At 28.2% G+C, this 144,179-nt stretch overlaps 4 protein-coding genes across 5 annotated transcripts; 3 read left to right on the top strand and 1 right to left on the bottom strand.

The window, feature by feature from the left end:
- Nucleotides 1–47,635: 47,635 nt before the first annotated feature.
- On the top strand, nt 47,636–78,550 carry LOC129961836 (gamma-interferon-inducible lysosomal thiol reductase-like). The gene is made up of 7 exons (XM_056075417.1): nt 47,636–47,932; nt 61,812–61,955; nt 63,806–63,880; nt 64,308–64,403; nt 67,212–67,355; nt 72,762–72,830; nt 78,060–78,550. Exons 1-7 carry the CDS (start codon nt 47,873–47,875, stop codon nt 78,129–78,131), a joined length of 660 nt encoding a protein of 219 aa, XP_055931392.1. The 5' UTR covers nt 47,636–47,872; the 3' UTR covers nt 78,132–78,550.
- Nucleotides 78,551–83,803: 5,253 nt separating this feature from the next.
- Nucleotides 83,804–119,819, top strand: LOC129962042 (uncharacterized). Its single transcript, XM_056075730.1, has 12 exons — nt 83,804–84,219; nt 89,579–89,655; nt 91,448–91,769; nt 94,134–94,334; nt 95,580–95,735; nt 95,990–96,099; nt 99,331–99,428; nt 101,494–101,674; nt 102,502–102,629; nt 108,962–109,161; nt 113,789–113,954; nt 118,709–119,819. Exons 1-12 carry the CDS (start codon nt 84,126–84,128, stop codon nt 118,794–118,796), a joined length of 1,821 nt encoding a protein of 606 aa, XP_055931705.1. The 5' UTR covers nt 83,804–84,125; the 3' UTR covers nt 118,797–119,819.
- Nucleotides 119,820–120,428: 609 nt separating this feature from the next.
- Nucleotides 120,429–131,759, bottom strand: LOC129960152 (ribitol-5-phosphate transferase FKTN-like). Of its 2 annotated transcripts, none has more exons than XM_056073350.1 (9): nt 131,544–131,759; nt 130,358–130,553; nt 129,326–129,358; nt 128,923–129,111; nt 127,197–127,480; nt 126,104–126,366; nt 123,778–123,911; nt 123,362–123,486; nt 120,429–121,406 (listed from the first exon to the last, which is right to left on the bottom strand). In XM_056073350.1, the coding sequence occupies exons 2-9, from the start codon at nt 130,448–130,450 to the stop codon at nt 121,175–121,177; spliced, it is 1,353 nt and encodes a 450-aa protein (XP_055929325.1). In that variant the 5' UTR covers nt 130,451–130,553; nt 131,544–131,759; the 3' UTR covers nt 120,429–121,174. The 2 variants fall into 2 exon arrangements, with proteins under 2 accessions (XP_055929325.1, XP_055929317.1); XM_056073342.1 differs by having other exon boundaries at nt 131,583–131,759.
- Nucleotides 131,760–132,056: 297 nt separating this feature from the next.
- Nucleotides 132,057–143,316, top strand: LOC129961799 (solute carrier family 35 member E1 homolog). Its single transcript, XM_056075367.1, has 6 exons — nt 132,057–132,572; nt 134,735–134,805; nt 136,131–136,268; nt 137,120–137,245; nt 139,313–139,558; nt 140,692–143,316. Exons 1-6 carry the CDS (start codon nt 132,248–132,250, stop codon nt 140,902–140,904), a joined length of 1,119 nt encoding a protein of 372 aa, XP_055931342.1. The 5' UTR covers nt 132,057–132,247; the 3' UTR covers nt 140,905–143,316.
- The last annotated feature ends 863 nt before the right edge of the window (nt 143,317–144,179 follow it).

Genomic DNA, 144,179 nt, shown 5'->3' with positions numbered 1-144,179 from the left:
CTCCCTAGATCGTGTGATTTAACAACATCAGATTTCTTTTTATGATGTTATTTAAAGCCAAATGTCTATGCCAACAAGCCCTGGACATGCGAGCATTGAAAGAGGAAATTCAACTCTGCATCAACGAAATGCAACCACATGTATGCAAAATGGTCATGGAAAATTTGACAAAAGAGTGCGTGTGTGCCAATAAAGCCATGGAGATCATTTTCCTTATATGTTATTCCATACATGCCTTTATCCTGTGTAATTTATGATTCAATAAAAAATATAGCAATTTTTTAAAAAATGTGTTTTTTTATTTAATTTAAATTTTCCGTTAACGCATTGTTCTATCATGTAATGCCCCATTTTAACTAACCCTAAACTATCAACTGTCAAATGGGATTTTTATAGGGTTTCCAACACTTTACTGAACGAATGGTGGTAAATTTAAGTCTTGTGTTAATTTTGGAACACCCTTTAGAAACCCAATATCAATTTAGAGAACAAAAATATCGTTGTTATTAACCCAAATGGTTGGCTCTGTCCTAACATTATAAGATCAAACAAGAATGTCGAATGTCGGTAATTTGAAAGCTCAATCTGGCGACAGCTTTCTACAATTGGAATTCGTTCTAAATTTTTCTTTAAGTTCATGAAACTTTCTCAATCAAAATATATTTTGTACATGCATTTAAAATGTTCATAAGATGCTACCAATCATAAATAAAAAAATTGATTCGTAATTCTTTTATTTTTCAAGATTGCATCGATCTTAAAGGTTACTTTTTTTCTCGCTATATCCAAACTGTCTTTGAAATTATTTGAAGTAACAGCCAAGCTGGAGCACTTTGTTAAATTTCCTTTACCATTTTATGACCAGTAATGTTGCGGTTCAGCGCAACCGCTAGACGAAAAAGAGATAGAGAGAAATACGATCTGTTTTACGCCGTTGAGGGTAACTAACCATTTATAACCTTCTTTTCAAAAAAAGAGAGGATCGAATTCAGCAAGAAAAGGGTTCGATAGCTGTTTCCAATTTAATTTTATCTTCTTTTAACGGATAATAAAAGTTTTTAACTTCCTTCCCTTCTTTCTTTAGGAAGTTTTATTTATTTATTTGTCTTTTCTTGAAGGTCCTTAAAGTCAATCGGTAATTAATAAATTTCCTGTCTTAAAGTCAGTTTAGTTTGATGTTGGAATTTTAATCATTATTTTCAGTTTCATTTTTTATATGATGTTTCGATCACTTTCTTCGATTATAAAAACAGATGAATGATCCAATTGAAGAAAATCATTGTTTATTATAAAAATAATTTATAAGTATCTTATATTTTTATATCCATTTTATCTCTTGAACTATTCAGATTGCTATATATATATTAAATTTTAATAATAAAAGATGGAAACTATCTGTATATTTATTGTTCATTTCAACCAATTATGCTAATAAAAAATTTAAAAAGTAAGTTCAGAAGAAATTCAATAACTTCAAAAGAAAAGACATAACAAACCCATAACATTACTCAACTTATAAAATACCAATAAACAAAAATATTGTGTTCTGCAAATATAAATGGGAAAGAAAGAAATAAAGGGAAACTAACCGTTTGTTTCTTTATTTAATAAAACGTGATATATTATTCGTGAAATAGAATATTAATTTTTCTTGTAAAAACGATCTTAAGCATTTGTTACAAGTATAAAATATAAAAATGTGCATTTTGAATCAAGTTCCTTTAAACACTGTTTAGTGAATAGTGTCGCAAAACGATCTGCACACACTCAGTGTGGCTCAAAGGTAAAGTACACGCTTGCAGAGTACAAGGTCGGGGTTTCGAGTCCTAGCCAAGTCGCGTTCATCTAACGGCTGAATTTTAATTTTAATTTCTTATTATTTATTTTCTAGTGTTTTAGAACTCTCTATAACCTTCTTTATAATTCTAGATTATTCTGTAAAGATATAAATTTTGAATTCCATAAGCAGTGCAAACAATTCTTCGCCTGCATGTTACGAGTTTCTTGCATCTTCGTGACAATAGTTAAAAGCTGCGTTCAATAAATTCCACATTATTAGATATATATTAGCGATAATTCCGATATATAATTATTATAAATATTCGAATAAATCTCACTTTAAATGATATCGAGGTTAATGGACATTTGTTCTCCATCTCCGTATGCTGTAATATTCACTTCCAGTTTGCTTCCTTGCAAATTATGTAAAACAAACTTTCTTTTCTAAAAAAATAAATAAAAATCAGTTTGTCGGAAAATAGCGTTGTGGGGCTCCTAAAAAACAAATATAACAAATGTCGATAAAGTTATTTAATCATATTTCCGTTTATTGTATCTTTACTAAAGTATCAGGTTCTTTTATTTCGCAAAAAGAAATTAATAGGGAACTTTAAAAAAGATCGTTCACACTAAAACTAATTATTTTATTTAAATACTCTTATTCTAAACTAAATATTTGATAGAAAAAAACAAATGGCATTTTAGTACTAACTCCTTCTTGAAATCAGAAATAAGAATAATTTATACAATTTTAATATTATTGCATTCCTGCAATATTCAAAAAAAATTCGAATAATTCTTGTGAAAACTGACAGTGTTTCTCTGTGATCACTAAACTGCATTAGCTTTATATTCTCTTAAAATTGTGCGATGGGTGCTGAATCGATTTGAAATATCTCCATTTCTATGAGGAGACTTACTTCCAACTGGGGGAGTATAAAGTAGTAGATAACCGTCATTAGAACTCAACCTTACTTCCCATCTCCATGCTCTTGCGACGACGGTCATTGGATTCAAAACTAGATACTCGACAGAACGAATATTCATCCTATAACCGATTCATCTCTCCAGGAGTATGTTAGTGAACATATTTTTTCCTTTTCAGGAGGCTACAGTAATAATAGTAAGATTTTGTTGGCCACACATATCGAAGAACGCAATATTCCTTCGATATGAAGAGTAGACACTTTGCCTCATGGTAGACATTTGCAACTCACGTCAGATGGTCAAGGAAGAATCGAAAGCTTAGCTTAAAGAGCATGAAGCATTGAACTCCATATTCGGGTGTAGATGAAAAATTCTTCTGTTTCTATAAAAAAATTCCTACAAGCAATATATTATTTTATAATAAATAATGTGCAATGCAATTTTTTTCTATTCATTACTTCAAAAAAACAAAGTAGATACATTATAAGAGGGTGTCTGAATTTTTTTTATATTATTATTATTATATATCATAATAAATTTACTTTTAAAAAACAATGGGTTTTTACTTAAAATTTATTAATTAAAATTTTATAAAGTATATATTTTTTTAATATTTTAGTTCAATGCCTCCTAACGTGAAGACGATAAAATGAAAAATATTGAGAATTCTATAAAAAAGAAATTGGCTTGATGTTAGAGTGCTGTATAAAATAAAACACAGTTAAATTTTCAATAGCGTGAAACTTAAATGTGTTCGATGATTGTGGTATCAAATTGATAGTTTACTCCATTTTGTTTATTATAGAAAGCTTTTTGGATTTTTAACATATAAAAATATTTATTTATTGCTATGTCTAAATTCATTCTCCATTAATACATGTTTAAAAATTCCACAGCCTTTCACATGTAATGTTTTGAATTTTACTGTTTGTTCAAATTTTTTCAACTATAGCAAACTATATAAAAGTTTGGCCCATACAGATAAAAACAAATAAAATATATTTCAGTAAAATGTTTTACTCAGCATTACTTCAGAAAAGCAAAAATAAAAGTTGCAAATTGATTAAGATAGTTATCAGGTAAGAAAATATTCATACAACAGTTAATCCTTTTCTTATTTACTTTCAAATACATTTATATACTTAATCAAATTTCTCTTAATTATTGGTTGCCCTATGATCATAAAAAGTACTCTGAATTAGGCATAGTAAAGATAAAATGCAAGAAAATTATTTTAAATAGTTATATAAAAGATGTTTATTATACTAGAAGTTCTTTAAGAGACATTAAACTTTAGAACAGAAATAATTGCATAAATAGCATTGGAGAAATTACATTTCCCAATTCAATTCGTTTCTTATCATTTTTACACTTGATATACGTTTTAAAATTCATAACAATTATTTCTTTGGTAAACAACGTACGTTTTTAATGAAACCATTTTCTGAGGTTAAGTTATGATAGTTCATAACACTACAAACATTCTTAAGAAGCTTTAATTTTCAAAAAATAGATTATCTTGCTGTTTATATTCTGTGTCATTTACTTGAATCATATCATCATTTTATGACTTCAATAAAATGGTTCCGCATTTTCAAGTCTCACGAGCTCTTTATTGCTCTCGTTTAATATCTAATTTATAGCTCTTTCTCGAGATATTACATTCGCTGTTAAAGTACTGGTGTGAGAAGTTTATATGCTAGACAACAACTACTAATATTAAATTTTCGGTGATTCGTATCTCGTGCAAATCGAATTTGCAAGCTCAGTTAATTACATCTCAGCATATATTAAATTTTACTGTCCAAATATCTGTTATCTCATTCCATTTCTGTTTCATGGCATCATCTTTATAATGTACGAGTTCCTGAATATTGTAAGGATGCATGGTTCTTTGTTTGTAAAATTCATTATTATTTCTGGTAATGATGATAGGTTTAGTAGTTACTTTCAAAAAACAAAATGGAAAAATAATTAACGGAAATAACCTTGAAAAATGAAAATAATTCCCTTATTTTTCTAAATCTTTTTAAAGGAAAAAAATGGAAAAATATTTTTTCTTCATAATTACTTGTTTTGTTATTATCAGCTTTGGAATTTCAATTATTTTGTTACAAAAAATATCCAAAAGCCATTTATGGGCTGTATGATGAAAAGACAAACAGACTCAATAACAAATAACGAAGCTTTATTCTACAAGAATACACATTAGTGAAACAAATCCAAAACATGTTTAACAATAGTATCCGAAATAAATTGAAGTGTACAAGAAACAGAACGAAGTTAAACAATTATAAGGCATGAGGCTCTCAGAGGAAATTCAATTTTACTCTCTCGACTCGATTCAACTACTGACTACTCCTTACTAGCTGCCTTCAGTTCTGTCTCACATTTTTTTTATAATTCATGTGACAGGACAATGAGTATATGAGAAGAATATTGTATCTTTGCTCCTAATCAAAATATCGCCAAAATTATTGAATATTCTAAATGCTGCATTTGCACGGCCAAGGCCGAGGGTTATTAACGAGGCGTTCATCAGCATTCATTAGAGCTACCTATTACCATGAATGTAACTGTGCAGGAAAGCACTATTACAATTTCGTAACAATATTGTATTGATACACTTAAAAAGAAAAAGGAAGTATTTCTTGCCAACCAATTCCAAAAGATCTGTAATCAACATCTTCATTCAATTAATGAAACAAACCACTTCCATTTCAGCCATTCCCCCGAAGTGTTGTTCTGAATGGTTCAATAGAATTTTATATTCCCTTCTTAATATCTATTCCTGGAATTCTTCTAGCCATCCCAGTACACAAAAAGAGTAAATGAAACGAACATTCAATCTTTCTTGTTCTTTTATTCGTTTATTTCTTCTTATATTTCGTAAACTATCGTATTGAAAGAGTTAGAATAAACGTTTCCGGCTAATACAAATGGCTGATAAAAATAAAACAAGTTTAAAAAAATTACATTGTATTATCTTTATTCCTAGGCATTTCTTTTTCCTTTCTGCCTCCTTCGATGTATTCAAGTTTAGCAGATCCATCTAGTAAATTAAATGGTGTTAGCTTATATTTTCCAGAAAAAGTCTGCTTCTTTTCGAAATGGAAAACTAACAAAAGTTTTATAATTTGTTCATTACTAAAGAAAACAAATATTTCTGCATAATGGCCGATTGTAGCCACCAGGCAATTTATTAATGGCATTTCGAATTAATTTCATAATCTCTCAACCAAGAAGCACTCAAAAATAATGCACCAGAAGGTGCTAACTTAATTAAAAATTACATCTCAGTCTTTTTACTCTACAATAAACAGAATTAAAGGAAATTTCAGCAGAAGAAGAAATGAAGTAGTTTTAAACAAATGCTCCTCGATTAAATGCAAACGTTTTTATAAATAATATTCCATTAAAAATAAATATAAAATATATAGCCCCAAGTCATACCCTCATCTGTAAAATGATGCTTTATGTTCTAAATGCTTGCGTGACACCATTTTTTTTTCTCAGTGCGGTCGATTTAGCTCTGCAGTTAGAGCGGTTCGGTCTCGAAAATTCTGACTGCCGTGGGTGCGAGGAAGTAGACGATCTACTTCATTTTGCCACTAGTTGCCCGCTCACCATGTTTTTTCATCTTTGCAAAATTATCCATGCCTTTTAAGCAACGAGTGGAAGTAGGCGATCTACTTCATTTTGCCAGTAGTTGCCTGTTCACCATGTTTTTTCATCTTTGTAAAATTATCCATGCCTTTGAAGCAGCGAGTGGAAGTAGGCGATCTACTTCATTTTGCCACTAGTTGCCTATTCACCATGTTTTTTCATCTTTGTAAAATTATCCATGCTTTTTAAGCAACGAGTGGAAGTAGGCGATCTACATTTTACCACTAGTTGCCCGTTCTCCGCGTGTTTTCACCTTTGCAAAATTTCAAATCCATGCCCTTGAAGCAACGGATAGAAAGCATGATGAAAAATAAAATGTCTACGTTCAAAACAAGAAATTTTATACAGTTTCTCCAGGATAATGAATTTTTTCTTTTCTCAGATCCAAGCCCAGAATAATTTGTTCATCCATATTCCTAAGTAAACCCCGGCTTCCAATCAAATGAAACTTTACATTAAATTTCATGAAATAATTCTTCACATCAAACACACTCTTTTCTTATATATATCTGCACTATGCATTTTATGGGTGTTGTAATAATATTTTATACATCAAATGTAATCTTTAATAATTTTTTTTCAATATATCTTTTCTTGTATACCTCTTCAGCTGACAAAGAATGCTAGAGTTCGTGATATCCTGTGGTGCAAAAAATATCATTTATAACTAAATTATGCAACTTTGATAAACGTCAAACGCTGCATTCCAATTACTTTTGAAATACCTTGCACACTCAGAAGCGAAGAAAGAACGACCACATTCCGCAGCGATAAATTAAATGAAAATATGTAGTTATGCTTATCACGTCACTGCAAACATATGAATTCATTCCATGGATTTTTTTTTAACATTTTTAGCGGTAAACTAATTTATCAATAACAGATAATTGTTTCAAATAGTTTCTTTTGTAACAAATATATCGTACATAAATTTAACTCATTTTAAACGGCTCTTATCATGAAGTATTTTTATCATAATAGTTATATCTTAAACGTTTTATATCTAATTGTTAAATATATTATATCTAAGGCGTATATCCTTGATTTATATAAATATACGATTCAATTAAATTTTAGTTGAAAATCCTTCTTGGATACATGCGTAAGAAATCTTCCAGCATCAAAAAGAGGATCAATGAAAATAATTATGAAATGGTGGCAGTTTTTCTGATTTTTTCCCGCTTTTAAAAAGCAGGTTTAAATTTTTTTACATTTTTTTTCCAGTTGCATAATATAAATAAAAAAATTATTAATCTTAAATAATTGAACAGCATTAAGTTATTAATAATAAGAATATTTATTCCAAATCTAATAAGGAATTTGCTAAATGTGCATCGATAGAAATAATTATTAAATGGCATTGACTTTTTTCGAGTCATTTCCATTTATCTCGCCTCTAGCAAATATTTTTTTGTAAAGTAATTCCAAAGGATGTTTCATTACTTTTTCTCAAGACAATTAAAAAAATTGTTGGGAAGTTAAAAACATAATTCTAAGGTACACAATTCAAAATTTGCAATTCAAATTAAGTAATAATCCTGTAAAATCTTAGCATTTTTTAAGAGTCATGTTTACTCTTAAACAATTCTAACTAAATGACATGTAAAAAAAATATTTCTCTAGCTCAAATCGCTTGTTGAATTAATTTTTTTGAAAATGATTTTTTTTTTCATAAAAAAAACATGTTTCGAGCTTGAACTTTTTATGGTATGATTTTAATTCAACGTAAAAACAAAGAAGTTTTTTCTCCATATGTATGTTATTAGACATTAAGGCTAATGAATCTTGTTTTTATTAATCAAAAAATGTAATGCAACAAATTTCATCAAATGGAAAAAAAGTGGCAGCTTAAAAATCTCATCACTTTTTATTTCTTCAATAAAATGTTTTTTTTAAAGTTATAGTTTTTTTTCTCAAGATGCTCCACAATATAACAGTTATATTTACACGAAATTGGGTAGTATTCAGAATATCGAGAACATCATCGTAAAATATTTAAGCTAATAGTGTATAAGATGATTTAATCCTAGTAATCAAAAATATTTTTTTGCGATGAAAGATATTTAAATGAATTTTGTTAGATTTAATTTATTTCATTTCTTTTTAATGGTTTTGAAATTAAACCATTCAGCTTTTTTCCCATGAAAAAATTATTTTTTAATTTTTTTTTAAATTAATATTTATTGAAAATTCTGTAGTTTATCTGAAAATATTTATCCAATGAAACTCATTAATTTATTTACATTTGATATCAAACTCTTAATCTTATATTTTTTCATTTAATTTATTTTCAAATAAAACGTGTGCATGCATTTCAGTTGCTTAAAGTTCACATAAATACATCTTGCGAAGCGAAATTAAATTATTATGAAGCGTTAATATTATTTTTTTATTTAATGTGAAAATCTAGTATGATTCTGTGTCCGTAATTAATCCTTATATTTATCTGTATATTTTTGTTGTTATATTGTATTTCCCAAATTTTAAAACCTGAATCTTACAACTTTAATCAAATAATTCTTGTATATATATAAATTTATTTCGTGTATCTCGGGAAAGGGCTCTAACGATTTGAATCAAATTTTATATTTAGATAAGATTTTACTTTTTAAGTTTATCTATATAAACGTCTTTCCTGAAAAAAAAATGCAATCTTACAATTTAAAAAAAACACCTTATAACTAAATATTGATATGCGGCTACACATATCAATTGATATGTGGCTACACATGACATGTTTAAGCGTATTACAGATAGAGTAGTGGTTAGGGCGTCGGGCTGACAAGCATTCTTTCTCATGTTCGATCTCATGTTTGTAATTCAGTTAGACTTCTCTTTCAACTTTAACATACGAGTTCATTCGTAATATTCTCAAGTTCTTTTCAGTATCATCAATATTTAGGGAAATATTGTTAATACAGAAGAATACAAAATATCATATCAACAATATTGTATAGTAAGTAATAATACTTAAGACATTGACAATTTTAAAAGCATTGAATATTTTCCCATTACTTCTGTGCTTAGTAATTCTTCACCTTACTTTTTCTATTCACTCTTGAGCAATGAAAAAAAAGTGATAACTTACGCTTCCCCGTCATGGACATACTGACATTGTTTAAATCAAGAGTCATTGTGATCTCAAGTTGTCGACAAGAACTAAAACGACGTGTGCTGAATTCTTTTCTAACTTTTGATAGAAATAAAAAAAAGGAAAAAATTGCTTTTTTGAGTATTCTTCTGGAAATGTATCGAGTGTCCTTTTTCAACACCGAATGAAATACAAAAATTATTCTTCTAAGAATTTCATATGTTTTATCGTTGGAATATCGTTTTTTAAAAGCACCAAAAAGTTAAAACTGATCAAATAATACTGATTTCAGTATATTTTGTTTGATAATATTCTGAAATATATTAATATTTTTTTGTTTGTTATGTTCGATAACATTGCCATCTTGTTTTACTGCAAAACATACTGAGTAGTAGGAAATAACGATAATCTACTTCTATTTTCTGACAAATGAACAAAGAAATCTATTACATGAACATTTAAAACAAAACTGTTGTAATTAAAATAAACAAGCTTCATTAGTGTAAGTAGATTTTTGCGATAAAATATTTTTAAATAAGTCGTATCACTGACTCTCCGACCCGCCCGAAGGCACAAGGATAAATTATACTGAATGACGGACCGCCGCAACAGCAGCACTGAGTGTGAACTGTGGTTGAGTCCTAAGAGCCATCACCGGCCAAGGTACAACCCTTCCCTAAGGAAGTACGTCCCGTCATCGATGGGAGGAGCCAGACCCTCACCTTTTCGTGTACCCTTCAGGGTGTGAGATTCCACCACCATACCGGAAGCATCTCATCCTCATCGCGAGGTGCCCTCGGGGGGGGGGGAGAAGTAAGAATAAAGGCCACTCACTTTATTGTGATATTAATCAGCAAAAATTATAATTACAGTGTCAGTTTAAACATAATAAAGCAAAATAGCATATCTCAACTAGAAATTTTCAACTGAATACCTTTCGTTGAGTATTAATAAAAATATTATAAGGAAATGAATGAAAGTATTAAAAACACATATAAAAGGAAATAACAGGATTTGAGAGGATCAAAAAGCTATAAATTTTCTTTCTGAAAGTCTAATTAATTCTAAGTACGAAAATTAGAAATATTTATAAATTACACCTTATTTACTTCTTGCAAAAAAGTCTTTTCAAAATTCTTGAAAATATCTCTTGAGTATTTCAATATTCATATTAAAACATCAAAAATTATTTTCACCGCTCACTTTTTTTTAATTTAATGTTATGGAAAGAGGAAATATTTGGCTATATTTTTAGGGAAAAGATTAAACTAATAACTTGTAGCATTGAAGCGATGTAAATAGAAAAACATTAGATTCGCCACGATTCTTATGCCACAAAAAATGCTTATAGTTTTTGAAAATGATCTCATGCAGTCAAAAGGATCCCCTCCCCGCCAAAAAAAAATGTCATTCAAGTCTACAATTCTAATATAAGGGCTGAAGCCAAAGATATTCGAATACAAGAGAATTCATTAAAATCTCGAAATAAAATTTTTTATCATTATTTTTATTTTGTTCTATCATTTCTATAAGTATATTTTACATATAAAAAAATAAAAACTCGGGCATCATTAGGGGAAATATTATGTTTAGCTCTTTATTAGAGAGAAATCTGGTCTGTTTTCTCCATTTGTCCATATTTCTAAAATTAATGAATCTTGAATGAATGAAATATTATTCCGAAGAATTCTTCCTACTTAATTAGTTTCCCTGCCTCCCAAAGTTAGATATTAAATTACACGCGGCTTGACTTGTGTAATCCATTTTATGCCATGCTTGTAACAACAATTCTAGAAATTAATGAAGTGAATAGGGCAGCATTCTTCAATATTTAATTAGACGTAATTTCACATGAAACATTTATATTTAAGATGCTTCTCGTAAAAGGCGAAAAGTTTTATAGTTCAATACAGGCTAATGAAAATTTCAGCTTCTCTGGTATAGCCTTTTGAAGCCTTCACTTGTTTAGTCTAAAATATATTATTATCAGAATATGTCAGTCAGGTTAATTTAAATATTTCAGCACTTAATTATACAATGCAACATTATTACGAATAAAGAGTAACTTATTATTTATTTAGAGTAAACTTATAAAGATTTTAATTTATCTTTATGCAGCGAAATTTAAACATTTTTTTTTAATCTGTTTAACTATCACAATTTCTTTCAAAATAAATTTAAATGAGATTTGAATTTTTTGTGTGAAACATTGTAGCACTGTAATGTTTTAGACTTGGTTCAACAATCCTTAATTTATTTTTTAAATTTACTCTAAATTATTTAGCATTAATAATTCTGTCCATAATAATGTTTTTAAAAAAAATTATGAAACTCGCATGAATATAAATCAATTAACTGAAATAAAAGTATTCTATAATGTATTTAAAAAATATTTATTAAAATTAGAGAAAAATACTGTAAGGAAATAAAATTTAAATCCTTGATTTTTCATTTTTAAGAATTTTTAAATAACAGTTATGGAGTAATGTTTTCCGAAGTTACAGAGAACAAGTTTTAAACTTGTTAGCAACTTTTTAAATAAATATCAGATAAAATGTCTGAAAACTCTTTTATCGGCTAGTTTGTCGGGGGGTATTAATTAAATTTTAAGTAAAACTTTTAGAAATAATTTCAGCCGGCGCCCTGGTATGGGGGTAGTGCGTCTTCCCCGTGATCTGGGCGTCCAGAGTTCGAGTCCCAATTTGGGCATGGTTGTTCTTCCGTTGTTCTATGCCTGAATATGCCCTCCTGTAAAAAGGGGTTGTGCAAGCGAATGAGTGATGCGTGAGTAGCAAAGTCGTAATCTTGGCCGTAGTTGGCGCTACTAAAAAAACAAGAGACACTCCCCCACCGGCTTAAATCGCCGTCTTCCTAACAGCGGGCTTGTCCATGGCAAATGCCATAAGAAAAACAACAACAGATATAATTTCACATCCGTGATTTCATAAGATTGTCAGACATTAAAGCCGTGTTATTTAATTGTCTTAAATACGCTCTGTCCAATGCGTATAAGAACCTTTTTAATGGAGATCAGTCCAATGACATTATTGCGCTATTAAAAAAGCAGCGTCTGGTTAATCTATCTTCCAAAATTCCAGGCAACTTAATTTTTTTGTTCTTCTTGTAAACAACATAGATATTAAACAGAATCCTTCTTCTTTAGAAGCAATAAGTTTAATGGGAAGCAAATCAAGCAATTATACAGGGTGTTTATAAAGTCCCGGACCCATTTTGATGTTTAATAACTCGTAAAATAATAAAGATATAAACAAACTTATGCCATTTATTGATGGAATAACTCATATATTTTCCTTTTCAGGTTTGAATATTTTTACTTTTGTAAATATCGTCTGCACGTGTGGTTATTTTCAGATAATTTCATTTTCCAGTCTAAATATCTGTACTTTTCTAAATATTGTCTGCTTATTAATTGCATTTTTCTCTCTTTTGATTTTGGCAACTATTGCAATGTTATGTTTACTTTTGATGTGTTTGTTCTATGTAGTACTTTTGTATGTGATGTTTTATTCGAGTGGATATTAAGGAGAATGCGTACACCACAAGAGAAAGCACAGATTTTATGGTGGTTCATAGAAATGAAATCGATAGTGCAAGCACAGAGAAATTTCAGAAGAATTTACCAAAAAGATCCTCCATCCAAAAACAGCATCTTGCGGTGGAAAAAGAATTTTCTAGAAATTGGAAGTATCGAAGATAAGAAACGTTCCAGACGTCCTTGCACAAGTGATTTTGATGTTGAGCGTGTCAGAGAGACATTTTTACACAATCCTAGGATATCTGTGAGATCAGCGGCAACAGAATTGGATATGCCAATTTCGACGGTGTACAAGGTTATTAAGAAAAAATTAAGACTGCATGCATACAAAGTTCAAATTGTTCAAGTTTTGGAACCGAACGATAGGCCTAGGAGGATGGCCTTTGCAACAGATATGCTAAGGAGGATAGAAGATGCTGCTGATTTTCTGAAGAGCATAAAGTTCTCCGATGAAGCATCCTTTCATGTTTCTGGCATTGTTAATCGCCATAATGTGCGCAAATGGCTCTGTGGATGCCGACATGCTTGTCGCTACCTGGCGTGAAATTGACTATCGACTTGATATTCTCCGTGCGACGAAGGGGGCACACGTGGAAGTTCATTGACAAGGGTCATGAAACTTTTTGAGTCTATTTAACCATTTATGTTATTAATTTAATCTATCTTTATTATTTTATGAGTTATTAAACATCAAAATGGGTCCGGGACTTTATAAACACCCTGTATATTTAATGAAATAATAATAAAGTAGGTTTTATTTTCAAAACAATGTTATCTATTGTTGGAAGCTGAGCAAAAATATTGATAAAAAATAGCTAAAATTCAGGAATCATTTTCACATCTATTGGTTGGTATTATTAAAAAGGATTTTTTTTTTTAAATTTTGGAACGATATAAAATTTATTTTTTGTGTAGTAATATTTTCGGAATTATCGCAAAAAATACCAAAATTCAGTTTAATTTTGAATTAATTAAAATTGTAATTAAAATGTCAAACAAATATCGCTCCACGGAACACATTTCCACTCTCCGAGGTTATATATATATACCAAATTTGGTAGCTGTAGAACAAACAGTCTAGCATGTTGAATGCCAACATAGTTGTGTACACATTCACCTATATTATTACATTTATTATTCTATATTATTACTATTATTATTACTTATTATTATTTCTTTTTCTATTGTTAATTTTATTACCAATAAAATAATTCATTTCAATCTAAAAGTTGAAGTATTATTTGCTTTTACAACACAGAATGTAATAACAATCCAAAACATTACATTGAAAGAAAGATTACTGATCAAGTCAAATGGATTGATTTTTATTTGATGGTTTAAATCTATTATTGAGAGAAGTTATGTTAAACTTCCGCAACAGACATCTGACATAAAGTCCTAACTTCAGTCTCAAATTCCTACTAAGTATCATGACGGGGATTCCAAAGTCTCAACGGATTTGATGTGGTCTATGTTGTATTTGCAATGTTTGGAGTATTTAATCCATTCATGTGACAATAGTCGGGGCGAGTATGATAGATTGGCTTAGCATACATTATCTAGCAAGGAACACTTGAGAAATTGAGCCCTGCCAGTTGAACACGGATAGTTAGACAAGTTTGCGGCAGCAGTGGAATGCTGCATCGCTTAAGAACACATCTTTATTCCTTAATTGATAAGTGATTTATCCATTGGTATAAGGGAAACAGAAGTTATTGGACAGTGATGCGTATGGTACATCTTAGCAGAGACTGCGAATGCGAGAGGAAGTCAAGTTCGTTTTTGCTCTTCGAACTATTATTAAATCATTCTTTTCGCGGATTTTCAGAGAGTGTCGAATTTCGTGTACTAATAATATAAAATGAAATCAGATAAGCTTTGAACTATCTGTTTGATAATTAAGAGTAGTCAAAGTCAAGATTCGTATTACAGACAGGTTAGTTATTTCAGTATTTCTAGAGATTAAATAATGTTTGAAAAGCTAAAAAGTAATATTTGCTTTCACTTTTAATCATCATTATGCAAGGGAATAAATCGGCAATACAATATAAGGCACATGTGGAAATGAAAAGGAAAAACAAGACTGAAGTAGAATATACTGTGATAAACCATCATCTCTTAGTCAAATTACATTTCTATGAAAGAAATTGTCTTTTATGAATTTCCTAACCACAAACCAAAAACTGGCTACTCCAACTCGTAGGAAGGGACACGGAAAAATCTGAATAACCGGACAGCCACTACAGCATCACTGGCGGAAGCTATAGCTGAGTCCTAAGGGTCATCACCGGCCACAGTACAACCCTTCTCTAAGAAAGTACGTCCCATCATCCATGAGAGGAGCCAGAGTGAATCATGGAAACGGTATTTTTCTTTCTCTTCCACAAAGACTTAAAACAAATGAAAATCTTTCCTCTTTAAGAGAATTCTTTTTGAGACTGCAAGAAAAAGAAATCACCTATTCCATAGACGAAAAGATAAAATAATATGTGAGTTATTACTAACCATAAAGGTAATTCATATAAAATTATAAGGTAAATAATGGCATGAATAATTTTCTGTTATTTTTGAAGAATATATTTCACGGCTATTCAAAAATATATTGCACAGCTAGAAGGCAATTCAAGTTCAACTGAGCGGGTATTTAAAGGATTGCATTTTAAGGTTGAAAGGTTTCGAAGAAACTTTGTAATAAAACGGCATTTTTTTACAAAAGGGAAGAAATATATTCACAAGCGCAAATATTTAGGATGAAATCCAATTCCATTTTACAGTTTTAAAAAAAGAGACTGTACCAAATATTCCTCAAAATTTAAAAAGTTAAAGCAATCTTTTTACGACATGTATATAATAAAATTTCCTCCTTTTACAAGGACATAAAGAAAATTAGTGCGTAAAAAAACACTGTCGTTATGGTTAACCTTTACTAACAGCGGCCAAGATATTTAAAAAATTAAATTTATAAAAGAAAAATCTGCTGTCGCCAATTTCAAGTTATCATGTGAAAACATTATTATTTTTTAACTCATTGTTTGTCTTAATTTAATTTAAGTCATTAACCATTTTGAACCGGTTTGAAACAATCATGTGACTATCATATCTATCATATCATATCATATATATATATATATATATATATATATATATATAGTAATAAAAACCAAGTTAATAGGAAAGAAAGTATCAAAATTAAACCAAATAAAATAAGAATCCGGCTTGAAGATTTTCTCAAGAGTCACCCTCTGGCAGGGATTCAAAAAAAAAAGAGATTTTTTCTGCGAAGGAATACAGACTAAAAAGTCCAACTATTGATTCCACCTGAGAGTGACCCTTGAGAAAGTCTTCAGGTCGGATTCTTATTTTATTTGGCTTAATTTTGTTAATTTTTTTCTTATTCACTTGGTTTTTATTACTATTGTCTTGATTCATCTGTGTTTTAGTAGTAGCTGCATTTGCGCTCTCTAAATACAATGGTGCTTTATTCTGTTCTTTTTTTAGCTTTAGTTTGAATCAGAAATAATTTTTAGTTGCGATTTCGAAATAATTCAGTTTCGTTTCCATTTTTTAGAATGTTTCAATTATAGGTTTTAATTACCTAATACTAATATTTTTGATTACTTTGGCCCGATAAGAGAACAAGGTGCATAGCGGACATTCGCGCCAAGTTGTAACTTTTTTTTCGCGTTCAGTCGCCAAATGTGACAACTTCTTTATCTTTTGTAATAACTCTGAAAGCGAAAAAGGCTTTTATCGCTTTTGAGGTCTCAAAAGCGATAAATCGGTAATTTTTTGCCTGTGCATTTTGTGACTTTATAAAATCCTCAAACCGAAACAATATCATGTTCTCACATGATAAATACTGTATTTGCATCTATAAGAGCTTTGTATGAAATCTGCTTCATTTTCTCGTACATCAACAGATTTATTATAATTTGAGCGTAGACGTAGGGAAAGGATTGAAAATGAGCTTTTAATGCCATCTATTGGACTCCTTGTTCAGCCTTATAAATTCTTATTGAGATAAAAATAAATCATTTTAAACATAGACATTCATGGGCATATCATCTGACATTGAGGCAACAGAGGCAATTCGGTTTGTATATTGTTAGTGGGAACTCTCACTCTGAACGTGCATCATTTTATATAAAACGTATTATTTAGAACGTATATTTTTATTTTTATTTTCTTTATTTATATGAATTTATTCTTGAATTCTTACTCTTTTTTTTTTGTCCAATAAATATTTTTTTTAATATCCCAACTCTTTCACATTATCTGATTTCATGTACGAATCTACAAAAAAATAGAGTTTTGTCAATAAAATATTATTTATATTCTGGAAATTAAAATAATGCATTTCATATAAATTGAAATAATTTCAAATTCAAAATTTTAAGTTATTAAACAGAATTTTTTTTCTCAAGCGTGCTAAATTTAAATGTTAGGAGCATAGAAAATATGGAATTTCCAAAAAGAAAGTAAAAAGTTCAAAAGGCTGTCTGAATTGTAAAAAAATTATCAATATATCAAATTATCAAGTGCTAAATTTAAATGTTAGGAGCATAGAAAATATGGAATTTCCAAAAAGAAAGTAAAAAGTTCAAAAGGCTGTCTGAATTGTAAAAAAATTATCAAGAAAATAAAGACGATAACTTTCAAAAGATACGGATCGTATCTCTTTAGATTACTATCTCTAGAGCATAAATCTTCCGGGAATTGAAACTGCTTTCTTAAGCGAAGAAAAATTCACTTTTCGGACCTTTCTCTCGAATTTCCTTTTCCTCACGGATATTTCTTTTCTAGAAGATAAACAAAATGCAAATCGCGACGATTCTTCTTTCAGATGCGTTTTATTCTGCCTTTCTGCACTTTCCCCTTTATTTTGCATAAATATTCTACCTGGGCCTTTCTTTTAAAGCCTATTTAACATTCGTTTAATCCAGTGGAAGTGGATAAAGTAATTTCATTAAAATAAATAAGAAGTCTTGAAAAGTGCTTAAACTGTTGACATAACTTTGTTTCATATAGTTATAAGGGTTGCTCAGGTGAAAAGTGGGGAAGTTGAATGAAAAAATATATTTATTGTAAATTTATTATTTTATTTATAAATTTATTATTTTATTTATAAATTTATTATTTTATTTATAAATTTATTATTTATTTAGTTAAAAATGTATTTATTGTAAACGTATTTATTGTAAATTTATTTATTGTAAATTTATTATTTAAAATATTTGTTTATTATAAATTAACTTTACAATTATTTGAAACAGTACATACCTTTTTTTTGGATGCTCGTTTGAAATCTACTTTTCATGTAGAAATAATGATGGTGATTCTTTTATTTCCGATTAATAATGCTGCTTATTTTGCATTTAAAAATTTTAATACCATTCTGGATTATAAAATACGAATAATTATCTTCGGAAAGCTCAAAGGCATATCCTTCAATCCATAGTTCATTTAAATGCAAACTTTCCAAAAAAAAAAAGATTCAAAATAGCAAACGATATTTTCTCATTTGAAACAATATGCTGTTGCCAGAAATTTTTATTCCAAAATATATACTTTTTTTTATCGAAACAGTTCTAAAAATATTTGAATACCCTCCGCATTTCGCAAATTTTAATTTCTTTTGAAAGCGCATGACTCCTAGATACAACATTCTTGGTACTCTGTCTTACAACGCCCTATAATTTCTAAAAATACTGAAAAATAAAACCTTGATAAAGGTTAATAAATCTAACGATTTTATTAACTTTATCGCCTATTAATATCTTTGTGTTTCAAACATAACTAACCAATCAAAATGTTGTTTTTTATTGTATAATTTAAAAATTTCTTTAATTTGTTTTTCGATAAAATGTTCATCAAAGTTGGCTGTCGCGACTAAATTAGTGTCTTTAATATGGTAGGCGAGCTGTCAGTAGTATCAATACAGTCACTGAAAATCAGCCAATAAAATTTACAATAGTATTTTTGGTATAGTAAAATTTATATATTTTTCATCGATTCTACAAGTATTTAGGCGTGCATTTTTTCTTTTTTTGTTACAAACTAATTTATTTATTGTATATTTTTTACATGCTAAAAACGCTTCATTCTAAAACAAGTTTTTATTGAATTTTTAAAGTTCTTTTATAATTTTGAAGTAATTATAAAACCTTCAAAAACAAGAACCAATTAAAAAATTGTTGTAATATCTATTTTTAATCAATAGACTTCTTTCAAATTATGGAATTTGAAGAAAATCATGTAATAACGTTAGCTTGAAATTTTACTTTCTAATTGTAATCTTTTTTTAATCACAAGTTGAAGTTCGAATAAAATAGCAAGTAAATTATGAAAAAAAGGCAACAATAAGCACAAAATTAAAATGTTGAACTATTCTGTATTGTATCTTGTATTCTTCTCTTTTTTAACAATTGATAAAACAAATTTTAATATTAACTGAATTTCAATCGCATATTCGTCATTAGAAAAATTCTTAGGGAAAACAGTTTCCTAAATATACATTAAATGCTTAGCTAAATTTGAAATTTATAAAAAATCTTTTCTAGAGAAAATATTAATATCAAATTCTATATAATGTATTTAATTTAGATATAATCAATTATAACGCCGAGTAACCCGGTAGCCAAAGCTGTTTATTGGGGAGTTAAAAATATATTCGTATGTTCTTTTTAGTTATATTAACGTCCTGTTTTAAGGCAATCCTAGGACTATTTTGGTACAGACCAAGTAATTTTGAACGACGGTTGGATGACGAGGACGCTATCTGACCCGACACCCACTCTCCAAACTTCCACACCACACCAGTGGGTGGACTTTTAGACCCGACAGATTTAACATGCACCAGACCAGCTTACACAACAGTTTTCAGTGTAAGCGGGTCTCGAACCTGAAACCTGCTGGTTTCGCAATCGAAACCTTACCACCAGGCCACCGCGGCCAAGATGTGTTTGTAATATTTCGTGGATGAAGTAGTAATGCTAAGAATATGCAGAAAAATGGATTGATTCTTTATCTAACTCGTTTCCGATTCGTCTGTATATCTGAATTTAAATGGCACTCGGCATTAAACAAGTCCACCTCCAAAATTCCTGAAGAACTTTGCTTCGAACCAATAAATATAAAAACTCTTTTACTGCTCACAACAACTGCAGTTCTCTTTCTTTTCCAAAACTATGTATATTTCCACTTCCAAGCCCGAAATCCTTATTTTTTTTATAGATGTCATAAAAATAACTCCTAAATATAAAGATGTAAGCCTTCCAATGCCAGACGAGAATCATAACAGCCCTTTTGAATTTAGTAGGGCATGGAACGCATCAGAAATATAAATTCCTCGTCAAAAATAGAAGACCCCAGTCAAAATATCCTGTTTACTCATATTATAAAAAATATTCGTCGTAGTAATAAAAGAAGGGGAAGAATAAACCGCTTCCGAATTTTCTGTGTCATAAAAATCTTTGTTTATCTCTGAGGAACTTAAAACTATTTCTAGGAAATAGACTTTCTTAATATTACATACTCTTTACTATTGCTTTTAAAAGATATATGATTCTGCGATTTTCAAGGCGTTAAAAACCAACGGTTGGAATATTTATTGTTTCCTTTGCAGATAAGTTTCAATTAAAAGCATAGAATTGCGATTATATAAAGCGTGTTTGATCTTGAAAATGACCCAATTAGAAAGCTTTGACTCTCTTTTTTTTTCTGCTTTCTAACAATGCAATTCTTTTTATTTCATTTGAAAATATCGCCGTCTAGACGGACTGTTTGTTATCTTGTTAACAATATCTTAGATTTGATTATCACAGAGAGGGGCGTAAGTGGTGTAACCAGAATGGGGCAGGCAGAGGAATTGTCCTCGACTGAATTGCCAGAGAGCGCAAAACTAAGGAATTATTTCGTTATATTTAAAAGAAAAGTAGGCTTCTAATAAGTTTTCTCAGAAGATTTTAAAAATTAAGAAGATTTCAGCTAAAGATTTTCAAAGACAGGGGTTGCGGGTTGCAGGGTCATAGGGTTGCCTTGTTGGTATTTTATGTGTTAAACAACATTAATTATAACAAAGCTCGAATTATATTTTTTTTAATTGCATGAAAGGCAAGGAATAAAGATGTTAAATATTTTAAAACGAAATAGCTTTGTTTTTTGAATCTCGCGAAGGCAACAAACTTTTGACATTAGCATAGTAGGAGATTGTATAAATTTCAAACTCTTTCAATAAGAGTATTATTCGTATTTCGGTTGTGCTTTTTTTTTCTCCCCAATATCTGGGCAGTAAAACAAAAATCAAGAACTACATTTCTGAAAATTGGATTATGAATATTAAAAAGTATAACTTTGATTGATAAAGCTGATTTTTATTATTATTTCACAATAAAATAATAAAAAAATAATAAAACTACCTCTTGTTTGGAGCGTAGGTATGAGACGAGGAAGATATGATGGGGGTTGAAATTGTAATCAGAACTGCAAGATCAAATTTATTTTCATACATTGGAACTTCGGTTAGTCAGCAACAAAAGCCCAATATTGTTCCGAACGACAAATCTTTTGGAATTTTGATTTATGCTTTTGACAGAAAATAATTTTCATTAAATATAAAAAGAGCTATCTTTGAAAATTTAAACAAAAAAATCTATATCAAGATTTTAGAGGGTATCTAATCTGTCTAAGATAACCAAGCATCAACTCAATATTTTTACGATACACACATTCATAAATTTATTTCTTTATTTTATGACAGTTATAGATTTGATAATGAGTAACGTGAGGGATTTTTCAAGACATGGCATCTGCGGGGCATTCCCTTGTCTCGTCTGTTTACTGCAGATTTATAATATATCTCTTGTATAACTCTTTAAAGATTTTTTTTTTCGAATCATTTACTCGTTCATCTCAGATTTTCGAATCATATTTGAATGGCAATATTTAAATCATTTGAAATGCATTTCAGTGTGAAATTGTAATTTATTTTCGCTAACATTTGTATCATTCATTCCATTTTCTTCTCTGTGCTCCTTCAGGAGATAACTTTCCTTCATAACTTCCCATTGGGTACAAAGCAAACATTCTCGCCAAGTTGTAACTTTTTGTTGGCGATAAGTCGCCAAATGAGATATTCTTTTTCATCTACTAATAGCCCTAAAAGCGAAAAATTGATGCCTCGAAAGTATAAATCGATAATTTTCCACCCGTACATTTTGAGGCTTCAGAAATCCCAAACGAAAACAACATCATGTTCTCACATGATACTAAGATCATAAATAATACATTAATTATTCCATTTATCTTCTTAACTCTATTTTCTTATGACAATTTTATTTATATTCATAAAATATTCAAAAAGGAAGAAATGGAAACTGAAAAGCTCAATAGCGAAAAATAAGGGCGAAAAATTTTGAAAAATCCAGAAAATACAGGATAAAAAATCTTAGTAAAACAAGAAATTGTGGTTCCCTGATTTTATAAAATTTTCGAATGCTAAAATTTTGAGTGAGTCTAAGAATGAAACACAAAATAAGGCAAGAAATCACATTTGAGACTCAAAAGCAGTATTATGATGATGATAATCTAAAAAAATGCAGACTTCTTTACAGAGGAGGAAAATACCTAGAAATATAACATTTATTGATAGATGAGGAGAAGAATTTTTACAAAACTGAAAGAGTTCATTGCAGCAGCGTTTCTCATCCTTTCAGTATTCGTGACCCAGTTTTCAATCATAATTTTCATCTCGCCCCCCCCCCAGCGCTTACAATAAAAAGTGTACAACAATTATGTATATTGAGTATTTTGTATTCTGTTTTTTAATTAATTTTTACTAACTGCCTATAAAAGTGTAAAAGCGAGCCAAAATTAGCGATAAACCACATCTGACTTTTCTCAAATCGGACATTGAATACATGAAGCGAATGAAAGCGGGGGAAATTTAAATATTATATTTGAAATGAAAGCCAAATAAGGAGATAACGTTAAAAGAATATGAAAGTAGAAAATTCTTTAATGAAAGTTAACCTAGATGGGGTGAGCTAAATTTAGAAACTGGGAATACATTTTTTTGAATAATAAAATAAATAAAACAGAAGCATGACTAAACCAAAGAGAAAAAAATAAGTAATGTTTGTGGAAGAGAATCCACACGACCGATGACGCTTTGTGCATGCACAGATGCTTTCTCATAGGAAGAAGGGAAATGTTTGATAACGCAAGTTTCAATTCCAGCCAGTCTCATGCGAGCCGATCGTTCTATCGCTATCGAATATATCGCGAATGTGTATGTTATATATGCTTCCGTGTTAATTGCATTATTAAATATTCACGGCTGTAGATTTAGGCAGACTCGTGGATAAATTTTTAAGCCGAAGTAAGCGAGAATTAGACGATTGTCAAGCACTAACAAATACACAGACGAGCGTGGTTCCGAAAATAAAACCAAGAAAATATTCTCAAGAATACTTAAATTTTGGGTTTACCAGTAGTGAAGTAAATGAAGAAGAAAGGCCCCTGTGTATCATTTGCTCAAAAATGTTGGCCGTAGGCAGCATCAAATCTAATTAACGACATTTGGAAACGCATCATGTGAGTACGTCAATAAACCCAGAGAATTCTTCGAATTAAAATTAAAATCATATAAAAAGCAAAAATCATTTTTTAAAGAAATTTTGTCTGTGAATAAAAAAGTTTTAATTGAATCTTACAAAGTTTCATATAAAATAGCCAGATGTAAAAAACCTCACACGATTGGTGAAGAACTTAATTTGCCAGCAGCAATTGAGATTGTAGAAACTATGTTTGGAGATAATTTTTCAAAACAATTGCAGCCCGCACCTGTTTCAAATAATACTGTTGCTCATCGAATTGGTGATATAGCTGAAGATGTACAGTGTCAGCTTTTTTCGAAGTTGTGTGACAAATTGTTTTCAATACAGCTTAATGAAGCAACAGATAGTAATAAAGAGGCTCATTTAATTCCCTATGTTCGAATTTGTGATAATATGTCAGTAGTAGAAGAACTACTTTTCTGCAAACCAATAGAACTCAAAACAATGGCCCTCGCATTATTTGCTATTTTAAATGATTTTATGAACTAGGCAAACATAGAATGGAAAAATTGCGCCGGAATATGCACCGATGGTGCTCGTTCAATGTCCGGAAGATTCCAAGGTATACAAGCACTTGTAAAACAAAAATCGCCTCACTGCGTCTGGACACATTGCATGATCCACAGAGAAGCTTTGGCTTCGAAAGAAATGAATCCTGGTCTGAATATTGTGTTAACTACGGTTGTAACCTTAGTAAAGTATATAAAAATGAGACCCCCTGAAATCGAGAATCTTTTCCGCACTTTGTAAAGACATGGGTTCAGTACATTAAACTTTACTATTTTATTGGGAGGCAAGATGGTTATCACATGGTAAATTTTCGCAACGTGCTTATGAATTAAGAGAAGAAATCGTCATTATCCTAGAAGAGGAAGAAAACATACCGGAGGCCGAAAATTTTCGCGATGGTTTATTTGTGATGAAATTGAGCTACTTGGTCAACATATTCGAGAAATTAAATAACTTGAATCTTCAACTCCGAGGAGAAAATACACATATGTTGGATACGAGTGATAAAGTTAATGCTTTTTGTGGAAAATTGGAATTGTGGAGCAGAAATTTAAAGCAAAGAAATCTAACAATGTTTGCAAATGTGGATGATTGTACTAAAATTTACAAGGATGAAGAATAATATGTAAAAGCTGTTTTTGTAACCACTGAAAATCATTTAGCCATTCTGGCAAAGAATTTTAAAATGTATTTTCTTGCTGACGACAAACTGATACCAAGTTACGAGTGAGTCAGGGATCCATTTCATAAGACTCCTGAAGGGCTCTCAATTGATGAGGAAGAAAAATTCATAGACTTCACGACAAGTGGCGAAACTAGCAAACAATTTAGTAATAAATCACTATTTGAATTTTGGGCAGGAGTAGAGGATTATTTTAATTGTACTAAAAACAAGGGTATTTCGCAATCTATTACCATTTTCACCATCCTACCTTTGAGATATTGGATTTTCTGCTGTGGCTACTTCGAAGACAAAATATAGATCTCGGCAGAACTGAGAGTGGCTATTTCTAATATTAAGCCTTCCTTCGAAAAACTTTGCTCTGCAAGACAGGCCCCAGGAAGTCACTAATAATTATTAAATTTGTTTTAATTTAGTATGTTTTGATTAAGTAAGTTTTGATTTAGTAAGTTGTTTTATTTTAATAAGTTATTAAATATGTCGAAATGTATTTTGTTTTCTATGTGTATGTGTGCTTTCCTTTCAGTCAGTTAATCAATTTTTTTAAATAATATTTTCTCTTGGATATTCTCGCCCCCCCCCATCCAGTGTGCTCGCGCTCCCCTACGGGGGCGCGCCCCACAGGTTGAGAATCGCTGCATTGCAGTATTACCAATTTCTATTAAAGAGTGTAATATTAGACTTTTGAAATTTGACGCAGACTCCATAAAGCCAATAATTTTTACCTCATTAGTACTTAAAATTTTAAAAACAGTAAAGACCCTTTTTTGCCTGATAATAATAATGTTTTTCTAATAAACAAGAGTTGCTTTTAAAAGAATATTAAGAAATGGCAGTGATGAAGAAGTTGTTTGTTCTTGGCTAATATGTTCCCCTCATAAAAATTCTGCATTTTGGTTCCATTGGTTTTTTTTTTCTTTCTAAAACAGACAGTAAATGAAAATTGGAACAACAAAGTGACTTTAGCCACTGTAAGACTCCCGAAAGAATTTCTTTCAGTGGGTCCCCTCACATATTAGTTTAAATGGTAATGAGATAGCGGATAACTTAGCTAAGACTGTCTCAGCTGGCATATTTCATGGTGATGCAACACTAACTTATTCTGAAATCTCCTCTATCAAAAAGATGGAGTCGAGTGCACTTTGGAGATTCCCACCTGCTCACCCTTGGAACTTTGGTAAGAGTCCCCGTTGGTGTCACCGTCTGAATATCTCTAGAAAACATAAAACGGCTCTCTCTCGTTTTTTGAATGGACACACCAAATCTCTCACCTTCCAACACGGACGGAGGAATCTTTACTGAATGTCCTTGGTGCAAGACAGATCAAGCCTCCCCCAATCATATTCTTAAATATTTAAATTTTACGATTTTTGAGATTTTAAGAGATTCGCTATTGTTTTTAGAGATTTTAGAGATCTTTGGTTTCACGTAGGTGATAAAGCACAGCTATACCATCTGGGATCAGAAACAACAACAACAACGAATTTCTCTCTATGAAATTCAAAATAAATTCCTTGATGATTAAAAATTATGAATAAGGATTTCAACCAATGGAAATAAATCAAAATAAGGTGGAAGAGTAATTAATGCTGAGCTATAACATCAAATTGAAAGAAAATGCAAAAAAGTGGCACATCTTACTGACTCCTTGCTGAATTTCATTTCTATTATTTCTACCGATTCTTATACTTCACTGCATTAAATATTTTCCATGAAAAATTTAGCTTTCAGAGGACCTAGAGAGTCACTTTAATTGGACAATGATGCTAATGAAGGAAATTCTTCAACATTAAAATTCTATCAATTTTTTAAACTCTATCGTAAAGGAACGTCTACCCAATGTGTAGAATCATCTGAAATATACATTCTATCTCTCTAAGAGTGTTGAATGTTATGAAAGTGGATATTCCTACTGATTTCAATACTTCAATAAGTACTTTTTATCCAAAATTCAGCTTTTAGAGGACATAGAATCACTTCAGTTGGGCAGTGAAGCTGGGCAGTTTTTTAGTAAGGAAACTCTATTACATCTATCCAATGTTTAGAATCATCCGGAATACATAATACTATCTCTCACCAGAGGGCAGAATGTTATGAATGTGAATATTTCTATTGATTCCAATATTTCTCTGTATTAAGTATCCTTTACTCAAAAATTTGCTTTTAGAGGACATAGAATAGTTTCAGTTGGGCAATGAAGGGAATTTTTCAACAATAAAACTCTACCGATTTTTGACCCTATCGTAAAGGAACACCTATCTAACCAGTTCTCTGGCTGTGGCACATTAGTATTTATCTCCAAGAGTGTAGAATATTATGAATGTGAATATCTTTACTGATTCTAATACTTCTATGTGTTAAGTATTTTCTACTCAAAACTTTGCTTTTAGAGGACATAGAGAATCACTCCAATTGGGCAATAAAGCTAATAAAGGGAATTTTTTAACAATAACTTCCAACGATTTTTCCATCGCTAACAATAAATTCCATCGATAAATGAACCCTTGTTCAATGTATAAAATAAGCATCTCATCCCTATATAAGAGTATAGAATGTGTTTAGCAAATTAACGGCTTTAGTTCTACTCAATATTTTATTGAAAAGTGTCACCAATTTCATCGTGTTGGTAAGAATTTGAAGAAAAAATAGTACTCGTTTGTGAAATTTTCTTAAGATTCATTCAAAGTAGCATAAAAGAAGCGACAAGTTTACTAGAATCTATTTTAAACCAATTAAGAAACGATGTAATGGACTTAAAACACTGGGGCTCACAATATTATGTTTATGTCTGGTAATTTTTAATTAATTTCATTGTGATAATTTATCTTTTGTTCAATCATTACAATGTCAATGTTCAATATGCCCTCAAAAAAGATCTAATAATGGTCATATTTTTAGTATCACGTAGCATTTCTATGTATTTTTCTCTCGCTCCATTTCTTTATGGGAGAAATTTGTTAGCGCTGAACCTACTTGTCTTAAATCAGAGAATGAAATGAGATGGAGTTCCAGAGCAGAAACACTGAAGGCAATACACAAATATTTAGATAAAGTTTTAGTTTCTGAATAATAAAATGCAAGATGCAGACAAAATTCCTGAATGCATTTGAACTAACTAAGGAACTAGATCGGATGCAAAGAGCTTATGAAAGGTTGTAAGATATCATTTTTCAAAACTTTTTGAGGATTTGAGTGCAACAAATCTCTCGCACCAGAGCTCAGAAACGATTCAGAGACTCTACATTGAGTTTTTAAATTGTATCAGGATTTAAAAAAGCAAGAAGATTATTTTAATCATGATGGAGAGTGCAGAGAAATTCCCAGTTAGAACAAAATAAAAGAAAAAAATGATAGGCAAAAGCTTACAAAATGTAGGATTATCTTCAAAAAAAATGGAAAAGATTATGAAAAGTATCTTCGATTCAGCTGGAGATTAATGAAAAAAAAATTTTCTGCTGATTGAAACGGATGGAAAATTTGGATTCCTTTTGAATTTGGGGAAATTATGTCATGGACCCAGTCGCAATATGCTACAAGAAAAACTTAAAAAGTTGGATGATTTTTACAATCGCGAATTTAATAGTCTAGAATTTCATGACGATATTTTTGATTGCAAAATATCGTTATCAAGTCTGATGCCAGAAAAATTAAAAGTCTTTAATAACCTCTCAACCCATTGTGAACTATGCAGATGAAAATGCATTTCTGAATCTTTGAATATCTCAGCAGATAATTTTCACATTAGCAACACCAGTTGCAAGTTGTGAAAGATCTTTTAACTGTCTAAAGTCTATATTATCCTATCAGAGCTTCAAACGGACAAAAAAAACTCTGTGATTTATATATTTTGAGTATAAACTGACTTTAATGAAATTATAAATACTTTTGTGTTGATAAAAACGAGAAAAGTGCATTTACAACTATTAGGAAATCTAAAGCTCTCAAAACTTTTTGGGTGCAATGTTTCTCTGTATAATAATATAAATAATGTTGATTCTTTAATTCATATCCTTGAGTTTTTGTCTAATTCCATACCTTTTTATTTCATGGCATACATTTTAATTTTGATGCAAAGAGCTATGTTTGTTATTAAACGTCATTCATTGTAAATTTTTATAGATAAATTTAATGATATGCTTGAAAAAATTTTGCATATTATTATAGATATTAAAGTTGTGGCATATCATAAACATTATCCCAAGACTTTTGAATAATATTATTGTTTAACAAAGGATTTATTTCAATATCCGATGATTTTACACAATACCTAAATCCAAAAGAATAATATGTTTATATAAAACCTGTTCGCTAATATGTTCTTTTTTCGATGGTTTAAGAGATTTGTACACATTTTATACTTTTTTCAAGTATGGTATAAATTTACATTTTGATTTTCATTTCTCTAATGCATCAAAAATTCCACATTGACATTCGATTTTTTTTTATTGGAATATTATTTAACTTATTAAAGTTAGAATGGATAAAATTGTCTGCGCAAGTTTAACAAAAAAACTTTCGAACTGATTTTATAAAATTTGTTATTTAGGCATTATTAGAAATATTTCTATGATTCATTTTATAATTAAAGTTTATCCATATATAACGATCACTGTGAAGTTATTTGTAATGTTTAAATCATATAAATTAAAAAAGGATTTTTTATAATAATATTTAAGTTTAATTGCACTTTCAATCTTTGTTTCCTTGGTATAAAGGATAAAACAAATGAGAATTATATTTCAAAGGAAAGAGGAAGGACTCAATTCTGGTATTTACCCTGGAGTCTATTTCATTTTATTAGTTGATCACATATCAACTAATGAAAGCTGTAGTAAAAAGTCTTATTCACATTGGTTGAACTCTTATAAAACAAAACAAAAAATATCACTTTTAGCTCACATTAGATGTAAATAAAGTAGCCTTAAAGGTAAAAAATAAAATCCCGGAATTTTACAAACAATCAAATCAGAAATAATCATTAAAACCGATTCACAACAAATCGTAATCATCTAAAAGAAAAAAAAAACGCTTAGCAAAATACAAAATTTAAAAATATTGCCTGAAGAAAACAATAGAAATAAATCAAGCTGTCCTTTAATGGAAAAGTGTAATGAAGCAGCGTAGTAAAAATTGTAAACCTCAGCTCATCTTTCTTTACTATAATCAATCAGAAAAAATTGTAAAAAAACCATGATCCCATATCAGATTTCTATTCGTGTTTACCGTTATTCGAAAGTTCAATAAACAGACCTGACTGTTACAGCCAAAACAGAAGTTGGAGATATTTTTAAATCATCTCATCGTTACAGAAGGATATAACTAATGTAAGGGGTATGTATAACTAAACATTCCATGAATTTTAGGAATGTTTAGTTGTACATTGCAATTAATAAGCTTGTCTCATTTATGTATTTACTTATAGTTTAAAAGACACTTCCATTTTTATTAAGTATTTGAATTGTAATGCGATTTTCCCCAACAATATCAATATGTGGAAGTAAAAAACCACGAAGTTCAGGCACTCCGTGAACTCTACCGCATACCGTATTCTTTTCATAAGATTATGAACGAATAGATATTCCAAAATTGTTTTAAATTCAAAGTGCTTTATATGATTAATATTAAAAGTATTTTTTAATGTAAATATATGAAGAAAAAAAAAGAATATTTGAAGAAACTTTTTTTTTAAAAGAAAATACCACAATATTTTTTTTTTAAATTTATATGCTTATTTTTCAAGAAGCAATACATACAGAACAAGATATTACTTAGAAATTTCTTAAATTCCTACTTAAATCATTGCGTTATAAATTAATTTTCTTTTGCTACTACCTTTTGTGTTCTAGTAAACCATATACTTAACATCGCTCGAGATTAAGTCCTTTTACGTATAGTATTTTTAACAAAAAAAAAGATAATTTTCAATAAAATATTATGATATACAAAATCCTTTTTTCGTCTGAAATCTTTATCGCCTGCTTTTTATTAAAATTAGAGAATGAATTGAATCAGATGATTTTTAAAATCCATAGCTAAATAGATTGTTAATAATATTGTATAATAATATTGTAATTAATATTTGTTATATAAAAATTGAAAATTTTGTTTACAAATGCTGATGTATAAGAAAGATTGACTTCGATTGAGCGATTGACAAACTTAGCTTTAAGCATGGTTTAATCACTACATTAAAATCGATTTTAAAAACATTATCAAAAGCGAAATAAGATGAAAGTGAAATTCTGAAAATAGTAACAGGGAGTTCAAAAAGTACAAAAGCGTTTTTGTTCGTTTTTAAATTATTTAATTAATTTTTGAACTCTTCAAAACATTTTTTCTCGTATTAACAGTGCAAAATTTGATGAAATCAATGCAGTTGTTCAACTACAATGATTTTTATTTATTTTGGAAATTCTTACTTCGCTCCTTAATATGAAACATATAACGAAAAGAAAACTAATGTGAAACGATCTCAATCAACAGACATCGTATAACTGTCGGTTCGGGAAAAAGCATTATCAAAATCCCAATGGAAATAGAATGAGAGAACTTTCCTTTAATGTTTCCTACCCCCCCTTAGATATAAAAGAAAGTAAAATATCGAAAATTTCAAATATTGCTCATTCTTAAAAAATAATAATAATAAAAATAAAGCACACTAAAAACACTGTTTAAAAAATTTTATGAGGAAAGAAAATTGTCAAAATTAATCTGGAATTTATAATAATAATAATAATAATGTAATCTGGAATTTTAACAATCTACAGTATTAATATTCCAATCTTTCTCTTTCCATTCTACTTTTATTCAATAGATGGCAGCACGAAACATGCATTAAATCATACGAATAACTTTTATTCGCTTTATACTGTTCGCACTACTGTTATTTAATCATTATCATCAATAAGACCCAAAAAAATTTGCGTTAAAGGAATATCTGTTCAAACAGTCAAATATATTCGTTCATGAACATAGTTTTCCATATAAACTCTGTGCTTATCATAATAAGTAATATATATATATATATATATATTTTGTATTAAACAACAAAACAGAGATTTTATTTTTATAGAAAATTATTGCATTCAGTTAGTAAATGAATTATCAATCGCTGTAACTATAATTAAATGTAATCAAATAAGTTAATTTCTTTCAAATAAACAATTGTTATTGTTTTATATTTTACTTTTTTTTTAGAAATAAATCTTAATTTCACTTGACAATTAGAAAATGGTAGGGAATATTTTTATAACTTGGTCCAAATGTTATGATGCTAAAATTCTTAGAGCATCCAGTCTTTATTTTTATTGTATTATTATTTATAAAATTAATAGCAAAAACTTATCCATGAAGTAGGTAAGCATAATTTTCTTAGAAATAAGAAAATATTTGAACTATCACTTTATATTCTGTGAGCTCAATACCATAGTCGGTAGAAAGTTATAATATAAAAATCATAAATGCTGTCTTTAAATTTATAATGTTCTTGACAAGTTCTATAATGATAAATCTAAAGTGTTTCCCAAAATAATCTTTTGAGAATAAAAAAATTTTAACATGTTCCAAAAATTCTATTTTTATAGAAAAGTATTAATGTTTTTGTTTGTTTTTTTTAATACGAAAACAATTTTTATTGTTTGCTTACAGCAAATTATTTCATTTTCATGCTATTTGCTCAAAATGTCCCCAATATTGTTAGAAAATCTTCACTATATACTGTACAGCATTCAAAATGCCAACCAATATCATAGAGGTATCGTAAAATATACTGTGTTAATAAGGAAAAATTTGATTTTTCAAATGAATTTTCAATCTTTTCACAATTATAGCAAAAATCTTTTATATAACCCATAAAAGGAAATTACATGGAGCTATTTCAAGACTTCTAGTCCTAGATGATCAATGCCAGATATCAGAGATTCTTAAAGACGTCAGAGATTTAAAAAAGTGGGAATCTTCTTGGAGAAAATGGGAAAGCTTCATTTTATTGAAAGATGTTGTCTTTCAACAAAAAGAACTAAAGAACGAATTCTTGAATTTATGATGCTAAAATGCTATAATAAATCATTTTTATTTAGATGTGATTTTTTTTATTTATAAAATTTATTGATTCCTCACTTACTTAATTTATTTTTCTAACTACATGTAAATTTATATGAAGAAATTCTCAGGGTAGAAATGGTCCTGAAGGAATTTTTCGGTTGAGAAGCTGTCACAGATACAGTAGAGAGTTGGAAACAAATGCATCACTAGTGGTTTCGCTCCTTCCCCGTTCTTAATATAAGTGGCAAACTGATTACAATAATGTTTTGCCCTATATCGGCTTATAAGACTAGCAGGCTGCAAACCTTCACCGTCTAGCTCTTCGTCCGCTTCTCCATTGCAGAGAGAGGGAAGAAATATTTTTATAAACCATTCATTTAAATTGATTTTTACATTCCTCTATATGAATATACAAAAAGTATATATTGTAATAATCATAAGATTCGAACTCGAGATTTTGACGAATCACCACGTTTTACATTTCCCTCAGTTCTAAAAACACATTTTTGGCATTAAGATTGTCCGTGAACACAATAATACAAAAATGCTCCGAAGTAGACGAATGAAGTTTGGTAAATTGGTTTTGCAATACATCTGTAAATTCCTACCATATCTTGGAAAAGGTTCAGAAAGGATCTCTCTGTTCGACCTTCTGAATACAATAGAACATGATAAGTACAAAACAGAAAGAGCTAGATTGATAAAATTTGTACACAGTTTACAATCGAAAACATGGATTCTCTGTGAATTTTGAATTGAATCTATCAAAGTGTTGAAAGTCTATCGGCCATGTAAGAGCAACAGTTTAAACAAATAAATGAAATTTGATTTGTAATTTCGTGAAAATTGTAAATCTATGTCAAATTTTTATTTCAATCAGTCGAGAAAAAAAGGTCATGACATTCAAAATATAAATTGGATTTTCACGTACGTGTATATTAACCGCAAACCAAAATCAACAAAAAATTGTCAAAGATTACAAGATAAATTTAATAAAAATTTTAGTTCACACCAAATAACAATATTTCATAGCAATTGCTCGTCAATGCCATTGCAAGGGTTACACAAGGTACCTAAGGTACACAATTTTATGAGGAAGGAAGGGGATCACATTTTTAATTAGAGAATATGAAGGAAAATTTTGGGGTAGCCATTCTTGATGTTTTAGATAAAAGACATTTATAAATCACAAAGAACACACTAATAAAAAAAATGAAATCTACTATCGCAGAGTCCTTATGTGAGAATACTTTAGCTTGCAGTATAAATTTCGATTGCTTAGAATTGGATTTTTAATTCATAGTTTAGTTTAATTACATTAACGTCCCGTTTTAAAGCAACATTAGGGCTATTTTGTAACGGATCTCATAATTTTGAACCGCGGTCAGATGACAAGGATGACACCTGAGCTGCCTCCCCTCTCCAAGCTTCCACACCACAATAGAGAGAAAACGTTTGGCCCTGACGATTTAACATGTACCAGACCCGCTTACACGACGGTTCTTTGATGAAATCGGATCCCAAACCTGAAACCCTTTGGTTCCGAAGTCGATACCTTACAACCAGCTCACCATGGCCCTTTAATCCATATTTAGTTACACAAAATGCATTCATCAGAAGGAATACTTCGAAATATTTTGAAAAAAGTCGGTTGATCTTCATACAATAATCTTTCCGAACAGGAATTTTCAATAATGTGATTGGAGATAAAAAAAGATGGTTGCAATTCAGAATCCAAATTCAAACGTTTCAAATAATGTAATGTATTAATGTTCTTACATGAGAATAAAAATAACCAATATCAATAACGAGATAACGAAGAACATGAATTTCATTAAAATATAAATCTCTTTTCATTAATAATTTTTTTCAGTTAAATACTTTCAGTAATAAGTTGGTACATTAGTGTAAACCTCAAATACATTAGTGTAAACTTCAACAATATGTAAGGTAAAACAACCCTCATCAGCTACTTTCCAACTTATTTATACAATCAACGAATTTCCGGTGATAAGAAAGTTCATGTATCGATTATCAAAATCATCAGCTTAAATACGACATTTTGAAGTATCTTAATCTTTGATACATGACACAGATTACATGCTTCTTTTTTTAAAGGAAGTTAATTATCCTTTTCATATTTAATCAGATGAAACGTCTTTGAGAGCTTCCTAGAATTATGAGACTGATAAATACTTCCCAGCTTTAATTCTGCATTAGCTTGATAAAAAAGCCGTTAGAATCCTTGAAGATATTGACAGAAGAGATTGAACAGACAGACAAACAAGTATTGATATTTTCATCCGATAACATTCGATTAAACAAAATATTTGGTGATATGCAAAATCTGCTTTAAACAGAATCATCAATTTCAAAAATATTTAAAACATGGAATTGAACTCCAAATACAAAAAAGTGAAGATCGCAAAACTGTTGACAGCAACACTCTAACAATCAAAAAAGAAAAAATTATTTAAAAATAAAAATTAAGTAAAATAAAACTTATTTAAAAGTCATGTTAATTGAAGCGTTTCATAAAATTTAGCATATTTAATAAAATTTTGTTTAGATAGTTAATTGAATAATTTTTCGTATTCTGTTTTCCTGTCTTTTAGAATCCCTAGAATAGTGAAGCTCTTGGATAATTTTTTAATCTCGTAATTTTGAAGTGATTGAAATTTTTTTTTAGATGCATCTGTGTACATGTTATTCATACAAGTTCCAACGACAGCTTATAAAATTTCTTTTTCAAGAAGTGAGATGTTTTTTTTTTTTTTCCCTTAACTTTAATATTACAGCATCGATATCATTATATTTTAATGAGAAAAAAATACCAAACAAATGTATTGCATATTTCTGCTAATAATATATTTTATAAAGAGTTCTGTAAAAATATATTTATTTTGTTTGCATTTCAGTGAACTTTTATAAATCCTTTTCCTATGGCGCGAACAATACTTTACATATTATATTAGCTACATTTGGTGATCAGCTGTAGCTGAGATCTATAGTTAATAAAATGTTCGATTAAATATTTTTTTAGCTTGTTCTTAATAACTTCATAAGTAAAGTAATTTTAAATTTCAGCCCCTGATAGATCCGTAATATGTACTATTTTAGGAGCTTTACACACTTCTGTTCATTGTGTTATTTATCTCTTCAATTTTCTGTAATTTCGCCAAATTTTGAAAAGTAATTAGAATTTAAAGTGGCTAAATCAACTAATACAAAATATTTCTTGTCAGAAATAAATACGTTTACTAAAAATATAACAATAAATACATGAAAATTGAATCGCTCAGCATTAAAGTTTTATATGTATTACTGAATATTTTTCAAAAATTATGTAATATCTCAGACGATTATTCAATAAAAATTTAGCTGATAGAATAAAAAAAGAACTATAATATATTTTTATACACCTAATTATATCACAAATAATAGCAACAATGTTTAAAAAAGAACGCATATTAAGATATTTTCATCGTTGCTTACCTGTGAAATCAAGCATTAATTATCAGAAAATTTGAAGAAATGTATTCAAGTATCATTAATCTGAACCATACTCACCAAGGGAAAATAAGCCGTATCTATATGTTTATCTATATCTATATCAGCAATGGAAGAACTATAGAGGGTGAAATATACTTCTAGCAACAATAAAAACGATTTAAATTTCTTTAAAAGCAGTGAATTATCCGTTATTGAATAAAGTTCAATAATGGATTCCTCATTATTATTGAATGAAACTTCTGGTAGAGTGGTGGCCTAGACGTAGTGAAACTTAGACTGAAAATGTGATTTTCCATTAATCCATCTTAAAAAATCACTAACAAAGTATCTATATTTATTCAAATATGTAGTTTTTATACATTTTACCTGCCGGCGTCCTTGCATAGAGGTAGCGCATCTTCCCCGTGAGCTGGGCTTTCCGGGTTCGAATCCCGGTTCGGACAGGGTTATTCCTCATATGTGAGGTGTACGAATGTGCCCCCCTGTAAAAAGGGGTTGTGCAAGTGAATGTGTAAGTTTCATCTTCATATGAGCTAGAAGTCAGACTTCTGCCCTCGGGTGCTCAGGGGTCTTTACACTTTGAAGCTTTTGCACCCCCTTTCCGTGGTAACGCTGACACGGCATCATCATACATTTTAAGTAATTTGTCTTTTTCCATGTCAGGAAAGATTGAATTTTTTAACCGATTTTTTTCATTCATTTCTCGATGCGCTTGAGTTTTGAAATTTTGTATATTCGTTCATTCTTGATGACAATTCACTATTTTAATATTTCCCAAATTTAATTGTTAATTAACCAATTAATTTAATTATATTTTTATTCCATATTAGCAACGTCATCGGCGAATGAATTTCAAAAAAAAATTTATTAGCCCTTTGACCTTTTTAATTTACTTAACTTTCTTCTTAAATGGCACATTCTGTTTGGAACATTTATTTTATTTTAATTCTTATATTAATATAATGGGCACTTAGATATTTAACCGTTTACAAGTAATTTTTGCATTTTAAATTGCGTAATACTTTCACTTAAGTGATTATTTAAAAAGAAAAATTCACTAATTAGATGCGCATGTATGCAAAGAGGTTAAAGATTGCATAATATTTTTAATAACGAATTACAAAATAAAGCTAAAAAATAATTAAAAGAAAAGATTCAATTTCTAGAACACAAAAATGTTTTTTAGAAATATTTTTACTAACTTTTTTTCTTATCTAAAAAAAACTATATTTGATCATAAGTAAAGATAGCAAATTTATTAAAAGCCAACTTTTAACCAGTTAACTACGATTATTTTTTTTCTAAATCCCTTAAGTCTCCCTTTTTAAGGTCGGGCGATTACTTATTAGGTGCTTGCCTGTATTTTAATCCTTTTTTTCATTTTAAAAAGGCATTTATTGGGAAAAATTAGTATAATATGTATCAATCAAAATATTTTCCCGTTTTCGTCCAATAAGTCTTCAAATTGATTGTCTTTGATTTTGTTTTCGTCCCCCAGGTCCTTCTTTGTCATTGACATCGAAATCACCACTCTTAAATCGTTGAAACTAAAACCGACAATTTGTATATATGGCGCAGCATCACCATAAGTTTCTAAAAGTGTCGGATGAGCTTCGTCTGCTAATTTCTTCAAATCAAACCAAAAACAAGCATTGAATGTCGAAAATGCCATTTGGAGCGTTCAATGATTGGGGTCCTTATACACTGAATAATTAATTAATACTAAATGAAAAACTTTCACAATAATAACAATTAAGTAATAGTAAATTGGTAAAAACCAAACCTATATATACTTTAATAAATATAAATATAATTTATATAAATACTTTGCATGTTTACCAATAGATGTCGCTGATTAAAACACATGCAAACACCTAATATATACACGTCGAACGCAATACAAATGGTTGCATGATAAATTTTGGCAAAAGTATAAAGGGAATATGATTTCATTTTTTTAGATAAAAAAATAACTTATTAACGGCGCCAAAATGAAGATTTTAATTGACGAACATACCCGAAAGCACTTAATTGATTAAAACCAAAAAACATTTAGCTTTTATACATTTTAATCTCTTTATAATAAAGCAACAAACACTTATATGATTCAATTAATAAACGATAGGTGAAATTACTTATCAAAATCGAATGGTTACATACATTACAATAAATTAGAATGAATCGAATGATACATTACAATGAATTGAATGATAACAAAAACATGTCTTTCTACAGAATTCCTCGAAAAATCTTTTTTCCAAATCCTACTTAAATTAAAACAATAAAGTGATTACTCAAAGCATGGAGTGCTTATGAGCTTTCCAGCATACATTTTACTCTTGTTGTTAATGTAAATTTAAATTGTGCACGAAATAGGATACAAATAAAAGTTGTAAAAAATATTGCGAATATTAATATCATTCAGTCATGATGATATCGATTGATAACGTTGAATCGATGTTGATAACGTCGTTATCGATGATAACGATGAATATTTTGTCCGAAACATCCATGAGGTATCCATTTGCATCATAACAATGCAAAAATTTGAATGAAGATTAAATTTTCTTGTAGATATTTCCATTAATGGCTTTAAGCATGCACGAATCAAATGAAGCCTTAACAATAAAACTATAACTTTTATTGTCATTTCAACATACAACTGCTTTGTCAACACTTAAGTCCTTCATCTTCCCTAATAAATTTCAAGTTTCAACACCTACAATTTATTCTCTGGAAAAGTGTTTAAATTTTTATTTCCAACTTTAAACTGCTACCTCAAGGTACATCAAACAATAGTGCCATGAATGCGAAGCGTCTCAATTCAAAACTTGTAAACACTGAATATGTGACTTACTGTAATCGTCAGTAAAACCAATGGAAGTGTGTGTTCCCTAAAACTCTCTCACATACTTTCTAATAAATGTACTTGTGTATTGTTAACTACATGCCATTAGTGGACAATAGTTACGAAAAAGTCTATAATGCGTGATCGTTGGCACTTGTTCTCGCGATTAGTCTATAATGCGGCTAATATGCAAATGCCAGAAAACTGAATGTGTATTTTGGACACATTTTTTCGACTGATTGAAACTGAAATTTGATTTGAATATATAGTTGTAGTCACAAATTGATGCTCCAAATTTCATATTTGTAAAATCATCTCGTTTATGAATTATCACGTTTACATGCTGTGAAAGCACAGAAGGACAGACAATCAACCCTATTTCAAAATTTGTCATGGAGTTATATTTTAAATGCTAGAATTGTGAACCAATGTATATTTATTCAAGCTATTATACTTCATAATGATCTTGTTTTTAAGCATTCAAAACTGAAGACAGATGGTCAAATCCATAAAGGATTTGGCGCCAAATTTGGCATACATTTAATATATGTTATATATATGTATAATTTAGCATTAGTAATTAGGCATATGTATTAAATATATATCCCAAATTTTATGTACCCAGTTCACTTCATTTTGTAGTTATCATGGTAATATATATTCAGAAAATTGTAAAGTAGGACTTCCTCTGCATAAATTCCATTCAAAATTTGATGAATAACTAGAAATTTGATTTAAAGTTCATACAAAAATTACATCCTTAGATCTCAAAGCGTTTTTGAATTATAATGTTCACAGGTAGGCTAATACAATTCCAATAATGTATTTTTCAGATTCAAAGAGGCTTGAAATGTCGAGACTCATCAAATCATGAAATCGAATTTTTTCAAGAATACTTTACTCTCTCTTTACATACTTCGTAAAGTATAAAAATAGCAAAATTTTATTTATTAATTGTGTAAAAAAGTACTGAAATTCAGAGAAAAAAAAAAGCAGTGAACGGAGAAAAAAAGTAGTGAAATTCAGAGGAAAAAAAAGTAGTGAAATCAGAGGGGGAAAAAGTAGTGAATTATCGGAGCAAAATTGATGTTTTCTTTTGATTGAAAAAAATACTCGTTACTACAATTAAAAAAAAAAAATCTTTATTCATACTTTTATTTGCTTATTTTTTCCTATATAAATGGATTAGAGGACAGAAGTGTTTTTCCTCTTAAAAATTCTTGCTGAAAATTGTGAAAAAAGAACACTATTAATTTAATATTCTTAATTAATTTAATATTCTTAACTTTCTTCAGTGATGATTCGCAATTTAATTCCACTTAGCATTGCGAAAACTCGATTCAACATTCTGAGAGCTTATATAATTAAGAATATCAGTTAAATTTTGTTTTATTTAGCCTTAAATAATTTTTTTTTTAATTTTCTGATTCTCTTAGATCTTAAAAACTTTCTATCTGAAAAGATGGAGAGAAAAAAAAATGCCCAAGTATTTTAATACAAAAGATACAGCTAAAAATTTAAAAGGAATTACAAATAAATTAGTCAGTCTACAAATATAACAAATTACAATACAGGATAATAAATACGGGGGGGGGGGGGAATGAGAGGTTGAGTTTGCATTAGGAACAATGAAATTTAATGTAGATAATGATAGAATGAAGTTTTAAAGAATTTTTACTTTCTCATATGCGAATCATAGAAAGAGAAACGATTGAAGTCATTGAAAAATTCGAGCTCAAAATTTTGTCGAATCACCTTCTTCAAAACCGCGAAACAGAAACATTTTGTACAGATCTTGTCTGATAAGTTGTATGTTACTGAAACCTCTATTGCTTACATGACTCTACCTAAGGTAAGGTATTTATTTGTACAGAAGCATACCTAAGTTAATAATAATTCAAAATGCATAAACTTGCGTAATAGACGACGGCGCTATTCAAAGTAGGTATTTACGATTCCGAGATGAAGGTTCCAGACATAGCCACCGGCTATCTCGTGACATTCCGAAGTATCATGAGACATAGTTATATTTTTTTTACAATTAATCGAAGAAAATCACATGGGTTTTGTGTGAAAAAAAACGGCAAAATAACTCCGTGGAGTTTTAGTTATTGTTATTCTTTTTAGTTGATTCCATTAGAAGCTGGGAGATATTTTGAAGATATTCAAACTGTATAGACCTAGCGATAATGAAGTAAATATAAATTAATATGAACAAAAATGAAAAATATACCTTCGTAAGTTTTTTACTAAATGAAAAATTAATACGAATAACAATGAAAAATATACCTTCATTATTATTTTTTTTTTACCAAATGAATTATATTGAAAAGTCATTATAATAAATATGGACTTTTTATCCCACAGAATGATTCGAACCAAAAAATGTCTTATTTTGAAGAGTTCTTAGAATCCTGCATTATTCTTAGCTTCGTTTTAGCAGTAAGAAATATTTAGTAATTAATCTCAAAAATTAAAAGCCTGATGTGTGTATTTTATCTAAAGCTTTGGCAATAGAGGTTAAGGGACAGAATTAAGAAATTATTAGACTGTTATAAGGTGCAGACATTGATGCATATTCGTCTATTATCATCTATTTAAACTCATTTATTCTGAAAATGTTAGAATTTTCATCCCAAGTAAAGATAGTGATTTAATGCTATTATAAGTATTGTGTCTTGACTCATATTAGACTTTATTTTGTATCTTGGTCCATACTTAATATCATGAATTCATGTGGGCAAGTTTAATATTTAGTTTTGCAGCATACAGTCATATCGAAAATTAGGATAAACATTTCAACTTAATATTTATTGCATTTTTATTAACCACTTGCAGCTGTAAGAAATTCACAGATTCTCGTGCCCAAACAGTCTATAACTCACAACAAGGCCACTCGAAGTATCCGATACCGTAGAAAAATGGGAAAAAGATTTATAATTTCTAAATGAATTAATTTTCGACCTAAGACTGTGCTCCCGCAAATTGTGTTCCGGTAAACGTTTTTTCTTCTGTGACAATTGCTTGCTAACGTGTGTAGCACGTCGTTGACGATTCTGTGATAAAAGCATCTAAACATACCTGGCACGCCTTTCCACCCCAAGTGGTTAAAAGTTTTAAGAAATTTTCTCTGGTAAAATCGAAGTTAAAAGAGGGCATAATATAATTTGCTCCTTTTCTAGTTGGTTTCAGTGGTTCTATAAGCGACTAATATTCATAATGAATTAACCCAGGACATCAATACCCCTCTCCCCCGTTTCTACGCCCCTGCATATATATGATTTCAAAAATATATCTAGAATCAGAATATAGAATTTCAATTTCATATATTAGTGGTTTTCTTTTCAGAAATCAATCCAATCGAATTCTTTTCTAATTTAGTATATCAGTTAACCATATGCACTGAAGATCACATGAAGTGTGTGTGTGTGTGTGTAACTTTTTAAATAATAGTTTTTTTAGCTTTAAACACGGTCTTGATGTGTGCAAATTTAAACTGCTGCAGCACCTCTTTTTCCCCTTGTGCAGAGAGCGCCCCTTGTGGCGTTTTACAGAAGACAGCAGTTGGGTGGCAGACCTGCATCCTGAGGTCGACTTTTTCCCTATGCGCAACCCTTGCGTTAACGCCGAATGCTTTCGGCTGAAAACGGTGGAATCCCTACACTATACTGTTTTCTTTAACCTAATTGTCTATGTGTGTTTGTAAATTATGTAGTGTAGCTATGTTTGTGGAAATTAAAACTAGTGTATTTAAAACCGGGCACTTCATTAGAAAATCACAACACACGCACTATACTGCTAGTTTAAATTAGCACACATCAAGACCTTAAGGAAATGGACAATCACCAACATACAAAAATTTATTTTCATACTCTAAATGCACGGTATCAAATAGACACTGATTGCTATTTGAAACCGATCATGTGATGGTGTACCTGGAAATATTTGTCAGTTTGAAACGGGAGTAATTCCAAGTTTCGGTTCCTTCAAATGAATGCAATGATTGTTCACCCTCATAGCTATAATTGGAGTATCCAAAAGGTATTTTTTCATCTACTATTCTGTTTGTTGTTCATAACCTCTTTTTTTTTTTTTTTTTTTTTTTTTTTTGCAGTTTATCACACTTTTATTTTATATTTAAACTATGAATTTATAAACATTTTCAATTGTTTTGTTAACCTCCTAGAAACGAGTTCATATGGTTTTTCTAATATGATGTCTTGCTTTTTGTAGCATTTTGTTTTTCAAGGCATTTTAATTTTTAAAAGAAATTGCTCAATAAGTGCCAAATAAATAAATGCCAAAAATTATATTAATTATTTCTATCACCACATTTCCATTGTCATTATGTTCCAGTATAAAGCCACTAAACGAATTAAAAGACGGAAAAGGGGGAATATATATATATATATATATATATATATATTGAAGTATTATAACTCCTTTGTTTCATGAAATTGTGTCAAGAGCTTGTTATCAGACTTTTTGTATAGCCAGCTGTTTTTTTTTTTTTTTTTTTTTTTTAAATCTTTAAGCACCTCTTGAATTTCAGCTGAATCAGTAAATTTTATAATCTCATCAATCAACGTTTGAAGGTAGAAGCTTTAATTACTTTAATAAAAAACTCTTTTATTGAAAATTAGAAGGGTGATAGTTTTGCTTGTTTCTTGAAGGCGCACTTTAAAATAGTTATTGTACTCCTTATAAACATATTTTCATTGAAATAATTTAATATCCTTATTTTAGAAATGTATAAAATAGTTTTTATCGCTATTTTTTTTTAGTGTAACTGCCTTTGCCCATCGAATATGCCTAAACCTATGGAACCAGAACAGTATAATGCCAAGTAATTCAAAATCTTCTTGCTAAAAGTTGCCAAAGGGGCAAATTTCAGTTTCTTTAAGTTAATGCCTATTTCAATTAAACAATAAAACACAAAAATAACTTTTGTGTGTCTGTGTGTGTGTGTGTGTGTTTTTAAGCAAGATTTATTTTTAACTAGCCGCCTTTGGCGACCAGCCGGTTCACCAGTATTATCGCTCGCTATAATTTTCAATTAAATATTTTAAGTAACTGATCTCTTAATAGATTCTCAAACAAAATATTTTTAATCTTCAAATTTTGATAGTCATACCAAACTTATACTGTTTTTTAGATCGTTTCGTTCAATTTGCTATATATTTTTTGCTAATTTGTTGTCATTTCCGGTAAAACTTCAACTTTAATTTAAAGTGGAAATGATGAAATTGCAATTAATATAAAGATATTTTTTAATAAAACCAAGCGTTTTATTTTATTTATCATCTTTATTGCTATTTATTTATTATTATTATTATTATTATTATTATTGAATATGAGTATTGCAAACAGAATCGCTCGGTATTTAAGTCTTATTTGAACTACAAAATATTTTTCATAATTTATGTAATATCTCAAAGAATAATTCAACAAAAATTTCTCAGATTCAGCATAAAATTCAATTTTTAGTTTTGCTTTCAAAAGGATTGAAATGAAATCAATAATAATATTTTGTTCCAGCCTATAAATATATTTCAAAAATTATGAAGTCTAAATTTAATGCAGTAAGGTATCATATTCTCAGAAATATTCTGGACACACTAAATTTTAAATGAATGAATGTTTCTATTTTCCACGATCAACTAAGACTTATTTATGAAGTTTGAATGTTAAAAATTTAGAAAAACTCAAGATTTTCATAATCTTAGGCCAATTAATCTTGAGAAACCTGCGCGCTGATTGGCGTATTTTCTTTGAAACGATCGATTGAAAATCTAAAATTATCCTTTTTTCATTGAATAGTGATGTTCAAATTTTCATAAATCAGTCAGTTTAAGTGATTGATTTAGTTGATTGGAAATTAACTCTTTTTATTTAAAATATTAGTGTTTCAAGAACATTTTGTTAATCGTGATTTCCACAGCAGAAGCTTTATGTAAAATCAAAAAATTCGTTATTTATTAGAGCATTTATTGAATCAAGTTACATAAAATATAATCATTTTCCATTTAGACCATTTTAGCAGATCTTTTTCTTACTGAAGGTTTACAAATTAGCTGTGTGGCCCTGATTTGAATGTATATCCTGTTCATATTAAACAAAACTTGCCTTAAAATAAAACTGATTTATTGGATTAATAATAAAAAGAGTGTAAAAGATCATAAAATAATTTTTCTTGAATTTATTTTTTAGAAAAAATATTTCATATTTGTTTTATTTCCTACAGACACGTGCCGAAAATTATATTTTTGCAGATTTCATTTCCAAAAAGATTTAATTTATTTTTAATTGGAGCTTTAATCAATGTGATGGCAACACTTTGAAAAAAGCTAATTTTTTTCCCATGAATGCGAAAAGTGCTCGTGCAGCTTAAATTTTATTTTTATTTTGTACGAAAAAAATTGTTGAAAAATATAGTTAAAATATTTATATAAAAATTCATTAAAAATATAAATTTAGTTTTAAGGTTAAAACATTGGTATCGTTTAAAAGATAAATTTTTGATCTTTAACTTCATGTAAAAATCTTTTTTGTGCGATAATATTTTCGAAAGTTATAGCAGAAACACGCCAAAATTTCGCTTAATTTTTAAATAAATAAAATTCTAATTAAAAATTCGAAAAAATAACCCCCAGGTGCACATTTTCGGCCTCCAAGGTAAACACGTGCCAAATTTGGTAGCTGTAGGTTGAATGGTCTGGCCTGTAGAGCGCCAACACACACACACACACATTGAACTTTATTATAAGTATAGATAATAATTCAAAAGTTATCAGTGCGTTTTAATAAAGTTCATTCAATACTATAAGAATAATTTAAGATTTTTTTAAAATCAATTTCTTATGAATAACTAAAAACAGCATAACTAAACTTTATCAGTTTCCTCTTGTCCTTCTGATTAACGATAAGCTCAGTGAAGGGAAAATTGAGCATATTTTGCATATTTTGAATTTGTAAAATCAGTTTGTAAAGCACTTTTATACTTGGTATTTTTCACTCTAAAAAAGTAACCACTCTTACTAAAGGGAAACAGTGAATTCCGGTTTCATCTTTCTCCTCAGATTTCGACCGGAAGAGAAAATTGCATTGTCTTTTTTACCATTGTTTAGTTCTACGAACTGATTTAGAAAAAAAAAAAAAGATGTATAGTGTAAGATTTTTGTTGAAAAGAAAAAAATACAATTCTATAGAGGAAGAAAAGAATACTTTCCACAAGCTACCAAATCATTGAACTGTTGAAAAACATTTAGGTAAAAAGATTTCAACATTTTTATTGAGGTGAAAAATTAATATTCAGAATGCTAAATTTGAGGAAAGGCAAGATAAGCGTTTATTTTACTTTTTAAAGCAAAATGTGATGAAAGAAATACAAAAGATAATACAATTCGCATGAAAATTAATTCTTAATACCATGCTGTTTTTAAATTTAATCATAAAAAAATCGTGACTGTTAATTAGGTTGTTATCCCAGTATTGGTAGTGAAAAAAGTGTTCTCATATCCATGTGATAGGTGTTAATTCTCTTCAGAAAAGAAAGGAAAATAGATAATACATGAATATGTTTATGTATCATCTGTTATGTCTTTGTATTATTTATAAACACGAATATGCATTATGTATACAAACGTATATGTATTATATATTCATAAGCATGTTTATTGTGTTTATGTATTATATATACATACTCATATGTGTTATTTTATGTATGTATTATGTATACATACTCATATGTGTTATTTTATGTATGTATTATGTATACATACTCATATGTATTATGTTTGTGCATCATATATACATACGCATGTGTATTATGTATACATACGCATATGTATTGTGTTTACGTTTACACACTCATATGTATTATGCATGTGTATATGTATGTATTGTATTTATGATTATTTATTGTTTCTAAAATTGTATTTGAAAAACAATAATAATTTATAAAAAAATACATGGATTTTCCGTTAAGTTTGATGAGAAAATGTTGGTAATTTTTGTATCATTCACTTCTCATGGTCACCCCCTCACTAGAGAGTTCCCCACCCACCCCGCACCTGGACAGACAAATCAATGCCGATTAACGAAAAGAAGAAAAAAATACTACTGCTAGACTGACAATACATTTTCAACGATCAAAACCCGAAACAGACAATGAAAACCATTTTTTACCTTACCCCAACTTACTATATACAATTAACTGCGGCGCATGCCATTCTATATCGATCTTAATACCTCTAGAAAAGCAAGAAAGGGCCTCTGTCTCCCCTCCCCCCACTCACTGATGCGTCGAACCGCACGCAATCGGATGCTATTGTGTGTGACCCAAACAGCTGAGGAGAAAATTCAACCCCCTCTTGCTGCAAGCCATTCATAAGACTCGGGCCGTAACCACGTGGATGCTGCCTTTCGACACTAGTTCTAAAGGTCGAGGATTTGGAATCAGAAAGGAAGTGTGCGATTAAAACGATGACGGAGATAAAGGGAATCCTGTTTTAACTTAGTTGTATTGGATTCTATCGCTGTGCCGTTTGCTCTCTTTACTGTTGGATCCGTTGCTGCTCACAAGCGCCACCGCTTCTGCTTAAGAAAATCAATACGATTCGCCGATCTAGTCCGGTCCAACATGGGTTGTTTGTTTTGGGTGGTGGGGCTCTTAGGCTTAATTTTTGCTGAAACGATTCAGGTAAGTTTGATTTTATGGAAGTTATAAGTATTTAAGGTTATGTGAAATCAAGTTAATGATAGTTTTTATTTTTAAATTTGGTGTTACGCAACGATATTGATATAGTATATTTCGTTAATAGAATTTTTAAAAATAAAGAGAAATAAAAATTAAGATTTTTGTCTCAAATGACAAAGATTGGAAAGATCACAAAATTTAATGACATTACTAAACACCTTGATGTAAATCGATATTTTTGTGCATATTATTTGCAAAACTTTTGTACATTCTTTAGTACTATTGTACAGAATTAGATTCATATATATTTTAGTTGCCTTATATCTGTAGAAACTTGATATTCAAATGTGTCAATTATACTGTGTATTTTTTAATTAGTTGAAATTTAGTATATTACCAGCAAAAAAACACAACCTACCATTGTTTTTTAAGTATAGAGTATAATGAAAAACAAGAATTACCTAGATCAGTTTCTAAAAAAATAGCATGTTCATTTCAAGAAATCCATGTAACGCGGAAGATCAAAATTTCATTTAATTATACTGAAACGTTTTTTGCTTTTATTTTGTTCCCCACAAAAAAAAGTTACTTTTAAAAATAAATACTTCCGGTTCCTCTAATTAATCGAAGATGAGAGCTAGACAGAGAGTTCTTTGTTTTTAACTTTCTTTAGAAATAAAATGTTGTCGCAGTTCTAAAAATCTGTCCTTTTAAAATAAACGATTAAAAAAACAAAAGATTCGTATCTCTAATCTGATGAAAACAAGTTGTTTTTACCTCATTTCATTTTTGTTTTATTTTTGAAATTCAAGCTTAATTATTTTGTAGTAATATGTGCACACAAAAAACTGTATTTAATTTAACCATAACGCACTGAATCTAATGAATACAATAATTAAAACATGAAAAATATTTTTGTAAAATATACTTAATTTTTTCCGAATATTAAAGAAGTTTTATCACTGAAAAATTAATTTTTAAAATTTTAAAAGGGTGTAAAAATATTTTTTTTCTGATGTAATAAACATTGAAACTATTGGGAAATTGTAAAATATTATTTTTGAATTAAAAATCTAATTGTTTAATTGTCTAGTTGTTTAAATTAAAAATCTAATCTATTCTTATATAATTACCACTTATTACCCAAGAAATAACCACAGTCTAAATCTAGTACCTGAAGGCTCAACGGTCTGCTTCGCAGAGCATTTTAAATGAGTTTTGCATCATTCGTTTTGCACTTCGTAGATAATCGGCCAGACTATAAACAATATCGTTAAAAAGGAAACGAAACGGAATTATCCATAGGATGTGCATTTTTGCAAATGCATTTACCTCGCCTCTGAACAAATCTCGATGATTTGAAATTTATGCAGAATTTCTTATAAACCAGTACATTTCTAGGGAATTCTAAAATTTCATGATTAGGAAAATAAATTTCAAATTAATATGAAATTTTAGATCGTGCTATTTTTTATGCAATCAAACTCGTGATATATATTTTGCGCATTATTTACAATAATTATGATTGCACATTCCAGTTTTTATATTCGAAGTTTTATTAACCCATTTGAAACTGAAAATTGCTTTAACAAATACAAATTCGACGTGATAAGTTTGATTTACGGCAAATGTTTATATGTTTGAAATTCAAAAATTTAAACAGAGTTTAAGAAAATATCAAAGATTTCTTACATATTCAGCATCTATTGAATTATATAATAAGGAAAATGACTTTTTTTTTAATTTACAGATAATAATAATATATATATATATATATATATATATATATATATTTTACATTTTATTTGATTTTTATTTCCAATCAAAATCCAGAAATAAAAACTAAATACCCTTTAGTTTTGTTGAAAATATTCAACCGGAATCCTGCGCATAAAAAAAAAAAAAAATCTATTATTAAAACCTCATTTCCTTGATAATTGAGTGAGCGCCAGTGTTGCGAAGATCATATCAATGCGCTATGTATAGTTAAAGATTAAATATCCTCAAGGTTGCAATCTTAGAAAAATCTTTTCAGAAAAGAACCATAACGCTGTGAATGCATTGGCTCTAATGTGATTTCCATTTGAAGGTGTAACACTAATCTAACCTATTCATTAACACAAATTTAATTCAAATTTTTTATGGAAACGTTTACGAAACATGCATAACAATGTTTAATATATATTTTACAATAAGCAATAACTATGATGCATTTATATTCTTATAATCGGCACTAAAAAAAAAAAATTTCAGTTAATTTTGAAAATAATTTTTTTAAAAATCTCCGTAACATTAAAGTCTTCTTAATTTAAGAAATTTCATATTTTTAAATTTTATTTTATTGTAAGATAATAATTTTCTTAATATTTTATTATTTCAAAATTGGGTTTCATACATTTATTTCATTAATAAGGATATTTATGTTTTGTTTGATTTTAACCAATTTATATTTCTAACAAACTAAGGTGATATTTTCATATTAGCTGGTTTTACATCTTTCAGTTTAACTTTCTTTGATCTAAAATATTTATTTCGGAATTTAAAATATTAATCGTTTGCAGTCGGATGGTGACTCGCTCTCATCATTTTGCCTTTTTATTTATTTATTTAATTTTGGTTGTTAAAAATACCTGCAGAATAGTAAGAAGTAGCAAATTAATTAAACGGATGAATTCAATTATAAATATTTATTTTTCGGAGCAATAAACAAGTCTTTGTATTAGATGAATAATTATGTATCGAATTAGATTTCAGAGTGGAAAGGGTTAATATTACATTCGAAATATTTAGATGTAATTTTGATTGGAAATAAAATGTAATTGTTGTTGTTTTATCGTTGTTCAAAATCTATTCAAGTATTCGAATTTAACGAAAGGACTTTGCTTTTTTGTAGAATTCAATGGAAATTGTTACTCTTACAATTAATATTTGTAGATAAGTTTCGAGATTTAGATTTTTTTAAATAGTCAAAAAAATTCAATGATAATCGACAGAAATCAAATTCAGATTCTGTTAAAGATATAATCATCGGAAATCAAAAAAATTATCAAATGTCTTAGTTTTACAAAATGTTTTAGTATTTTAACGTAAATAAATTTTTAATATATCAAACTATCGTCATATAAAAACATTTAAAGTTTATGTTCTTCATCGGGTCTAAACATCTCTACAAAATATATTATTTACGATAATAAAAAATACAACACTAATGTTGGCGATAGTTTAAAATTGAACTTAAAACAAATAAGCCTGTATTTATTCCGATATCTGAACATTTACTGGAAACTTAAGTATAGATTCCGTTCTTTAATATTCAGAAGTGACCAATATTAAAATATTATGAAACTTTTTAAGAATTCAAATGCTTGATGTTTTCTTTGAGACTGGCTTCAACATTTATATCTATAACAATTCTGCTAAAAAAAAATGTAACGTTTTGTATTCTCTGGTTCGAAAAAAAAAAAAAATGTCCCGAATTTATGTGACAGTTAATTTCAGTTTTGAATAAAATGGGATTAAATGATCTTTTAACCGTCTTTTCCAAATTTTCCGTTTTAACCTTTATCAAACTATTTATATTTTTAAAAAAAAATCTTACAAATTAGTTTTATAAAAAAAAAATTATTAAAAAATCTTTTACAATCGCACTTTTTGGTGGTGGGGGGGGGGGGGTCAGGGGACAACCATTCTGTTCAGTTTGATTCCTTCCATCCATTCCTCTTAGTTTAGAGCATATAAAACTAACGGGGCTGAACTTTAAAATAATCTCTTCACTTTAGTTCAACTCGAGATTGTGCGTTCAAAATTTGAACGTAGCAAAAATGATGTAGATAAGTGCAAGTTTAACTACCCATCAAGCTCAATCAATAATTTAAATTATTTATTATTCGGTGCTTAATTTTGAGAACATAGAATCCGGCTACAACCTTTTTTATAAATGAGGCGGGGAAAAGATCATTGTTTCTAAAATAATTTCAAAATATATCTAAATATATCTACCTAATGTATTCATAGTGCCAGGAAGTTTTCCTAATAGAATTTTGGATCAAAATTTAAATTAGGCTGCAAGTTACAGATTAAAAACCAATCTTTTAATTCGATTGCGCCATTTGTTGCAGAATGTTTAGTAGTTAAGTTTTAATATGTAAAAGATATCCTAAAATCAAATCAAATGAGTGTAACCTGCAAATAAAATAAATAAATCTAATTTAAAATAGTGGAAAAAATCCATTTTAAATCTCATTCAACTATACTTTTAATTAATATACCAATTATTAGTTTAAACATCGTGATCATATTTCATATTCGCATCGAATTATCATTTTTTTAATTTATAGATTAAAATTGTCATTCGAAAAATATAATTCGATATGAAGTTGTGGGAAATAAATGAACATCTCAAGTTCAAAACAAGACATTCCCACAATAGGTATCATGTCATTAATTAATTGCTTTTTAAAAACGTAAAAAACACATTATTTGAAAAATTTTAAATATGTATAAGTAAATAATTTTACCTAGTAATTGTAGTGTAATATAAAAAAGTATCCTTCAAGGATATTAATAAAATGCAATCTTTATAAAAACTCTCCCTTCCCCCCCCCCCAAATTGTCATAATAGTATGTGACTATTTGGGGGAGGGGTGTTTTTTTTAATGAATTTCAGGATGAATTTTTTTTAAAAACGTTCGAAACTAGAAATATTTTTTTAATATTTGAATATAAAACATTGAAAAAACATCTCTGAAACTGAAATATACCATTTAAATGTCAAATGTCTTTCAAAAATTGGGGAAAAAACGAGCTGTTTATTGGTGCAAAAGTGCTATAAAGCAAAAATCTTCTCGTTTAGAGATTTATCAAATAATTTACTTAAAATATTACGGATAACTTAAATGTATTATCTAGTTCCTGAACAAAAAAATAAGCTGTATTTCTATCCATTCTTTAAATATTGGGATTCGACTGATAAATAACATGAAATTTTCAATTTTTTTCAAATTGCGAAGCACTAAAACATCTATAAGATATTTCTTGGTAAATAGATCACTTATTTTCTAGTTTAGGAACTGCTGAACATATTAAAAAAATTATTATTTAAAAAAATGGCCGATTTTTATCCTTATAGGCATAGTTAGAATATAAAAATGGTAAATAGCGTGCCAACACGATTAATAAAAATTCAGTTTTTCCCAGTTTGAGTACTTGAAACTAGCGCCAGTGTTCTTCCTTGATGTTCGAGAATATTTACATAATAGGGCGGGAAAAATTGTAAGCTTTTTAAGGCTTGGCTACTGCATAGGGAAAAATTTTAAGTTTTTTAATAGTATTCCTTCATTTAGCGTGTTTTGCCAGCAACTCTCCATAAATTTACAATTTTGCTCTAAAGACCACATACCAAATTCAATTCTTCTTACTTCTTCTCTTACTAAGTTATCATATTCTCTTGCTCACGAATATACAAAAAGACAGAAAAGAACGCCTTTCCTAGCCCTGTAACGGTGACCATTTCGAACCAGTTCTTAATTCTATCCAGAAATGGCCATGTTGGCGGATTTGATATACGTTAAATCTGTCACAGCCAAATGTCTTTCCGTTGGTGTGGGTTAGTAGTTTCAAGAGAAGGCTGTCGGATTAGTTTTTATCCTCGTCATCTGAACACAGTTCGAAATCTTGAGGTCTGTTTCAAAATAACCCTATATTACTTCAAAACAGTACATGAATCTAATTAAACTTAACTGAAGTGTGACTATTCTGGTCATTAAAATGTCTTAAGGCATAAGATAGGAATTTTTTGTAAATAAAAGCAATTTTATCGATTTGCTGGACATAATTTACTCTGACAGGCAGAAAGAAATAATTAAACATCAGCGATTTTTAAATTATAATGATGGTAAAGATGTACATATTTTCTTTTCCACCAGATATTTTTGCTTTATAATATAATGTTCAATTCAAAATTTGTGACCCATCTGCAAATTTAGTGATAGAACGATGTGCCAGATTCTGTTCATCTAGGTCTTTTTTTTTTTTTTTTTTTTTTTTTTTTTTTTTTTCCGAGTTGTCTTTTTCGCATGCTCTGCAGAAATTGCAAAATTTATTTTTTTTAGGACTAAAAAAAAAAGAAAAGAATTTTAAAAGTCGAAGATACATCAAAATCTCGGGATCGGGTTTTTTTTTTTTTTTTTTTTTTTTTTGTTGTTGTTGTTAACAAAACTTTGCCCTCTGTATGCTTCTTATACGAGAAAATAAGAAATATGCAGGTTAAGTTAAATGTTGCGCTGATTATAAAAATTTATTGCGGAAAAACTATTATATGTAGATGTATTTCTCTAGGTAAACAGGAAATGTCTTAGTTTGTTAATTTTGTAATAAGATCAGCTAATTAAATTTCAATATAAACTGTCTTTAAATCTAAAAAATATAAAGGTTATTATTCTAGTTTTCACTATAAGTTGTCCAAGATTTATTATGTAACTGTAGACACAGAATCTATTTTCCAAGTCTCAATAATCGGTTATCACATGCATAGTAAACATCTATGTGCGAGCGTTTAAACACCTCGTGAGCATAAATGCCTGATACCATCAACTCCATATCGTTAAGAATTGCTATTCCATGCGCTATTACATGTATGAATTTGCTGCGCTACTTTTTCAATGATTAAACAAAGACTTTGAGAACAGGAATATGAAATATTACTATCATATGATAATTTTTAAGTGATAAATTTTGTATTACTATCTTTATCGGTAATTTCATAATGACATTTTGAATCAAAGCAAAATTTCGTATTCTTCCTTTGAATAATATACTATTTTTAACATATGCATTTAACTTTTTTGAGAACAGGAATATGAAATATTACTATCTTATGATAATTTTTAAGTGATAAATTTTGTATTACTATCTTTATCGGTAATTTCATAATATTTTGAATCAAAGCAAAATTTCGTATTCTTCCTTTGTATAATATACTATTTTTAACATATGTATTTAACTTTTTTTACATGTATGATTTGGCTGCGCTACTTTTTCAGTGATTAAACTAAATATTTAAAAGAACAAGACTATGAAATGACGAAAAAAAAAAATTACTGCTTTCTTTAACAGTTATTTCATAACATTTTGAATCAGGGTAAAACTTTGTACTCCTCCTTTGCATAATATGCTATTTTTAGCATACGTATGTATTTATTTATTTTTGCATGTATGAATGACTAGACAATGACTGACAATGACTAAACAAAACCATTAAAAGAACAAGACTATGAAATGACAAAATTTTTGTATTGCTATCTTTAATAGTAATTGCAGTAATACAGCAATTATTATAATACAGTTACAATAATTTTGTATTACTGATAGTAATACAAAAAAATTTGTATTACTATCAGTAACGGTTATTTCATAATAACGTTTTGAATCAGGGTATAACTTCGTACTCCTCCTTTGTATAATATGCTATTTTTAACATATGTATTTCATTTTTCTGGTATGAATTAGTTGGGATACTTTTTCAATGATTAAACAAAATCGTAAAAAGAACGAGATTATGAAACAGCAAAAAATTTGCATTACTATCAGTAACGGTTATTTCATAACGTTTTGAATCAGAGTATAACTTCGTACTCCTCCTTTGAACAATATGCTATTTTTAACATATGTATTTAATTTTTTTTCTCCTTTAAGAAAAATTAAAATTTATCGAAGGCCTCTGCTTATTCTCGAGTTTCTAAGCTACGCCATTAATTCTTTTCTGTCGAAAGCTTTCTCAGATGCATTAATATATGGCGGGTGTCGGCTTTCCACGTGACAGCAGACCTCGTTATTCATTGACCCAACTAAGAATGTTCTGAGCATTGAGCCTTACCTTGAATTCATACCGGTTTCTTGTCAAAAACACGGAATGTTTTTTACGTGTGTGATTTCGTCATTCATTGTTTTTACCTTTTATTTTCACACTCAAAGAAAAAAAATCAAGTTTTTATAGTCCGTTGAAAGTGGGAAAACAAAAGAATCCCCATAATGGAGGGAAAGTTGTTTTTATCACGCTTTATGAATAACTGCTCACTCATTTTTTTTTTGTCGTCCTTTTATTTTACATTAAATTCCTCGATTACAGTCCTTATTTTGTATATTTCGTATTCGAGTAAGAAGTATTTATTAGATCAATAAACAATGAAATTATATTGCTTTGTGGCAATAACTGATATATTAAAAATTAACGAAAAAAGAACCGAAATGAACAAAATTGGTTAATTTATATTTAATATTTAATTAAATTTTTAACCAATTTTCTTTATAAAAACTGTACAATGATTTTTTTTTAATTTTTGGGTTAATACAAAAGTAGTCTTTATAAAATTGATTAATAAGTCGAATAGTGAATCAAAACAAAACGGCTGAAAAAAAAAGTCTTCAAAATTTCATTTTTTTTTCAGCGGTTATATGTATACTCAAATTTTTTTTCTCACATTTTTAAAACTTTAATTGGATTTTTTTGTCTTTTCTTTTCTTTATATTCTAAATAAAATCTTCCAAGATTATCATCTTTTGTTATTATTTAATATCCCAATATCGTGATTCGAATGTTTTTATCTCAGGATATTTTATACCATAATCATGTTTGAAACCTTGTTCTTTTATACTCACTGCATATTGTCAGATATCTTGAGTAAAGCTGCAGGTCGCCTTCGTATTTTACCTTCCAAATCAATAACATTATATAATGTTCTAAAATTAAATGTGTCACTTATTTATCCAGTTCGCTTAAAAAGAAGAAGAAAAAATGGACCTCTCATTGTACCTGGAGAAGTTTCAGATTTTTAATTCTATGTCCTGCTTTAAAGATATGTTCCAGATTTGTATTAAATATTTACAGCTGAGATTAAAATTTTAATAGTTTTAACCATATTTTAAATAGGAATTAATAAATAATTATTTTTAAAAAGATAGTCTTTATTGTTTAGCAAAAATCGCTACAAAAAGTATGCATTCTTTAGTTTCCTAATTCGAATAATAAAATTGCAGAGAGAATGAAATCAATTCTTACTCGCATGATCCTGATTAAATATGCCCAGACAATTTTCATTTTGAATTTCATTGCGCATTTTTCAGGAGGAAAATTGGATGAGGTGGATTACACGGTGATTGCCAAAGTGCAGTTGGTTAATAAGTTAATGTCCATTAATTAAGCCTTAATTAATGGGCATATTACTGTATTTAGAATTCCGCTAATTTTATTTTATATTTCATTGATATTTTTTGCTCTAATAACTAAATAGTCAATAACTCAATTTATTTAAAAGATTATTTCTCTGCATAATTCTTTATCCCGACTAAAATACTTAAATAATCTTTTCTTCGGATGAATCAGTTTGACTGCTATTTGTGTATTTTCATCTCTTTGTTTGATCAACCACCTGGAACTGTGAGAAAGTTAGTAGCCTTAATTAATGAGCATATTACTTTTCTTTAACTTCTTGTTCATTCAATTGTAAGAAAGGGGAGTGGCATAAAAGTAAGCACGGAATTAACCCAAAATCTTGAAAACTCCTTAAAATCAAACATAATGATTGAAAATCTCTGTTGATTTTATGAAAGAAATAATTTTAGGTACTTATATTTGAGAAATAATTTTGTATCTCTTATTAGGTAAATTACTATAGAAATACTACCTATTGCAATAGTTCTTATGACAAGACTTCAGGAAAATTTCTTCAGTTCTTCACCGATCATGGTCACTAGAACCTAAAACCACCCTTCATTCAAAAGTTTATATATAATATGGACATCTATCTCAAAGGGGGTGGAAATGGTGGGAGGTGAAATTTTCACTTCTCTATAATTTTCTTACTATTGAAGACAGAAGAATAAATCCAATTAGCTAAATTAGCGTCTCGTTAAGACGAACAACTTTTGTATTTGAAATTTTTCGGTAGCAGCAATATTGAAGAAGTTAAGGGTTGAAAAGTGATTTTCAAGCCCTAATTTTGACTGTTTCTAACATTCAACAATTTATGTTGCTAGGTAGCAGCTTAGATGTAAAGGAATCTATCCTTGCCTTCCAGCTTGCTGAGAGGAATTTTTTTTATTAGCTGTGCGAGTTTAAAGATTTTATTAATTTCAATTCTTTTTTCCTGAATTTTTCTTCATTAGAAAAAAAAAATAGTACTAGATTGAGCTCACAGTAATTAAAAAAATGCATAATGTTTACATCCAATTTAAAAATTTCTGTTACTGGTCCAATGTATATGCCATAATATGTAAAGATGCAATCCTTATTACATATTATTTTGCTATTTAAAGACATTCATTTACCACCATTAAACTATCTTTTATTTAATATATCAATTTTTGTTTATTTTAAAGCAACATTCTACGCAACGAGGGAACTAAAATTCGAACAAAAAAACTTTCAAGGTTTCCATTGAATACTGCATCTCTTTAACATTCTGAATATTTTCACATTTAGAAGAATACATTTTGATAGTTGCTATATTTCAGTTGATAACTGCAAACGATTTTTAAAAAACAAAGCAAGTGATGATATTTAATAAATTCCCAGGGTAATCTGTTCCTCTCACGATAAGGGTGATAAGTTCTTTTATTATTTTTCTGGAAATGCTGATAAAAGTTTTCCGACTTTCACCTATGAGAATACAAAATTCATTTTGAAACGTCAACTAATACTCTATTTAATAAATTTTGAAAGTACTCTAGTCGCACATCAAACAGCGGCTAAAGATAGAAAATTTATCTATAAATTCGGTCACCGATTATTTTATAAAATATTCAAATAAAACAAATATGATGGTAAATTTCAGGGAATTTTTTTACGTCAAGATTATAAAATAATTCGCAATAAGGCATTTTATTGAATTCTTGAATTAATGATATATGAAAATAAACTGTATTCTGAACATTAATAATATTTTAAAAATTCAGTAAAATAATAAAAAAATATATAAATATTAATATATGTATAATTTTGCATAATGAAAGCGATTAAAAAATATGCAGTTAAATATGAGAGTTAAATGTCAATATGTTTTTAAAAATTAGCAAATAAGAAGGGTAGTTCCCAAATTGTAATCTAATTTTTGTACAATATAAGCGTGCCACAGAAAAAGATATTTCATATTTGTTGGTTTAACTAAAAAAACTAACCCGACTTCCGCAAACAGCTAGTTTGGAGAATATCAATTTCGTTTAGTTTTAATTTAATCCGTTAGCATATCTCGATGCTCTTGTATTCCTCAACAAAATGTTTTGAAGCAACAAACCGGAATAGACATAAAACCCGTGTTATTTTTAATAGCCTTAGAAGCATAACAACGCGATATAGAACTTCACTTTCTTCTTGCTCATATAAACTGCATAGATAATGAAATCCTTTTTTTTTTTTTTTTAAGCTGACTTTCAACAATGGAAGAAAATCACTTGATTTAATATTTCATGAAAAAATGAAAACGATATTTGAATTTCATTGCAAAATTAAAATCTTTCTTTAAAAAATACGGAAAAATACATTTGTTTATTTTTAACCCTTTGTACTCGGATGATGCTTCTCACTCACCATTCAAGACGGTGCATCATTTTGATGTTTCATTTATTTATTTTTCAATTGTGATTGTTAAAAACGCCTACAGAATGGTAAAAAAGATGTAGATTAATTTTTCAAAGAAATTCAACTTAAAACAATTATATATATTTATTTTTTGGAACAATAAACAAGCATTTATTAGGTGAATAATTATGCATCGGATTACCTTTCCGATTTAAAAAGGTTAATTATAAAAACTTAGGAAATAGTGAGACATCATTTTTTCCTCTTAAATCGATTATTCGAACTAAGTATATAATTAAGTATATGATGAGAATCATAAGAAACAGCTTGCATTCCGAGTTACTTCTAAAAGTTGAGACTCGATAACCCAAGATATAATTATCGCAAATATATTCTTATCTTTTGTTATTTCATGTAAACGACGTTATGGTGACTTTGTAATAGAGGCTGGGCTTCAGAACTGAAAGATTGCGGGTTCGATACTCGATTCCTCGTAAAATTCATCGTAGAAGTAGCATATCTGCACTTATGCTAAACAAAAAGGAATCTACTTCCGTCTTCACTCTTGCTGACTGGGATTTTCTAAGAGTTTTGAAAGTGATTTTCCAAAGGAAAATTATTCAAATCATTATAAAAAGAGAAAAAGTTCTTAATGGAAATTTTAATCAATAAAATGCAGACATTTACAGTACTGAAAAGATGAAAATTAAAATCAACATTTGTCGTTTGAAAGCTGGTCTCACTCGAAAACAATAACCTTTTATCTATACTTATAATAAAGCTCAATGTGTGTGTGTGTGTGTGTGTGTGTGTGTGTGTGTGTGTGTGTGTGTGTGTGTGTGTTGGCGCTCTCCAGGCCAGGTCATTTGACATACAGCTATCAAATTTGGTACATGTATACCTTAGAGGTCGGGAATGTGCACCTGGGGTCCCTTTTTTTGAAATTTTAATTAGAATTTTAATTATTAATTAAAAACTAACTTTCCCGCCAAAAAATCTTCCATTTTCCCCACCGCCAACTTCAATTTTTTTTTCTCCCAACAGAAATGAGGCTAGGGTTAACATTTTTCGGCAGATTATTTCAAACGATTCTGTTTATTTTCTTAATGTTTTATGCATTTAAAATTAAACATTGTTAATTAATCCATGTTTCAGATTCATTCTGAAGTACTTTTGAATTAAAATAACACAGAATAAAGGAAATTAAAAATGTATAATCTGCATAGCGTTGCCCCAACTGGCGTAGAAAAATTCACGCATTTGCGTTACCGGAGCTAGCGAAGAAAATTCACGCATGCGCATTCTGATTGTTGCCATGACAACCGTTATCAACGGTTGATTTAAATTATTTTTAGGTTAGTTGCATGCTTTTGTAAGTAAATTGTATTTATGTTAGTTATATATTTTTTGTATATGCTTATAGTTTTAAGTACATCGTTTTTAAAGTAGTTTTTTAAACCTGTTTTCGACCGATTATTTTAAACGATTCATTTTATTTTTTAAAGTTTGATGCATTTAAAATTAAACATTGTTAATGAATCGATCTGTTCATGATGAATCTGAGAAAATTTTGTTGACAAATTCTTGAGATATTACATAACTTAAGAAAGATATTCTTTAGTGCCCATAAAGTTTAAACGCTCAGTGACTCTATTATCAGTAATCATATTATTAAAAAAAATGCTTTGTTTCAGTAAAAAATATTATATTAATTGCAGTTTAGTCATTTCCATTATAATTTTAAGCATAAATTCTACCGGAACTAACAGAAAATGAGAGAGATACATATTATGTTATGGCTGAAGGATTTTATATTATTATGAGTGAATTACATGACTATCAAAATTCGAAGCTTTAAAATATTTGATGAAGAAGCTATTAAAGTAGGAATTACATAAAATATTTAATTATTAAAATTTTAACGGGCATTAAGATTGGCGAACCGGCTGGTCGCCAAAGGCGGCTAGTCTGTAATAAAATAAAAAATAAAGTTCTCAATTTTTATAGCATCTTTACAAGCATATATTCTCAAAATAGACCTTATTTAATAGGCTAATTAACGCTTAAGCCATCCAGAAATAATTTCAGAGTGCCATGAAAAACAAATAATTATTCTTAAACATGAATTTCGAGTTCATTAAAAAATATATTCCTCCTTAAAAAAGGCTTGCTTACTTATAAAGGCTTGCATAATATTGCCTGTTTATTTCAGGCTATTTCTGAGCTAATATTAATTTTACATATTATAATAACAAAATAAATGTCATACCCTTAAGTATGGAAATTTATTTTAAAACTCTAATCTTTCAGGCTGAGGAACAAGTACAATTAAGCGTCTACTATGAAGCCTTGTGTCCAGACAGCAATGACTTTTTCCACCTGCATCTGGCTCCCACATACGAAAAACTGTCATCTTACCTCAGCATAGACCTGATACCATATGGAAATGCTTATGCAAGTATCAAATCAATAATAATATATTACTTATGTTACGACTGTAATCACATTTTAGGTAGATAATTGCTAAGTCGAGAATTAGCAATTTCTTAAATATTGATTTTTTCTAAAACCATATTAGAATTGACGAAAATCTTTATTTCCCATCAAAAGGCTGTATTTGGAGACAATATTGTTCACCAAAATGATTGATTTTTTTAGGACTTTAAAAAAAATGCATTCCATAATAATAAATTTCACTTGTTATTATATAAGACTGAAAAACATGAATGTGACTGAATCATTCTGCTACAAATGATTGCGCGGTCTAATTAAAAAGTGTGTCGTATACTATGAAATAAAAGCGGTAATAAAAATCCTATTTTAGAGTTAATATCGAAGGAAGGCCTTTTTTTTTTTTTTTTTCTTCTTATCATGTGAGAATTGATGTTGTTTTGGTTACGGGGTTTTGAATCTTGAAATCGCGTAGGCAATGAATAAAGCATAAATGGCAATTTTCATCATCATGTTTTATTCGCATATATATATATATTTTTTTACCTGCTTTTACCAGTATTGCCTTATTATTGCGTATGCTTCTTTGAAAGCAGATGCGTTTTTAAAAAGTTGTAGAACTATGACATCATAGCTGTTATTTCATCTCAAAATCGGTCGAGCTCCAAACTTTGTTTGCCAGCCAGAAAAATTAAAAATGGAAGTTTAAAAAAAATATAATATATATATATATATAGAGAGAGAGAGAGACCGATAGAGAAGTCGCGTGATTGTTTCAAACCGGTTTAAACTGGTTAATGACTTAAATTAATTAAGATAAATAATGACTTAAAAATAATAATGTTCTCACATAATAACTTGAAATTTTTATCCTCATAATTTTTGCAAAAGCACTCGATTAAATGTTTTGATATATGAATTTGAATTTCAATCGTAACATTATTACGAATTGTGTATTAAATTTAATTTTAAAAATTACCAGAAATAAAGATAATAATTGTACAGAAATGAAATTTATTTCATTAAACATATCTTTCTTTTGAGATTTTAAAAAGTGATTTTTGCTTTGCCTTAAATAATAATTCAGGAAAATGTATTCCATAAACTAATTTTAGTGATTACCCATCGAGCAACGATTAAGTTTATTTTCGATCCCGATTAAATACTGCGTTTGAAACCTATTTTTAACGTCTTTCTTAATTTTCTTCTTTTCAACTAAATGGGAGTTTCGAAATCATGGCGTGGATTTCTTCTACCTTTTCTCTTAATACGTATTTTGAAGTTTTATTAATTAGCTAAGCGAAAAGTGAATTAAATCCAACATAAAAATATTTAATGAAGTAGTCGAAAACGTTCGTATGACGATTTCTTTAAATTTTACTGTTGCCATTCGATGATAAATAATAAGAAAAATTCCTATGCTGCGTACGAATATATATATATATATATATATATATATATATATATATATATTCTTACGCAACATAGAAATTTTTCTTATTATATATAGTTTGTAAAAAGAGAGGTCCTTATGAACGATTTGCTTTAGAAATATTTAAAAGAATCAAATGACGAATAATCGTGTATATTATATGTCAGAATAAAAGAAAAACAACGTTAGAAATTTGCCACGAGATTTTTATAATTAATACCATATTTGATATTTGTTCTTAGATTGTTGACTTCAATGCAGTCTGCTTTTTTTTTATTATTATTATTACATTGCGTGACCTCTAAAATTTTTGCTTGCATATCTTTCTAATCCCTTTATTTTTATGCGCTAGTATGTGATATTTTTATGTACTTGTGTTATATAAGGGCAAAATTTTATAAGAAGTATTTTTAATTTTTAGTACAGAGGCCAACATGATAATTATTCTTTCAACTGTCAACATGGACCTGAAGAATGCTACGGAAACATGGTTCAGGTGAGCATTATTTAACTAGTTTTAATTTTTAATAAGAATATTTGCTAAAGAATAATAAATTTGTTTGCTTGAACTTATATTTATCTTATAGGTCAGAGTTCTCGAACTTTTTAAAATTTGTACTATATAAATAAGAATTTAAAAAAATATGTACCATTACAATTTTACATTTATGTTGTTATATGATAATAAGAATATATAATAATAATTACACATGCATGTACCATCATTGTTATTAAAAATAGCGTCTCTTTAATAGTATTTTATAATCAAAGAATAAATCAATTTAAATGTATATTAATAAATTATTTTCAAATAAAATTCTGCATTGTAATAAAATATAAAAATATTAGAAATTATAATAAAAAGTTATTGATTCAAAAAATATGGGATAATATATCGAACAATGATTCCTTCTTTTTTACAGACATGTTATATTGAACTGGTGAACAACACTGAAAGTCAAATCAAGTTTGTAAACTGTGCTTTCGATGTTCGTTATCAGAGGAAAGTAATGGAAAGGGTAAGTTAGTTTGAAATTTTGAAAATGAAAATATTTTTCGAGTTTTTAAAAACTCGAAATAAAACAAGATGCATATCAATGAAAAATTATCTGCTATACCGGAGGATGGGAATCAAAGAATTCTTATTCAGAAAACTACAAAAGGAAAAATCTAGTGTAAAATAGAAATGTCAAATCTCGATTACTGCATTAGAAAACCTGGCGAAAGGAGCGTCGCAAACAATTCAAATAATACTATCTACCTCAAACATTCATTTCAAAAATGAATGGATCAGGAATGGATGAATGGATCAGGAATATAGAAAAGGAACTCAAATTTAAGTTAACATAATTTAATCATAATCACAGATTTAAAATTGCATTTTGATTTAGGAGTGGAATAGATAACAAATGTTGAGAGCTCATCCAAATATCACTTTAATGAGTGCGTATAAGGGTATTAGTGTTAAGGTAAAAAGACAATTTTCATCCTAATTATTATTATTTTTTTTAATTTCTTTGTTTTGTGTCTATCGGTATCCTATGTTTCAAAATATACACCACCGAGAAATGGCCACTAGATTTATTTTCTCCCTCTCTTTTGTACTATATATACTTCAATGAAATGAATCTAAGAAAGAAAATTTTTCACTTATGAATTACCTAAAGTTAGACATCTGAGACATTAAATAATTAAAATAAAAAATTATTAAATTTCTTTCATGCAATTAATTCGGATATTGCTAGAAATCCATTATGGTGACGCTTCTAGTCTACTACTGTTCGTTTCATTATCCTGAGATAACTTTTCCACGATTCTATCTCACTAAAGGGTGAGACGCGGAAGGATGTGTGCATTTCCGGAATTTACTTTATTGTTAAACGTGAACATCTCCTCCTTTCATCTTTCCTCTCACCCCTATTTTGTCGAATTAAACCCATCCCAACGCATGCGCAATAGCACGGATGGTCTTAGAATCCACTGACAAACAATATAAAAGTGTTATAAAAGATTTATATTACTGTTATTGTAGGAACTTTCTCAAGAAAACAATTTCTTTTCAAAAATTAATATTTGAAGAATTGTATGAAAATAAGTTTGCTTTATCTCACAAAAAAAATGTTCATCACCTTGGAAACATTTAAATTTAATCAGATATTGTTTGGCTCTGAGGACAAATGTGATAAAGCAAAGCATGATGTCAAACGAATCTATTTTGATAAGCTAGGAGACAGGTGTGAATCAAAATTTGCTAAGTCACGTTCAATAACTCCAATTTCGCTGACATCTCTCTGCCAGAGTAAATTTGTCCTTATGAGAAAGAAATAGAGAGGGGAAATGCTGGAGTTCAACACAGTGACTTTTATTTCATTCCTGTTATTACTTTCGAGACATTCACTGTTTTACACTTTTCTTCTTTCTGTTAGCAACTGAGGGCGAAAGAGAACTATGAATCGATTTATTTTTCAGCATCATTTGGTTACAAAAAAAATTATGAAAAATAAAACGGAATCGAATATAATATTATTAGGTTATACCTCTTTTTCTTTAATTATTAGAAATAGAATATTATTAAATAATAATTTTTGTACACATTAATAACTTAGTATAAATAGATTTATTAATAAAATTTATCGTCTTACCGATTAAAATAATTCAAATATCTGTTCAAGAAAGCCATCGTTAAATTACATCTTACAAAATACAGTTTATTGAAATAAAACATTGCTAACATCAAAATTTACATTAAAAAATAATTTCATGTTCATTCATTTAACTCTAATTTTTATTCAAATCAACCGAGTTTAAATGTTTGATATTTTGTTCATATTTATAAAAAAAAAACAAATGAAATTGCCCATATTTTCTTGTTTTCCCCTTGGTGTTTCTGAATTTGTTTTTCTTTGTTTAATTAGCGTATAATGAGCATTCAAAATAATTTGCACGTGTTCGTTAATACTGTCGATCTAAAATTATCAGTTCTTTTTTTACTGACACATGACAATACAAAAGTTGATCTTGTTTATATAAAGGATGGATGATATGTACAAAAGCCTCTTGGTTAACAAAAGAAAACTTGTAATATCTCCGCATAAACGATTAGAAGAAACTGGAAAACAAAATTTATTTAAAATTCATTTATTTGCATTTCAATTAATTTTGATTATATATAAAAACATACAATGAAATCTTTTTCTGGTTCCTTTCAAAATTAAGTTTTTCCTTATGCATGTTTAACAAATGCATTTTCAATTCATTTTAATTACCTTTCTAATCCACAATAATAATAAAAAAAATCTTTAAGAAATAACAGCAATGTTTTTGTTTTCCCTGCGGAAAATAAGTTGGCGATAAATACGATGGACTTAGAATCCAATATAATTAGGAAAATTTACTTTTCTGTTGACATTTAGGCATAAACTAATAGATGTGTGATGGTAACATCATAAGCCAGATAACAACTTCCGGACAGGAGTGTACACTTTTGTCTAGTGGCTATGTCACTCGGCTATGAACCCTAACGTTGCGAGTTCGAACCTCAAACATGCACAGATGCATACTTTCGAGACACTCGATAAACTCGAAGATTTTGATTGTTACTCTTTTACCAATTTTGAAAAATAGTCATAAAGACTATTTTTCCAAATTATCTGTCCTATTAATAATAAATAATATTATTATTATTATTATATTATTGTGAATTTTATAACCAAATTGCATATGCGTCTTCATTTATGGTTACTCACTTTTAGTTGGTATTTCTTAAAACCAGTTTCAATTTCACTAACACTACTTTATCTTAAATATTTGGGGCTTTATATTTTTAGTGTATTGAGGATCTTGACCTACGTCGCCAAGTCAAAAAATGCGTTACCAGTCCCATGGGAATGAATCTGGAATACCAAATGGCAAAGAAAACCGATGCACTCAATCCACCACACACTTTCATTCCTTGGATTACAGTTAGTGGAGTAAGTAATAATTATTTTAATATTATAAATTACGGATTTAATTTTTTTAAACAGTCAATGGATACTTTCTAGAAAAATAATGACGATTTTTATATCAATTTATATAAGCACACTTTTATTTTTTAAATCTATAACCAAGTATCTTTTTTATTATTATTTACATGATTTTTTTATTCTATGTTATGAAATGCATGATTTTTTTTTAAAATATTTTCAAATGCAAGTTCTTTTATGCACATCATCTACCTGATATTTTTCTTTACTTATTAATATTGTTTCGCACAGATCATAACCAGTTAACTGTTTTTGACGAATGTATTCGTCATGGAGTAAATACAGCATTTTGCATTATGACGAGTTTATTCGTCAGGAGTCATAAGTAGAAGTTTGAATTACATTTTATTAAAAAGTCAAACATATTCGTAAATTTCAAGATGTTTAAATTATTTTGAGGTTGTAGCGGTTTGTTGCGAGCGAGGATAGAACCTGGGTCCTTGTGGTTCGCAGCCGAGTAACATGACCACAATACAAAAGCAATTGCTCGTGTATCATAGCTGTTAACTGGCTTATTAGCTTTCACTACAAGGTCAAGTCGAAATCAAAGGAACAAATAAGTTATTAATAATTATTATTAAAAAACTCATTGTTTTTCTTAAATCGCTAAATTTTTGCGACAGTATCGTCATCGCTAAGTTTTTGCGACAGAATTTCGAATTTTCCGAAGAAGTTAACTGGTTAAGAATTGAATATAGTCTCTTTTTGCTTATTCTAGCTTACAACCAGATTCATTGGCGAAGTATCAAAAAGTCTTAAAAATTATTCTTAATAACTTTTAAATAAAGAATCTGTGGGTTATACTGACAGTGCTGTTAATAGAGCCACTGAATAGATTCTGTATTAATATAAGCTTTTACTAAAACATGTCGTTTGATTCTTAAGAATAGATAAGAAATAGATACAGCTGCATGACAGCTGAATTAGTCTATTAGTCTTTTCTGTGAATGAGAAAATTTTCTCCTGCTTTGTATGGCTATTCTATGGGTAGAAAAAAGATCTCGAAAGCTTATTCTTTTTATTATTTTGTAATTGAATTGAATAAATGTAGTTTACTATTGAAACTAATAGGATTTAAATACTCTATAATAATGAATTTTGATCACAAAACTGTGTTGCTCTTCCATAAATTGCTAGAGATTATTTAGAGACAGCTGTAAGGAAATAAGTGGCTATAGTATTTGCATGTCGTTTTTTTTAAAAAATGCAAGAGCTTTTTATTTGAATTCTTTGTCTGTCCTATTTCATTAAGCCTTGATGAGATGACTTCAAACTTTTTACCCGTTTGAATTTTTGACAGAATTCTGGAAAGTTTCTAAATTTTGAAGGGGTGAAGGAATATTTTTATTTGTATTCGAAGATATCATAAAAAAATTAATATTCTTTGTTAAAAAATGAAGTATGTTAATTAATTTATTTATTTTCCTTTTTATAGTTTAAGTAAAATAAAGCTTAGAAGAAATCGAAATCTTGAGAAAAATAGAAAAGAAGAATCTTTAAAAAAAAAATAGAAGAACGGCCATGTTACCTTTCAAAGAAGTTGTTCCACGAAATTTTAAATTTAAAAGTGAAAAATCAAAATAAATAGCAAAAAGATTTTTTAAAGTTTGAATAGAACAGATAATAATATGTTTAACGTCTTTCCAGCATTATCACATCATCACAATTTTAGTTTGAAATAAAAATTACCATACTATCCTCTTATAATTTTCTTTTTTCAATTTCAATTCTAATGTTTTAAATTTCTATTCTAATTTCCGAAACATTATTTCGAATTTGATTTCTAATATTCGAAAAATTATTTTGCCTTTTGGGATCAAAAACATGTTTTTCTTTAATTTAATACATCAAAAGATACAAATCAAGAGGCTAAATAATCATGTTTTATAATAATTGTTTTATGAAAGTGTATAATTAAAATTTATTTTGTCTAACGAGATGATAAAATATCTCCAATTTAATATAATAAAAGAAAAAAAAACGGTAGATAAAACATCTGTTGCAACCAGATATCGAAATGACGTCAAAAGTAGAACCACTCAGCGCAGGCAGGCATGACACGAAACGACGACTTTTATCGGCAGGTGTTTCGCTATCAGATGTGAACAGGGAGGGGGGGAAGACTATAAAAATGCCGATATAGGTATCTCATAAGAGTGAAAACTATATATATAGATATAAATAGCTACTTTTCCAACAGATAGCATTATAATGCAAGTAAAGAAAGGACTTTCAAACAGAGTAAAACCAGAAATTGCTTTTAGCGAAATTCAACCTCTTATTTATCTGCAGTTTCAGTTATTAATAGATAAACCAGTAACTGAAAATTTTTCTGCCGATTAAAAGCTTAAATTCCTGACGATAGTTTAATTCTGTCATATGGAATATATATATGTGCGTGGAAAAGGTAATGAAATTTGCAAAGAATTGTTACTTCCTTGCGTACTTCAAGGAGTCACTTATCTATTTGATCAAAATTTAAATTTAAAGAAAATTTATTTACCTAATTTTTTTATCAAATTGTATAAAAAATGCATTTTCTTATTATATTATTTACTTTAATCAAATAACGTAATTTGTAGGGGGAGGGGGGAGAGAGAACATTCTTTTATTTGAAAGAAATAATGTAAAGAGACGGAAAAATGTTGGCAAAATTTTTATTTATCCAAAAAAATTAATTATATATACTCTATTTCTTCATCCTTCGGTAAGTAAGCAATTTTAAATGCATTAATTGCTATTTTTTTGCACGAATGAATGAATGGTTCTGCATGAATATATGAGTGAAGTCAAAAAAGTTGGAGGTTTCTATTTTCTTTTATTTATTATGTATTCAATTTTCCTCAGTATAATTTTTATTTCTTTCTATTTTTAACTCAAAATTACAAAAGAAATATTTTAAAAAATGTTAAATCCATGTCAAAAATATAATATGATGTTCTGAAAAAAAAAAAAATAAAGAATAATGCAAACTGTTGCCAACTGAATAAAGACAAATAAAATAATATGGAATTGGAAAATCGTTATTTAATCATATGAGTATCTCACATTGGCATTTGATTATTTGAATTCTTTTTGTTAGTCTCTTGAACATAATAATGTTTATGAATATAGGTTTGAAATTGAAATCATTCTATAATGCGCATCCACTGAATTCATCTTCACATTTCTGTCCACCATTAAGTTTCTATTTTCGTAATTTATATGCTTAAAAAATGCTAAATTCTTTGCCTACAGGATATGTTAGTTTTTTTTTTTTAATTCATTTAATACAAGATATAAAATAAATTCCATAAAATGAAATCAATGTAATGAATTACAATATTCAGTCTCTCATTTTACATGAATATAGAATTTGCATTTCTGAAATTTAATTGATCATAAATATCCGTTCTAAACTATTGTCAAAGCTATCATATTATTCAGCTAATGTTTATATGTCAGTAAATTGCGTCATGCATGATTAAAAATGGTGCAGAAACACCATATGATAGAGCTACATAATTTGAAACGTAGTTATTTCTTGGGTAATAGATGTTCATTAAGATTTTTTTTTCAAAATTTTGATTAGATATTAAATTAAAAATTAGATAAATTTTAAGATCTTTCCATCAATAACTTTAGAGCATTTTATTAAACAGATATTATTTTTACACCAAATTAGTTCACCTGCATTTGTACATATGCTCGTTTTGCTGATGTTAAATACATGTTTAGTGTGCACATTATTGCTGCTATAGAATTAAAAGTAAATTTAAAAACTAAATAAAGACAGATGAATTAAGGCATATATCATAGCAAGATTGAGCCATAAAGTCCTATCGCGCTATGATGTTTCGGTCTAGAAATTCTAATCTAATTTTTTCATATTAAGACAAAAATAATATATCACTCTCTGCGAAGATATTTCATTCAAATAACATATGGACAGAAATTGCATATTCAGTTAAAAAAAATAGTGGGAAAAACTGTTGTTTTCATCACAGGAAACAAAAACATCACTTTATCACGTAATAACATCTGCTCCTGCATTACTGGAATCCATTTTTGAGACTGTTTCCGCTCATTCAGTAAACCACTTATTTTCTGCTGAGTCAAAGTAGGAAATGAAGAAACCTTGTGCATGCAGACTTATTTCCTCCTAATCAACAAAAAAAAAAAAATCTTTTAAAAAAATGCCACATATCCATTTTGGATCGATAATTATACAACGCAACAACACTCTCTCGTGGTTAAAATGTTTTAAGCAATCCATAATTTTTCTACTTTAGTACTTAGAAATTTATGAATGGTATTTTTATGATTATCCAAGAAATGTGTTTAATATTTATTAAAATTGGTTGATTTACAGGACCAGTTTTAAAGGAAATTATTTCAAATATAAATATATTTACAAATCTACATTTGATATAAATAAGTTAAAACAGACTAAAAATGACATTTTTCTTTCAGTTGAAAAATGGTGCAATTTTTCATTCAATTGCAGTTATTTAATTGAAGCTTAATATTGTTTTTTTTTTAATCTGAAAACTACAAAATTCGCTTGATTTGCTTTGACATAATTACCTTTTTAATGTTGTAACTTTTTATTTGCGATAAATGACCTTATTGTTCATAATGAGCCCTTCCTTTTTATTCTTTTTTCATTTTTCTAATTTTAGTAATTTTCATATATTTTTCTTATAATTTAGTAATAAGAAAGATTAATTATTACGATTACTAATTTTAGCATTTTTCATTAATTTTCGTAATTATTTCTGTCACAGCTATTTATAGCATAGAAAACTTATTCCATGTTTAAAATCATATGAATCCTACCCATTTTGATATGGATGTATTTGGATTTTATTAAAAAAGAAATATATATATATCTATATAGTTTTGCCTTAAATAATGTCACTGTAGCGAGCATTAAAAAATTAATTTTCTCCTTGAATGAATGAAAAGTATTTTTCTAATAAAAACTTCGTATTTTTTATAATTATTTTAGTTTTTATAATTTATAAACTTATATTTTTGAAAAAAAAAAGAATTAATTTTTGTCCAATTTTGAAATTTATTATATTTTAGTAAAAACAAACAAAACAAAACAGATAATTGTGTTTTAAATTTGTTGTGTGTTTTGCGTAAAATTGTTTCGTATGTATAATAAATCCAGTTAATGACTACTTTCATGATTATGATTAAATTTTATATTAACTTGTTATCATATTCATTCTCTTATTTATAAAAATATCTAATTATAAAAAAACTCCTTATACATGAAAATTTTCAATCAGTAGTTTCGTCAGTAGTAATGCTTTCATAATTTATGCAAATATGTATTTTTAAACGTGTTCTTTCTTCTTGCAGAAAGGAAGTAATGAAATCAACAACAGGGCAACTGAAAACTTGATGTCAGTCGTTTGTGATGAACTCAACGTAAGTATTTTTACAAAAATTGATGTTTAGCACAAGCATACAAATGTTCATTTTATTTCAAAGTATGAAAGCAAATTTAAATTTATATCTCTAAATATTCCAATGTTTTAACTTCCATCGTATTCAAGAAAAATGAATGGGACATTTTATTTCAGATAGCTTTCATTTTATATAAAAATTAAAATCTGATTATTTAGTCATAAATTCATTTTGTCATAAATTCGTTCATCGAAGCTCAGTTTCGTATAGCTTAGAATATCAGATAATGAATGACGTTTAAACTCTCCAAAAAAGCAGAAAAAGATAGTTGGATAGGCTCCAATATTAATATAATCCATTCATTGGAAAATAGGAATTCAATAGCAATAGTAATGCAGACGAATTATAAATGCTTGTGTTATAGCAACACAAATACAAATAATTTTCTAATAAATATCCTAATATTTATTTAATTAATGCAGATAAACCGAAATAAGAGTCGCTTCGTAGCCAAAAACATGTCATAATTACGAATCGGGATAGCTTAAAAACTGATGCTGTTTATAGGTTAGCATTCTATTCGTAAATTGCGATATGAATAATGGAAAAAAATGTTCAAAATACTAAAGGGCAAACCATTAAATTCAAAGTTACCAAATGTTGGCATACTATTTATAAACTGCTACATGAATGATCAGAAAATCGTTCAAGATAGTGTAAATGACAAACCACTGAATCTAAAATTATCAAATGTTTGGCATACTATTCATAAATTGCGACATGAATGATGAAAAAAAAATTTCAAATTACTATAAAGGGCAAACCATTGAATCTAAAGTTTCCAAAAGCTGGCATGCTACTCATAAACTGCGACATGAAAGTCGAGAAAATCGTTCAAGATAGTGTAAATGGCAAACTATTGAATCTAAAGTTACCAAATGTTGGCCTACTATTTATAAAATGAGACATGAATGACGAAAAAAAAAATGTTCAAAATACTGTAAAGAGTAAGCCATTGAACTAAAGCTACCAAATTCGCTACTTAATTACTTCCCGAGTAGTAGGTGCTCACTAAAACAAGATTTTAATCATAAATGAATCAAAGTTTTAAAGTTTTCTTCTTTATGAATTTGTATCTTATTATGGCACAAAAGCCATTTTTTACATCATTTTAAAATATAAGCGCTTCTGTGTTACAAATTTTATTTCTGTACAACTTTTTAAATTTATTAAAATTAGGAAAAAATATATTTTTTTAATTTTTAATGGTATTCTTCGTTGTTTTGCTTTCTTGGTTTATACTTGTTTCCGTTGCGACGATATTAAATATTCTAGAAGATGTAACCATCTTGACCAACTGTTATTATTTATCTTAACAGTATGTCAGATCTCATTGTCACATAATAACTGACTAAAATGATGATAGAAAATCTCATGCACATTGGAACAATGCTTAAGAAATTTTTAAAAAATTATTTGTTGTGTATTTTAAATGTAAATATAGAGTAGAAATAAAAATGTTGTTCCTTTACGATGAAATCTCTTCTATTCATACTGTCCACGCAGACTCAAACCATAACTAATCGATTAAAAACTAATAGTTTCCTGAAAAAAATGCAATGCAATTACAAAATATTACCTAGGTAATAAACTTATTACCAATCATCCAATTCTATATAACTCTTTTGGATATCTCACTCAAATTAATTATGTATATCCAAATTTTGACGTTTTTTAAATTAGCTTCATTCGATCAACAACTATCATTACTCTCCATACCCCATTTTATAGGTATTTTTAATATGTATAACTTTTTAACGTAAAATTTTACTCTAAGATTAAAAGCTTTTTTCATAAATGAGGAAAACCAGTGTTAAAATTTCCAATCACATGCTTCAACACTTATCTAATAACATTTCTTGGTATAAGCTTAAATAGCCAGTTTTGGATAAACAACTCAACAATTTTTACCAATAATATCGCCATTATGCATATTTTTTAGTGAAAAAAATAACTGAATAACTGAAAAATACTGAGCTAATTCATCACTAGTTTATTTTTCTACTTATTCCTCAGAGAAGTGTAGCAATACTTTCATTTCAACCGTTTTGTTTTTTAATAATATCGTTTGGTTTCAATAAAGATGTTTCATTTGTAGCTTCATGATGATATACTTCAAAGGAATTATTTTTAATGAATGCAGGCTTTTATGTAAGAAGCCTCAACCCAAACAATAACAACGAAATAATACCCATCTAAATTGCTTTAAATTTTTATTTACAATGGAAATTCCATAATTAAAGCTTCAGTAATAAGCTGCCAATGGAAAAAGTCAATTTAAATTGCTAATGTATAAACAAAATTATTTTTTAGCGCGGGAATAAAATTACACCAGATATTAGAGGGGAGAATAATCCTGAATTTTCATATGAAGTGTGATTGATCGAGAATTCGAAATTCTGCCAGGCCGCAGTAGCCTGGTGGTAAAGTCTCGGCCTCAGAGGCGAAGGGTTCCAGATTCGTGTCCATACACCACCAAAGAACCGTTGTATAAGCGTATCTGGTGCTCGTTTAAATCCGTCGGGGCCGAGTATCTTCTCGCTGATGTGGCGTGGAAATTTGGAGAAATGAGTGTCAGTTCAAATGTCGTCCGCATCATCTGACCGTGGTTCAAAATTACGAGATCGTCTCAAAATAGTCCTAGTGTTGCTTTAAACCGGACATTAATGTAACTAAACTAAACTAAGCTTCTAACCCATGCCCGAAATACAAAGCTTAGGATATTTTAAAAATTCTATTTGTGATTTATTCTTTCCCTTGACAGAAATAATTTAATTTCTCATTTTTGCTCTATTCGATATTCAGAACTATATTTATTTTCGTTTATATATAAAATTCCATCTAAATACATTCCTTTTTCCCCTGTGCAATAATTTGTAACCTGCTTCATTGTTGGAACAGTGGCGGTTTGTATTCGTAACATTTTTCTTAATAATTTTCTACGCCTCAAAACTATTAATTTTAGCTCTTTCAACTATAACAGTCTTGAAAAGTGCAGATGCATCAGTTGTTCGCCACTGAGTTTATAGGTTATATTCCATATATGATTTATGTTGAAATGTGTTTCAATGATTTATAATATATAGAATAGCTTGAATAAACGTTTCATCTGAAAACTTGAAATAATTCCTTGCCCAACCATTATGGGATAGTATCGAGTGTTTCAAATTTCCTTCTGTATATTTTTAAATATTATCCATGATTAAAATTTATTATGGGATATTATTAACCATTACCCAACCATTATGGGATAGTATCGAGTGTTTCAAATTTCCTTCTGTATATTTTTAAATATTATCCATGATTAAAATTTATTATGGGATATTATTAACCATTACCCAACCATTATGGGATAGTATCGAGTGTTTCAAATTTCCTTCTGTATATTTTTAAATACTATCCATGATTAAAATTTATTGCATCAATTATATCCTCCGTTCTGTGCTTACACAGCTCTGAAACCTCATACCATGATCAGAAATGCTCACTAAACATGAGCATGGCGAAGTTAAAAAAATTTTGAAAGGAAAATTGAAATTCAAAAGAAACTGATAATTTTGTTGAAGACCCAAAAGTATTAATTAAAAGTATAAAAGTAATATTTGTCTCCGATAACAGCTTAATTTTCTAACTAATCATTGCTATTTAAACAATGAAAAAGTGCTATTTTTAAAGAAAGTAATGTATTTGCTATTGAAACTATTCTGAAATCGAGAATACGAGAAATCGAAGTTATAGAAATGGAAATCTAAAAGATTGTAATTAAAGAGGGAAAAACTAAACTCAGTGGCACGACAGACCATGTGGGCCAAGGCCTTAAGTGCCCATATCTGCTTTCTTGACCGAGAACCTTGGGGTGCAAGGCATATGTCCCGATTAGGTCATCAGCCTAACGCGGACCCCCCAGTGTTTAGTTCCCAAGCATGCTTGGTCCTCAGTTTGTCGACCTTTCCCAGTCCGAGGATTGAACCTCGGACCTGTGCGTTGGAAGCGCAAAGCGCTACCACTAATTTATTATATAAACTACCACTAACTCATTACATATATGTAGTTTGTAATGATAATAATCGTGATTTCGTCTAGGATAGCAGTAAATGATATTATAAATCGCTTACGATAAATTTTATTTTATTTAAGCTACCATTTATAAAACATTATTTACAAATTATGATGAGGTAAATTTTAAAAAAGGATTTTTGGTTATGATTAAGTTTATTCCTACACTATCATAGTACCCAGACTTTTGTTCATCGCTCCAGTACAATGCAACGCACCTGTGTAGACAACCGAATGTTTATTGCATTTAAATTTCACAATCAATCAACGCTCTTAGACACATGCAATCAAACAAGATGCACACTGTCTAATGATGGCTGATTCATGTTGCTATTTATCTTTAGGAAAATTCACTATCTATGCAGATCAGATATTGAAATTTACAGGCCTAGTTCCAATGACAGTACACTCTTGAGTATCCGGCCTAATGTGACGGAAGAGTAGGTAATAAAAAACCGGATAGGTCGGAGCTCTATAAATTTATTTCCTTGCCCATCAGTACCATTTTATTTTTATACCAAAATATGCTGTTAAAATATGTATTTTCTCGCTTCTTATTGAGTACTAAGCCCTTTTATCTCAAACCAAGTAGAATGTGAATGTGGCCCGGTGAATCATAGAAGCAGTTGCTAGTTTTTACTATTATGCCAGAGTCTAGTCGCTCTATAGCGCATAATTTCTCCTCCATAGTCATTACAACTATTTTTTCGTTTATCATCCATTTTGAAATCTTTACGTGGTTTATTAAAAAAACAATAAGTATACCCCAAGAACAATTTACGAATAATATACGTATTGTGCAGTTGTAATCAGGAACAGCAGTAACAATTGAGGTCTATTACATACTGACGAAACAATGAACAACGAGCAGAACACTGCTCTTTTCCTGTCACAGCTTGTATTTTGCACACGACACGTCGGAGGATTGTATCAGATGTCTGCGTCTAGTGCTTTGGCAATGTTGCCAATGCAACGCCTTGTCTTCCTTATTCAATTATGATAAAAGAAAGTTAGGCCGGATAATCGTGAATCGAATACTCGGGAGTGCATTTTATGTATTATAAATTGGCTGTATAGATATTTTCCTTCTCAAAATAAATTTACGTGCTAATATTAAATCTGTCTTTTTTTCAGGAGCCAAAGCCAGAAGCTTGCAGGAGAAACAAATGGAACATCTGGAAAACTTTCAGGAGCAACTACTTATAATGAATGAATAACATTTAAGTTCGGTTTTGACGCGCGTTATCTGATAAAGTGATTTTTTTATGTAATTATACTTAGTGTAAATGATAAAAAGCTGATTTAATACTACGCACAGTTTCTACTATTTTTAATGACATAGAATTCTTTGATATTTAATTGATTAATAAATCAATTTAATAACTGCAATAGATAAAAAATGCTCATTTTATGTTTTTCTGTTTCTTATAATTTGTAACCTTGTTCTGTTTTAAACAAGTGCAAGGTAGACTGCTATAGATTGTTAATTTCTTAAGAAATTCATTGGAATATTTAACTTATTTCAAATAATACACGATTTGTTAATACTTGAATTTTTAATAATTGTTTTGTTTCTCTTACCTTCACTATTTTTCATTTGTTAAATAAATGTTTGTTTGAAAGTTCTTAATGTGTAGTTATTGATAAACTCCATTCATTTATCATAGAAGAAAGTACAGAATCGTCGTAAAATCTACTTGATTAGAAAAGAACCGTTGAATGTAATGTTTCAAAATGTTTAATGCGGAATATTCGTGTCCTTACATATTTTTAGGCAATATTTTGAAACTCGTGCAGATATGGCGATTTTACATTCGATTGCTATCAAAAATGGCGTCAAAGAAAGGAGAAATATCCCAAGTGTTCTTCAGTTGCATGAATTCAAATTGGCCGTTATGTTCGATATCAAATTATGGGATCGCACAAAGTGTTTTCAACGCCAGTTGAAGATATTGATACCCTGAAAGTTAAGTACACAGATGCTGTGTCTTGTGTAAAAGCTGAAATATTGGACACTACAAGGCGAGGATTGGAATGCCACTTTAACTTCCTTCGAGCTACCATTGGAGCTTACATTGAAATTTATTTAAGTAAATGATTTTATTTCAAAACTTTATAAGCGTCTTTACAATATATTGAAAGTGACATTCGCGAAGATCTACTTTGTAACCACCCTGTATTCTTGTTATGCCTTATAAATGATTATTTAGGAGACAAATGGAACATTAGCCTCATTGACATATCTAAATGTGGATTTTCTAAATTTATACTTGTAAAATTAAAATATAAAAGCTATTATGAGTCATTTTTTTTTCAATTTTATACAAAAGAATAGTAAGAATAACGGCGTTGGAATACATCACCGATGACAATTGTTGAATGAAATTTCAAACCTATTTACCGCAATTTTTCTCAAATGATTAATGTTTCTCATCTATTTTGAATAATTAATAAAACCATGGCTACCTTTTCGGAAATGATACTAAAATTGCAGCTCCCGTGCGTTATTACTTCACAAATCTTATGCGCAAAATCAGATGTACGAATCAGATTGTCAGTCAGATGTATGATTTAAAAAAAAATTGAAAAATTCAATATCTTTTTAATTCGATATTTTTGGGAACATGAAAAATTATCCATTGGTCTTATATTGCATGTGTTTATAAAAGTTAACATGTTAGTAAAACGTTGTAGTTAGACCTCAAGTTACAAAATATTCCAGAAAAGAATTGGTAGTTTGTTTCAAAACTACTTTTTGCAATATTTTATGAACTGTTGTGATTATTTCTATCAATATTGGTGTTCTAGTTTTTCTGGAATTTCAGTGTATAAACGAATCATGCCAGTAATATTTAATAAAAAAAAGATTAATGTGAATTCGAAGTTAAGATCATCCGAGATTATTTATATTATTTCCATTCATAGAAAACTTCTATCCATTAAAGAAATAAATGACGCTTGTTTCTTTATGCTTTGAAATAGATAGTTTAGAATTGCTAAAAACGAAACTGAATTAGAATAACAAAATAAATTTCATTAATAATAAAGTAAAAAAAAATGGAAAACTCAACTCCATACACTATCAGAACATATTAAACCCCCTGTGTTCAAATCTAAATTACTATCTTTTTATCCATAATTCGGTTAACTAGTAGATAAAGATAAAAAAAATGCAGCCGTACATGAAAATTCACTGATAATATTTTAAAAAGAAATAAAATAAGAATTTGCTGTTCTTCGCTGGTAATCCTATCGCTCTTACTGTATCAAACAAAGAATTCTGAATTTTTAATAAGTGCATTATCCAATCGCACAAGTAGTATGGGACAAAGTCTACAAAAGGCATATTTATAATGGGCCAAAATTCTGATCTGCACAAGGCATACTTATCATGGAATTTAGATAGTAAAATATTGTTAAAAAAATAAGAGTTGTCAAACTGAACATTTGAAACAAAAAAATATGCAAAATAATTCTGTAAATTCTATAAAAGTGTGAACAGCCATGTATTTATTTTTGACTACTCGTCTCAAGCGACTAACTGGTTCTGATATTGATCATATTTGATTTATAGCTAATTAGGTACAATTTCATGTCCATAATTCGGCCTAATTATCAGGCATTAAAGCCATCTTAATTCTCTTACTTAAGTTCGATGTATTGTGTGCATGAACCTTTCTGATGGAGACCAAATTCAGACATTATATCGCTATTAAAAACGTAAATGCCCGGTTCATTTATCAACTAATTTTTCGCAGTATTACAGATTCACTTTTTGTTTTGTTTTGTCTCATGAACTACAGAGATATCAAACAGAATCCTTCTTCTAGAGTTTTCAATAAGGGATAAAAATCAGACGATTAAATATTTGATTTAACAATTGAGACGATTTAATTTAATGGGAACTATGTAATATGCTGTTGGAAACTAAGAAAAAAAAATTACTACCAAAATTTAAGAAAAATTCGCATGACTATTAAATTACTAACATTAAAAAACAATTTTTCACATTTTGAAATGATGTAAAAATCGTATTTTGTATAATATTTTCGGACGTTATCGCGGGGAAACGCCAAAATTTAGTTCAATTTCAAAAATAATTATTCAAAATTACCTCTCCGAGATGCATATTCCCACCCTCCAAAGTATATATGTGCTAATTTGGTAGCCTGTAAATGTGTCTAGAAAGCAAACACACACATGCACATGTATCTTTATTAGTAGTAAAGTGTAGATTTAATGAACACCCATATTGATTGTTATTATTTATGCAACAGTCTGTGTTTCTATTTGTAATGAACTAGATAGCTCAGAAGCAAAACAAAAAGCTAGACAAATGAAATTTAACAAAATGAACTATTCCGAATCTTGAACTAAATTGTTGAATGGTTAATAACCTGTCTATATGTGAGAATGTAATGATTCAAAAATATAAATGTTGAGACATCGAAACTAGATATGTATTATTTACCACAAATTTGTAAATCTGGATAAAATTGTGGGAAAAAATACATCAATTTAAATATTGTCTTCTCTATTTTTTTACGAGAAAACCTAGATTATTCCATCCAACAAAACTTCGCAATTATGCAAAGTTAATAGTATTGAATTATTATACTTGGTGTTCATAAAAATAATTTATCATGTAATAGATTAATCATTATTAATACCGTGAAGTAGTATTATCATTAGCAACATTACGGAAAACAAAACTATTTTGGAAAAAAAAATTAAATATATAAAGGAATGGAATCTTCTCTTATCGTTTATGAAATGTTAGTCAGTTAAACAATGTTAATTTTGTAGTGTAAAACATACTAAAGACATTTATTTGATATAAATGCCATTATATTCTGTTGAAAAAAACATTCCAACAGACCAATCAGCGAATGGACTTTCTTCGTGGACAATATTCATGAAAAATAAGTAAAATATCTAAGACTTCTGACTGAAATGCTTCGATTAACTTACAGTCGTGATAAATTTTAGAATTAAGTTCAATTACTCATTCCTTCTGATCTTGGGTTAAATTTAATGTTGGCGGTTGCCAATCGTGGAAGCTTTAAGCACAATGATTTGCACTCATACTTCCTTTTACTTCCTACAAAATTAAACAACGAAATTCGAAAATATCAATTCTAAATTTGCAATTAAAATAAAGTCATACGGCGTATAATGGTATTATTTAATCTCAAACGCTTTATTTTCGGCCGATTTCGTGGTTTTTATTGAACTTCACCACCACCACCAGGAAATTTCCCTACTCAGTAGTATATTCTTGAACCTGATCGCACTTAAAATATTAGTCCATATCCGCCCTTGCCATTAAGAGAAGGAAAATTAGTACTGAGGTTAGTTATAAAATAATCATTACTAAATGATGTACCAATTCTTCCCGTAAGAAGTATAATCCGTCGTAGGGATGTAGCCAACGCAACGACATTGGCAAGGGTATACCCTTCTCCATGAAAGAATACACTTACTTACTGTCAATCCACGAACTCATAATGCCACCAGGGAAATCGTAATACAAAACATAATGCCATCCTGGGCCCCCAGTGCCTATAACACTAAGTTATCTAACCAGTTGGATGAGAACAAGGTGAAAGAAGAAAAAACGATAAACCATCCAGAGATCTCCACAGAGAATCCCATGGGTGTCAAATCCTGTACGGCTATATTTAATGTTTTGGCGAAGGAATAATTAAATGAAGGGAACAAGAATACTTAGAAACAAATGGTGGCAATAGGCTGAACTTACAGAGAAATGTTGATGTTCACAGACGCAACCTCTTTACATTTTTGAGGCCGTTAGATGTGGGTAAATTATATAGAGATTTCTAATTGAAGAGAAAACAAGAAGAAAAAAATGAGAGATGATAAAAATTGATCAATAACATTGGAATATGACATATATAAACATATAAACAAAAATTGTAGGATTAAAAATCTGTAACTACTGTCTGGATCCTGTGGTTTTGATTTCTATTTTTCTTTGTGAAAGCGTGGTTAGTTGTTTCTGTAGGATATTACAGTTACGAGAGGAACAACTTAGGCTGATTTTGAAGACTGATATTCTGATCTCAACTATTGAGTGTTCTTGTATGTGTCTTGGTATTTGTAAATATAATTTACTGTAGCATCGATCTTGGCGCTAGAAAATATAGGCAAGACAAAATGCAGACAACATAAAAACATACAGATCAGTAACTTTAACTCCTTCGCTTATAATAATGCGTCTGACATATGCATTAAATTACTGAAGTTTTAGCGTTTAAATTTGCGATTTCCTTAAAGCATTAAATAATTTAAAACTCTCAAAAATTACTTGGAAATGTTTCAATATATCAAATACACTTTAAGTTGCTAGAGGGATTGAAATAATAATAAAAGTTCCAAATAATATATATCCTCCGTTTAGGAGATGTAGTCAATTTGTAAGGCAAGAACTTAAATAAAGAAAAACTGCATTATAATGTGAAATCATGAATTGTAACTGAGAAATACTACTTTATTTTTAAAAATTCTTCTCTTGACTTCTATTATCTTTGAATACAAAATTCAGTTTTCATATCAAAAGAATATACTAGGATTTTATCTCTAAAATTAATGCAGAAATGAAAAATTTTCTGTCGTTCTGAGATGCAAATAACAGCTTCGAAGCCATCACGTTGAAAAGTAAATTCAAACATGATTAAATTTCTTGGTTGCACTTTCAGTTGGCATTATCATTGTATGTATTTATCATGACAAAGGAAAAAGGATAGGAATAGAGTTGTTGCTTTTTATCTAGAGCTTTTGAGATAAGGTAACAGTAGCAACGGTGTGATATCCGTTTTAAAAATTTCTTTAAAAAAATAATTGATAACAAAAGAAAACAGAACATCATTCCTTTCAAACTGTGTGACAAACGAGTGACGAAATCTGTATCTTAATTCATTCTATATTTCAATGAATTTTTATTGAAAAAACGGTTGATAAGACAATTAACTTCTTTAGCATCTTATATAGAAGAAAGTGATTATGGACTTCCCGTGATTCATTCATGAACAAAAAATTCTAGTTGTCGAATATATGCCATGATACTTTTAAAGGAATACGTCTATTCTAAAATTTTTCAGCATTTATTGTTATTCACACATCTGTGATTAGTGAAAATTAAAAGGTATTCCTCGTAATTCATAGATATATTCTAGTAGAATGCAACTTATCAAGGACTTCGCTTGGTCAACATTTGTGACTTTATTTATCTTCACAATCGTTGAAAGTAGCCCAGAAGTAATTGAAGAAAAAAGTAGGTGGTATTTTCATAAATCATTTACTTACATTCTCAATTTATAACTATTTGTCTTTTAATATTTCTATTTTGAATTTAATCTTAGTGCAATTAAATTTTGAAATTGTCTTGACATTTTCTTTCTTATTATATATTTAAATCAAGCGATTTTTTAAATTTTCGTTATTTTTCGTAATTTCTCAATTCTCATACTTACATTATTTTAATATGCGCTTATATTGATTTCCGCGTTTCACTACAAAAATAATCGGTTTAATCCTAGTTTAATGTGCTCCTGAATTTCTCGCCAATATGATAACCCAAAAAAACAAGCAGAATAATTTTCCTAGCAACCCTAATATTGATTTGTTTATAAATATATATTTTGCTTGTTGAGTTGTATATCTACTGTAGCATTTTGTATGAAATGAAAATTAAAAATAATTGACAAATAAACATATATTAAAGAATTTAATTAAATTACGTTTTAAAATCGAAAATATTATTACTGCTAATAAAACATTCAGTATTATTTTTAAATTGAACTATGAACATATAATATTTAACCTTTTAGAATTCTTGCCGAATTATTTTATTCTAATTAAAATCGTCTGTTTACGAATTTTGCAAGAATTCGAAAGAAGAATTTGAAATTAAAAACATCTACTCTAGCTTTTTGAATCGTTTTTCTTTATTTCAGAATTTTTCATATTAACATTCTAATGGAATTATTTGTTGTTCTTTTCCTGGATTTCCCGTGATTATTCGATAAGCTTGTGTGTGTTGAAAAATCTGATGTCTGATGTTGAGAATAATCTGATATATTATGACGGATACTGCATTTGCGAATTCGAAGTCAATATTTTGAAATATACTATATATGGCGCCGACAAAACGACATTTGCATCACCTGAAAAGTTCTGCTGTTTCTTTTATAGAAATTACTCCCTGCGCAAATGAAGACTCAGTTTAACCGAGTGAGTGTATTTATTCCTTCAAATTTCTTCTTAAGAAAACCACCAGTCACTAGTAGCTAAATTATTAGAAAAGGATGCCTTATGCTGTTCTTGTTATTCTCAGAATCCCTAAGTTTAATGACCTAGAAAAGCTACTAGGATCATGTTCCTGCTGCTACCGAAGCTGTAGGATGTTCTTTTAAGGTAAAAAATTCTCCCTGGTGCTTTCTTTAGATACCGAATATACCGCGTGTTCAAATTTTATTATCTAAAGTATAGACCGACGCAGCCGGTTTACAAAAATTCTTTATTTCAGAATTCAAAAAAGATGCAGCAATTGCGATCCATGATGGTTAAAAAAGAAGCGCTCTTAGATAAAACAATCGTGATGAATAAATCTCATAATTTTAATATAAATGGTGGGTAACTGGAACTATTTCCCAGTATTGCAGGATGGTTAAGCATTTTGATTGGCAACTTTTTACTGTTGGCATCCTTGGTGGAATATAAGGCACTCTAAACTAGGATTTTACCAAATAATCTTCTAGTTCTTGCAAATGATCAAACAAAACAGTGTTTGAACGACTTAAAATTTTCTATAAAAAAACCTAAAAATTCATAAAAATTAGTGTAGCAAAATGGTTAGATTATTTAATTCCATTCTTTAAATTTTGTTGATAATTCAAATTGATGCATTACTTGTTTACTTACTATTTATAGCTACAGTGGCTCAAAAAATTGAGAGTACACCTTACTTTTATTTGATAAATTCGACTTTCATTATAAATAACACATTACCGGGAAGTGCAAACATGTTTTTATTTTTACACATAACAAATGGTTTAATTTAGAGTAAAAATAAAGAAAAATCAACTAAAAATTTCTAAATTAAAAACTTTCAGAAGCATTTTAAATAAAGGTACGCAGAATTTTGCCTCAAAAAATTTAGAATACAGCAATGAAATTTTTGCAATATCACACATAGAAACAAAGTGTCACTATTAACACTTTACCAACCGGCCGTCGATTAATCGACGTTTTGTTCTCAGCGCTTACCAACCGGCCGTCGATTAATCGACGTTTTGTTCTCAGCGCTTACCAACCGGCCGTCGATTAATCGACGTTTTGTTCTCAGCGCTTACCAACCGGCCGTCGATTAATCGACGTTTGCTCCCCAGCGCGGTGAAATGGCATAGTATGTTCGAACCGCTACCGGTCGGTAAAGTGTTAAGTTGCATGTCTTTTGGTTGCTATAATAGTCTGTAAACGTCGTGGTACCGATTCGACCAATTTTTAGTGGTATCTCAAGATATTTTACCCCATTCTTCTTGCACCATTGGTTTTAAACGGGTTTTGTTTCTAATTTTGTGTTTTTGGACCACTGCTTCGAGTGTGGCCTACAGATATTCAATGGTATTGATGTCGGAGTACTGTGGTGTTATGTATAACTGCTGTTTACAATCAAAAAGACACCATATTTTGACGTTACGTGCATTCTGTTTGGAGTCATTGTTCTGCTGAAAAATGGAATTTCCATCTAAACTCAAATTTTTAACACTTTCCTTTAGATTGTTGCGACCATATGGTTCATCCAAATTGTTGCAGAAACTTTTCTAATCATAGGCAAAAGCGTAAGTGCTGAAACAGTGCGAAATGCCATTAGACAAACTGGATATAAAAATCGCATTGTTAGAAAGAAACCATTCATCACCTTGCAAATTCCGAAAAAGTATTTGAAGTTTGCAAAAACTCATCAATTGAAGACCAATAACCTTTGAAAGAAAACTATATTTAGTAATGAAACAAAACTCAACATTTTTGGCAGTGACAGCCATCGTACTGTATGGAGAAAGCCTAATACTGCTTTGGATCCAAAAAATTTACTTCCTACAGTTAAACATAATGGTGACTCCGTCATGATTTGAGGTTGCATAGCTTCATCCGGGGTAGGAAATTTAATTTTTATAGATGCCCATTATAAACGATATGGTTTTCTTGGTTATACTTCGCAGCAATCTAAAGGAAAGTGCTAAAAATTTGGGTTTAGATGGAAATTCCATTTTCCAGCAGGACAACGACTCCAAACAGAATGTAACGTCAAAATGTGGTGTCTTTTTATTGTAAACAGCAGTTACACACATCACCACAGTATCCCGACATCAATGCCATTGAATATTCGTGGACCATTCTCGAAAAAGTGATTCAAAAACACAAAATTAGAAACAAAACGCATTTAAAACAAGTGTTGCAAGAAGAATGGAGTAAAATATCTCCAGTTACCACTAAAAATTGGTCGAATCGGTACCATGACGTTTAGAGGCCCTTATAAGATCCAAAAGACATGCAACTTAATAATGACACTTTGTTTCTATGTGTGATATTGCAAGAATTTCATTGGTGTATTCTCAATTTTTTGAGGCAAAATTCTACGTACCTTTATTTAAAATGCTGCTGAAACTTTTCAATTTAGAAGTTTTTGTTGATTGTTCTTTGTTTTTACTTTAAATTAAACCATTTGCTATGCGTAAAAATAAGAACATGTTTGCACTTTTCGGTAATGTGTTAATTATACTGAAAGTCGGATTTATCAAGTAAAATTAAGGTATACTCTCAATTTTTTGAGCCACTGTACTTATTATAACATAGCAACTAATATTATTAAATTTTTATGATATGATAGCTTGATAAACACAGTCTTCCATATTTTCAACAACTAGCATGACAGTTCGTCTTTTTGAAAATTACCGCAGCTATGACAAATTTTCAATTTCTGATTAAAATTTAACTTAATGAATACGTAAACACTTACACATCAAAAGAGTTCAGGTGTTATGCATTTTATGGCAATGTTTATTTCATTTTATTCAAATAGATTTTACAGTAGTGTTTATATTATTTCAAAATTTTGATTGAAATTTTAATTAAAAATTAATTAATCTGTTGAAATTGTTCTCTCTGTTTTCGTAAAATATCATTCCACAAAAATTATTTTTACACCACTTTAAAAAAATAATTAAACTTTTCAGTGATAACCAGTTTTATGTCAGAATAATTTTTTTCCTACAATTTGGATAGTTAAAAAAAATTACGCATGCTTTTCAACAATGCATTTTATTATTTTAGTTACTGAATAATAATTTTACGTGCTCGTTTGTTATCATTTGCTTTATAATTAATAGCATATTCCCGAATCAAACCTAAATTATTAACAGGCTATATGATGTTTTTAACAAGAAATTCGAATCACCTTTATTTTTATTTATTTATTTATTTTTGCCAGATATTTTCTAAATATAGAAAACATTTTTCTCAGCATTTATTATATTATTAAAAAGAGATCATCTAATAAGATATAAAAGATCGTCTTTTTCTCTAAATAAGATATAAAAGAAAATTGGGATAATTTGCTTAATTTGAAACTCATTTCATTGTTAATTTCAGACTAGAAAGAAAAAGACATTTAATAAATTAGCAAATAATAATAGTAATAATAATAAGGAGGAGGAGGAAAGAAGCCCAATTTTTGAGTTAAGACGAAAGAATGGAAGCCAAAAGTTAAGCTCAATAAAAGTTTCAAAATATGCGGTGTAATTCGTGTTAAAAACTTTAGCTTAAAAGGTGCGATCAGATGACTAAAACCCAAAAATTATCTCTATAAATGCATTAACGAAATTAGAAATAAAAAACCTAGCATTTGTGAATCAGTAGCGTTTTGAATTAAACACTACATAATCGAATGCAACACTTTATCTAAAATGCAATTTGATTTTATCTTTCAAAAAATGCAAAACATTGATAAAAAAAATGATAAAGTTGAGATAATGAATCATAATTATTTAAAATATATAGTTAGATTATGAAAGTAACTGAAAGAATATTACTAAAATGAAATGGTTTAAATAATAAGAAAATAAAAATTAAAACATGTATGAGAAAACAAGAAGAAAATTTATTTAATTTCTGAAATGAAATAAGGTATACTTCAGTTTTTAATAAATACTAAACATTTTAGTCTAGATTTGAATATTTAAAAAATTTACACAGATATAATATGAAAAAAATTACTTGAAACATTGAAATCATTTTAAAAGTTGCAAAACTTTTTGCGTTTATGTATTAAATATAAAATATATTCAAATGAAAAAGGTATTTTTTGCTATAGTGGCGTCGTGTCTAATCATAATGATGCAATGAATATTATTTTAATAAACAATCAATCTAATAAGCACTTCCTCTGACCAGTGATCTTCTAAACGAATGCATTACATAAGATATTCGAATAAACTTAGAAATAATATATATTGGGATTAAATTTGCAAACTGACATTGCATGAAATAATAAAATAACCTAACAAGTGTTTAAGTGAATAAAATAAAACCTGATCTCTCAAAATCTTTTCAAAAATACTATTCATTTTCAGGCAACTGCACGTATATACCCATTCATAATGGAACTCAGACTGGATCTTTTAGTATAAATTTTGAACAGAATTGTGATGTAAGTAAAATTCTAGATGTTTAAATAAATCCTAAGTAATGAAAACAATTTTAATTGAACCAGCAGTTAGAAGGCAACGAATTTCAAACCTATTTTCTGGAAAAATAATAATTTTTTTTTTCTAATTTCTTATTTATCTCCTTAGCCAATATTTTATATTATTAGTTTACTTAATGTTGCTTTTTTTCCTTTTTGAGCTAAGTATAAAAAACTATTTGATAATACGCATTAAGTACAAAATAATAATCTGTCTTCAAACTATTGGTTCTAATCTTTACTGGAAAAAATATTTGCTAGATAAAGAAATATTATAGTCGACAGCCGTCTAAATTCCTTTCTGAATCAATTAATGTCTCTTTGATGTTAAAGTCGTGAAATGGATTTCAAAACCAATATTCTACATAAGCCGAACATTTTATTACTTAAGAAATTTTTTGGCAATGTCCTGAATCTAATATTTGAGAACAATAAATCATGTCGAATTTTCTTGCCTCTTTTTTTCTTCCGTATACGCTGGTGATCTTTGCTCAATTTTAATATTATTTAATGAAGTTTAAATTTTAAATAATGAACACTTTCTTCGTCCAGTTTTAGTTATCCAATTTGTCTCTGGATTTTTCATTCTGGATTTAAAATAAATCTTGAAAAGAAAATAAGGGAAATTAATTTTTATACTTAAAATAGTGAAGAAAACAATGAATCGATAATCCATATCTTAACATTAGTACTATTTCTTTATTTTTTTTTATTTCATGCAACTATACGAAGATATGTTGATAATGATCATCTGTCTTCCTCCCATTTCTGTTTTTAAGAGAAATCTAAAAAGCAGCATTATTTCACTGTACGTTCCTTAAATGGAAAAACGTGACAGAATTCCCCAGCCAAAGCCACTGTATCGATTTCGAAAACTTTATTTCATACAAAGCTCAAATACTTAAATACGTCATCAATGTCGCCTGCCTTTCTCCACAATCCAAAATTTTAAATTTGACCCATTGTTTCATAAATACAAGAGACGAAATATTTTGATATAAATATTGGCTGTTGCTTTCTACAGATAAATGTTTTCTTTTATATAAATTTGATTATCTTTAAAGGTGGCACTTTATTTTTTTATTTGTATCTATATGAATTAAAAAGTTACAGAGACAAGTTTTGTGTTTTTAAAATTACAGTTACATAACGATTTTCATTATTTAATACTATTGTTGGAACCTTATATTGACAGAATGCGCGTTAAAACCTTGATTTATAAATTTGGTTTTATCTTTATTTTGTCCTTTTTTCATGTCTTTGGCCCACTTACTCTAAATTGGACCCACAACTCTCCCAGATCCCTAAAATTTTTGTATCTAACAAGGTTAGAATCAACTAAAGTTTATTAATGGAGTCAGTCGTTTGATCAAGAATTTTACAATAAATTGAATTTTCAACATTATTTGACTCGTAAATGCAATATAATAATTAACTTCACATACCAAGTACTTTCCTGTAATTTTCGGTGAAATTCCCACAATTTCAGTCATTTATTGTTTTTGATTAATATACTTCATATTTTATAATGTTAATTGATAAATTATATTTTGCCTTTTAATTATTTTATCAATTTTAACCTTTTTAAAATCAATTACAATTATCAATTTTATATTTTATCAGTTTTAAGTTTTAAAAAATCAATTATCAATTTTATATTTTATCAGTTTTAAGTTTTTTAAAATATTATAATAGTACTGAACCTTTTAAGAATATGATAAATATGTTTAAAAGAATTATTTTATTTTCACTCTAGATTTACACATACCAAATCAAGTACCTTAATGAATCCAGCATTATCAAGATCAAATCTGTTTTCACTGATTTTAATAACCTTACGAATTCCAAAAGTGGGGATCAAAGAGTGATTCAAGTACTTCTCAAAGAATTCACAACTTTAACGGATGGAACCAAATCACTGATTGTTGTCAATCAGTGGAACATCGATTTAGAGAATGACACTTCAACCGATGACACGATATATTACAGCCGAACAGCAGATTTAATTATCAACGTGGAAGTAACCGGTAACTGGTCAAATTGTGTTCTAAATTTCTTTTATGAAGAAGTAGAATTCAGTAAGTATGCTTTTTTTTGAATTTTTTATAAAGAAAAAGTAGAATTTTAACTTTTTCTTTTGTGAATGGAAAAAGTTTGAATGTGAAAAAAGGATAATTTCAAATGTATACTCCATTAACCAACACAGTTTATATCTTCATATTAAATCATGTTTGATCGCATATACATATATACAGAATGATTCAAAAATCCTTAGAAAAATTTTAAGGGAAAGTCATTTTTACAACGAATTATAGAATCTCGTACGTATAGAGTGACTGGTATAAAATGCTCTTTATCTGTAAGTCAGATAAAAAAAATTGAATACACTAGATAAATAATGCGGCATATATTATTAAAATTCTAATTTATACTAGCAAAGTAATATAACTATATAAATGATCCCATAATAAGTAATATATATGATAGATCCATCAACAAAAATGGTGCAATATAATTACAGAACTACAATCGTCCTTACTGAAGGCACACTCAATTAGGTCAGTGTGGCGTTAACTACAATTGAGTTCTAAGGACCATGAAAAGACCCGGTACAACCCACCCATAGGAGGCAAGTCCCAACATTGACAAGGGTAGCTCATTCTCGTAATGGTCATAATTAAGGTTTATGTCGTGAATCAGGCAATGGTGGAAAAATTTTAAATTGCATCCAGTTGAAAATACTGCAGCTTTTCCTTGTGATGTAATTAAATGCATAAAGATGTAGACAGAAAAAAATATTGTTACGAAATTTCCGGGGTTCGTTTGGATAGTGGAAGTTATATGGTGTGAAGAACGCTCAATCACCAGGCGGTAGTAGAAAATAAAACAACGACGTTTATTTACACGAAGACACACAGGACAGCACAAAGACGACAACTATATACAGCACAGAAGACGATTATCTTCAGCCGAGACGTGCAGCATACAACAGACTCTACTGCAGACAGTAGAACACAGCTTAGTTCAGCGCTAGCTTCACTCCGTCGCTGCTCCGCTTATCCCTGGAAGGCCAGTTCTTTATCGTCGTTTCCGACTACTCTCCGACTCCACTGGGTCACAACCCAATTCACGGCGACGACTCTGGTTCACTCTACTCTGCTCTGCCGCTTCCGACTTCTTCTCAATTCACCTTCCCGGTTCACGACTGACCGCAGCTGCGGCTGCTTCCTTTTATAGGTCTCAGGAAGCGGGGCTAGACGCCTCTCATCCAATCAGGAACGTTCGAGGCGTATCTCCGTTCCTAATCGACGGATCGGGAAAATTCTCGATGTTTCGCGTATAATCTATTTTGGCGCCAAAATCGCCAAATGATTGCCAAGTTTGTCGCCAAGCTCTGGGACCTCCTATGGAACCAGCTATGCTGGGAAGCCGCATCACAGGTTCGTAACAATATTGTAATGTGCGAGGCACAATGAATAGAATCATGTAAGGCTTTTGAAATAACGGGTTATATGTCTACCAAAATTAGAAATTTAAAAATATTTTGATGAGGAAACTATTGAAATTTTCAGCAATATTAATCCCGTCGAAAAACAAATCACCAAAAACTAGTTCAAAATATAGCAATTTTATGAAGTGAAAGTAAGTGCTCAAAGAAGTTGCAGTCTGAAGCTATATGCTCTTCGCTTGTTATTATTTCTGCTATTGTGCTAGAAGACATTAGTATTCCCTTAATCTTGTATTTCATAGTTTTTCAATGTGCACTGTCAACGACAAAATGTTCAATGACAATGACAAAATATTAAAAACAACAAATTAGTAAAAAAGTAAATAATTTTGTTAATAATAATAATAATGTAATTGGTAATTAGTTAATAAATTAGTAAATAATTTTGTAATGGTGTAAACCTAAAAGTAATGCATTTAATAAAAACAATTCTAAAAAAGCGCATTTTTATCAATATACCAAGAAATAAAAAGGCTTTCTTTCAAATATTTTCTACTTTCTGGTCTTTTGTGGATTATGATTTAAAAAATTCCTAAACTCACTACCATTATGAAATTATGATTTTTTTTAATGGATGGATGAATTGATGACTAAATTCTGAAAATAATAAAATCCTGTAGTATCATTGCATAAATGCACATTTCAAAATTCTAATTAATTAAGAAATGATTGAAAAATAGATTACAAATAAGAAATAAGTCAAGTTAAATAAAGATAAGAAAAAATGAAACCTTCATTTGAAAAACATTTAACTTAAATTATTTATTTTTACTTAGAAATTATGACATGAATCTAGGAGTTCACTTTTCCTACATTTAAAATAATTAAATTTCTCAAACACTGCAGAATGTTGGCATATCAAATTATAGAATATCAAACTTTTAAAACGTACACGATATTCTTGTTTATAATCCAGCAAGTTGAATCCTTTTAGAGGAATACAGAAATGATTCAAGCGACAGAGAAGGGAAAATATCTCCTTGGATCTCAATGGAAGGAAGAGGATACAGACCGAATAGCGTCTACGTGTTTCAGATCCTGAAATCGGAAGTTATGAATGTCAGTAGCATTCACCTAATTGTGAATAAGCTCCAGATAGACGAAGGAATGGGAGAATATTTATTGGTTGGAGCAGGTAAGTTTTAAAACGTTATGATGTTTGGCAGAAATTATTATTCAATGCCATAATAAAATCAATTATAAGATAGGGAAGTAACTACATTTTAATATATTTCATATCCAGTTCAGTGCACTGTTCTAATTTGGAGTATTTTCCAGAGAAAAATTTAACCAACTGCGGCAAACTGTTTATAACTTAGCTAGGGGGTATCGCTCGCTAACGTCAGTAAGGATAATCGAATTTTATTGAGTAATTCCTGAAACTTTAACTAAAATCAGCATGACATAAAACCTTGATTTTCCTTGATTTTATAAGTATTTGGAAGAGAAATCCAACATACAAAAAAAATTATTGAAGAGTAAAAGCAAATGGAAAATATAAGCTTCAAGATATGTAATGAGAATCCTGAAAACAAATTAATTAGATTTATTATTAAGGAATTTGTGGTAGGTCGCCTTGCTATAATTGCCATTAAAAATACAATTTTATGGACTAATAAAAATTCTAAATTGCTTTATCTTTGAGTATTGACACCTTAATAAAAATAAAATTTGTCCCTATAAGGGATAAGGATCTCACATTAAATTTAAAGCAATGCATACCAAACAATGCATTTATTTTTTAATTTAGAGTTTCCAACATAGCTTTTACAGATGCTTCGAATTAAGTTATTAGAACTGGGGAAATTGTTTGATTCCATCATAGATCCACTATGAATGCGGGCTATATGTCAGCTAAATCAATTTTTGAAGTCGAATGCCTCGACCTTATCATGGTATGGAAATTTGAAAATGTTGTTCCACCTCAGATTAAAAACTCATTTCTCTATAACATCTCTTTCCAGTGCCCCACCTATATCTTCAATCTAGACATGAATGTAGCAACTCAGAATAAATTAGCATTAATGGAAGCTGAAACTCATCATTTTGAATGATAAGTAAATGACGAAGACTATATATGAGACATCATCTTTCCTATTTTCCAAACTTCTAAACCACATAAGGCAGTCGAGATCAAATTTATCGTGTACTAGGCAAAAGTATTTAAAAGAATCTTTGATGGAATCAAATCTCAAATTTGGAACCGCTAGACAAAAGCCGAGGTTTTACCAATAAGTCCCCTCTTCACAACAGTTAAAAAAAATCTAAAGTAAGCATCTTCATTTGGAACTAAGATGTTATTATACAAAAATATATTACATTGTATATAAAAGCTATATTACATTGTCTGATAACCTTTTATACATTTTGATCTGTATAGGAAAAGAAGTATTTCAGGGGCCACCGCCATTGTTTATTTCCAGTTCACAATCAAAGAAAAAGATCAAAATCAATGATGAAAATGCTTATATCGTGTTTGTAGCTGCCTCAACTAGATCTCGTTATAGTGGTTTCGAAATCATTTGGAAGCATAATGGTAATAATTTCGTGCAACTTTAAACATATATTTTAAAGTTACAGATTATTAGGATAATTTTGACGTAAACTAAAATTTGAAAATTATTGATTAGTGAAAAAATGTTCCAGCTAATTTGATGCAGATTTATATAGCAAATTATAATTAGAGTCTTTATAGCTAATTTTCCTACATTGGAAAGTTTACTAACATTTCTTTTGAATCACAAAAAAGTTTTGGGGGAAACTCCTAACTTTTTTAAAATTTTATAACAGGTACAAGAATAACCAGAGACGAAGATACAATTATTGATCCTGGGATAGTAGTAGATGAATCGCATTCTATGCCTATCTGCATTCACAATATCAGTGCAGCTCTGAATGAGGTTAGTTTTCTATCCAGAATGGTTTTCTTCCAATATTGTAAAATAATAATAATAATATGATAATAAAAATTAAAATTAAATCTACGATCGCAAATTTCAAGTTATTATGTGAGAACATTATTATTTTTAAGTCATTATTTGCCTTAATTAATTTAAAGATGTCATAGTTCTACGTCAACCTTTTAAAAACACATCTGCTGTCAAAGAAGCATGCATAATAATAATGCAATACTGGTAAAAGCAGGTCAACCTTTTAAAAATGCATATACTTTCAAAGAAGCATACATAATAATAATGCAATACTGGTAAAAGCAGGTAAAAAAATATATGCGATTAAAAGACGATGATGATGAAAATTGCTATTTATGCTTTATTCATTCCTATGCTATTCAAAGCTTCAATATTCATTGCCTACGCAATTTCGAGTTTAAAAAACCTCAAACCAAAACAACATCATGTTCTCACATAATAATAATAATAATTTTAAAAAAAACTTTTTTTTTAAGAAAAATATACAGTTTGGGTATTTTTTATACTCAGACGAAAATATGGATGACAGCTTAAAAAGAATATGAATAAATGTTTTACAGGATCTGCTATTACGTCACGTCATTCCTAAAACATAGGCTAATCCTGATCAGTTTGGGATGGATGTCAGCGAAAAGGGAAAGATATGAAGCGGTTATTTTTCCTTTTGTAATTTTATTAATAGAAGATGAAAGAAATGTTTAAAATTAAATGAAATAAAGTTTAAGCGGTTGGATTTGTTTTTACAGTATATGAGTTCTCAAAACTTTAGCGCCAAAATTGTTACGGAACTAACATTTCACATAACCGCTTTTCTTCTGGACTGGTACTTTGTAGATGAAGAAGTTTAATCATTGAGCTTTCAATTTATATATTACATACAGATATTTTGTAAATAAGGAAAAGGGAAAAAAAGTGATAGGAAATGTATATAAAAATCAGGAAACAGTACTCAGTCTAATAGTAGAAAGTAGGATATCTGCTCAAATAGTCAGTCTAATCAATCCGCTTTCTGGAACAATTTTTATTAATTTTTACACTATCTGAAAAAATAAATTCTATATTCCTTGCATCTATTTCAAAGATAGAATCTGGGAGTCTACTTTTTATCTTAACTTTAATTTAGGCAAATTGTTGTTCCTTAAACCTCTCGCAAATTTAGAAATAACATTTCTTCATTCTGCTACTACAAAAATCATCAGTCAAAATACACACATTTGGAAAATATCAACAATAAATCATCCCAGATAAATTATTTCCTCTACCTCCACAGCTTCTATTTCTTGTAGGAAAGTGTCAGATTCCTCATCTTGAAATTATTCCATCAGTAACACGTATCCCTCTTCCACATCAGTTTCTTTGTTTGTTATGCCTGACAGGTTTTAAATCATGATTAATAACAAATTTTCATATCTAAAAAGGTAATATAACTGTAAATAGCATTAAAGGAAGCCCGTTTTTAATTTGATATGAAAGAATAAACGCTGTAGGTCGGACGGTTCATTGGCGTCTTTCTACAGTTAAAACTGCTTTCTATGATAGAATAATTTATTTGAATTACATTAAAAATATTTTTTTTTTACTTTAAGAACCCTTTCCAGATCATTCCAGAATGAAATTTATCAGGAGTAATTGCGAAATCTAACTTTGTTCTTAAGATAAACCCAAAACAGAAGATTGAAAGCTCTAGAACAATGGACGCTGCTTAATGTGATCAATGTTAATGTTATAATTAGCTTTATATAATCAAAACTCTCTGGTCTCGGACTGAAGTATTCAAATGTGCAAAAAAAAATATTCTTTTAATGTGATCACTACTTCATTTAACGTTATTGATTCGAAAGGAAAATTTGACAAGTTTTAATTTTCAGCCAGAATTAACGGTAATGGAATTTCTTGCGCCATTTGTAAGAAAATACTTCATAGTCATCTTTCTAATGGGAGAGGGTTCACATTCTTTCGTATAGATTAGAGAGGTCTAGATTTGTTTCGACGAGCAGCTCGGCTGCCAGAACTGGTTTGAAATCAGTCAAACATCCATAAAATGCCATCGCCTGCGAATGCATTACAATGGCAAAGAACTGATTTAAGTTTTAAAGACAAAATTGGAACTTTTATCAGGCGTAAAACTTTTCGAAAATAAGTCAACTCAATTCTGCGTCGTAATTGAAAATTTCATATCCTCTTCTTTGCAAAATTTCGAAAAAACGTGAGCTTTTTGTGAGTAATATCAAACAATAAAACATAGAGTAACTCTGTTGGTTGTGACAGATACAAATTTGTTGAAGATAACCCTCCAACAAATGCTGGAATGTCAAATACTTGATATTTTCAAATCTTGTGTAAGAATCATTGAATAAATTTTGAAAACAAAAGTAAAGTCAATATATAAGTGAACCGTTAAGGAATAATTATCGGTAAATAAACATCCGTGAATACTGAGATAAGTATTTTTCCCCTTGACATAGTAAAAATGCATTGATTTTACTCAATTTGCTTATAATTATCAGTCTGTTAATGTTATCAAAGTCCCTAAATCTCGAGATAATATCGCATTAAACGACATCTACTGTATTTGCTGTGTCTGATAAATCTAAAAAAAAAAATGTAGCTTAGCAGCCTACTTGCTTTGAACCCGTATATAGAAGAAATAATTAAAATATGGAAGTTTTGGTTTCGCTATTTTTTTAAGCAGCTGCAATTAAAGTTAGCAGATATTACCAAATAACACTACGAAAAATAAAAGATAAAAAGTGTTCTTCTCCATTCCTTTAAGAGTCTTAACTAAAGCAAATGCATTCCACTTCGCAGCAGTCTCAAGAGTGCTTACTGTAATCGTCGGTCCACCATCTCAACCAACGATGTGCTTCGTGCACGGTATTGGGGTGGAACTCCGTAACCCAATGTAATCGTCGGTCCCTATTACAGCGCCTGACCTTAAATCTAAATGTGCGATAATTCAATCATTCTTTTCCATTTTCTGATCAGATTCTATGCTAATTCGCACTGGATAATCTTGAAAGAGGTTTAGAATCACAATTCACATTATAAGGAAAGAACATAATCACTTTAGTAAAATAAAATTCCTGAATACTTTTCAGCGAATATCAATCATTACTTCCACTAAATTAATTATCGTTAAATAAAAGAAAGTTTCTTCGTTTGCTTTTGCATTTCATCATTAGATGTCTTTCTTTTTTTCAGTTAAACAATTCCGAAGATTCATTCGGGGAATTTCGAGAGAGATTGGCAAGCTTAGGTACAGAGTATGCATATAATAATAGCAAGAATTTGAAAATTGAGTAAGTGTTTAGGTGTTCTTGTTTCTAGTTCTTTAAATTATTATTTTGCTTCCATTTATATCTATATGCATCATGCAAACATTTCAAGAAGTATTAAATGAACTTTTTTTAGTTTAAGGAAAAATAAAGAGAAAGGTGTCATGCTCTTCAGTTAATTTTTTTTTTAAACTGAATAATTTTTATAAAATCCATTTAAATGAAAAAAAAAACATATCATTCATATAAAGTATTTTCTGTGACAAAGAACTTAGGAACAAAGTCTGTGCAAAATAGGAATTAATAATTTTAATGCATAAAACTTTAATCAGTTAAAAAGTAATAAATACAATTGCAAAATCTAACAATTTTCTTCATCATTTGAATAATGCAAAACTAAAAAAAATACTTAAAAATTTTTTTTTCAGAATCCTACTTTACAAAATCGATTTTAAAGTTACTCGTGTTCTAAAAGGGGGGATGGGGAGTTTTTAAAAATATTTTATTTTATATTTCCTAATCCAGAAAGTGGGAAATATTGAATATCTATAGTATCAAATTCAAAACACATAAAAAAATACTTAAATGAACGATTAAACTTTCAATGTATATATTTCCAATGCATAAAATTTTCAACGTATATACTTTTTTTCATATATTTTCAATGATAAAAAAAATTTTTACTTGGATTTATAAACGAAACAGAAAATATCTGATGTAGTGGATGCCTTTCGATCCAAGCGAAAAGGATAAATATCCAGAATGCTTTAAAAATTATTCTATTCTATAAAAATACAAGGACAACATAAAAAAACAGACTATACAACATCATTCGTATTATTCAGTTCGTATTGGACTAATCTTTGTCGATGCAGTTTCGTGGACTGATGGTGGTTTTTCTTCTAGTTCCTTCTCATCGTTATTATCCTCATGTTGTATTCATGAATGACAAATTGTTCCTTCTGTAATAATTTTTAGCTGTCCCCTAATTTATGCCAGCGTTAAACCAAACCAGCGCAAAATTTTCTTCAAAAATATATGCTAATTTTTCAATGAATCAAAATTATCCTCTTGATTAGTTATAATAAAGACTTAATGCCGTATCGCCTGGATATCGATACTGAATAATACAAGAGAGTTATGACCACAAGAACCGGAGGATTCCCTATGTATTTAAATACCAGGATCTATTCCACGCTATTTTGATCAGTACAACCGGTTGATCGTTACATCCATGATTATAACAGCAATATGTACTATAAATTAAGCTCCCTTTTATCATAATTACAAATAACAAACGAAAAAGAAACCACCTGATTTTTAAAATGTCCAATTAAGCTCAGATATTAGGCTTCACTATCATATTTTTCCATTAAGTTATTCAATTTTTAAGTAATAAGCACTCCAAGATCCCCACTTTAATTAGTTATATTAACGTTTTCTTTTTAAAGCAGAACGAAGGCTATTATCGAGCCTCATAAATCTGAACCTTGGTCAGATGAAGAGAACAATGCAGGATCCGGCACATTTCCTTACCAAAACGTTGTGTTTTTCAATTATTATATTCACATACACGCATTGTACAATTAATATACTCAAAATTTGATATAAAATATTTCTGATGAATAAAATCATCGACAAATTTTATCTATTCATATCTTAATTTTTTTTTTTTTTTTTGAGTTATCGTGTTTACATGCTCACAAATGCTTAGACAGACAAATTTTACCCAAAATGTCATAATTTAGACATTAAAACTTTTTGTATTTTCTAGCTGTATTAAAAAAATACATGCCGACTGAATTTCAAAAAGGAAGATTTAAAGAACAGATCAAAGATATTAGAAGAATTTCATCAAAATCTTAAAGATGAATAGTTTGAAAATGTTTTTTTTAGTTTATAGAAGCGAGAAAGTAAAAAAAATGAATAGGATACAGTTTTGATAATATATTAAAAGGGCTACACAAACGGGAAACTATTAGAAATAGCTGTCTTGTATGAAATTCTTGTAATATACTTTCATTACAACTTCTTATTGATTATATATAAATACTTACGTCCCAACTTAACATGTATGCATCTATTGCAGCTCATCACAGGTGCATATTGTCAGAGTATCAGCAGTCATAGGCAAGAAAGACATTTTATATGTGATGGTAAAAATTCAACATGCGAAAAATGGTAAAGCCATTTTTACTTGGAATCAGTTGGGGCACATTCTAAAAGAATATTCCTCTCGCTTCAGTTCTGAAGTTAAAAGAGGTTATTGGGTAAACATGCTTCTTTCTTATATAATTTGATAATTCGCTATTGTTAGAATGTCAACTTTTTAAATTTGATGTATGTTTTTACTTTGATTTGAAACTTACAAATTTTTCTTTTCGTATAAAGTGTGTCCTAAAATTAACGCAAGATTTGAATTTGCCTTTGTTCGTGCAGAAAAGTGTTGGCAATCCTATTAAAAAAAATCATTTAATAGCTGATAGTTTAGGGTTAGTAAAAAGGGAGCATTACACGATAGAACAACGTGTTTTCATTGTTGAACAATATTTCAAAAATTATAAAAGTCTGACGGCTACAATTCGAAAATATGAGAATTGCCCTTCACTAGATCGTGTGATTTAACACCATTGGATTTCTTTTTTATTGGGTTATTTGCAGTCGAAGGTCTATTCCACAAAGTATAGTGGATTGTAGGTGGAAATTCAACGCTGCATCAACAAAGATCAGTCACATTTATGCAAAATGGTCATGGAAAATTTCGACAAAAGAGTGCGTATATGCCAGCAGAGCCATGGCTATTTGCCCTATGTATTACTCCATACATAACGCTATCCTGTGCACTTTACAATTCAATAAAAATATAACAATCTAAAGAAAAAAAACTGTGTTTTTTTTATATAATTCCAATCTTGCATTACTTCTAAACATGTTGTTTTATCGTGTAACTCTCAATTCTTTTCTAGCCCTAAACTATCAATTATCAAATGGTTTTTTTAATAGGGTTGCTAACACTTTACTACACGAATGGTGATTTTGGAACACCCTTTACAAAGGTTGTATTTTATTCCATATTTCTAAACAAGTAATCTTTCAGATAAAACATTGCACAGAAGAAACTCATCAGAGAAAGTGGGCTAATATTATAATTTATGCCATCGCACCAGTACTTTGTTGCATTTGTCTTCTAATATGGAACTGGAGAAATACTCCTTTCTCTCGGATGTAAGTAAAATTCTATTTGATCAATTACGGCAGATATTTTCGCAAACCCACCCTAAAAACGTGCTTTACTTTTCTTACTTTTTTCTCAAGTATATAATTGATAAAGAAACATATCGCTCAAATAATCACACTGCTATAAAAATGTTTCTGCATATGATAATTTTAATGACTGAAATACCAATTTGTGCAACTGTAACTATATTGTAGAGCGTTTAGGTAGATTTAGAAATAAATTTTTTCACACTCTTTTTTACTAAACGACCATTTTTATGAAGATGAATGTTTTAAATCAATTGTTCCTTCACTTCTTGATATACTAGAATATTGAAATTTGGCATGAGAACAATACATTTTGTCTTTATATTTTCAGTGTTTACCCAATTAGAATAATACGCTTTACAATACTGCTGCAATATATTTTGGGAATCATCTGAGATTCAGAATATCGGATAACTTCGTAGAGATCTTGTATACTATCTCGTGCTAATTGGGAGAACTAGTTATTTGGTTAATAATTAAATTTTGATTTCATAAAAGTTGTGCTAATTGATAAAAAGGTCGGAAAGAAAAAAATTATTTCAAGATTTTAAATTATTTATTATAAATTAAAAATTATAAACTGAAAAGTAGAAAATAATGAAAAAAAAAAATCTTCTTTAATGCACTGATTTAAACCCGCTTTTAGAAATATTTTATTCAGTTTATTTATTTCGATTGTTATTAGGCATTAAAATAACAGGAAAAATTATATTCATTTATGCACGAATTTGGAATTCATTGGATTTGTTTTACATCCCTAATGTTTTTGTTTTTACAAATGTTTGAATTAAAAAGCCGACTCAAAATTAGCCACTATTGCGTGTTCAATTGTTTTTATTAAACGAATCACTCTTTCTTAAGTCAGATAGATCAACCACTTTTTGAGGCTACTTTGAATTTTGAGAAACCTCTTATTTTACATGCGTTTAATTGTTTTAACTAAGTATAAAGCAATAAATAAAACTTGAGCACCTTTCTAATTTATTTTGACAAATACATTATGTTTATTTCACAACTGCAATAGCGTGGATCAATGACTCAAAAATGATAATCAAGCTTAATTTTAAAAAGAAATCTGAATTTTTTTTAGCTTTCTTCTTATGATTAGAATGTTTTTTTCTTTTTTTAGAAAAACTACTTATTTTTTAAGAGCCAGTCTAGACGGTCACGTCTTCTAGTAAAGGAAAAACACCATATGCGTTTTGGAAGTCTTCCTTTTGATCGATTGAGATAAAAATTCCAAGCAGACCTGCAATTTTAGTCTCAGACCAGACACTAAATTGCATATGTCTACGTAGCTGCATTTTTGAGATATTGCATATGCATATATCCAAATATCTCAAATTGCCATAAACATATAGAACGACAAAATTTGATAAAAATTTATAATTTTCATGATAAAAATCATAAGCCGAATTGCATCTAATTAATTCTTTGCGTTTTCAAGTCCACATGTATATTAGGGTAAAGCGAAAATGTTTATTTTTAGATTTTAGTGTGGTAATAATGAGTAAATTGCCTTTTAAGTTGAATAAAATTTTTGAAAATTTTGGTTACAATATTACATTAATCTAAAGTGCCAAAAAAAAGTTTGTAAAAATTGAAAAAATTGACAAATTTTAAAATGTGCCATTAAAAAATTTGTTTAGATTTTAGCTTGGTAATAGTAGGGGAAAGATGCCTTTTAAATTCAAAAAAAAAGATTTTTTTAAATTTGGTTGTAATAACCATTACAACTTGAGGTGCCGCAAAGATTAAAGTTCGTAAAAAAGAAAAATTGAAAAATTATAAACTTTGATAAAATATTTTTTACGAATTTTTCGTATATATAATGTTACAAAAGATGGTTTTAAATACATGAAGAACGGTTAAGAGTATTTTCCATTGACGGATTTCATTCAAATTTTAGTATAAAAGTTCAATTTTGATGTAAAAATAGCGTACCAAATTTAGAATTATCTAGCTGGGTATATTTTTTTATTACCATGTTCACAGACAGAGCAATGAACAATCTTGATTGATTCTAAATAAATTTTTTTCTGGATAAGAAAAATTTCAGACGTACAGATTATCAAAATAAGTAGAGATTCATCCTTTCATACGTAAAGATTCATCAAAATACATACTCAAGACGTAGTGATTCATCATTTCAGACGTAGAGATCTGAATTTCTAACTCGAATGTATATGATAAAAAACAAATGCAATACATTTAGACTTCATACTGGTACAAAGAATTACGCTACTCTGTTACTGGTACACAGAATTACCCCACTCTGTTATAGGTGCAAATAATTACCCCACTTGCTTTGAAATTCGTAATTTAGAAATATTATCGACTTATGAAAACCATCACGATCAGTACATGACTGACTTCTCAGACGTAAAACTCCCTATCGGCGATAGACCCAAAGGGAGCACTACAAACAGGGAAGCAAGAACCAACCACCATATCAGAAGCTTCTCATCCTTATACTTTAGATTTCGCCGGATAAGATTCCTACCATTATTAAATAACTAATTCTGATGTACTTTCATAGTAAGTTATAAAAATCCATCTCAAATTAAATGCGTGAATAAGCAAAAAAGTTTTAAAAAATCCATTTCTGAAATTATATTTTTGCATTAAAGATAAATAAACAGTTTGAATATTCATGCTTCAAGCCGAAAAGTTAACCATGTGATTCTTGATAAACCTAATTTCAAACCGAAAAATTATGACAATCCAAAAATTATATGAAAAAAATTCCTCGAGAGGTATTTTAAGATGAGTATCGTAATTTTCAACCTTAATTTTGTCTAACTTCCATATTATATAAAAAGCGTTTGCCCTCGATAAGACAGGTTTTCACAGGTCACAGCAAATATTCTGCGGGATTATGTAATACGAATGTAGAATGAAATGGTCTTTTAGTGCTAAAGTCTCAATTCTATCATTCAAGATGGAGTCTGCATTTAAAAAAAAGTCAGATCCAATATCTAAATAATATCAAATGAAATTCAAATTTTCAAACCATGGGTAATAATAAATGCTCCTTTACAAGCTAAGAAATAATATTACTAATGCAAAAATCAAAACAAACTAAGAGCTGTTCAAAATATTTTAATATAACGAACGTGCCTGCTTTAAATGTTTTTAATTAGAATTCCAATTTATTTCATTTTTTTTTCTCTGGTTTTTTGCAATGACTGTTAACATAATGTTTGAATATACATAATTCTATAATTTCGATTCATTTTTAATTAAAAAATAGTTTAAGTTAAAACTAAAAGTTAAGTGCAGTCATTAATTTTTAAATTTTATATTTCACTCAAAATTTTTTTATGTCGTGCAATATATACAATCAAAAAAGTTATAAAAAGTCTTTATTTTTTTAAAGAATTTCGAACATTTTAGATGTAAACATTTTCATTCGACATTTTGAACATCATTTTTATGTTCAAAATGCTATATACTGATTCTTTTCATATATAAATTACTTATTTATAATAATTATTTGTAAAATCAAAAAATATAACTATTGTTCATTTATTAAAATTAACTGATATTTAATAATTAAACATAATTTATTGAAATACAAAATTGGAAAAAAATATTCAACTGCCATTTTTAGTTTAAGAATTGTCATTTTCTTTTGTTGTACTCGTTTTTTCTTATTTTAAATTTTGAAGAAATAAATGTTTTTTTTTTTTTTTTTTTTTTTTTTTTTGCGATTCTACCTGTTTCGAATTAGCAAAGTTCCATGATAAAAGAAAAGCATTGGAGTGTTAAAATTCCTAGCCATATCTTCTTAATTGCTTTCAGGACATTTTAAAAATTCTACATAGCAAAATAAACTTTTTTTATTATCACTCAAGAAGAGTAAAGGTTAGAATTTTGCCTTGATATCTCGACCTTTGCATGACTAGTGATAAAAAATACTAGACATAAGAGGATCTCATCGCTCTTTAAACATTCGTAAGTGTCCGCCTACATTAAAAGAACTATTTTGGATAAAATTCTAGATGGATTTTTTTTTATTGCCACGTGTCAGAAGGCTTTTCATAATACTAAAGTAGCTTCGTTTTTGTTTTTATTACATGGAAAATAGAATGCAATAACAATTTTGGTTAATTAATAAAGCACTAAATATAAGCAGAACTTAAGTGAAAGCAAGATTGTGGTTCTGAAGATATTATTATACTTGGTAAAACCAGCCTACAACAAAATTTCTTTTGCTAGTTGGCTGCGTATTAAAATTAATTTGATACAAAGCATTTAATGGCAGTGCGTAATTCAGTGAAATAAAATAGGTAAAATCAGTAACATTGTATTCCATCAAATAGATTCACCTCTCAGTAATTCAATTTTTGTCGTTAGGAGGTATTAGTATAATTTATATTTATATTTGAATGAAGAATGTATAGTTTATTGAACGTATATCAAAGATTGCAATTTTTCAATCATGCATAATTTTAAGAATGGATATGTTAGGCTATATGTTAGGGTATTGAAAGTATATCAAAAATTGCAATTTTTCAATCATGCATGATTTTAAGAATGGATATGTTAGGCCACCTGTCATGCTATTAGTATATCACTTATCCTTAACCATTAAATGGACTAACAAAAATCATTGCACCATCTGAAAACAACTTTCTTGAACATTCAATCCTTTATATATATATATATATTTGACAGCAAATGTCTGTTCATAAAACACCTATTGATTACAAAAATTAAATTCTTATTCATTGAGCATGGAATATTTATTTTTATAACTTTTAAAAATGAGACCAGATATATTTTTTTATTTTTATTGCATTTTGTATGTGTGGAATTTTTTTTCTATCATTGGCACGAAGATAAATTTGATTTTAAAAAATCTGGACGGTTATTCTAATCAGATCCCAAGATTAAACTGTAAAAGAAAAACTGTGTGCATTCATTTCTTCTTAATTCAGTAGTCTCGTGGTTTTTTCCATCCCTTAGAACTTTGAGCAAAGAAAAAATAGATTGTTTCCTTAAATTCTTAATAATTTTGAACCCTCTGTAATGGTTCCTAGGTCACTTGTTCTGCTTGCCCCACTCTATTTACGCCACTGAAATGAGGCATGATTATACTCTGACATGGAGTATCTCAGGAGCTGGATACAACTGGGGGTAATCGGTCCAATCGACTAAAGCCTGGCCTTACTGTCAGCTTGAGTTGTCTTTATTCTAAATAATATAATTTCTAGACTCCCTTGATTACATATCTCCCCAAATGATGCCAAAAAATGAAATCAGATTCCTTAAATTATGCATGTAATTTTCAATTCTATCATATTTAAAACGGGTTCGATAGTAAAATTCATTTGTTGACAATTACTATCGTTTTTTCTACATCTAATTACATTTCGCATATGCACCAACAATAAAATGCATCACGAACAAATATATGAATGAATGCATAATATCTGGAACAAATTAACAAATTCTGAAATGGCATTAAAAAAAGCAGACGATTCGCATGCGACTGATAATTTTCTACAGTAATAATGGATTTCATCTTCAAACAGTTGCATGTTTAGAAAATATTAGTCATTATTCTTATCGATTCTTTAATATTAGTGCCCAAATATGTGAATATATATAAAAAAACATTGCTTAAATTTTATTGAAATATTGTTAGCACCCATATTTAATAAAATTTCTATATATCATTCAATAATTGAAAGAAGGTGAATCAATTGCAGATAAACATCTTGCATGTTTTATTTCTATACCGATGCATCATGGGGGAAAAAATCCCCACATATTTAGAATAGTGGAAATTTTATTTTTGTTTGAAAAGAAAACGCAAACAAACGGAATTTATGAAATCCTGTTTTGAATAAACCCTCTCTTTTACTTTTAAACAGTTTCATCTCCAGCGAATGCCTTACAGATAGTTTCTTCCGATAGCAATAGGATGGATTTTATAACAGAATATGTGCAAACATTATAAACTCTATGACCTATTTTTCAGCGATGTAAAGTCAAATTAAACAGAGTAAAACCTTATTCAGATGTTATAGAGGACTTAATAACGTTTCATTTAAGCAAGGTATCTTTCCAATAAGTAATAAAAAAAAATTATTGCTGTTAATTAAGAAATATTTAAATTTTCTTACATTAATGTAGGATGGCATTGTAGCAATAAAAAAATTATTAATTAAAGAATTAATAATAAAAAACTGATCTATCATTAAAATTACATTTTTGATTCTTAATTTTTTTAAAAAAATAGCATTTATAATCTTTAAAAAAATAACCTTCTTTTTTTAAAACAGTTTTTCAAAAAAAATAAAGATGGCCATCATCAGATCCAAAAAAGATCTAATGGCTCCAGAAGAAGACAATGAATATGTCTCTAATTACGTTACAAATACAGTTCCAAAAGTTCGCATCACCAATGACGAAGGTAGACGTTATACTTGGAATAATGATGAGGGCGCTCTATCAAGTGGAGCAGAACAAGACTCAGACATTGGTAAGTAGCTGTATTTCAAACTAAAAACATGAGATAAAAGGAAAACGGTGAAAAAAGTAGCAGACATTTGAAATGTATGGCGTTTTGAAGAATTTTATAGAATTTCTAATGCTTTTCTTATTCCATTTTTAGATTAGCAATATAATAAGTGTTGCAATACAGTAAAACAAGAATTCTCAGATAAGATTTGATGAATGCTTGCGTTAGAGTTTTCATATTAATAATATTACCAAATTTAATAACTTCCTTTAGAAATCTTACATTAAAATTTTCCTGCTTTCTTTTATATGTGATTATTATGAACATTTCTGCCTATTTATGAGATTTATGATAATAAATCGGGTTTGTTTTAGTTATAATAAAGTCTCGTTCTGAAGTAACACATGATCACCATAGACGTTCTTACTGGACTTACCAAAAATAGTTTTCCAAAATTTGCATCTATCCCACCCATGTTCTTTATATCCATTGCTTGCATGAATGAAAATGAAGTGCAAACGATCAAAACTTGAGGAACGTGCGACTTACCTGTCAACATCTGTGAGTGAGAAGTACAAATATTTGAAGCTTGTGGTGAAATCTTATAAGCCAGTTAACAACTACGCTACCCAATCAATTGCTTTTGTATTGTGGTCATGTTACTGGATTGCGAACCACAAGGTCCCGGGTTGTATCCTCTCTCATGCCAATTCGCCACATTTTTGACCTCGGACGATGAACCTTTGCCCTTCGTACAGCTGTTGTGACACCATCTACCCACAACAAACCAAAGTCGTCAGATTCACTTGACCCAGCAAACCAAAGTCGTCAGATTCACTTGACGCAGCAAACCAAAGTCGTCAAACTCACTTGACGCAGCAAACAGCATCAGCAACCACTCATCCACACATGCTCGCCGCAATTCAAATGCTCAAATGGGTACAGGCGCATTAGAACCAACAGCTAACCATCACCACTCAACAGCCATATCGTTCGTCTCACCTCCGACTCACTGGTGGGAGAGTCTGTGGTGAAAGCTTAAAAGCCAGTTAACAACTACGCTACCCGAGCAATTGCTTTTCTATCGTGGTCCTGTTACTGGACTGCGAACCACAAGATCCCAGGTTCTCTTCTCGATCAATACAATCCGCCACAAGCTTATCTCTTTTTCTTTTTCTTTTTTTTTTCTTTGCCTGTCTGTCATGTTTGAGTTCGATATCCTGCAGGCATTTATCATTGCTCTTTCGTTAATTAATAGTGTATATGAATTAGTTGATAAAAGAAAATACCGACTGAAATGCTTAAAAAAACTGCTTCAATTTTTCTTAAAGATGAATGTATAGTGGCTCAAACAATTGAGAGTCCACCTTACTTTTACTTGATAAAACCGACTTTCAATATAAATTACCGATAAGTGCAAACATGTTTTTTTATTTTTATACATAATAAAGGGTTTAATTTGAAGTAAAAATAAAGAACAATAAACGAAAAAAATTCTAAATTCAAAAGTTTTAGAAGTATTTTAAATAAACATAAGCAAATTTTTGCCTCAAAAATTTGAGAATACAGAAGGTGTTCGCAGATTTTTAACTACTACTAAATATTTTTTTTCACTTGACTGGTACTTTAATGTAATTTTGTGTAATCTTTTCTGAAACCTTTTCAAATATCATTTTTGTGTAAATAAGCTTGTTAAATGAACTTAAAGCCAAACTTTTAATTGGAAAATGACTCCTCGAAGAGAAACCAATACTCAGGTAAGGAAATTCGGATGAAGATTATTTTTAAAAAAAGTAACATCTTATCATGAAATAGCTGAAATTGTTGGTACATTTGTGAAAAATACACTTGTGTTCAAAAAATCATAGTAAAATTTTAAAATGATGGATTGATGGAAAATAAACGTGAAAGAAGAAGGATAGATATTCTGAGTGATGACGAAAAAAAAAATTGAAAGAAATCGCGATTGATCCTAACGCAAGTGCAGTCAAACTTGCTGCAGAAACTTTTCAAGTCATAATCAGAAATGTAAGTGCTGAAACTGTGCTAAATATAATTAGACAACCTGGATGTAAAAGTCGAGTTGCTAGAAAGAAACCGTTCGTCGGCTTGCTAAATCAGAAAAAGCGTTTGGAGTTTACAAAAACTCATCAATTCAAGACCAATAACTTTTGGAATAAAGTTATATTTAGTGATGAAAGTCAATTCAACATTTTTGGCAGTGACGGCCGTCACACCGTATGGAGAAAGCCCAATACCGCTCTGGATCCAAAACATTTACGTCCTGCAATCAGACATGGTGGTGACTCTGTTATGGTTTGGGGTCGTTATGGCTTCATCCGGGGTAAGAAATTTAGTTTTTATAGATGGCATTATGAGCTTTATGAGATACTTGGATATATTTCGCACCGATCTATGCTAAAAATTTGTGTTTAGATAGAAATTTCATTTTACAACAAGACAAAGATCCAAAACACATTGCACGTATGTTGTATCTTTTTCATTGCAAACAGAAGTTACACACACTACCACAGTCTCCCGATATCAATGTCATTGAATATATGTGGGCCACACTCGAAACAGTGGTCCAAAAACACAAAATTAGAAATAAAACCCATTTAAAACAAGTGTTGCAAGAAGAATGGGGCAAAATATCTTCAGATACCACAAAAAATTGATCGAAATCGGTAAAACGACGTTTAGTGGCCGTTATAAAAACCAAAGGACAAGCAACTAAATATAGACACTTTCTTTGTATGCGAGTAATTACAATATTTCATTGGCGTATTCTCAATTTTTTGATGCAAAAATCTGCATATGTTTATTTAAAATGCTTCTGATACTTTTCAATTTAGAAGTTTTTCGTTGATTGTTCTTTATTTTTACTCTAAATTAAACCATTTGTTATGCATAAAAATAAAAACATGCTTGCTCTTATCGGTAATGTGTTATTTATATTGAAAGTCGGATTTATGAAGTAAAAGTAAGGCGTACTCTCAATTGTTTGAGCCACTGTATATTGACTCTCTACAAGTCAAATCATTTGACCTAATGCTACGAAATCTGTCTTTTCAATGGCCTTAATATTTTATATTTTCCCGTATACGTAATATACAAAGAGAAAGCATTGTAATAGCTAAAAATTAAATTTGAGACTTTATATAATTTCCGTTTCAGACTTTTATAAGTCCAAAAAACTCATATATCGAATTATATCTGTCTGTCTTTGAACATGATAATTCAAAAATGCTTTGAACTAGTCGAATGCATTTGATGTAAGGCATTTGGATCAAATTTGTAGATATATATTAAATTTTGGACAAATTTCACAGGTAGTTTGTCTGCTTGTAAAGACTATACAAATATTAATGAAGTTTGATAGTTTTTGTATATAGAAATGATTCCTCCGTTATGAATTCTCGCATTCAAGAAATTTTATTCAACTTACAATAAAAAAAAGTATTAGTGAAAAGGGAAAGATCATCCTTTTAATTTTCCAGTTTTCAATTAAAGAAAACTTGACTTTCTTTAAAAACTTCACGTAGCTGGTTCCGTGGTAAGCAAAAAATGGTAACAATTTTTTTTTTTGTGATGTTTTGTAGTGAAAATTTAAGAAAATCATAAAAGCAATCTTATTAAAAAGTAATATAATTGTTTAGAAAAACTTTTTATGAATCAAACATAGAACTTTTTGTTTACACATACTAATGATTCAGAATTCAAAATGCTGTTGCGCTTTTGTTTCATTTTTTTCATTTTTAATTTATTGTCTGTAAATGGCAGTATTGTCAGTAAATTTAAGTGTATTTCAAACTTTTGATCCTGTTTTAAATTAATGTCTGACGTAGATTCGGATTATTAAGTTTTATTTTAAACATTGAATAGAAAGTGATTAAATTGAATAACTTCTGAGATTCTGAAAGAATATATATTCACACTAAAAATGCAGTAAATATCTTTAAAAAAAATAAAAAAAAAATAAAAAAAACTTCGACGTTGTATTGGGAGATTAGATTTTATAAATAGAAAATACTCTTTATTGTAAGAAAATGCAGTGGAAGCAAGTGAAATTTGTGACGAACAAAATATTCAAACATTAAGCATGTTTGGAATGGAAATTTATCAACAAAGAAAATTAAAACTAAACTTAATGTATACGGAATAATTTTAGGCAATAAATACATAAAAAATGCATATTATCAGAGGCTACTCAAATTAACAAAATTCACTACAAATTATTGAACCAAAAAATACAAAAAAAACTTATTAAATTCGTTTTGTTTTCTTTTTTACAATAATTTTAGATAAATTAAAAGTGAAGAAAATAATGAAAACAAATACTTTGTTTTTATATAAAAATACAAAATCGTAAATAAATACACAATTAATTTTAAATCAATTTTTTTTTATTTTAAAAAATGTTTCTGTAGCAAATAACATCTATTTTCAATCAAACAACTTTTCTTAAAATTAAAGCAAGTGATATTTTAGAGAAAAATGAGTGTAGTAATTTTTGTCGCTCATTATAACAGTTTATATTACTAAGCACGGCTATTAAAAAATATTGTAAAGTAATTTCTTCATAAAATCCCCTAAATTGTGTTTTCAATGATTTCGTTATCACTCATTTTGTTTTTTATATTTGTAGAAGTTTTCAATAGAAGGGATTTACGAAGAAGCAGCAGTAGCCTAAGCAATACGAAAGTATCAGGAAGTGCGAGAAGCTCATCAAGATCCTTGAAGAGGCCCGAAATTAATATGGCTTTCAAAAATGAAGAATGCATAGATGACATACAGAATATTCCTGAGACATCGTAAGTTTTTTTTAACAATATAATGCATAGATTAAATGTTTTTTATTGAGCCAAAAAAAATAAACATAAAGCCGAATAAGGAAATATATTTTAGAAGTAAAATGCAAGTATTCAAAATGGCATAAGGTACCTTTATTTATCATTTCTGTAAATGCCATTTTAAGAATTAAATAGAAATGTGGTTTTTCAAAACATATCAGAAAGCAAATAAAAAAAACCCCAATAATTTATAAATAATTTTCAGATAGATCACAGCAATCTTTTATGGCACCTGGCACTACCAAGTTTTCGGTTTCGGAGAATTGGAAATTGAGACTCGATACCATTGCAAATATACCATTTATGCAAGCCAGTTGCACATTAAATTTGCCATAATGTGTCATACATCAGCATATGGTAGTGATATTTAAACTTGTATTCCGGTTCGTGGATTGATTATTATTAACCAATAGATGCCATTAGCTATAAGTCTCATCCGAAAGTAAACCTAGTGTAGTTTTGAACAAAAGGAATACACATAGTCGATTTTTTTTTATATGTGATAAGGAACTATACAAAACGACCTTATTTAACTCTCTATGTTCATTTGAGTTCAGGTAACTCGAAATACTGGAGCATCCGGATTTCTCTTCAGGAAACAGTAAAAATTCCTTGTCCCACTCAAAAATCGCAATTACATATTCGGGTTCATAAGTGGTTGATATTGTTACAAATCTGTAATTTTGCAACCCGGTACGAATAGTGTCATCGTGAGAAAGACCATTGTAAGATCGGTCCTGTACGTGCTGAGATCAATGAACTTAGAGCTTGGCGACAGACTTGGCGAGCATTTAGCGGCTTGGCGATAAATTTGGCGAGTTTGGCGACTAAATGGATAGTACCGGAAAGTTCGAGAACTTTCAAGATCCATCCACTAACAACCGAGATGCAGCCAGGTACGCCCTGATTGGTCAGAAGATTCTAGCCCCGCCTCCCGGAACTATAAAAGACGGGCACTCGGAAGCTACGAGGTTGCTTGGTCAAGAGCTCTCACCCCCTCCACCACCCATGCTACCACCAGGAGACCGGACGCTGAAGAAGATCACTCACCAGATTGCCGCAGTCCAAGGCACATCCGATGCCAAGTCTACATGCTACTAGGAAGGAGATAGCCCGGCTTCGCCGGGCGGGTGCTCCATAATCCCAAATCTTGCTACGAGGTTGAAGTCGTGTGGATCGTAAAAAGAGGCGGTGTGTGGTGAGAGTCGGAGTCGCCGACACGTAGAGGTCTTGGAGGATTAGACAGCAAGAAAGCTGCTGAACTATAGCAATTAAATGCGCTGAGTAATTACAATTGAGTGGCGGTATTTGTTGTAGAAGAAAAATTTTGTAACAATATAGAAAGGAGAATCCCGCTTAGCTGATGAATACTAAGTAAATGTATGCTAGGACATTTTAAGAAGTTATAATAATTGTCGGTGTTTTCAGTATTATTTAACTTCGGTGTTTCTGCAACAATTTCTGAAAATTTTATCTCACGAAGATGATTTATCTTATCACCTGAAAGAGTAAACAATTCTCAATTTAATTAGTGCAATTACTGTTTGAAAGAAGTCAAAATCTTCGAAAAAAATACCGATCATAAAAGTTTTAACAGACGTCGCAGGCGACGAATGACATAGCCATCAAGGCATTTGTGAAATGAATTGAATATTTGGATTTTTAAAAAAATAGAGACTCTTGACCAAATTAGAAAAAAAATTTCCCATCTTACCTTACTAATATTCCAATATTTTTTTATATATCCTCCTCCTTATTTTTTTTCCTCTCAAAACACTTCTATATTCTAAATTAAATTCTGCTACTATCATCAACCTTGTCTACTCATAATGTTCAAAATTCAAGTTAAATTGCCTGTGTGAAGCAGTTCCAGGGAAAAGAGAGTACAGACTTATGAGTCAAACTCTCCCGACTAATGTTCCATCAGATATCATTTACTATGCAATGTTTCGAATTATTTTTACAAATCTTCAAATAATCCTAATCATGGTAAAAAATCATTTAAAATTACAGATGACTTAGAAAGAAAAAAAAGAAACATTATGTGGTCTTTTCAGATCAGGCACATAATCACCAAAACGTTTCGTGTCATGGCAATAAAAAATATCATATGAAACAAATTCTATTGTCTTTGTAGCAATGAGCTTGGGGGAGGGGAAGAATTGAAACCTCAAATGCAAAAATAAATTGCAGAATAGAATTTCTTCACATTTTGTTTACAAATACTATGGAGTACAAGAAAAATTTTAGGTAACATGACAATTAATTTAATAGATACTTTTTAATTTATTAGGAACCATGTTTCCAGATTAGTTTTTAACAAAAGACCATTTTGTCTTTAGCAGTGCCATTTCTATTGTACTAAACTGTCACATATATTTTAAACAATTTTATATCTTTACATCTGATTGTCACTAGCAATATTTAATTAATTTTCATATTTATTCTTTAAGAACCATAAATAATGTATGGACAAAAGATTTATCGACAGTTTTTGAAAATCACTTAATTCAATTGATATCCTTATTTTAATTTTAAACAATGTTTCAGATAATAAGAGAACTTTGTGTATTGTATTATATAAATTTGTTTTGTATAAAAAATATTATACCTAGAAGTATTTTCATCACGAGCAATGACAAATGTATCAATTCATTAGCTAACCCAATAAAAAGAATTCAATTATGGTTTCAATGCTTATCCATATATTACTGAATACTCCTGAAATCATTGCAATAAAGTGTGACTTACCCTAATTCACAGAACAATTCATAATGTATTCTAATTTTTTAAGGCTGAAAAACAGATATTTCAGATGTTGTCAAAGTGATAAAAACAAATGATTAATTTATTCTATTGCATTTATGGTGATTTTTTTTAGGAATAAATTATAGTTATTTTTTGAAAATCATTGGTCCTTCTAACTGCAATATTTTATTTTAATCTAGGGTTTCTTATACTACTCGTCACATCTTCAAACATAATTTTATAAAAAAATTTAAAAAATAAAAATTTTCAAAAGCTTTTTTTTTTTTTTCGGATCCATCAATATTAATAATAAAACGCATTTAAAAACATTCAAGTTTAATTATTATAAAAAAATAATTAATTTTGATATATAAAATTAACATTTATCTTATTTATTTTCAAAGTTTCAATAAGCGAAAAAAACATCAGTGGAAGCTCTTTTCATCATCGCTGCACTTTTCAACAATCTCAATTAAATAACTATTAATTGCATAATTGCTGTAATTAAGGGAAAAATTATCATTTAATTAACTTAAAATACAAAAAATTATCTTTTGAATTTTCAGATGATTTAAAAATTATTTTTGTCAAATACAATGTTTGAATGCTTTACCAGGTAAAAACCAAAATTCTGATGAATCTTTAATTAATTAAAAATTTTAAAATGCTCCATGATCTAATTTCAAGTTCCCAAAATATGCTTATACTAAATTGTTAGCTCTGGATCCAATGATTTATGAGAGAGTGGCTTTTGTTCGAGATTTTTCAGCTTTGAGAGTATAGCATAATTTTTTCTAACAGAAATGACATTGTAGAAATATTTACCAATTAATAAAAGAGCAACAGAAGAAAAAGTTTTCCAACCCTAATATTAAAATTTTATAAATTATAATATATAATTTAATATACTTAATAAATCAATATATTTTATAAAGTATATTCATTATTAACTAGCAGCTCATATTATATACATTAATTTATACTTGGAATTATCATCTGTCTGCTTCCATGGCATTTTTTTAAAGGATTCATTTACTGCTTTAAAAAAAATATATATATCAGTTAGAATTCTTGTAAAAAGTGTCAGTCTGAAGCTGATGTAAAAAAGTATTTCAATGAACAAATTTTATTAATTGAAATAAAAATCTTTTTATTTCATAAGCTTCAGTCCATAAAAAAATAGATTTTAAAAACTTAGAACATCCAACTGAAGGAAATTGAAAATCCATTTAGGAAGCAATATTATTTATTTTAAAAACTATTTTAAATCTATTTTAAAAACTGAACTTTGTTAATTACAGGATTTAATTATAGAAAAAATACCGATTAAACAGTTTGATGAAACAATGTAATAAATATGAATTTATACGAATGAAATACACTAAAGCAAATTAAACATAAAAATTATGAAATTTAAAAAAAAATACATTTAAAAATTTCTTAAAACTAGGAAAGAAATCACATGATAATTAAATTGTTATCATTAAACAGATAACTCTAAAAAAAATTGTGCAATATTTAGTTCAGTTACTGCAGGAAATGCCAAATTTTCATTTAATAATTAATTAATTAAAACATATTTATAAATTTCTGTATTTTTCCAAAATATGTTTGTATTGAACTTGATAGCTGTAAGTACAATGGTCTGTTTTATAAGGTGCCAATATACAGGCATAAAGACAACAGTCACATTTCCTTTTAAATATGTGCAGAAATAAAACAATTCTTTTCTTGTTTTGTTTTCAATTTATGCTTGCATTTGCAACTGCAGAAAATAACTTTTCTTAAATAGGATAACAGAATGATTAAAAAATTGTATTAAGATGAAGAAAGGGATAAAAAGAGACAAAAAAGCTTTGATCTAAGAAGTTCGTCTATATCATTGAAATAGAAATGTTATTTATTACTTTGATATCATTCTTGAATGATTAAAAATATGCATTTACTATTTTTTTGCTTTTTTACAGAACTCCAGCAACAGAACATGCTTATGACACAGTAAACTCACAAAAGAGTCTCCTTAGCACAAATTCCACTTTTGAAACAAAGTTGTAAAGTAAATAGTGAAAAAAATATGCAAATTTTATAAAATGTGTATGTCTATATTTATATAGATATAAATATGTATATTAGGAATAATTCTGAAAATATTAAAATATGAAAGAACAAAATATTCACACAAGGAAAAAAAAATGTGAAACTATGCAAGAATTTTGAAATGCAGCAGTGCATATTGTGTTATTCATGTAAATGAAACAATGAGATATTCATGAATGATGATTATGATTCTGTTGTAGAAGATATGCTATCATGTGAAACTTTTTTTTCAAGTCCAGGAAAAAGTCACAAGGTAAATGTATGATCAAAATCTGAAATTTGTATAGTTCTATTATTTTCATTTTCAATTATTATTGTAAATACAAACAAATTAGATATAATTCAAGTACATAACAATTACTTCATTCAAAAAAAGAATTTCATCCCTTAATTGAGTGATCATGAACTGCCTGATTGAAAAACTAAATCTACTGAATAATTTTCTTCATATGTATTTAGCACATAATAAATTCATTAAATCTTAATGTAATATTTGTTAAAAAATAAAATAATAAGTATTATGAAAAATATATTTATATAGGCATTAGATCCAAAACTTGATAAATTTCTATTGATAAAAAATGCTCAACAATATAGTCATAACATTTTTAAGATATTGTATGATCAGAATATCAAACAATCCATTTTAGAGACAGTTAATATCTTGTGTTAATATGCATGCATCAATCTCACACATTAATTTAATAGCAATGTCTCCAAAATGGACATTTAATAAATATTAAAATTATGTTAGTTATGTATATGGATATTTATGCATATTTATGTTATAGTTATGTATATGGATATTTATGTTATAGTTATGTATATGGATGACTTTTGATGCTGTATTTAATAAATATTCCATGAAAAAAATTTGTTCACATGACATTAAGATACATCTAGCATGAACCAGAACTCGCATACATTGATTCTATTTCATTGTGTTTATGTTAATAAAATAAATAAATTGATGGTAATGAGATTTTAATAAAAAAATTTTATATATAAATATTTTGATTTCTTTGTATTTGCATTCACAGATAAATAATTCTAAACAAAGTATTAAAATTAAATATTTATTTAAAAGAATAAAAAACACATGCATATTTAAAAAAAAGCTAAAAACAATAGTGTAAAACATAACAAATTTTATAATAGCATATCATATAAAAACATAATCTATATTACACAGAAAATGGGATCAAATGTTTTTGTCACACTTTGAATGAATGCATTTTCATCCACATAATATAATTCATAAAACACATTTGATACATATATAAATCTTTCCTATATAAAAAAGATGAGAATAAATTATTTCCTTCAATCAAAGCAAAAGACTAGCAGATATGGCATGAGCTTTAATAATTGTTTTAAACTCCTATCATTAGAAGCTTATTAAACAATGTAATTTAACCTGACAATTACTTTTAAATTGTTCACAAATTGTGTTAATGCAAAATTCATTAATTAAAACACAAAGTGTTTCAATAATGAAACTAAATACTTCAAAAAATAGAAAACCAAATATTTAATTTATTTATATTTTTGCCAGTATTGTAAAATATTATGTTTCACTTATATAATTTTAAAGTTATCAGTATTATTTATCAGTGAAGTGAAAAAAGATTATACTACAATATTTTTTATGCAGATGAAATTATTCTAACATATCAAAACAGTATATATTTAAAAGAAAATACAACAACCTGCTGATAAAAAGGTTTGTTAAATTTTCAAAATTGAATTTTTAAAGTATAACTCATTTCATTTTTGAAACCATGTAATAAGAATTCACAAAAGTTAAAAAATCTCAAGATTTCTCCTAAACATGAATTAGGACAAAATTCATGTTTCATGAATTCAAAATTAAAGACAGAAACTAGATACATGGCATTTTGCCACAGTAGCAAAAACATCAACAATATAGATCAAGACTTTAGAACATTATTTGACTTAGAACTTCTAAACGAAATAATGATATTCTCTGTTATAATACCTCCATTTTAACCCTTTCTAGGGCTGTGGGAAGTATGCTTCCCACCAAATTTATCAATCTTTGTATGAAATTATGTAGGTTGGCATAAGTTCTGACAATTTTTTTTAGTAAGTCAGACACTTAGATGCTTCAGTTCTTTATCTCAGACAAAATGATGTGTCTTGATTTGTTACTTAATTATTAATTAACCAAATTAATTAATTAATCAAATTAAATTTATCTAATAAGCTAAATTAATTCCTTTTCTTATTCTAATTTCAAGCCTAAAAATATTTTAACATAATATGACTAGAAAAAAATGGCCCTTTAAAGGGTTAAAATACTAAAAACTGGTCATTTAATTTTGTTCAGGTAAAGGAAGTAACTGTATAACTTCAGGCCATTCTTCAAAAGGCCACTGTCCATTTTCTAAAACATTTGGAGGACTACTTTTCCAATCCCAGACCTTAACTGGTTCAAACCATTTTGGACCATAATTTGCCTTTATATACTCTTCAGTCTGACAAGGTACTCTGACTTTCATCTCTAAAAATTCAGTCCAACATAACTGAAATTTTGGAAACACATACCTAAGGAAATGAATTATTATATATTATTATTATTATACAAGAAAATCATTGCATGTTCATAAACACTGTATTTATGGAGTTTACACATTAAGTCATAATAATTGAAGAGTGCTTGATTAAAAATGTTTTAGAAGTTATATTCTGTTTTCCCCATGTAATTTAACATCCTTTAAGCTTCATTTTAACTAATATTTTCCAATAATAGAAAAATTATAATTTTCATAATTTTTTTATAAATATTTGAATCCTAAATGCAAAAATATTTTAATATAGTCAGAGGCATCATAAAATAGTACAAAAGAAAAATATTAAAATAGCAAACCAACCTTCTTTTATAATCTCCTATTTCTATGTTTTTTGCAAGTATGATTAAATTTAAAATAGCTTTAATTAAAAAAACATAATCACATGATTTGAGAATAACTCAATGGTGGAGGTAATTATTTCTTTTGAAGTGTGCACAATTAGAATAATAGGCAACAAAGGACAAGAATTTTTCTACAGATTATTATATCTTGATCCCACAACAGACTATTTAACTACAGAAAAATCTGGCAAAAATTTGGGAGGATCATCATTATACTCCGTCCCTCTATCAGACAAACCATCACTCTCTATTGTGTACATCCTAATACCACCCCAGTTACTAACAGAATTAAAATTATTTTATTTTTAACTATTTAAAAAAAAAGAGAAAAGGAAAAAGAAGCCATTTTTAGCATGTAAATGTATAAAGGGATGTGCGGATTAAGAATTACAATGATAAATATTCAGCAATTTTTAAGCTGCATTTTCAAATGTACTTTTAAAGTTATTTTAATTTAAAATGATATATGATCATAATATAATCCTGCAGTGGTATGCAATATTCTGCCTTTACAGACGTTTCGAAAGAAAATGTCTAATGTTAAGAAAAGAAAAATGAAATTAATCTCAGATGCTTATTACAGTTCTATAACATACATATAAGTCCTATAACTATAAGATATAGTTCAATAATATACAATTTGCATATAAGTTCATTATAAAATCATAAAATAACTTGAAAGAATTAATATCTCCAAAATGGAAATATTTTTTTTAAGTGAAATAGTCACATTGAATATCAAGTTAATATAACATCACATACAAAGCAATGAAAACAATAAATAAATCTTTAAATTGTAAAAGTATATGAATTGAAAGAAAACCAACTCCAAAATAAACATATTTATATACAGAGGTACAATTTTAGCATATATTACAATGATGGAAAAGTTTACTTCATAAGAAAACCAAATTCACAATAATTCAACAATAATATTTATTCAGTAATTATAATCTTCATGCATATATTTGCTTTATGTATTCTGTATCATGGTTTTTATGGACAGAAAAATTATAATTTTTCCTGTCTAGCCCTGTCTAATAAATAATTCAACATATTTGACACAAGAGACAAATATTTTTATGTCTTATCTCTTAAAAATCAACAAGAGACAAATACTTTTTTAATATGTGATATTTTAAATATGTGAAAAAAATCTCATTTTTTTTTTTTAGATTCTAATAAAATATTTAATTTCACTATAATACATAACAACTATCCTATATAACTCTGGTCAAATAAACGTTGAAATAACATTTGGGAGGAAAAAAAAAAGCAAAATTTTATAGCAAAATTGAATTTCCACCCTCCCCCCCCCCCCCTCTTTTTAACTTAAAAGAAAATAAGATCGAAAATTTGTAAATTCTATCTATTCAAAACTAGTTGCATAGCTTCAAAATAATATTAAGCAAAGAAATAGTTATCTGGTATGATATTTACATGTAACATCATGTGCTTATTTTGGTCTCAATTACAAATTTTTTTTAAAAAAATTTACTTTTTTATCAAGATGTTATCACTTAAACATCAAGCTATTTATATTATCCCAAGATATTATTATTTTAATATTATCATGATAGCAACTAACTTAAATTTTTTTCCAGTTCTGGCCTGAGTTCCACCATTCCACACATAAGTTTCTTCTTCATAAAAGAAAAATATGTCTAACTTCAAATCATTATCTCTAAACGACAGTTCAAAGCTATCTTCAACCTGTCAAAAACATAAACATAAAAAATTTTAACGATTAGATAATTTAATATAAAATAAGCAAGCAATAGTTTAAAAATAATTCCAAAATTCCAATCTTATAATAATTACATTAAATCAAACAAATAAAATTTACAAAAATAATTTAACATATCTAAATTCAATTTCATTACAATAGTTCCTCATTAGATTCATAGAATTCAACAAAGTAAAATTTTAGGCTAAAATCTTTATACTCAAATTTCTAAAAGGTAAATTCTCTTAATCAGTAAAAATACATTTGTTTTTACTCACTTTACCAAATGAATGAGTTAAGGGTAAGTCATGAGTTGAGAAAGCTGATATTATTTCAGGTTTATAATCTTTGATCCAAATTCCAATATCTACATCTTTACTGTATGAAATAAAACCACATTCTCTGTAAAAACCTGCAAAAATATATAAATATTACTTATTAGGAAGAAATTTTGCAATAAAATATTCATAATATATAAAATATATCATTGAACAAAAACTGGAATTTCTATTTTACATTTATATTGAGCATTGAAGGATCACTATTTAAAAAAGTTACCCATATGCTGCACATTATTTATTTAAATATGATTTGAAATTAATCTCATCTCATACTTTACAAAAGCAACTGTATTAAATACCATGAAAGCCTTTAATGATGCATTTGCATGCTACAAACTTCATAACTGGATAAAACCAAAAAGTAGCATTTTTGAAGGTTGAGAAGTTTATTATCAAAAAGTAAAGATAATGACTAATGCCCATTCTTTCACCAAAAGGAAAGAAAATTTAACAAGACAGAAAAACTAATTTTATAGTAAGAGATATTGAACTTACAATCAAAAAAGGTTATTCCAATTGCACCTTTAAAAAATATAATAGATAATGCCATACTTGATTAAAATAGAAACAAAAACCTTGAATCACAACATTACATTTTATTTTAATTACTTATTACATGCATCCATTTGGATATTTTATATCACACCATGCAACTGAATAAAGAAAAGCAAGCTCAATAACTTTGAAAATCAGAATTGCAGGAAACATTTACCACCAAATAAATATTGATTGTTTTAATTTAAGAAGAATTAGTTACTAATAGAGAAAAATTGTTATAAAATACATTACAACAATTGGATTTTTTGGCATCTTAATTTTGCTATACATCTTTTAATGAGCATAGGAAAATCAAGTTTATAATTAGGCAATGAGAAGGCATTAAATTGATGAATTGAATGCACATCAATTCAATTTAGAAGACTGCAATGGAAAGACTAATGTCAAAATCAAAGAAATGCTTTTTGTCTTACTTAAACTTTTTAAACTTACTTTTGTGTATATAATTCAATATAAAAATGGGCTAACCACAAAACAGCTTTTTATAAAATAAATTCATTGAACAAACTCAAATATCTCATCTTTGCATTTCTAAAATCTCACTTAAGTGCCTTATTAATACAATGTTATTACACTGAAACTTGATTTCAGCTGTGCTAATTCAAGCTCTCCACCTTACCTCCAACAAATAATACATTAATTAATTCTTTATTGTACGACAACAACAAATAAATTGATTCTTTATTGTAAATATTCACTCTACTAATTCATAAGACTTAAAAGTTGTTTTGAGCAACTACTATTCATATTAGTTGTTGTTGTTTCTTAATTAGCTTATTTACTTTGGCATTCCATTAAAAGTGCTAATATTCAATAGATTTCTTGAAAATGACATTTACACTGTATAATAATCAGCAACTGATTGAAAGTGGATAACTGTAACTTAATTATAAGTACATTCTTGTATTGCAAACTTTGATCAAAAATAATTGGCCCAGTAAAGGTTTTATGCCAATTAATTCAGGAATAAATTTTTGACTGATAAAAAATATGAAAATATTTTCATCTCAAATGAGATTAGGTATATCAGTACATAATATTTTAAAAATAAATAAATATTGATTAAAAATTATCTAAAAATTGCTTTCACTGCTACAAAAAATGCTTAGCTACTAAATGAAATAAAAACTGCTTGTCAGAAATCATTTCCTTACATTTAGAATAAATACAACAAGTTATTTTGCAGCAAATTCCTTTAAAGATTAATAATGGATAAAGTCAATAATCAATGTTAATATTCTTAATTCCATTTTTAAATAAGCAATTTTTCAACACCATTTTTTTAAATCCATTTTTGAGTAAGCAGTAACTTTTCAAGGGAAAAAAATGTTCTATAGCAAAACAATTTCCAAGAAACCTAAATATTTACATAGAAACTAGAATTATATTCTCTTTCTGGATTAATTGTGTAAATAGGCATTCCCAAGAAACAAATGAAAATATGAAAATTTTAAATAAAGTCAAAGCTTATATTTAATGCATTTTCATGAGATTGATTATATTGAAACTTATAGAAGAAATTAAAGATGAATCATCATCATAATAAATAGACAAAGAAATTCAGAACTTTAGCTTTTATAAATATAAACATAATTTTTACTAGCATGTTAGCTTTATCTAACAAAATTAACACATGCAATTATAAAGGAAAAATCTTGCACAGGAACAAAAAAATAATTACTCTAAATAAGATTGTTTTGTATACCTAGACATGTTCCACTGCTCAACCAGAAGGGAACTTTCAAATGATCTAATAATATCTTGGCCTTGGATAACATCTTGAAAGCCTTAGAGCGAAATACTTCAGCTTCATCACTCTCATCCCTTCCAAATCTTTCATGGAAATGTCTAGCTTGAGTGTAGTTACATTCAATAAAATGTGTGTTTTCTGGATAATTCAAAAATATTTCTTGCTGCACAGGAACAAAGATTTTCACCTTACCAATAGCAGCTGAATGAATTTCAACTCTGCAAAAAATTATGCAATAATAATTACAATTTTGTTAGCATAATCATTCATTAAAAAATTCATAAATAAAAAAAGATATAAATTTCCTTTTCAACTGTTATTTGAATTAGAAAGCGGGGGGGGGGGATGGAATTGAATATGCAGATTTAATTGGAAAATACAATCCAGAAACAAATGATAGAATAAAAATAATAAATATAAAAATGAAAATAAATACATACAACAATTATATAATCTTCATTACAAAGCTGATAACACAGTACGGTTTTTTTTTTTTGTTTTTTTTTGCAGTTTATAATACAGAAGATAAAAAAACTTAATATGTCTAAAATTTTAATATTATGTTATTTCAGTTGTCAAAGTATTTTTCAAAATTCTTGATGGTTTCATATTGCTATTATTATTTCAAAATATCTGATTCAAACTGTAGTAAAAAATATTGTTTGTTAAGAAAATTAATTTTTATATTAAATGCTCATGGATTATTCATATTTTGAGCAATTTTTCAATTGATAACTTCATATTAATATAAATAAGTGTATGCTAGTACCTATTCAATAATTAATAAAAAGAATATAAAAACAAGCATTAAATAATGCCCTCAAAATAACAAAATAATTTTAAGCTATATTTTCATAAATTACAAAAATATATTTTATAAGGAAATCAGAATCTAAAATAATTCGACTTGTTTTCAATCACTATAAAAAGCTGTTGGTAACCACTGAAGTTTTTAAAACCATAGCTGTAAGACATGAAATGTTTTTAACTGACGACTAAAAAGAATATAATTTTTAAATGTTTATAGCATATATTTTAGAGCACTTACTTGTCAAATGCAGCAGGTTTACTGATCATTTGAAAATCCTCATTTCTTATTCCAAGCTCATACAAATCGTGTAATTCTTTATCATTAGGATAATATCCGCCAGCCCACCAGAATTTTGCAGGTCTTTCATAGAAAACAGAAATGTGAATAGTAGTAAACTCATCAGAAATTATATAATGAAGAGGAATAGGAGAATTCAGGCCATGTTGTAAAAGGACTGGATCGGAACCAGAAAACTGCCTTGTTTTGAATCCTTCCCCTTCTATAGCTTCCATAAATGCCATCTTTTTAAAAAAAAGAAGGGGAAAAAAGTTAAATTGCAAAATTGTTTTATTAACAAAAGCTACTACTATACAATTAGATTATTTTGATGAGATTAAAATCCCCTTTTTGAATTTTGATTAGGAGAAAAAGTACCATTTTTCCAAACTTACCCATTACAGAGAAAGGATGTGAAATTCCAAAATATCTTATATACACAAAGTTATGCATGTCATGAAATTTTTGAAAACCTCAAAATCATATTTTACTGTTATAAATTAATTATATAAATTCTTATCTTGTTCATAATTACAAAAATTCGCTTTAACAAAAGGAGATTAAATTAAAAATTAACTACAGTAAACTCTTAATTATCCACAGTTATTAATTGTAAAATTTTATTTAAAAAATTCAATAATATATAAAAATTTTAAGATTTAAAACATGATATTTTATAAGAATAGAAAGTAAACAAAAACTTTTATGTACAAAATTCTACTATTTATGAAGTCATAATTCTTTGTATTGCCTCTAACATTGCAAATATAAAAGTATTTGCATGTTGATTTGTGTTCTTTTTTTCATTTATTTTGAGAAATATTAGTGATTGTTCAGCCACCTAACTCTGTTGATAAATAAGATTCTATTTTCAAGTATATTATTTTCATTTATCATTTTAATATGTTTTATTTGTGTTTTAAAAAAATTAATAAATTCTGGATATGTTAGAGAATATTGTAAATATAAGTACATACTATACTGGAGAAAACTTTTAAATAGTTTGAAAAATTTATGTTAATAAATTGTTTCATGATACATAAGTTTTTGCACTAGTTTCATATGACAAAAAAATATTTTCAGTAGGCAAAGAAAATAAGAATACAATACTGAAACTGAATATTTACTTGTTTATATGTATTTAAAAAGAAAAAAAAAATTCTCTTTAAATTACATTTAAACTATTTTGATAATTCTATACCTATTTTATCTTTAAAGAAAAATATAAACAAGAAAGAAATTAGAAATACTTCTTCTATGAAAACTTCTGAATGAAAGAAGTTATTAGGCATACTAATATCATAATATTTAAAGAATATAGAAAAACAGATAAAACAATATTAAATATTCAAATAATTAAGTAAATTAAGTAGCATTATACTACTGATTTGCAAAAATAAATATGGTCAAAAAAATTGGAAAGTAACCTTGAAAAAAAGTTATGCTAAGATATACTAATCTAGATATTTTTAAGATTTACAAGAAGGAATATTATTTTTATTTTAAAGTTTAATTTTTATGAGAATATATAAAATAAATTTTAATGTATATGCAATAGTTATTAGAAGCAATGAAAACTTCTTCAAAACTGTCAATGAATGCAGCCCAAATAAATGTCTGAAGACAAAAATTCCATGCATCTCTTAAAATTATTACAAAATTAATATTATATATAAATATGAAATACTTTCTGCATCTGTGTAGACAAAGGACCAATAGTGGCTAGATGAAGAACTTTCTGGGAAGGACAAAGAAAATGACAACTTTTGAGCTCTTCTTCACTACCATTTTGAATTCGTTTGAAGAGTTTAGGATCAGTTAGAAACAATGGCACACTGTGCTTAAAGGACAGATTCAACACTTTTGATATGAACACCTAAAAAAAGAAAAGTACATGTTTAGAGGGTATGTTTAATTATTTGTAATGTATACATTGATACCAATATTAAAGCTTTTACAGTACATAAAAAAAATTTAAAAAATTATATGTAAGTATCAAAATAAATGTTCATATGTCATTAATCTTGTAAATACTTAAGAAACAAAATAAAAAAAACTGATTAAAATAAAATGCAAAAATTATCACTTACATGAGCAAAATCAACTTTTTTTTCCTTCACTTCCTAAAATTAAAATAAGAAGAACAAAATTTTACAAAATATTTTTTAAAAAAAAATGTTTTCTAACAGAACAAAATGGGAACAATGCTAACTTGTAAAGCTACAAACAAGGATTAAACTTTTATAATAATGCACTTATTGTTTGCCTAAATATTTCAGCAAGATTATTTTATTATAATGTCTGGAAGACAAATTTCATAATGAAGTATATTTCATAATAGTATACATGAAATAAATTCATTTAAATAAATAATAACATTTACAATTACAATGAATACCAACTTGGGTAGAACAGAAAAAGGAAAAGTACATGATGTATTATTAGGCTTTTTTTAGATCATCCTGAGTAAGATCCTATTCTAATCTATATACATATATATTTGTATTTTTAAAAATACATGCTTCATACATCACTATTTGATTCCATTGCTTGATTTTTAGTGATTTAGAATAGATTTACTAGACCATCACCATTAAAAAAAAAAAAAAAGATGCACTTGATACAATGAGTGTATTATCAAACCAGATCAAAATTTCTAATTTAAATTTACAGAAGTGCATTTCAAACAATACATTAGGATGGAAATTAGTCTGCCTATAATAAAGAATATGTCCTAAAGTTCTTGTTAATTAAAACAGCCAATTATAAAAACACTTGCAAACACTTTTTTAAATCTGCATCATTGAGTTTGCTTAAAAAGTAATTTATATATTTGAGTAAAATTTAATTTGAAACGTCTTCAATCAATGAAGTTTCTTGCATAATGTTTTGGTCAGTATAACTCTATATTTAAAACAAGAGTTATTTACTTTTTATGGAGCTCATTTTGCAACATTAACACGGAAGTATCATGACATTTACTACCATCATTGTCAAATAATTTCTTATATACACTCAATTTGAATTATCATTTTAAAATTAAAGTAATAATTTTTCATATAGAAATTTATAAACATTTAATTAAAAATAGATTACTTTTACCTGGATAATTATTAAATTACCTTTTGAAGAAGTCTTCGTAAAATCAATATTTGGATTGCTAAAACACACATGCTAAAACAGCATGCTATAGAGAAAAGCTTACTTTTCTTCATTATGCTTTCAGATAATGCAGATGAATCACAACATTGATGTAAAAAATTTCATTTTGATTATTTTTATCTAGGAAGAGCATTTTGCTCTATGTTCCATGCATTTCTAAAAAAGAGAAAAGATTAAAAATAAATTTAGTATCATCAAATAGATTAAAGTAATATGATTGATAATAAATTGATTTCTTTAAAAAAAACTCTGAATCATAAATGTTCTTAACCTTCTGAAATTTAAAAATATATATATAATTTATGTAAAAGATCATTTTAAAGAGAACATAAAAAGTGTTGACATTTTTAAAGAATGAACATATTACCCTTCTATCTTAAAAAATAAAAATACAAAAACACATATTATTTTATTTTAAATGTTTACATAAATCCAACTTAAGAAACAATCAATACAACTTAATTTCCCTCAAATGTACTTAACAAATATACATTACATATTCATAGAAAATATAAAACCATTAAATGTAAAAGGTTATATAAGCAAATCATAAATGCCTCCTACAACATATATTTTATTAATCAAAAAATAGTAGATATCAATTACAAGAATATAAAAGTCATTATATTATAAAAAATTGCATCTGAGATTGAAACTTAATTCTATCGTCATAGTAAACAGTATATCTAAATATTGGTCTCACATTGGCATACCAATCTTATAAACAATGAGCGTTTTTTTTTTTTTTTTTTACTTTTAAAAATTTTTCATAAAAGTTACAATAAACAAAACGTATGCATCCCTATAAAGTTGATATAAATTAATTAAATTTTGATTTTAAAAAATTACTTATTTGTGCATTTAATAGGAAAAAATAGTAAAACAGTAAGCGTTTTTGATACTTTATTTTATTAAAAATTTTATCTCTTACAGTTTGATTTACAGTTGATATATATAACTCTACGAATATGTAGGTATTAAAGAGTGAAAAAAATTAAGAATAACTATTGTTAAACCAAATAATATGATTTTTTTAATTCTTTGGATTATCAATTCTATTCCACCTTATTTAACGACAATTTTATTTCCACTAGTAAATTTTTGCTTTCATAAAACTCAAAAGTTCACACAAGATGGCATAATTACTTCAAAAGTAAAATAAAGTTTATTATTTCCTTCACGTACATGGAAGAAGTAAGGAAGGAATCGAAAAATAATCCTAGATTGACAAGACATTTTTCACTACCAGTAACAACAAGGAAAGAACAGTTAGTTCCTGAATGATAACCAAACAAATACAGTTTCTGAAATCAGCGAACTGAAAAATTGAACCAGAAAAAAAACGAAACTCTAATCGGTAGCTTCGGATGATGAATATTTTATTTACAAATAAACGCGCTTGTTGTACGATGACGAAACTGCACTGGGTATCGATATATAGATTCATTATATAAATACGAAAGGGGAAGGTAAATTAGGTTTTATAACTCTTTTAACTGTTAAAATAATTTCACATTTATTTTTTGATTCATAAAAATTATGTGAATCTAAATTATAATGTAAAGAAATGTAGATTTTAGTACATATGTTTGACATAAAGCAGCAGAATGCAACTCAACTCTCATGGCTAAACAGAAAAAATTTTCGTCTGGTGTAAAACACGGCCTTTTAAAAATATGGTAGCTGTGCTACCCGTTGGTGACGTGTGATGCACAGTTTAATATTTAATGTTCTTGTTAATTTATCAAATTTTAACTATATATCTTTTAGCCAAAGGATACTAGATAATTCCAATATTTATTTTTTATAGTTTTAGTAAGTTAAAATGAAATAAATTTTCAAAATAAAAGATGGCAAGCGATTCCCAAGCAAGAGAAATCTTATATGTTGTTTTGTTATGTTTCGTTTGGTATGGTGTGAGCTCTGGAAACGGGGTAATACTCAAAACAGTTTTAAATGATTTTCCGTATCCAATAACAGTTACTATGGTGCAACTTCTCACTGCTACTGTGCTGTCTGGACCTTTATTTAGCCTTTGGGGTATTCGAACTGCTATTGACATAAATAGGACTTACTATTGGAAATTAATTGTGCCTTTGGCATTTGGCAAATTTTTTGCTTCTGTGTCATCTCATGTCAGTATTTGGAAAGTGCCTGTATCTTATGCACACACTGGTAAGTGAAAATTAAATATTCTTAGCAAAATATTTAATTTTATAGATCAATCTGAGATACTTTTTCAGTATGCCAAGTCTGATGATACTGTTTTCTTCACTGACTTGCATAATGGAGTAGTATACAATTGTATAGGTTAATTAAATTATAGACAACATAATAATTGTCTTATCTATATGTAGGTCAAGTAAGCTTAAATTTTTGATAAATATATTATTTCATTTTGTAGATAATCTAAATGACCAAGATATGCCTTTTATTAGTATTATTTTTTGTTTAAATATTATTTTTAAATTGTTTAATATGTATATTAAATGTGTTTGAGAATAAACTCTAGTGATTTGTCCATGTGCATAATTTTGAAAATCTTGATTTATATGACAATAGCCACATTTTCAATTTTTTTTAACGTTATATAGAAGCTCAAGATATTATTACCCATACATTTTCTTTGAGGTTCTGCTTTTTTTATATTATTTGTATTAATCCTAATTTAGGCAACAAAAAAACTATGAAGATTAATTCTGCAATAGCTCAACAATGGGTAACAAATGTAAAAAAAAAAAAAAAAAAAAATTATATATAAAAATTAAAATTGTCTATGACCACTCAGAGCGTTAATTTTTTCTTAGTTATCTACTGTGTCTTATTTTATTGATTATTCTTTAGCTGTTTTTTTTTTAATCAAGCGATGTTATGCAAAAAAATGTTATAAAAAAATTGTCAGACCAGCTGTTTCTTTTAATAGACTGAAAAGTTTTTCCTTATTTGTGCATCTGTCTTTAAGTAATCCCTGTCTGTTTCTTATCTATATGATGAGTAGTAATTAACTGTAGTAATGATGTTTTAAATATTACAGCTGAAGTTTTCAAATAATATTTTTGTTGATGCAGGAGAAAAGAATTTTTTAACTTTCTCATTGTAATCTGTTGATGTTACTTACATCAAAAATTTACTTCTGTATTATTTTGAAAGTTTTAACTATTCATTTCTTGGTATGCAAGAATGCAAAGCCTATTCATCTTGTGCTACTCATAATTTGGATCTTAACATTTGTCTTAAACTGTGAATTATTCTTCTTCCCAATGTTGTATTTTATTGTCAGAATAAGTCTGTATATCTGTCAAATTTCCTAAGAATATATGACAAAAATAGTCAGTTAATCATCTTAATTTTCACTACATGTCCTTTCAATTAAGCTTTTCAACAAGAAGTACTAAATAATCTTCATGTGTGTATTTCAACTTTTGAGTCATTGCAATTTTCCTCTCGTAGGCAAAAAGGTCCAAAATATTTTTCTTCATTTAAAAAGGAGTATTGTTCACAAGTTACATGAAGAGAAAATTTCAGAGGCTGCGCTTTATTTTGAATCTAATTTTTTGTTGTCTACATGCATTTTAAATAAAGCATAAGGTTGTTTTTTTTTTTTTTTTTTTTTTTTACAAAAGGAGCCATTAAAACAAAAACAAAAAAAAAATAATAATTTTTGACTTTTTTGCAAAAATAAATTTCTTTCAGGGTGCAAAGGATTTAATGAGTCCCATATTCACAGGAATTTATTCTGGATTGACCTTTTTTAAGCTTGCATGTGAATAAGAAAATAAAACTGTTTTGATGTTGATGATAAAAAGGAGAAAATAATATCTATGGTACGATAAATAAGAGAGAGATCTGCGATTCTTAAAATATATGCCTTGATGTCCTGTAGGGTATTGACTTCCTCGAAACAGAGCTATAAAATATTTCGTAATTTTTACAAGTTTTAAAGCTTTGAAAATCTAATTCCATTTGCAACTTCTTATTTATATTAAATATTGTTATTCTGTAAATTTTATTATAATATTTTTAATCTATGTTATAGATACAGATGCATGGAAATTAAGAAATTCGAAAGATCCTGCAAAAACTTTAGCTACTGCTTAATTTGTTCTACATAGCTATTCTTTAATTGATGAATAAGTTTAAGAAACAATTAAAAATTAAAGACTATAAAAATTAAAGACTAAATGATGCATAAGTAGAGGTATGGCTGCATGGAATAATTAATGCTAATTTATTTAATCAAAACTTGATGAACACTTTTTTTTTTTTTTTACTTTTAACATTTTTTTCTGTAATATTTTATATGAAATATTTATTATTAAAAAAAAATTTCTTTACAGTTAAAGCAACCATGCCTCTTTTCACAGTTATTCTTTCTAGAATTATATTGAATGAAAAACAAACAACAAAGGTAAGCATTGAAAAGATTTTCTTTTAAAAATAGAATTTTTTGCTTAATAATTGGTTAGAGGAACTTAAACATTTATAAATATATAATATTCTTAAAATTTAATTTGTTTCTCAAGAAATAAGTAACTATAAATATTATTTAAAATCATGTTTATTTTTAAAAAAATAAATTTTTATAATGTTTTGCATTTAAATGATTTTTTTTATCAGATGCTCTATTAACCACTTAATGCATAAACCTGTACGATTTGGGTATGATTTGCTGGCAAATTTGTGCAAGCCGGATTTCAGCTCGGGCGTTTAAAATTTTGTGGTTACTCTTCTACGCAGCAATGAACATGAAAAAAACATTTCATGTTTAAACGTTTTCATGAAAAAAAATGCATGTTAAAGGGTTAAATAATAAATTTATTCAGAAATTCATATTAAATAATGAAAATTAAACATCCTATTTAGTAAGACATCTTAGTCTTTTGTATGCATTTGTTCATTTTTTTTACATGGAAACAAAAAATTATACATGCCTACAAATGTGTATGAACTCTTCATTTCTTTGCATATATTATTTCAGTATTATGTAAATAAAACAAAATTATTATTTGCCAGTAAATTAGAATGTTAAAGTTCATAATCTGATAAAATTTTCAAATTTGATTGTGACGGCCTAACTATATAAATGACAATATATATATATATGATCAGCGTATTTTGCTCTTTTTTTTAATTGCCTAATATTCTTTTCTCCCCAAAAATCATATCTTCAATGTTTTGTTATTGTTGTTTCTGTTTAAATTGCTATATTATCTTAATAAACTGCATAAATTTATATTTTACATTTTCTCATTCTAAATTTTCAAATAATTTTAAAAATTATATTTATTCTTAATAGATAAATAATGCACTGAAATTTTCGTGTATTTAATAAAATTTTAGTTCCTAATAATGGATACTAAAATAATGTTCAAAACAAATTTTTGATTAAAACTTTTTTAGTATCTTTAAGTAAGGTCTGTATCCTCTCCCAAAACTATTTCTTCATTATTTTTTATTATTAATCTTTTGAATACGAGTATGTATAATAAATTGCATTTAAATATTTTTATAAAAGTATTCTTAAAGTATTTGGATTTTGAAGCAAATCTGAAAAAAAGGTTGGATAATTAATTAAATAAAGTTAATTAGTAATGTATTTTGCTTGATTTTTTTTTTTTTTTTTTTTTTTTTAGTATTTATTTCAAATAATGTCAATTATTCATTGCTCCCATTGCTTTGTTCAGAATATAACAAACTGGCAATTTTACTCTATTTTAAATTGTTTTCTTTCAGGTGTATCTTTCACTGATACCTATTGTAATTGGAGTGTTAATTGCTACAGCTTCAGAAATATCTTTCGACATGATTGGTTTAATAAGTGCATTATTAGCTACCATGGGTTTCTCTCTACAGCATACATTTTCCAAAAAGGTAAATGTTTAATTATTTATATAAATTATGCTGCTGTGCATTTCATCTAAAGTCTGTTGGAATTAACAATTAATTCATTTTTGTTACACACACACACACACACACACACAAAAATACAGCATCAAGCCACAATTGTTTCATTTGTGAGCTAGAAGCACATTCAGAATGTTTGTAATTGCAGAATATGTTTCAAGTATTATTCGGTTTATGTACTGGCATGTCCAAATGATAATTTTATGCATAGAAAAAGTAAGCATGTGTAACTATTCAAAATTTATACAAATGTTGAGAATGGGGACATTTTGGCTATTGTACAAGCTTTGTAAATAAAGCAACTTTGAGCTTTGGCTAGATAAAGCAACTTTACTTAATCTTCAGATTTTGATGAAATTAACTGCAACCAATTTAAGTATCGTTTCTAATATCCATCCATGTGGCATTTTAATTTTCGATGCATACTGTTCTTAATGATCTCTGTAGCTCAGAATTGTACTTATCATTTTGTATTCCTTCTTCATGAGTATTAAAAGCAGTTCATTTTTTTTAGTATATTATATAGCTTAATTGTATATTTTATTTTCATTCTGTATTTTAAATTGTGAAAATTTCAAAACCAACTGTAAATATTATAATTATACATGTGTGTTTCCATGTTGATACATGGAAACACATGTATAGTTATATTCAGATTGTATAATTGTATTCAGAGTTTTAGAATCTTAAAATGAATAGTTTTTTTTTATATATATAGAGTATATGCATATAATATTACATTAATTCATCTTGTTAACATTTTTATTTATTAAAAAAGTTTTAATAACTATTTTAAATTTTATGCTTTATTTTCTCAGGTTCTCTGTGAAACCAATATTCATCATTTACGTCTTCTTCATATACTTGCTAGACTAGCTTTCCTATTTTTTATGCCAGTTTGGCTAATATATGATTTTAGAAAAATTATGCGCGATGATGATTTGGTAAGCTATTTTTATTTTTAATATTTGTATTATTTTTTAGTTAAAGAATTTTATAATTGTAAAACCATTGGAAAGATGGATTTTCCAGTGTGTGTATGTGATATTAAAAAAGAAGTGCTAAGTTTTTCAAAATTTTCTGAATGATCTTTGTTGTTAGAAGTAGGATTTTTATGAATCAGTTAACTCTTAAGAAAGTTAAATGAGGAACTATCTTAATATTTTATGTTTTAGATTTAAAAATTGATAATTTTTTGGCACAATGTAGAAATGACATTAAAATAAATATTTATTTTATTTACTAAAATTCAAATGAATGCATAATTAATGATCCAAAAATAAATATGAAATAATAAGAGAAGGTCTTATTAATACTACACTTTTGTATTGAATCTGTTATCTATAAATACATTTCTGTATTTCATTTACTATATGAATAATATTACTAATTTTATTGTTAAATAAATTTACACTATATTGACTTTCATTCACTTTCATTGTATTTTTACTTTCATATATTTAGCATAGACAAAATATAGTAATCGTAAAAAAATTTGAAGAATATCCACACTTTAGACTTATCTAAGTTTAAAAAAAAAACACATTTTTGGTGACAAAGATAACTAAAAAATGCTTTGAGATAAATGGTTGAAATTTAATATGTCTTTTTACCAAATTTGCTGATTTCTGTCATTTTGAATAAGATCTATTCCAAGGAAGTCTATCTATCCTTTTGAATATAAGTTAACATAATATTTGCAAAACGAAGAGAGTTATATAGATAAAATTTAGTATGCAGATTTAACATCTATATGTAGACAGGTTGACTATCTTTTGGTCTGTACTTTCAGAAATATATAAATGCCATAATTCAAAAATGCAGCGACATAAATATATTAAATTTGCTAATGTAATTTTGTGACTATAAGTGCAGTTTTGTGTCAATTTTTTGTTTCAATCAATGGAGGAAAAGGTGTTTAAAGCACAGATTTGATTTTTGGATATTATTAGTGCATGCCAGGGATTTATTGCCAAGGGCGATGTAATCGATATTCAGTAAAAATTCTGATTTAACATCTATATGTAGACACCTAAACAGATTTTTAGCTAAATCCAACTACAGATTGACTATCTATGGGTCTGTACTTTCAGAAACATATAAATGCCGTAATTCAAAAATGCTGCAATATAAATATATTAAATTTGCTATGGGATTTTGTATTAAATTTTGTTTTAAATCAATGGAGAAAAACATATTTAAAACACAGATTTGATTTTCCGATACTATTAGTGCATGCCAGGGATTTATTGCTAAGAACAATATGATATTCAGTAAAAATGTTAAATTCACACCAAAAGTTGATATTTCATAACTATTGTTTGTCATTGCCTTGTAAAGCATTCTGTGACATCACAAGTTTATTAGAGTATGCAAGAAAGTTTTAGACTGACTACTCCTGTTAGTTATTGTATGATATTGTCTGTGGGTTTTATTTTCAATTTTCTGATTAAAAATATAATTTAAAGCACTTTCTTGCATTTTTATTTTATATTTACAAGGTTGTTATGTAAATGCAAAAGAATATCAAAATAACTTTTTAGCTATAAATTGTTCAAAAATACTTTCTTAAATCTACAAATAGATTTTCTTATATTAAAAAAATTCAATGTAAAATTTGTTTAATCCTACTTTTATTAATTTTAAAACTTTTCCTTGCCTTATTATAAAAAGTTATTCAAGAATAAAAGTAAAAGTGTGTAAGTGATGAATTGCATCCTGATCCTTTAAAAATAGTTTTAATTTTGACATTAGTGACTTCAAAAAAATCCTGCCTTGGACAGAATTTCAAAATTATTTATTTCAACACAACTACTATAACTTCTTTAATATATACTTAAAAAATTGTATGTTCTCTTTGGTGCTGTGTAAGGTAAAGGAAATCACTAATTTACTATATGATCAGAAAAATCTGGTAAATAAAACTGTAAAATCATTTTTTAGGGGGCTTCATTTTCTATATAATTATTTTTAATTTCACTTTTTAACATAATTTTTTTTTCTTTATATAGTTTCAACAAAAGGACAAATTTACAATCTATTTCCTATTGTTTGCGGATGGCCTATGCAATTTTGCACAAAACATAGTAGCATTCAGTTTGATATCTTTGGTGTCACCACTCACATATTCTGTGTGCAATACTGCAAAAAGAATATCAGTTATTGCAGTATCACTCATAGTTCTTGGAAATCCAGTGACAGCAGTAAATTTCTTCGGAATGATGCTTGCTATATTTGGCGTACTTCTGTATAACAAAGTGAGTGGAATACTTAAATGTTACAGAATCCTTATTGTTTGTCAGTGAATGCTAAAATTATTTTAATTTGAATGTGAAAAAATTGAGAGTTGTTATTTTTGTAAATATACTTTTTTCAGTGTGTATTATTTGTTATTGATTATGAAAATTCAAACTGAATTATGTTTTAATTTCATTCCCTTCTAAGAAATTTTTGTGCAATTGCTTGTATGAAATTGCTGTTACAATTTTGAAGTGCAATGCTTGATTCGGATTAAAATAAAAATATTTGAATTCAATAAATTTTTAAATCAAATCATATAAGTTTCCAGAAAGAAACCTTAACAATGTCTGAATTGTTGAGACTATACAGTCATAGGGTCCAACTTGAAATGCAGCTCAGTCATGGTAATTTTATATCATCCTACCTTAGCATCAAGGTGAAATGAAATATCAGGTTGCTGCAATAAATAATTTGACTCTGTTACTGATGCAAAATGTTATCAATTATGAGAAATTCTTGTGCTATCACTTCATGTAGATGTGCCAACCATTGGTGATGAATCCAGAAGAGCAACATAATGGAACCAACCACGAAATTGAAAAGTTATTTCTCATCGCCTTAACCAAGCTGCCCAATTCTTATCTGACCTGTTATCTGAATAAAATTTTGGCATATGAAATTTGAATGGGTTGAATTTGTGTTTCATGTGTCATTCTAATTTTAGCCATATGTCATTATGATTATTTTATATCCATTTTTTTAGTTAATACAAAGACTTTTATTGGATATTGTAATTTGTTTTTAACAGAAAAAAGAACTGTGAATAAAACTCACAAAGTATGTGCAGTTTTTGCCTTACTCCTGTATTTTTCTAGCTAAACAGCATACTGTTTATGAGAAAAAAAGCTGAATATTTTTGAGTCTATTCATTTGCTAATAAATTTCTTTTCTAGTTATATTGTTCTGTAAAATGAAGTCAATTTGTACTCAAATGGTACTTGAGAAGCATAACCATGCTTATTTAATTGCATAATCATTATACATTTTCGCCATTGAAAGCATGAAATAAGAAGAAATCATAGTAAAATGATAAAATAAATTATGATAATGTATTTTGTTTTTATTAATTTCTTTTGTTTGCTCATTGCAGGCTAAATATGATGCTAATCAAGCAAAGAAGAAGGCAGCTTCTTTGCCATCCTATATTGCTCACAAAGAAGATGTGAATCTACTATTGAAGTATGATGATGATCATCATAATACTGTGATAAGCAAACTGTATCCAGCATCTGTGCCAAAGAAAAATGGATATGTTCGTTTGCATCAAATGATGAATGGCTCTCCAAATTTACAGAATGTTTGAAATGAACTTTATTTTAGGTTTATTTATTTATTGTATAAATTATTAATCTGCATCCACAAAATTAGTTTCATGTAAAAATTACATCACAAGTTGCATTAAGATGTACAGGTCAATTATTATAAAGCTCTCTTGAGAATAATATATATATATTTAGCTTTTAGAAAAATGAATTAGAGATTGTATATTTATTGAGAAATATTGAGAGGTTTTGTACTTAAATATTCTTTGGGTTGTTTTTATTTTTATTGTTATTTCTTTTCTGCATTGAAACAATTTTTCCCCTTCTAGTCTGATTTTTTTAAATTATTTCAACAATTTGCTGCCACATTTTTAATTGTTTTCTTCAAATCTTTTCTAAAATTTATTTTCCAACGGTTTGCACTATATTTTTGGGAGGAAAGATCTGTTAGCAATTAAATGTTCCACATATCATAAATTAATTGAATCAATTGCTTTCTTGTTAATCAAATTGTTGTAAGTGGTTATGGACCTTAGTAAATTGTTTTTAATTTTATTCTTTTCAAAGTTTTTCTAGAAATTTATCTATATGTAGATTATATAGTGCCATGCTGTTGATTTTATGTGATTTCATTATTTTAATATTGGAAGGGAAAAATATGTTTTGTATTTATCAGATTTAGAGGGAATTAATGTATTACAATATTGTTCTTCAGTATTACAATATTGTTCGATGTAATTTCATTTTAATATTGGAAGGGAAAAAATGTTTTGTATTTATCAGATTTAGAGGGAATCGATGTATTACAATATGGTTCTCAGTTTCCAAAATTAATTTTTATGCTTTCAAAGTAATCGTATAAGAATCTCATTCTAATGCCTAATTTTGAATTTTAAAAAAATTATTACTTAATATTTGAGTTAAAATCATATTTGGATGTATTGTAAGTTAACTTAGATGCTAAGATTTCAAATTTAAAAATTAAATTTGAAATTTTTTAAATGAAATTATCTAGTTTTTATTTGTTTTTATGTTCTCTTATAATTGTTATAAAGAAACTGCATTCAAAATCTGTAATGTGCATGTTTTCTGTTTAAATTATTTATATAACAGATTTTAATGTTTTTTATCTGGTGAATATTTATAAAATGAATTAGATGATCATTAATGCTTTAAAAATTAATTTGCATTTATTTCCATTGCTACATTTTCTTTAATTTATGAATAATTTATCATTAAAAACTCATTTGCAACTGTGCAGATTTATATAAGTAAAAAATTTTTTAATTATGTTGAAACTTAATCATATTTAACTATCAACTCAAAAAATGCATCTTTAATTTATTCATATTTGTTTCTGTTTTTTGGGAAAATGCTCTTCATAATATAAGCTAATTAAACTTTGTGATATGCAATTAGAACTGAAACTTTCTCGTAAATTAAACTTTTAAATAAATTTTGAAATATTTTGTACTACTAATTTATCTGACTAGTAGCGAGGAAAATTAAATTTAAGAATAGTATCTATCTCTAAATTTCTTGCCATATTTATTTGAAAAGTATAAATATATATCTTCTTAATGTTTTACTTTCTAATGTATTGTTATGTAGGTCTTGAAATAAACTTTATTCTTTTCTTTTGAAATACCAAAAACAGGGTAGTTAGTGTTAATGTTATAATTGTTATTTATTTGTCATATAAAGTATATTTACATCAAAACTATTTATTTCTAAAGAAAATCATTAAAACTATAAATTATGCTGAAAGCTTTATTATTTTCATTGCTTTTTTTTATTTGTCCTTTGTAAATTCTGATATTCAAGAACTTTAATTTGCAATATTATGTATTATGAATTAGTATTAATTATCAATCACTACTATTAAAACTGATGATAGCTCATATTATTAATTACAAATATCAGTATTATGAATGCTCATTTTTTTTTCTTTGCATGTTAACTTATTTATATTGTTACTTATTTAAATTTCTGTTCCTCACCCCTTTAAATTTTTGTCAAATTATTCTTCATATATGTAAAATTGTGGCACTATGGAATTAGCATTTCTTCATAATTATTATGTATATACGAAAATACCTCTATTAATTCATTCATTGCTGTCATTGAAGTTTTAATATTTTATTCAATATTTATTAAAAATCATCAAATTTAAAACATACTTTATGAATTGAATGTTGGTGACACTTCTGTTAAAAAAATAATTCTAATTATTTCTGCCATGTGTATAAAAGAGCAAACTGGACAAATGGATTGTTTTATATATTTTTTCGTTCTTTGAAAGTTATGTATAGAATTAAATAGAATTTTAAATACAGAGTTGCCTTCACTTTTAATAATTCTGAAAAATGCATTCCTTGCATTTACTTGATTGGGAATGGTGTTTTAGATTGTAAAAAAATTAAATAAGTAAACTGAGTCTTATTTTTTTTTTTCCTTGTGTGTCTGTCTTCTTTAAAGTGAAATTTAATTATTTTGAACTAAAAACTGCAACACCTAATTGTTTTATATGGTTGGCTTTCAGTTGCTATTATCTTCAGAATTAATAATTAGAGATACTTTAAGTATATTATATATCAAAATTTTTATCAGAATTATTAATCATAAGATATTAATTAGTTTAAGGAATTCCTAATAATAGCAGTCAATACATAGTGTAATATATATGTCCAGAAAATTTTATAAATCTATTTAAAAATTTCTCAAAATTTCAAAAATTACTTGATTTCAAACATCATACTACTCTTTTTCGTTTTTTTTTTTTTTTTTTTTTTTTTAATGGGGATCTGTGTCTAAATAACATGATCGATTAAAGTGCGAATTTTAATAATTTAATTTTTTAAATCTGTATAATACATAAAATAATTAAGTAAACAAACATTTTTAAGAATAAAATATTTTTCATATATTCTTAGACTATAGGCATTCATTCTTACGCTAAAAATAAATTTTCAAAATTATTTCATTTATATATTTAAAATATTTAGTATATATATTTATATTTCATTAAAAGTGTGCAAATCTGTAGAATTGTTTCTACAGGATGCAGAAAGATTACTTTACTAAAAAACTGTCCATCAAATATATAAGAAAGAGTGACAAATAAAGTTGATAGTTAAATTATTCAAAATTAATCGAAATAAAGATAAATTTATAGGGATGTAAACATGAATAACTATAGGATTAATATAAATTTTGTCAAAGTAGACTTATTTTTCTTTAAGCTCGGGTATCTTTTTTTACAAAATGAAATAAAAGTAGACCAGGACTTTCAACAATGTAAAATTTTCATCTCAAA

Source organism: Argiope bruennichi, chromosome 2, assembly GCF_947563725.1.
Source record: "Argiope bruennichi chromosome 2, qqArgBrue1.1, whole genome shotgun sequence".
Classification (NCBI taxonomy): Eukaryota; Metazoa; Arthropoda; class Arachnida; order Araneae; family Araneidae; genus Argiope; species Argiope bruennichi.
Note: the sequence above shows the minus strand (reverse complement) of the source record. Positions and strands in the feature narration are given on the sequence as shown.

Bases quoted from the DNA above. Each gene is read 5' to 3' on its own strand.
- LOC129960152 (XM_056073350.1), bottom strand. From the start codon at position 130,450: ATGAAGAAAAGTAAGCTTTTCTCTATAGCATGCTGTTTTAGCATGTGT. The intron at 126,367-127,196 runs GTAAGTGCTCTA...AATTTTTTGCAG, and splicing joins AAACCTGCTGCATTTGACAA to AGTTGAAATTCATTCAGCTG. The intron at 123,487-123,777 runs GTGAGTAAAAAC...TGTTTTTGACAG, and splicing joins TAACTCATTCATTTGGTAAA to GTTGAAGATAGCTTTGAACT.
- LOC129962042 (XM_056075730.1), top strand. From the start codon at position 84,126: ATGCAACTTATCAAGGACTTCGCTTGGTCAACATTTGTGACTTTATTT. The intron at 96,100-99,330 runs GTTAGTTTTCTA...TCTTTTTTTCAG, and splicing joins TCAGTGCAGCTCTGAATGAG to TTAAACAATTCCGAAGATTC. The intron at 102,630-108,961 runs GTAAGTAAAATT...TTTTTAAAACAG, and splicing joins AATACTCCTTTCTCTCGGAT to TTTTTCAAAAAAAATAAAGA.
- LOC129961799 (XM_056075367.1), top strand. From the start codon at position 132,248: ATGGCAAGCGATTCCCAAGCAAGAGAAATCTTATATGTTGTTTTGTTA. The intron at 132,573-134,734 runs GTAAGTGAAAAT...ATTTCTTTACAG, and splicing joins TGTATCTTATGCACACACTG to TTAAAGCAACCATGCCTCTT. The intron at 136,269-137,119 runs GTAAATGTTTAA...TTATTTTCTCAG, and splicing joins AGCATACATTTTCCAAAAAG to GTTCTCTGTGAAACCAATAT.
- LOC129961836 (XM_056075417.1), top strand. From the start codon at position 47,873: ATGGGTTGTTTGTTTTGGGTGGTGGGGCTCTTAGGCTTAATTTTTGCT. The intron at 64,404-67,211 runs GTAAGTTAGTTT...TTATATTTTTAG, and splicing joins AGAGGAAAGTAATGGAAAGG to TGTATTGAGGATCTTGACCT. The intron at 67,356-72,761 runs GTAAGTAATAAT...TTCTTCTTGCAG, and splicing joins CTTGGATTACAGTTAGTGGA to AAAGGAAGTAATGAAATCAA.